The sequence below is a fragment of the Glycine soja genome, chromosome 13, assembly GCF_004193775.1.
Source record: "Glycine soja cultivar W05 chromosome 13, ASM419377v2, whole genome shotgun sequence".
In the NCBI taxonomy this organism is placed as follows: Eukaryota; Viridiplantae; Streptophyta; class Magnoliopsida; order Fabales; family Fabaceae; genus Glycine; species Glycine soja.
This window is the reverse complement of record NC_041014.1, coordinates 6,723,433-6,867,611: the sequence shown is the minus strand read 5'-3', so window position 1 is coordinate 6,867,611 and position 144,179 is coordinate 6,723,433. Positions and strand designations below refer to the sequence as shown.

The 144,179-nt window shown below is 41.0% G+C and overlaps 1 pseudogene; it reads left to right on the top strand.

Annotated features, from left to right (window-relative positions):
- Nucleotides 1–85,637: 85,637 nt before the first annotated feature.
- Nucleotides 85,638–86,804, top strand: LOC114381546 (annotated as a pseudogene).
- The last annotated feature ends 57,375 nt before the right edge of the window (nt 86,805–144,179 follow it).

The following is a 144,179-nucleotide window of genomic DNA, read 5'->3' as shown; positions in this document are numbered from 1 at the left end:
CACCTACACCTGTTGCAAGGGTTTGTGGTCTATGTTCTTCTGCAGATCACCATATAGATCTCTGTCCTTCTTTGCAGTAATCTGGAGTCAATGAGCAACCTGAAGCTTATGCTATAAACATTTATAATAGGCCCCCTCAGCAACAAAACCAACAACAGCAGAGTAATTATGACCTTTCAAGCAACAGATACAATCCAGGTTGGAGGAATCATCCAAATTTGAGATGGGCAAGTCCTCCACAACAACAACAGCCTATCCCTCCCTTCCAGAATGTTGCTGGTCCAAGCAAGCCATATGTTCCTCCTCCAATGCAGCAACAGCAGCATCAACAACAACAAAGACAACAAGCAACTGAGGCTCCTCCTCAACCTTCCTTAGAAGAGTTAGTGAGGCAAATGACCATCCAGAATATGCAATTTCAGAAAGATACAAAAGCCTCCATTTAGAGTCTGACAAATCAGATGGGGCAGATGGCTACTCAGTTGAACCAAGCACAGTCCCAAAATTCTGACAAATTGCCTTCATAAACTGTGTAGAATCTGAAAAATGTGAGTGTCATCACTTTGAGGTCTGGCAACCAAATTCAAGTGCCTCCACCAGTAGCAGCACCAGTACTTGAACCTGTCAAGCTTCATTCTACACCTGAAAAAGAGGATGGGATAGTTGCACAAAAGAGAAAGCTTCCTAACAAAAATTTTCATGCAGATGGACCTTGTTCTAGTAATTCTGACTTACCGCAGCCTCCTATCCCTCTTTCATTCCCACCTAGAGCAATTCCAAACAAAAAATGGAAGCGGAAAAGGAGATCTTGGAGACCTTCAGGAAAGTAGAAGTGAACATACCTCTGCTAGATGCCATCAAGCAGATTCCAAGATATGCCATGTTTCTAATGGAGTTGTGCACCTATAAAAGGAAGCTCAAAGGCAATGAGAGGATTAGCATGGGCAGAAATGTGTCTGCATTGATAGGTAAATCTGTTCCTCACATTCTTGAGAAATGTAAGGACCCAGGTACTTTCTGTATACCTTGCATTATTGGGAACAATAAATTTGAGAATGCCATGCTAGATCTAGGAGCATCAGTTAGTGTCATGCCTCTGTCCATTTTCAATTCTTTATCTCTTGGACCTTTGCAATCTACAGATGTGGTGATTCATTTGGCAAATAGAAGTGTTGCTTACCCCGCAGGTTTCATAGAGGATGTGTTGGTTCGGGTTGGTGAACTTATTTTCCTGTTGATTTTTATGTTCTTAATATGGAAGAGGGATTTTCCCATGGTTCAGTTCCAATTATTTTAGGCAGGCCATTTATGAAAATAGCCCGAACAAAGATAGATGTTTATGCTGGCACATTGTCTATGGAATTTGGTGATATTGCTGTTCATTTTAACATTCTTGATGCCATGAAACATCCATTAGAGGATCATTCTATTTTTTGTGCTGAGATAATTGATCAGATTGTTGATGATTATATGTTTGATTTTGATTCTGTTCTTCATGGTAGGAAACATCCATTTTTATCTGATCCGCATACTTGTCATTCCTTATGTGTTGAATCTGAATCTGAGTTTGAATTTGATCATGTATCTGATTTCATGCTGAGAGTGAACTTGAATTTGAGTCTGGTTCTGATTTTCTGGGTGTTGTACCTCTAGATGTTGATTTTTTAGAGTTAGAATGCACTAACCATGTTGCAGGAAGTACATATACTTCTGACTTGCTTTATGAGGTACAGGCTGAGGAACCTTCTTCTTCGCCTACCCTGGTTTCTCCAACTGTTTAGCCACCGCCCACACAAGAGTTGAAGCCCTTACTAGCAACCCTCAAATATGCTTACATGGAGGACAAGGAAAAATTTCCGGTGATCATCTCTGCCTCCCTTGCTGCTGAGCAAGAGGAGAAGTTGTTGCTAGATCTCAAGAAGCACAAGAAAGCCATTGGATGGACTTTAGCATACATTCCTGGTATTAGCCTATCTACCTGCATGCATAGGATACTTTTAAGGGATGGAGCTAAGCCAGTGAGGCAGCCACAGCGGCGACTCAACCCCATCATTCTAGATGTGGTGAAAAAGGAAGTGACCAAGCTCTTACAAGTTGGAATCATCTACCCTATTTCTGACAGCCAGTGGGTGAGTCTAGTCCAAGTGGTTCCTAAGAAGATAGGCCTCACAGTAATTAAGAATGAAAGGGATATAGGAGGTTGAACCAGGTAACCAGAAAAGATCATTTTCCCCTGCCATTCATTGATCAAATGCTTGAGCACTTGGTAGGTAAGTCTCATTATTGTTTTCTTGATGGTTTTTCTGGTTATTTACAAATTCATATTGCTCCTAAGGATCAAGAAAAAACCATATTCACCTGTCCCTTTGGCACTTTTGCCTATAGGAGGATGCCCATTGGCCTATGCAACGCCCCTAGTACCTTCCAGCGGTGTATGCTTAGCATTTTCAGTGATTTTTTAGAGAGTTGCATAAAGGTGTTTATGGATGATTTTACTGTTTATGGATCCTCTTTTGATGCATGTTTGGATAGTCTGGATAAAGTTCTTAATACATGCATTGAAACTAACCTTGTGCAGAATTTTGAAAAATGTCACTTCATGGTAGAACAAGGTATAGTTTTAGGGCATATACTTTCCAGTAGGGGCATAGAGGTAGACCCTGCAAAAATAGTTGTTATTTCACAGTTGCCTTACCCCTTTTGCATGTGAGAGGTTCGTTCTTTTCTTGGTCATGTAGGATTTTATAGGCACTTTATCAAGGATTTTAGCAAAGTGGCCCTTCCACTATCCAATCTACTGCAAAAGGATGTGGAGTTTGATTTTGATGACCGGTGCAAAAAGGCTTTTGATTGCCTAAAGTGTGCGGTGACTACCACCCCCATCATTCAGGCACTTGATTCGACAGCCCATTTGAGCTGATGTGCGATGCATCCAATTACGCATTGGGGGCTATCCATGCTCAAAAGATTGATAAGCTGCCTCGGGTGATCTACTACGCTTCCAGAACTTTGGATGCTGCTCAAGAAAATTAAATTACCACAGAGAAGGAGCTATTAGTGATAGTTTTTGCTCTCGAGAAATTTTGTTCATATTTAATTGGTACTCGTGTTATTGTTTATACTGACCATGCAGTTCTGAAGTACCTGTTGAAGAAGGCTGAATCAAAGCCTAGATTGATCAGGTGGATGCTTTGGCTCCAAGAGTTTGACTTGGAGATACGTGATCGGAGCGGTGCACAGAACCTTGTGGTTGACCATCTAAGTAGGATTGAGCGTGTATCTAAGGACTCATCCATTCGGGATGATTTTCCGAATGACCATTTGTACATTCTGTATAGTATTTCTGATTCTTTCCCCACTCCTTGGTTTGCTAATATTGTGAATTATTTGGTTGCTTCTGTTTTTCCTCCCTTAGCATCTAAAGCTCAAAATGATAAAATTAAGAGCAATGCTAAGCATTATATTTGGGATGACCCCTATTTGTGGAATTTGTGCAGTGACCAGGTTATTAGGAGATGCATTCCAGACCATGAGATTGACTCAGTCCTGCAATTCTTTCATTCTTCTGCACCAGGTGGCCATCTTGGCATACAAAGGACAGCTCACAAGGTGCTTGACTGCGGTTTCTATTGGCCCACCATCTTCAAGGATGCGAGGAGAATCTGTAGCACTTGTGAGCCTTGTCAGAGAGCAGGCGGCTCACTTTCATGGAGACAGCAAATGCCTCAACAACCCATGTTGTATTGTGAGGTGTTTGATGTTTGGGGTATAGATTTTATGGGGCCTTTCCCTATCTCTTTTGGTTTTGTTTATATTCTCCTTGTTGTTGATTATGTTTCAAAATGGGTGGAAGCCAAACCCTCCAGAACTAACGATCTAAGGTTGTTGTAGATTTTGTTAGATCTAATTTGTTTTGCAGGTTTGGAGTCCCTAGAGCCATCGTTAGTGATCAAGGCACCCATTTTTGTAACAAATTCATGTATGCCTTGCTCAAAAAGTATGGGGTCGTGCACAGAATTTCCACGCCTTACCACCCCCAAACTAATGGGCAGGCTGAGATTTTAAACAGGGAGATAAAAAGGATCTTGGAGAAGATTGTGCAGCCAAACAGAAAAGATTGGAGCACCAGGCTGGATGATGCTATTTGGGCGCATAGGACTGCCTACAAAGCACCCATAGGAATGTCTCCTTATCGGGTTGTCTTTGGCAAGGCATGTCATCTTCCTGTAGAGATAGAGCACAAAGCCTACTGGGCTGTAAAGACCTGCAACTTCTCTATTGACCAGGCTGAAGAGGAATGTAAGTTGCAACTAAGTGAGCTAGATGAGATCCGTTTAGAAGCCTATGAGAATTCCAAATTCTACAAGGAGATGACCAAGAAGTTCCATGACAGCTTGATAGCTAAGAAGGACTTCATGGTTGGACAAAAAGTTTTATTGTATAACTCTAGGCTCGGACTCATGAGTGATAAGTTGAGGTCAAAGTGGATTGGTCCTTTTGTGGTGACTAATGTTTTTCCTTATGGTAAAGTTGAGATCAAAAGTGAATCCACAGATAAGAGCTTCAAGGTCAATGGACATCGGCTGAAACCATTCCTCATAAATCCCTCCTTAGTGGATGTAGTGGTGGCGGTGACCTCCTTACTTCACCCTACTTCTCTTCCGCCATGACTTAGGGAGTTTTCTTTTTCTATCTCCTTCTTTACTTTTATTGCACTTGTCCAATTTTATTGATTGTTTTGATTGCTCTTGATCTTATGATTGTGCTACATTGAGGACAATGTGTTGTTTAAGTGTGGGGGGGGGGGGGATTTTCTAGGTTAATTTTGTTATTTTGGTTTTATGTTTTGTGTACAACATTTCATGTTTCTCTTTGAATTTTGGGTTATGTACAAGTAATGGGTAATTGTTTTTGAAATAGGTGTTTCTTGGCATTTTGTGAATTCAAATCCTTGTTTTTCTCTACATGTCAAGTTAGTTATGAAAGTTCGAATTGGAAGTGATAGATTTACCCTTGGTGAGAATTTGAGCCATCATCATCTATTTTATTCGGTGAGTTTTGCCCCATTGATTGCTTGCACAGTAGCCTTGGCTTCACTCTTGTTGATACTTATTGCTTCACATGCATGTTGGGAGATGATTTAGGCATCTTGTTCTTATAAGCCTCTAGCCAAATAAGCTTACCTTGAATTAATTCCTTTGATAGCCCCTTTGAGCCTATGTTCCCCTTTCTTTGTTTTGAAACTCATTACAAGCCTTAAGTGAAAAACCATGATCTCACCCTACCCTTAAGGAATTTTGGAGCTTCGAAATTGTTTTGGGAATAAGTGTGGGGGGGGGGGGGTATGTTTCATTGGATGATATGTTTTTTTTGTTGGCCATGATTGATGTATATACATATATTGCCTAATTGTTGCTTTTTAAGCTTGAATAAATGAGGTCTTGGCTCGAAGACTTGGATTGGTTTGAGGACTTGGTTGATTTTGTTTTGGGTTTACTTTTTAAGTTTAATTTTTAATTTTGGTTTTGGGGTTTACTACTCTTTCTTAGTTCCCACTTATTCCCCATTGCTCCTCTATTCCTTTGGGTTTTAGCTACTTATCCTATACTTTCCTCTACCTTATCCTTGGCCCCATTACAACCTTAAAAGACCTTTTGATCCTCATGTGCATGTGTTTGTGGTGTGGTCGTCAATTTTAGAGTCTTGCCAAGTCTATGTGGTGTTTGTTTTCATGGGTGCTCTAAGAGTAAACGGTAGCCTAGACACTTGAGAGATAGAGTGCATATCTTATGAGGCTTTATCACTTTTCATTCTTAAGCTGATTGACTATCTTGCCATGTTTGAGGTGCTTGGATGATTTTCATGACTTTCTTGATTCTTTAACTCTTTTCGTGTTAGATGTTACCCATTCCTTTCATTCCTTGAGATTCATTGAGAAATATGTAATTGTTTTTATGTTTGTTTTTCTTTAATGTCTTTGGATTTGTTCCTTGCTTTGCTTTTTGATTTTGCCCAGGAGTGCAAAAGGCTAAGTGTGGGGGGATTTGATGTGTCATTATTTTCTCCTATTTCTTAACCCTTTTTGTCACCATTTTAATTACTGATTAGCCTTAATTGTCAAATTAATTGTGCAGTTTTATCTTTTGGGCCTACTTGACTAATTTTGTGTTTTTAATTTAATTTCAGGAGAATTATAAGCAATTGGGCTTGAATCCGGAATTGGGCTTGGACTTGAAGAGAGCAGACAATTTTATTTTGTCAAATCTTATCTTATCCAGATTTTATTTGATCTTGATTTTATTTCGACCAGATTTTATTTCCTCCAATCTTATCTTATCTTGTCCAGATTTTATTTTATTTCGTTTATGGGCTTGGACTTAAAATAGATTTGTAAGCTTTGGGGCTGAGAACCTATATAATAGCACCAGGGTTTTAGTTTAGAGAGTTTTCTGAGGAGAAAAATTCTAGGGTTTAGAATTCCAATTTTTACTGTTCATCCGCACTGTTCACGTAGAATAAAATCCCTTTTCTGCAATTTCATTTATGCTTCAATCTGCAATTTCGCTTTCTGCTTCCAATTGAAATTTCGTTTTCTGCTGATTAATGGAAGGCTAAGTCTCCAACATTGTTTTCTCTTAAGGATCAAGCACAACTCTCTTTGAGGTTTTGTTATTACTATTGAATTCTGATCAGTTTTTCCTCTTCACCAATTACTCTGTATTTGTTGCTATTAATCCATGCATGCTTAGTGCTTGATTAATTGTCTCTGCGCTTAATTTGCGTTCATGCTTAATGATCAATTTTGTTCATGATTAATTGGTGTATGTGTTGCTTAATCACATAATGACAGCCTTATGTTAATTTTCGCTTAGTAATTTAATTTAGGGTTGGATTAAGTGGTTGAACTGATTAGGGATAAATCTTCGTAACCTAGGATAAGAGACTTGCTTGTGAATCAAGGGGGAAGAACATGTTTTAATTCTAGTATTTCTTTAGTTCGAATTTGCTTGCTGTTTAATTTACAAAAAACAAACAAACCCCTCCCTCATAATTCGTTACTCCTTTATTACTATCTGTTATGAACGTTTGGTTGACCATTGCACGTTGGGAGACGACCTAGGATCACTTCCTACATACTGCATTTTTAATGTTTATTTGATTCGGGTACGGCCTCGATCAATAAGACTTTTTCACAGTCTTGGTCGGAAGACGCTGACATCTTCGGGGAAGGTGCAGATGACAACGTTATTCACTACATGCTATCAGGCTTTTGAGTCTTACAGATAGCAAATGAGACTTTTCTGCAGTCTCAGCCGGAAGACTCTGACATCTCCGGGGAAGGTGCAGATGATGACGTTAGTCACTGCATGCTATCGGGCTTTGAGTCTTATGGATAGAAAATGAGACTTTTTCGCAGTCTCGGCGGAAAGAAGCTGACATCTCCGGGGAAGGTGCAGATGACGATGTTAGTCACTGCATGCTATCAGGCTTCGAGTCTTACGGATAGCAAATGAGACTTTTTCGCAGTCTCGGCCGGAAGACACTGACATCTCCGAGGAAGGTGTACATGACAACGTTAGTCACTGCATGCTATCGGGATTTGAGTCTTATAGATAGCAAATGAGACTTTTTCGCAGTCTCGGCTGGACGACGCTGACATCTCCGGGGAAGGTGTAGATGATGACGTTAGTTACTGCATGCTATCGGGCTTTGAGTCTTACGAATAGAAAATGAGACCTTTTCGCAGTCTCGGCCGGAATACGCTAACATCTCCGGGGAAGGTGCAGATGATGATGTTAGTCGCTGCATGCTATCGGGCTTTGAGTCTTACGGATTGCAAATGAGACTTTTTCGCATTCTCGGCCGGAAGACGTTGACATCTCTGGGGAAGGTGTAGATCACGATGTTAGTGACTGCATGCTATCAGGCTTTGAGTCTTACGGATAGCAAATGAGACTTTTTCGCAGTCTCAGCCGGAAGACGCTGACATCTCTGGGAAAGGTGCAGGCGACGATGTTAGTCACTGCATACTATCAGGCTTTGAGTCTTACGTATAGCAAATGATACCTTTTCGCAGTCTCGGCCGGAAGACGCTAACATCTCCGGGAAAGGTGCAGATGATGATGTTAGTCGTCGCATGCTATCGGGCTTTGAGTCTTACGGATTGCAAATGAGACTTTTTCGCAGTCTCGGCCGGAAGACGTTGGCATCTCTGGGGAAGGTGTCGATCACGATGTTAGTCACTGCATGCTATCAGGCTTTGAGTCTTACGGATAGCAAATGAGACTTTTTCGCAGTCTCAGCTGGAAGACGCTGACATCTTTGGGAAAGGTGCAGGTGACGATGTTAGTCACTGCATACTATCAGGCTTTGAGTCTTATGCATAGCAAATGAGACTTTTTCGCAGTCTCGGCCAGAAGATGCTGACATCTCCGAGAAAGGTGCAGGTGACGATGTTAGTCACTGCATGCTATCAGGCTTTGAGTCTTACGCATAGCAAATGAGACTTTTTTGCATTCTCGGCCGGAAGATGCTGGCATCTCCAAGAAAGATGCAGGTGACGATGTTAGTCTCTGCGTGTCAACGGGATCGCTTGCCTCTGGCTGACAAAAGGTGCGGATAACGATAAGGTCTCTTCGCATGTCATCGAACTCACCGTCTTTGGATGACAAAGGTGTAGATGACGACGTTAGTCTCTGTGTGTAAACAGGCTTGCTTGCCTCTGGCTGACAAAAGGTGCGGATAACCATAAGGTATCTCCACATGTCATTGAACTCACCATCTCTGGATGACTAAGGTGCAGATGACGATGTTAGTTTTTGCATGTCAACGGGCTCGCTTGCCTCTGGCTGACAAAAGGTGCGGATAACCATACGGTATCTCCGCATGTCATCGGACTCGCCGAATCTAGATGACAAAGGTGCAGATGACAAAGGGTGTGTGCGGGTTACCGTCGGGTGTCTCCGCATGTCATTGGACTCTTGGATCACGGTAACAAAAGGTGGGGTGGTCGACAAAAGCGATGTTTTTACTCCTACGTATCCTCAATTTGAGATGAGAAACTCAGACCTACGTAGTTCTTGCTTTTGTGAGACTAAAATAGTCTCGGTGTTCTTTTCCTAAAATGCGAACATGCTTTAGTAAAGAAACAAATCCTCCAACTGATCAGAGCAACATATGATTTTGGTGAAAAACAATGTGTCTATTGGGGTAGGAGAGTATGCTGATGAAATTTTTTCATAACCATAAATGAGATTTTGGATGTTAGTTTCTCGTTTCTAAACGACCATTTAGGGAAACACCGGGTCCAACTTAAAATAGAAGAAAACCACTCAGAGTGTATAAACCTCACACAAGCAAGTGTTTCAACCTAATTCTGAACCATAGATATGCCATGACTTGATTTTGCAAATCATTTCCTATCGAATCAAAGATTACATGCATGATCATGGATCAACAGGACTTTTTCGAGAATGGTGTTTTTGGTGGGAAATTTGGATCCGAGTGTTTTGGCCTTTCCCTTTTCTGTTTTTGTTTAGTGTGGGGCGAGAAAGTCACCAGCGCACAGGATTTTTGTTGGCAATCAAAGGGAGAGAACCACTTCAAGTCGTGGTTTCCTTTCTTTTCTTGTTTGTTTGTGACAATTTTGTATTGTTCAAATATTGTCTGATCCAAAGACCTTTCTGTATATTTCTTTCATTTTCTTCCGATCTTCAATCGAGAATTTTTCTTTTTCTTTTGTTTTCTTCCGATCTTTGATCGGAAACTTTCTTTTTTCTTTTCTTTTGTTTTCTTCCGATCTTTGATCGGGAACTTTCTTTTTTTTCTTTTGTTTTTGAAGCGTGTTAGCAGCTCAACAGTGAGTGACCTTTCTTTCTTAGGAGACCCCACCGTTCCTTCTTTCGAGGGAAAGGATGGAAATTCTCATCTTGGGTCAAGGTTTATGGTGAGTTCGGATTTTGGCTCAAGGCTTGTAGAACGGCTGGACATGATGTATGTCAGGGTGTTGGTTTGGCCAGCGGTTCAGGGATAAAGGGGATGTCCCACATTATTTCCATGACACACATGCAACAATGATGATTAGGAAATTTTATGCAAAACTAGTCATGCATACACCAATGTGGACACTCGAGCATCAAGTTTTTATGGTCATGTGACACTAGGGCTCAAGATTCATTTTTCCTATTTAAGTCAACCTAGTGTTTCCAAAATATGTTCCTTTATCAATTCTTGCATTCTTCCGAGTCCATTTTAGGTGTTCGGGAAAATTTTCACAGCATTCACCCTTCAGGTGTATACACATTTTTTCAACAAAACCCTTTGTTTTGATTGGTGAATCTTTTTCAAAGAAAAGCTGGAAGTTATTTCTTTTCAAAAGCGTGCTGGCTTTTCAGCCAAAAGATATATTTTTTGTTCTTGTTTTTTTTTCCCAAAAGATTAAAAACAGCTTGTAACCTAGGCACGGCTGATGCCCGAGATCACATCTTTTTGAAAAAGGTGTGCGAACGAAAGTGCGCAAGACCTACACATTTTTTTTGTGTTTCAAACTAATCGTCGTAAAGTAAGTATGACCATATGCCCAATGGACATAATAATTGGAAGCAGATAATGTCATATCACAAGAGAAATAACAAAATAATAGAAGAACTAAAAGCATTAATAAAGGATAAATCACAAGTTTGGCGATCCCGGTTGTATGTCTCCACCTCCTCCAAGGAAGTGCGAAAATTCATCATCCCTCAGCTGCCCTTGTCTCTGTCTGAGGAATGACCATCCTTTGATGGCCTCGAAATGCTATTGATGTTCCACGCTCTAGAATCGGTGTTTGTCAAAGCCTGTGTCAGCTTGTGGGGCCACATTGGAATCCTCTTCAATGGTGCCCTTCCTGGACCACTTCGCGGGGAGCTTCTTCGTAGCCAATTCTAGGTTTCCTCCTAATAGTGCTTCTTTAACGTCTTGAGTCGAACGCTGATGACTTGTCGGTCACGGGCCTAGTACTTTTGCTTACCTTTGGGTTTGGACTTGGTCGCCTGCTAGTCGGCCATGGGTCGTAGGCAACGCTCCAGCCTTTGTAGATGAGCTGAGAGGCTCTGAAGGTGGCGGCGGTATGTCTGTTGCCCACTGCCGGCCATCCCCTGGCTGTTGTGGTGTCTCGCCCTGCGCTTGCCTAGGGGTGCAGTACTTCTTGATGAAAGCTCGGTTAGTAGGAGGCCTGATGACCTTGCTAGGGGCGATAGGCACTCCGTAGAACTGAAAAAGGCCCATAATCAGAGCTGGAAACCCCAGGACCCTGTTGGACTTCTCTGGGTCCATTGGGTATCTTGCGGGCGCAATCCCTACAAACAATAGATGACATCAGAAATCAGTTGAGCGATGTGCATACTTACCTATGTCATGATGGCATGACCCTGCTAGGGGGACAGACACCCTGTAGGACTGACAGAGGCCCATAATCAGAGCTGGAAACCCTAGGACCCTGTTGGACTTCTTCGGGTCCACTGGGTGTCTTGTGGGCGTGATCCTTGCAAACAATAGATGACATCAGAAATCAATTGAGCGATGTGCATACTTACCTATGTCACGATGTCATGACCTTGTTGGGGGGGACGAGCACCCTGTAGGACTGACAGAGGCCCGTAACTAGAGCTGGAAACCCTAGGGCCCTGTGGGACTCCTCCGGGTCCACTGGGTGTCTTGTGGGCACGATCCCTACAAATAGTGGATGGCATCAGAAATCAGTTGAGCAACGTGCATACTTACCTATGTCATGACGGCACAGACCAACTGATACTTCCGCAGAGGGAGATCGGCATTGTGGTCGTTGGACAGAATGTTGCTAAGTAGCAACGTCATCCATATCTGTGTAAGAGTGGTCATGTTGGTGCGCATGATCCACACTCGTCTCTTTGCAGCGGCACGGGTGAAATCTTGCCCCGGTATGCATAGTAACTGCGTGATAGCCTCCTCCTTTGGTTGTGCTCGCACAGTTGGCCCTCTTCCAGGATAAGGGGGTGGCCCAGGAACTGATAAAAGGAAAATATTGGCCCCTTAATCGAGAGCGCAAGTCTCGGTTAAGCATTAAGGGCGGAAGACATTGAGTTCTCTAAAGGTGCAGATGTAGAGCCCTATAAAAGCGAGGACGTGCAGCCCTCCAAAGGCGAGGACGTGTAGCCCTTTGAAGGCGAGGACGTGTAGTCCTCTGAAGGCGAGGGCGTGTAGCCCTCTGAAGGAAAGGACGTGTAGTCCTCTGAAGGCGAGGGTGTGTAGCCCTCTAAAGGCGAGAACGTGTAGTCCTCTAAAGGTGAGGGCGTGTAGTCCTTCGAAGGTCAGGATGTGTAGTTCTCTGAAGGTGAGGGCGTGTAGCCTTCTGATGCAATCCTACCCCGCAAGGGCATTGAATAGAAGACTCCAAGCAGATTGGGCCAGAGATTCAAGCGAAGGCCCTAGGGTTCTCATGAGCCTTAGGGTAGATTTCAAGCCAATGGGCTAAGTATGAGCCCGCTTATCTTTGTAAATATTAGAATAGGTTTTTCCTTCATTTGGGCCTTGTATTTTGGCTATTCTAGTAGTATAGGGTTTTTGCCTTGTATTTCGAGGTATTTTGAGTAGTCTTTGTTGTAGGGAATTTTTTGTATTTTCATGTATTTTGTCATGGGGGTGAGCTAAGCTATTATAGGGGGTGTGTAGCTAAGCTCTAGCTTCTCATCTCAATAAGGTGAGCTAAGCTATTAGAGATGTGTGTGTAGCTAAGCTCTAGCTTCTTTAGGAATCTTCTTAAGGAAGCTTCTCAACGAAGTGAGCTTAGTTATGAGAGGGGTGTGTGTAGCTAAGCTCTAGCTTCTCAAGGAAGTTTTCTTAAGGAAGTTTTCTCAAGAAAGCTTCTAAAGGAAGCTACCTAGTCCATAAATAGAAACATGTGCAACACTTGTTGTAACTTTGAGGAATGACAGTCTTGTGAGACACAACTCAAAGTTCAACTTCTCTCCCTTTTTCTTTCTTCAGTTTCGTGCTCCCCCCCTCTCTCTTTCTCTCCTTCTTTCTTTTTCTCCATTGAAGCATCCTCTCCAAGCTTCTTATCCAAGGCTCATCTTGGTGGTGAAGCTCCTTCTTCCATGGCTTATTCCCTAGTGGATGGCGCCTCCTCTCACCTCTTCTCCTTTGTCTTCCGCTGCATCTCCATGGTGGAAAATCACCATTGAAGCTCAAAGATCCAGCCTCCATAGAAGCCCCACAAGCAAGCTTCCATCAAGTGGTATCAGAGCACAAGAGCTTCAAGTAGGTGCTCCTAAAACCTCCATTAATTTTTTTGCTTTACCTTCTCTTCCATTGTTGCTTCTTCATTTTTCTCCATGTATCTCCTCACATGTCTTGTGCTAAATGTTGTTAACATGATTCTTTAGAGTTTCCACTGATTAAACTTGCTATAGAAGCCAGATTTGATTTTCTATGGTTCAAATTTCTTGTTCTTGTTATTGAACCATGAATTGTGTTGAGTTTAGGTTCCTTTGAGTTTTGTCTTGTTAATTTTTGTGGCTGAAACCTAAACCATAAAATTCTTACAAAAATATTAAAGTAGAAGAAAACCTCAAAAATCTAGAGTGACTTGTTTACCTATTGTAGTTTTGTCATAGAAGTCATGTCTAGTCATGAAACTTGTCACATAAGATTTCTTATGTTGTGCTGAATTTTATTTTCTTGTTTCTTTGTCTAACTCATTTGTTCATGAGTGTATGAAATTATTTTAGCTTATTATTTGATTTGAGTCAAATCTTTCAAGTTAATTAGTCCTTAATTAGTCTTTGATTGTGAACCTTTTCTTGAACTTTTAGGTTTCCTTATGATTGTGTCTATTGTGAATTTGAGTTTTGGTGATTGAATTGCTGGCTGAAATGTTGATCCTAAGTGAATATTGAACTTCTAAAACTGTGGTAAACAATCCTAGTGAGTTCAACATACATAGGAAGGTTGAAAGTAAGCCTAATGCAATCAATATACCATGCTTAAAAAAATCGTTGGTGCTGGCAGCTTGGACATACAAAGTTATAAAAATTACTGAGAATTGGTTACTTTCAATCTTGAGCTGAAATTTTTACTGAATTTTCTAGACATCTGGAAAAAAATATAAAAAAAGAACCAAGTGATTTGGATAACAGGAAAAAGTACTAAAAATCGCACAAGTTGGCAGAAAAATCAGTATCCAGAAAAAAAAAAGTGAAAGGGAAGTGTGCTTGTTGTTTTGGCTCAAAATTTATTCTATAATTGGTGCCTATGTTATACCAATCTTAGTTCCAAAATTTCAATTAAAAATTACTGTGAAAAGAAGTGCCAAAGCTAGAGGTTTGTTGAGTCTTTTTTTTTTTGTTTTTTTACTCTACTCTAGAGCCATTCTAAGTTTCTCTTTGAGTCCTAGCTTGCTTCTATGTCCTTTTCATTGCTTTAATTGTTGAATAATCCTTGAAAAATTGTCTTGTTAAAACTCCATTGGTTTAGCTTTCATTTCATTTTTTTTGGTCTTTGGTTATTGCTTGTCTCTTTGTTTCCTTGTTTGTGGGGTGCCATATAGGCAATTGAAAAGAGGATTGGTGTCATCCCTTGAAGAATTTGAGTCAAGAAGCAAGGGGCCAACCACCTTAAGAGCTATTGGACTAAGAAGTACTCCAAATTGAGTGAATCACCAAAGAGAGAACAACCACCAAAATTGAGGACCGTTTTGTAATTTTGTAATTTGCAATTTACTTACCTTCATTGCTTTCATGTTTTGAAACAAAAAGGCCTTTCATTGGAAGTGTGTTGTGAGCCTCCAATAGGTTACCAAACTTCCATTTGTGTGTAATAATTTTAGGCAATTTTTCCTTAGGATAGTGAGTGTTTTGTTGGGAACCTTGAATGTGGTCATCCAAACACTCTTAGGATTCACCTAATTTACATTTCTTGCTTACTTTCATAGCTTATTTCCTTTACCTTCCATTGTCAAACCGCCTAGATAGCTTTCCTTTTACCAATTAGTTTTTTACCTTATCATTCACACCTCTTTTAGTGTTTATTTTGGCTAGTTTCAACCATAGTTTCTTTTACCTTTTTTTTTCAAACCTCCAACAAGAAAGAACCACAACTTAGGAACCAACATGAGTCATCATTCATCTAGTGTTAATGGCGAGGGTACTAGTCATAAAGACCCTTTATCTAGAATCTTAAATGAGTTGAGTTCCCTCAAGTTGTGGAAAGAAAAAAAAGAGAGAAAAGAAAAAAGAAAAAAAAAGTGGAAGAAATAAGTCAAGATGAAAGAAAGAAAATAAGAGAAGAAGAAAGAAGAAAAATAATGAAAGAAATGAAAAGAGAAAAACATGCCTCCTATAGTAGTCATAACTCTTGCAAGAGCCTAAGTGAAGAACTTCGTGACTATTATGAAGGAAGGCATAGGTCACATCTTAGACCTCACTCCCATAGAAGAGAAAAGGAAAAAAAGCCTCAAGAGGCTAACATTGACCTCCCATACTTCCATGGGAAGGACAATGTAGAGGCTAACTTAGTTTGGGAAATAAGGGTAGAGCAATAACTTAAAAAGAAGTCTACGTCAAAATCTTATGGCTCTCACTCTTATCCAAAGAAATACCCAGGTCAAGGCATCTTAGGAGTGACACCTTCTAAGCCCAAAGATGATAAGGGGAAGACAATAGAAAAGCAAGCCCCTAAGGCTAGTATGCAAGAGAAAACTAGCTCTATAAAGTGCTTTAAATGTCTTGGAAGAGGACACATTATTTCTCAATGCCCCACCACAAAAACCATGATTATGAGGGGCCAAGACATTTATAGTAGCCAAGATAAGGCTACTACTTCACCTTCCTCTAGTGAAAGTGAAGAAGCAAAAGGGGAAGAATCTAGTGAAGAAATCTACCCCCAAGAAGAAGGACAACCATTAGTGGTTAAAGAGAAGTGTAAGGAGGGAAGTGTCTCTTGTTTTTTTTAGCTTTCATCTTCATTTCGTTCATTTTCGGTTTTCTTTTTATCCGTTTTTAACGAGCTTTAACCGATCATTTAAGCCATTATGTCGCCTAATAAATGATAAAATGAATTTCAACCCATCATTAGTATTGTAATATCGTTTAATCACTGTTAAAACAAAATCTAACCGATCGTTCACGCTGTAACCTCGGTTAAACAAAAAAAAAAGCAAAATAATAATAAAATAATCAAAATATCTTGAAAAATAATAATAAAATAATCGAAATATCTTTGAATAAAATAAATCAAAAAAATCAATCAGACGTTTTTCTTTGGAAGTTTCCTTGGATCAATTGACTAATAAGCAAAGTGAAACTAAGGCTAAAATCAACTCACAAATCAAGCTTTGTCCGCAAAAATCACTAAAAACCGTTTTAAGGTCTTAAACGGTCCTCTTTGCTTTTATCGGTTAACATGGATCGTTCAAAAGCATGAAATCAACATGTAACTTTACTGCTTTTGCAAGAACTACGTAGGTCTGATTTCCTCATCGCAACTGAGGATAAGTAGGAGCAAAAGCCCCGTTTTTGTCGACCACCCCAAGAGATCGTTAATGATCCAACACCTTAATGTTTCTCTCCTTTCAAAAACAAGAGATCGTTAATGGTCCAATGCCTTAACATTTCTCTCCTTTCAAAAACAAGAGATTGTTAATGGTCCAACGCCTTAACGTTTCTCTCCTTTCAAAATCAAAAGATCGTTTAATTGTCCAACACCTTAAAAGACCTTTTGTTCAGTCAAAATATATCTTGCAAAAAAGATAAAAGCAACTTAACCAACGTTCAGTTCTTAAAGAACTACGTAGGTCTGATTTCCTTATCACAAATTGAGGAATACATAGGAGCAAGGGAAAGACCCTTGTCAACCACAAAAAGATAAAAAAATACAAAAAAGGCATAAAAAGACATAAAAAGCGTAAAAGAGAAAATAAAACAAATTGAAGTCATATTCGCACACTCGATTAAAGGTTGTCGTCCCTTGTGACGGACGCGTGGGGTGCTAATACCTTCCCCATGCGTAAATACAACTCCCGAACCTTTCACACTTAAAGTTCGTAGACCACACCTTTCCGGTTTTTCCGACGTTTTCCTTGAATTAACGTTGGTGGTGACTTCGCGCATTTTCCTCTCATGGAAGACGCACTCGTGAGCCCCGCATCGCCCTCCCGCCGAAGGGTAGGTTGCAACAGTACCTAACACATGCAACTAAAAAAGCAATGTGAATTTTCATGCTTTTTTTGTTTTTGTTTTGCATGAAAATAAAGGGTATGCAAAAACATGTTAGATGCATATGCATGGTGATGAAATGACTTATGCAAAATGCAATGCATGAATATGATAAGTGACAAATGCAAGAACGATATGTCCATTATGATGCCATTAAGAGATGCTTCTGTTGTGCTTGATATGAATGCATTTACGGACACGAGAGCCCAGAAAATCATCTCTTCTGACTTGCGCATTTAGGGGTGCAGTGCTCCATGTGTGCAGTTAAGAAGGTGATATGGACCTTCTGACTTCCCATGACAAAAGACGAGAAAAACATACAACGTGTGCGTGACGACATGATGCAGACGCGCAAAAGCACAACACAGGGATGTACACAGTATGGCAATATCGATAAATAATCATACAACAAAGGCGTACATGACATTTAGGTTATATGCATGGCAATGTTTAAAAGGCACGCAGCGTGTTCGCTTCATGCCCCTATTTTAGGGACCTAAACGGGAGGAACTAAAAGGCTTTTAGTGATAATTCCCATGGTGGTCATATCTCTCTTGATGGTTTCTAGAGGTATCATCCCCTTCGAAAAAACATATTGCGCCAGTAGGGACTACCAGCAACAATATGTTATCAAAGAGAAAAACTCTAGATAAGGGTTCACTGTTATCAAGCAAGTCAGAGACCCAGCATGACCACAAATTCAGCTCCACTCCTTTTGTTCCCATGGACCCAGGTATAGGGCCCCTTTTCAACTCACCGTGTGTACAAATAGTGTTGGTGTTTGTGTGCATCAAATGAATAAATATCTATCTCATGCATACATTTAAAAAAACACACTAAAAGCATCAAAGAGTTATATACAAGAACTTAAGAGAAATAAAAGGAAACCAACAAAAGAGGAAGTCATGATATTGCACGAGATTAGAAGGCCTAACTCTCTAAAAAAAATCCCCAGTGGAGTCCCCAACTGTCGCAACCTAGCCTTCGGCAGGAGGGCGGCGCGGGACTCACGAGTGCGTCTTCCAAGAAAGGAAAATGCACGGAGTCGCCACCAACATTTATTTAAGGAAAACGTCAGAAAAACCGGAAAGGTGTGGTCTATGAACTTTAATCATGAAAGGTTCGGGAGTTTTTTTACGCACGGGGAAGGTATTAACACCCCACGCGTCCATCACAAGGGACAACGACAACAACCTTTAATCAAGTGTGCAAATATGACTTCAAAATGTTTTATTTTCCCTTTTTTATGTCTTTTTGTGTTTTTATGCTTTTTTTGTTTTTAATTATGGTGTGGTCGACAAGGGTGTTTCCCTTGCTCCTACGTATCCTCAATTGCAATGAGGAAATAAGACCTACATAGTTCTTTCAGAATTAAACGTTGGTTAAGTTGTTTTGATCTTTTTCTACAAGATCAATTTTAACCGAATAAAGGTCATTTAAGGCGTTGGACCATTAAACGATCTTTTGATTTGGTCGACAAAAGCAGGGCTTTTGCTCCTACGTATCCTCAATTGTGATGAGGAACTCAGACCTACGTAGTTCTTGCAAAAGTGGTAAAGTTATGGGTTTATTTTATGCTTTTGAACGGTCCATGTTAACCGATAAAAGCAAAGAGAACCATTTAAGGCGTTGGACCTTAAAACGGTTTTAAGTGACTTTTGCGGACAAAGCTTGATTTGTGAGTTGATTTTAGCCTTAGTTTCACTTTGGTTATTAGTCAATTCATTCAAGGAAACTTCCAAAGAAAAAACGTCCGATTGATTTTTTTGATTATTTTATTCAAATATATTTTGATTATTTTATTATTATTTTTTCAAGATATTTTGGTTATTTTATTATTGTTTTGCCTTTTTTATTTAATCGAGGTTACAGCGTGAACGATCGGTTAGATTTTGTTTTAACAGTGACTAAATGAGATTAAATAAATGGTTAAAAGCTCGTTAAAGTGGAAGAAAAGAAAACTGAAAGTATTCGAAATGAAAGTGAAAGTACACAAAACAAGTAGGGACCACTAAGGGTGCATAGAATGAATTGAAATATTCAATTTTGGGAACTTACCGGTTGAAGACCGAAGAATGACGAAGAACGGTGAAGAAAGATGAAGAACGATGAAGAATTTCCACAGAATCGCTTACGGAAACGCCTCGGAAGCATTACGGAAGCACCTCGGCTTGGATTTTCTTCACGAAAATACATTTTTTCACCCAAAACAGCTGAAATGCATAGCCAAGGGGTCCAGAATATTTTTGAAACAGCCACCCTCCCCTATTTATAGGGAAAAAGGGAGGTGCTTGCCGCCCAGAGGCTTCTTGAGGAAGATTTCTAAGCCCACGCTAATTACTAAGTTCACCCCCCTTTTCGTACTTTACGGAGAAGCCTTATGGAAGTGTTTCGGATTTAATTTTCATCTTTTTTTTCTCTTCCCTTTCACCAATATTAAGTGAAATATGTCTACCCAAGGTTTTCAGAAATTTTACAGAAGCATTACGGAAGCCACGGAAGCCTCGGAAACCATTTTTCAACAAAATGTGGAGGAACTTGCCGCCAAGTTGCTTCCTCCTTAAGCAATCCAACTCCCAAAATGTCCTGGAAGGATTATATTCAAATTTCTATTTACACCCCTATCTTGATAAGTTCACCCCCCATTTTTGTGTTTTTGGTTGTTTTCTTTCCAAAATCTCATGAAACTTTATGGATTCCCCCACAATGAGTGTTAAGCCTTCCGAAGCGATCAACAATGGTCCTCGGATGAAATTAGAGTGTAACAGTTTATTTACACACACCCCACTTTGCTAAATACACTCCCGTTTTCATGTTTTTGATTGGTTTTGTCCCAAAATATCTCGGAACTTTATGGATTCCACAACGATGGGTGTTGAACATTTTGAGGTGGTCAAACAAAGGTCGCATGCCGACAAACAATGGTCCCCAGACGAAATTAGGGTATGACAAGAGAACATTCGTTTTAGCATCAGGAACTTATTAGGAAGACCAACGCGTTCTCTACTTGTTTTTACACAACATTTCTCTTGCGTGATTTTCTTTCTTTTTGCATAGATAGTTTACATACTTGCTCATAACCACAATCATCTTTTCATACCAGACACCTATTTACCGAAATAGCTTGCCAAATAACACAAGTTCCCTGAGAGTTCGATACTTGGCTCTTATCGTTGTATACTACTTGTGCGATTTGGTACACTTGTCGGCCGCGAACAGAGAGAATCATCCACATGAAGCGTGGTTCAAGGAAAATTTGTCCCAAATTTGGGGGAGTAATTATACGGTTAATTTGTTCCAAATTTGGGGAAGGCACTGGGTAAGAATTGAAATGGTCAAAGTAAAGAGCATACACACACTATTTTTGTATACACACATAATGTCTTTGTATATATTGTGTTAAAAAAAACCATGAAATTAATAAGTGTGTATGTTGCAAAATAATGAAATGAAGCTGAGTGCCTAAATAAAAGGCAAGTATGGGGAGTGAATGAATGAAAAAGTGAAGGTTTATCTATGGATGAATGCTCTCTTAGAACCTAAGCTTTTGAATCCTAGAAAAACCATGATTTTGTTCGCAGCCTAACCCCATTACAAGCCTAGAAAGTCCTTTGGATTCATTTTGTGTTCATTGCTGTATGATATGAGATGAAATGGAAAGGTTGGGACTTGTGTTAGTTTTTTATGATGGAATGAGCCTAAACACTTGAGCTTGAGTGAAACAATGACTGTGAGGTTTTGGTTGATGATCCTTCCTTGATTTCTGCCATCCTTACTAGCTTATTTCAGTTGTGGCTCTAATGTGTATGTTCCTATCTTTGAAAAGCTGCATGTTTATGAAAAGCATTTGATTGAAGCAGTCCATGATATTCAGTTCATATGGTTGAATTTATTTGTGAAGCAAGCACCATTTTGAGTGATCACTATAGCTTGTCACTTGAGGACAAGTGAACTGTTCTTTCTTTGCTTGAGGACAAGCAAAACTGTAAATTTGGGGGAGTTTGTTAGTCGTCTTATACGACTAACTTTTGTATAGAAAACATTTTCCAAAACATGTATAGTGCCCCCAATTTATGGTTATTTTGAAGTGATTTTGTAAATAAATATTGTTTTATTGTTAAAGTTGTCTCTAGAATATTTCCATTGGATTTAATGATGAAATATGTGCAATTTCAGGTGAAAAAGAGGCTAAGTCAAGAAGTGCTAAAAGTGACGGTTGAGCTTAGCTCATCAGTGGGGCTAAGCATGCATCCATCGCTAAGCGCAGCTTCAGCGTGCTTAGCACGACAGCAGAATCTGGCAGAGCATCAATATCAGGGCCGCACACTAAGCGCGAGATCAGTTCGCTAAGCATAGCAGTTGTCTTCAGCTAGGCTCAGTGCACGACTGGCGCTAAGCTCAATTCCACTTACTCGCGCTAAGCGCGAGGGTGGCGCTAAGTGCAACATCGCGGCTTTAGAGCCTATTTAAAGCCTGTTATGTGTAGAATTAGGGTAGGCAGATGATTTGCATAAAATTCCAGAGCGCACCACAGGGCCTATTTTGGGAAAAGAGCTCTGGAGGCAGCAAGAGGAGCATCTTTTGCAGAGATACCTAGGTTTTGTAATCTCATTATTGTTAGGGTTTTTCTGTAATGGCTGGCTAAACACCCTTGTTGGGGATTTCTAAAGAATAGTTGATGTAATTACTTTAATATCTAATTGATTGTGTTTCTTGTGTTTAATGCTTCTTTCAGTGCTTAAATTCTGTATGCTCTTGGTCTGATCAACCATTTGTGTGCATGGTTAGGTGCCTTAGAACTTGAATGAAGTAGGATTGAAACTTAGTCTTAAATGAAGGATCTGCGGATTAAGTTTTGGTTTCAAATATGTTGTTACAATAATGCTATTTAGTCTAAGTCTAGTCCAACAAGAGGGATTTGAGGACAAAGCTTAGGCTAAATTAGTCTAAACTTTCGTAAGCTATTTAAGCTGAGTCTAGTCCAACAAGAGGGATATGAAGATGAAGCTCTGTTTAAGTTAGTTTAAACCTAGGAGGGCTGTCTAAATTGAGCCTAGTCCAACAAGAGGTGTCTGAGGACGAAGCTTGGATTGATTTAATCTAACAAGGGATCGAGGTTTAGTAATTTAGGCTACAACATAGAACACAAAAGCATTATTGATTAGAGAAACATCTTTATATGCATTAGCTGGTTTGTTAGAAAGACTGATATGTCATTATTTTCTCCTATTTCTTAACCCTTTTTGTCACCAATTTAATTACTGATTAACTCTAATTGTCAAATTTATTATTCAGCTTTATCAATTGGGCCCATTTGACTAATTTGGTGTTTTTAATTCAATTTCAGGATAATTATAAGCAATTGGGCTGAGCCAGATTGGACTAGAAGAGAGCAAACAATTTTATTAGATTTCGTCTAATTTCATTTTATTGCGTTCAATTTTTATTTCGTTTTAGGCCAAAATAATGTAATCAGGTCCAGTGACTTTGAGTGCCCTTTAAAAACAGCACAGCCTTGGGATTCGAGAGGATTCTATTCTTCAGTAGAGAATACCCAAGCTGAGTGCATGGAGTTTTAGGGTTTTACGTTTCTTGCTTTGTATTACTGTTCACGTGAATGCATTTTCCATTTTTCTGCTTTCAATTGCAATTTCGTTTTTATTCCTTCTTTTGCCTTTAGTTTCATTTTCGTTTTCTGCTACTAGTTTCATTTTCGTTTTCTACCTCTAGCTTCATTTACATTTTCTACTTTTAGCTTTATTTATGTTTTCTGCTTTTAGTTTCATTTTTGTTTTTTGCTTTTGTTGAATTTATGGAAGGCTAAATTTCTAGTGTTGTTTCCTTCTGAGGATGAAGCATAACTCTCTTTGAGATTCTGTTTTTAATGTTGCTTTCCTATCGGTTTTCCCTTCACCAATTAACCCATATTCGTTACTATTAATCTATGGACGCTTCATGTTCGATTAATTGCCTCTGTGCTTAAGTTACGTTCATGCTTAATGAACGAGGGATTAGTTGGTGTATGTGTTGCTTAATCACATATTGATAACCCTAAGTTGATTTTCGCTTAGTAAATTAAATCAGGTTTGGATTAAGTGGTTAACTGTTAGGGGTGAAATCCTCATAACCTAGGATTAGAGAATGGCTTTTGAATCAAGAGGATACAACACATTTTTAATACTGTTAATTTTCTATTCCAGTCTGCTTGTTCTTTAATTCACAAAACAAACAACCCCCCCCCCCCCATTTGTTACTGTTATAGCAAAGCATATTATGAACATTTGGTTAGTCATTGCTCGTTGGGAGACGACCTAGGATCACTTCCTAGTTACTACAATCTAATGTTTATTTGATTCGGGTATGGCCTCGATCAAATTTGGCGCCGTTGCCAGGGAGCAATGGTCCAAAAGTTCATAATAGCTAGTGATTCGTGTTTTATGTTTAGTTGTTTTACATTTAATTCTTTTGTTTAGTGTGTTCGTGTTGTGTTAGTGTTGTATTAGTGTGTTGGGTTAGTGCGTTGTTCTGTTTTATTTGATGTTCTATTTTGCAATTTAGTAGACCCCTTGTTCAGCGCTTCCCCTGTTTCAGTTTTATGTTTTGCTATGAATAGTGCTTAGTGACAGAATTAGAGACTGATATTGTGTTACTGTTCACACTGCATTACATAGCGACTGAATTAGCGACAACTGTTTACAATTTAATTGGCGATTTTTGTTTTGATAGTTAGGGTTGTTATTTTTGGCTGAATTTTGGTGTGGTAGGTTCTTTTGTCTCATATTTTGTGTGAAAAATACCAGGAACACTTGGTGTGGCTGGATTTGAGAGATTCAAAAAAATTTGAGAACTTGTGTTTAGCAAAACTTCAAACGACCATAACTTTTGCTCCGGGTATCAAAATGACTATTATTATATATGTATTTGGGGCAGAAAAACATTTCCCATACCGTGGCAACCTAGGTTGAGGTCTCTAACTAGCCAAAATCGCCTGTTTACTAGTTTTTCTTTTTCAAGTTTTATTGTTCAAAAATTTTTTTAGGCAGTTTCCATAGTAAGACTTTGAATTTTTGTCTGAAAATTTTTTAGCTATCTTTTCATGATTTTAGGGTGTTGCTCACAAAATTTCATCTCATTTGGATAACTTTTGAGTATAGCTATAGTTTTAACCCACCTCTTTTGCCTTGTTTGAGAAACACATGAACTGCTGCATATAGTGCATGACTAGAGGCAATCCAGGTGACTTACAAACCTTTGATCTTGAAATAGATAGAACATTTCATAGATTAGTTAGGCATAGTGTGCATCTTGATTACCCTGAACATTTTGTGCCTTTTGAGCATCCCGAGCATTCTGTTACTGGTGAGTCTGAGCATTTTGTGGTTGGTAATTTTGAACATCCTGCTTTTGAGCATCCTGATTTTGAGCATTCTGATTGTGAACATTCTGAAAATATGGCTCAACCTCCACCTCGTGAGAGGACTCTAAGGGAAATGGCTGCACCTGATTTCACTTATGAAAGCTTGTGCATTCAATACCCTGATGAGGATGTCCCATATGTTCTTAAAATTGGACTGATACACTTATTGCCCAAGTTTCATGGTCTTGCAGGTGAAGACCCTCATAAACATTTGAAAGAATTCCATATTGTCTGCTCCACCATGAAACCTCCAGATGTCCAAGAAGATCACATCTTTCTGAAGGCCTTTCCTCATTCTTTGGAGGGAGTGGCAAAAGATTGGCTATACTACCTTGCTCCAAGGTCCATTACGAGCTGGGATGACCTAAAGAGAGTGTTCTTAGAGAAATTTTTCCCTGCTTCTAGGACCACTGCCATCAGGAAGGATATTTCAGGCATCAGGCAACTCAGTGGAGAAAGCCTATATGAATACTGGGAAAAATTCAAAAATTATGCGCCAGTTGCCCTCACCACCAGATTTCTTAGCAACTTCTTCTCCAATGTTTTTATGAAGGACTTAGTAACATGGAGAGAAGTATGATTGATGCTGCCAGTGGTGGAGCCCTTGGAGACATGACCCCTGCTGAAGCCAGGAATTTAATTGAGAAGATGACCTCCAACTCCCAACAATTTAGTGCCAGAAATGATGCTATTGTCATTAGAGGAGTGCATGAAGTAGCCACGAATTCATCTTCATCAGTTGAAACTAAGAAGCTTGAAGGTAAACTAGATGCCTTGGTTAACTTGGTAAACCAGCTGGCCTTGAATCAGAAATTTGTACCTATCGCAAGAGTCTGTGGTTTATCCTCCTCTTCCGACCACCATATAGACCTTTGCCCTTCTATGCAGCAATCTGGAGCAATTGAGCAGCCTGAAGCTTATGCTGCAAACATTTACAATAGACCTCCTCATCCTCAGCAGCAAAATCAACCATAGCAGAACAATTATGACCTCTCTAGCAACAAATGCAATCTCGGATGGAGGAATCACCCTAATCTCATATGGTCTAGCCCTCAACAACAGCAACAACAACCTGCTCCTTCCTTCCAAAATGTTGCTAGTCCAAGCAGGCCATACATTCCTCCTCCAATGCAACAACAACAATAGCAACAACAGCAACAACAACAGAGACAACAATCAACTGAGGCCCCTTCTCAACCTTCCTTAGAGGAGTTAGTAAGGCAAATGACAATACAAAATATGCAGTTTCAGCAAGAGACAAGAGCCTCCATTCAGAGTTTGACCAATCAGATGGGGCAGATGGCCACTCAGTTGAACCAAGCTCAATCCCTAAACTCTGACAAGCTTCCTTCTCAAGCTGTGCAGAATCCTAGAAACGTGAGTGCCATCACTTTAAGGTATGGTAAGCAGACTGAAGTGCCTATCCCAATAGCAGAACCTGCACCTGAAAGAGAGAATGAGATAGATGCACAAAAGAGACAGCCTCCTGACCATGCAGGACCTTCTTCTAGCAATTCTGATGTACGACAACCTCCTATTCCTCTTCCATTTCCACCTAGAGCAATTCCTAACAGATTCTTAACCCTTTTTCTCACCAATTTAATTATTGATTAACTCTAATTGTCAAATTTATTATTCAGTTTTATCAATTGGGCCCATTTGACTAATTTGGTGTTTTTAATTCAATTTTAGGATAATTATAAGCAATTGGGCTGAGCCAGATTGGACTTGAAGAGAGTAGACAATTTTATTAGATTTCATCTAATTTCATTTTATTGCATTTAGTTTTTATTTCGTTTTAGGCCAAAATAATGTAATCAGGCCCAGTGACTTTGAGTGCCCTTTAAAAATAGCACAGCCTTGGGATTCGAGAGGATTCTATTTTTCAGTAGAGAATACCCAAGCTGAGTGCATGGAGTTATAGGGTTTTACGTTTTTAGCTTTATATTACTGTTCACGTGAATGCATTTTCCATTTTTCTGCTTTCAATTGCAATTTCGTTTTTAGTCCTTCTTCTGCCTTTAGTTTCATTTTCGTTTTCTGCTTCTAGTTTCATTTTCGTTTTCTGTCTTTAGCTTCATTTACATTTTCTTCTTTTAGCTTCATTTACGTTTTCTGCTTTTAGTTTCATTTTTGTTTTCTGCTTTTGTTAAATTTATGGAAGGCTAAATTTCTAGTGTTGTCTCCTTCTGAGGATGAAGCATAACTCTCTTTGAGGTTCTATTTTTAATGTTGCTCTCCTATCGGTTTTCCCTTCACCAATTAACCCATATTCATTACTATTAATCTATGCACGCTTCGTGTTCGATTAATTGCCTTTGTGCTTAAGTTACGTTCATGCTTAATGAACGAGGGATTAATTGGTGTATGTGTTGCTTAATCACATATTGACAACCCTAAGTTGATTTTCGCTTAGTAAATTAAATTAGGATTGGATTAAGTGGTTATCTGTTAGGGGTGAAATCCTCATAACCTAGGATAAGAGAATGGCTTCTGAATCAAGAGGATACAACACATTTTTAATACTGTTAATTTTCTATTCCAGTATGCTTGTTCTTTAATTCACAAAACTAACAAACCCCCCCCCCCCCATTTGTTACTGTTATAGCAATGCATATGATGAACATTTGGTTAGTCATTGCTCGTTGGGAGACGACCTAGGATCACTTCCTAGTTACTGCAATCTAATGTTTATTTGATTCGGGTACGACCTCGATCAAAGACCCAACACCTTTACCTATTGTTGTCAGTCTTACTTGCATTTTTACTGTTTTTAGCCTAGACTTACTTTAATTATGTTCTAAATCTTCAATTATCAATATTTCTTTCAGCAATTACTTATTTCTGAATTTAACACTGTCTAAGATTAGTTCCCTGAGTTCGATACTTGGATTCATCTATTTTAATTTTAAATACTTGATGATCCGGTGCACTTTCCGGCAAACCGGATTTCCCTTGAACATATTTGTATAAAGAAAAAGTGGACCAAAAAGTAACTACAGGGGAAATCCAACAATATGCGTTGGGCGCGTGCTGGCATGGACAAACTCTCTTCAGGCTTATCCTTAATCGCTAAGCCACTGCTGTCTCGCTTAGCGGTTTGGTCTCGCTAAGCTCATGGTTCTGGCTTAGCGAGACAACAACTTTTGCACCTTCATAATTTTCTCCTTTTTACCTGAAATTGAGGTGAAATATACATTAAATTCATAAGGAAGGCTTCTATTGAGCACATATGAAAACTAAACTATAAATATTTACAATCCTACCAAAAATAACCATAAATTGGGAGATTTATATACATTTTGGAAAACTTTTTTATACAAAAGTTATTCGTAAAAGATGGCTAACAGTACCACATTGCATTTAAGAGTTGAGTCAAGTGCATGCATCATTCTGAGCATAATTGATTTGAATTATGGAAAAGTTGATGACAAGTTTGTTAAGTGTATGTTGAACTGATGGATTATTGAGAATGATTGTGGTTATTGTTATTGTTTTATTTTTAATCATTGTCATTTTTTTCTTGTTGAACTTTTATAATAAACTCACCCTTGCAATTATGTACCGTGTGGTTGGTGCCTGTGATAATCTCGAACCTTCATTTGTGGGAGCATATGAGCGACAGTTGGTGTCTTTGGAGGGAAGTCCTTTGTTGGATCATATACCCATCTTACTAAAGAATCACATACCCACCTTATGTGATTCCAACAATTATGCCCATTAGTAAGAATACCCGAAATCAAATATAGTCACATCAAGATGCTACTTTTCCCTTTTCATTAGGGGGAAGTGCACTTGAATGGGTCAATTTTCAACCACACCATAGTCTGACCTCATGGGAGAAAATAAAAGATGAGCTCTTCAAAAAATTCTTTTTGGAATAAAAAATCAAAGCTATCAAGGAAAGGATGATTAGCTTCCGACCAATGGCATCTGAGTCTCTTTTTGATGCATGGGAGAGGTATAAAGCTTTACTTAGGAGTTGTCGTTGCCACAGTTACTCTGATTGCACCCAAATCTCCATGTTTATAAAAGGAACAACTGATAAATATAGAAGAATGATAAACGCTTCAGCAGGAGGATACCATGTCAATGGAATCACGACCAAAGTAAAGAAAATTATAGAAGACATAACAGCTAGTGAACGAGGCCCAAAAAAGTATGGAGTTAGCACCACTTTTAACATTTCTGATTTAATTCCTTTTTCAAGTGGAGCTGATGCTGAGGAGGAGGAACCAACATATTTGAGCTCAAATTCTTTTCAAGAGAGAGGGGATGATGCAATCCTCTCTAGGAAGGGACCAGTCACCAGAGCCATGAGCAAGAGGCTCCAAGGGGATTAAGCTAGAGCTGCTAAATAAGGCCCTAGGGTTCTCATGAACCTCAGGGTAGATTTCTAAGCCCATAGGTGAAGGTTTGGTCCACTTTTCTTTGTAAATATTAGAATAGGTTTTCCTTCTTTTGGGCCTTGTATTTTGGCCATTTTAGGTTTGTAGGGTACCTTACAAATTAAGGGTACAAGTTAACGGTACCTTAGTAGTATAGAGTTTTAGCCTTGTATTTGAGGACATTTTGAGTAGTCTTTGTAGTAGGGACTTTTTTGTATTTTCATATATTTTGGCATGTGGGTGACCTTAGCTATCGGAGGGGGTGTGAGTAGCCCCCTCTAGCTTCTCAATGAAGCTTTCTCCCTTGCTTCCCTAGGAAGCTACCTGCCTTGCTTCTCAAGGAAGCTTCCTATTGTATTTTCATTTATTTTGGCATGGGGGTGAGCTTAGCTATTGGAGGGGTGTGAGTAGCCCCCCTCTAGCTTCTCAAGGAAGCTTTCTTCCTCTAGCTTCCCAAGGAAGCTACCCTCTAACTTCTCAAGGAAGTTTCCCATGTGCTAGGCTATAAATAGAAACATGTGTAACACTTGTCATAACTTTGATGAATGAGAAACTTGTGGGACACACTTTTAAAGTTCAACTTCTCTCCATATTCTCCTTCAATTTCAACGCCACTCTTTCTCTCTTTCTCCCATTCTCTTCCTCCATTGAAACTTCCTCTCTAAGTTTCTTATCCAAGGCACTCTCTTGGTGGTGAAGCTTCTCCTTCCATGGCATTCTCTAGTGGATGGTGCCTCCTTTCACCTATTCTCCTTTATCTTCCGCCACAACTCCATGGCTAAAAATCACCATTGAAGGACCTTATTGAAGCTCAAAGATTCGACCTCCATAGAAACTTCTCAAGCAAGCTTCCATCATGCATGATCATAATCAATTACACAAGTGTTTGTAGCTTGTAGAGATGTTTCCTATATCGATTTAATTATTACAAGCTAATAGTAATTGATTACATAGTTCAGATGAGACAATGATTGGTTTTTTAGAAGTCTCTGGTTTAATCGATTACCAGGTGATATAATTGATTACTTCTCTCTTAAAAAGTGTTTCAGAAGTGATCAAGAACACTATAATAAATTGCATCAAGAATCTAATCAATTACATTGTTCTTGAAAGTTTTCCAGTTTTTGGGAAGAACACTTTCATTGATTGAAATGATAATATAATCAATTACTTCTTTGAAATAATCAATTACGCTGTATATTTAATTGATTACGAGTGGTTATAACTATTTTCTCTATAGATAGCCTCCTTGTGTTCTCATTTAAGTGCATGAAAAATAAGTGAGAAATTAGTATGAGTTGAAGTGAGTGATAAAGAAGAGAAGATAAAGTGCTTAGATACAGTGTGACTCACAACATCTAATCTTTGATTACGAAGATCTCATTGTGAAAAGTGAGTTGTGAATTTCAAGCAAGGATCTTGTGTATGATTGATCAGGCTATGTCTTTCTTTGACTCTACCTTTCATGTGGTTTACACATTGTTAGTATATCCATGAATTTCTGAAGGCATGCCATAATAGGTTTTTCTAGTTTGGGCTAAGGGTAGATTTCTCTTAGGATCTTATTCACAGAGGACCCTAGGGTTGGGTACCCGTTAGTCGTCTTATACGAATAACTTTTGTATAGAAAACATTTTTCAAAACTTGTATAGTCCCCAATTTATTGTTATTTTGTAGTGATTTTTGTAAATAGATCTTGTTTTATGGTTTAAGCTGTCTCAAGAATATGTCCATTTGATTTAATGATGAAATATGCACAATTTTAGGTGAAAATGAGGCTAAGTTATGAAGTGCTAAAAGTGACAGTTGAGCTTAGCTCATTAGTGGGCTAAGCACACATCCACTGCTACGCGTGACAAACAAATCTGGTAGGGCATCAATATCAAGGTCGTGCGCTAAGCGCGAGATGAGTGCGCTAAGCATAACAATTCTCTTCAGCTTGGCTCGGCACACGACTGGCGCTAAACTAAAATGCACTTACTCGCGCTTAGTGCGAGGGTGGCGCTAAGCGCAATGTCGCGAATTCAAAGCCTATTTAAAGCCTGTCTTGTGCAGAATTAGGATACAAAACTTTTACAACAGATTTTTACAACATTCCAGAGCACACCACAATGCCTATTTTAGGAAAAGAGCTCCAGAGGCAGCAAGAGGAGCAACTTTTGCAGAGATACCTAGGTTTTGTAAGCTTATTATTGTTAGGGTTTTGTCTGTAATGGCTGGCTAAACACCCTTGTTGGGGATTTCTAATGAACAATTGATGTAATTAATTTCATATCTACTTGATTTTTTTTCTTGTGTTTAATGCTTCTTTAGTGCTTAAATTTTGTTTGCTCTTGGTTTGATCAACCATTTGTGTGCTTAGTTAGGTGATTTAACATTGGGAAATGTATTGTTGCCTTAGAACTTGAATGAAGTAGAATTGAAACTTAGTCTTACAAGAGGGATCTGCGGATTAAGTTTTGGTTTTAAGTATGTTGTTACAATAATGGTGTTTGGTCTAAGTCTAGTCCAACAAGAAGGATCTGAGGACAAAGCTTAGGCTAAATTAGGCTAAACTTTTGTAAGCTATTTAAGCTAAGTCTAGTCCAACAAGAGGGATCTGAGGATGAAGCTTAGTTTAAGTTAGTCTAAACCTAGGAGGGCTATCTAAGTTGAGCCTAGTCCAATAAGAGGGATCTGAGGACGAAGCTTCGATTGATTCAATCCAACTAGGGATCAAGGTTTAGTAATTTAGGCTATAACATATAACACAAAAGCATAATTGATTAGAGAAACATCCTTATATGCATCAGCTGGTCTGTTAGAAAGACCCAACACTTCTACCTACTGCTGTCAATTTTACTTGCATTTTTACTGTTTTTATCCTAGACCTAGTGTAATTCTATTTTAAACCATCAATTATCAATGTTTCTTTCAACAATGCCTTACTTCTGAATTTAACCCGGTCTTAGACTAGTTTCCTTGAGTTCGATACTCGGATTCATCCATTTTAATTTTTAAATACTTGAGGATCCGGTGCACTTTCCGGCAAACCGGGTTTCCCTTGAATATATTTGTACGAACAAAAAGTGGAACAAAAAGTAACCGCTGGGGAAATCCAACAGTACCTTAGTCTTTTTTTCTGGGGTAGGAATTGAGATTGCTTGTAAGAATTCTATATGCGTAGTGAAAATCGAATTCAGCTTGGATTAGATAACTGAATTAGCTTCTCTTGAGATAGAGAGTGAACTAGTATAAAAATTGGTGTACTTCTTCTCCTGATCTTATTTTTCTTTCTCATTCTAGTCTTGATCAATTTACTGAAGGTTAAAGAAAATATCTTTTTGAAGAAACAACCTTTAACAAAGGATTTTGTGTAAAGGGTGATTGACTAAATAATGGTTTATCAAAAGTTTGTGATACGATACGTGGAAAAGAAGTTTTTTTTTAACTCTAATTTTAAAAAGTCTGTTTTGATTTAGAAACAAGTTCACCCCCCCTCTTGGTTTGTGACCTCCATCATCTTTTTCAATTTGGTGGCCAAAGCATGAAAATGGAGGCACGATTTCAGCCATGAACTACCCTTACCTTTGATGAAAAAGAAAATGGAAGAGAGTTGAGGTGAAATATGTACCATAACAATAATGCTTCCTCCTTCTCATGGTGCTTTCGGTTAGGCCTCTACAACATTGGTGGAGCTTATTTTTCTTTCTGTCCAAGTGTTGCAGAGAAATGGTGAAGTGAAGATGGAAGAAAGGAAAAAACGTGAAGTGAAGTGTGTGAGTGAGTGGGTGATCCACGAGGTTTAGGGAGAGAATAAGTGGTGGTAGTTGGTTTATAGGTGATTTGTCTTTGGTTTAAGGTAATGTGGTGAGTTGTTGTTGGTTGATATGAGTGGTGATTATGGTTAATTGAAACCATGTGTCATAGTTTAGGGAAATTTCATGTATCAGGTGTAAACAAATTAGGGATTAGGATTTAGGCACACCAAGTTTAATTTACATGAAGACGACAAGATATTCGTAGCATCTACTAGCAAGGATCGATGGTAGTACGATGGAGTGGGTTGCATCCACCATAAATAGTACTCAAAGATCTAAATATGCTCCTCAAGGTTGTCTACAATCATCAGTGTATAGCAAAGATACCCTAGGAAGTTATCCACACCTCTGACCATGTCAGATATCCACCTCCCCCAAGCACACTCAACCTCGAGATGGAGCATCGGCTCCTCGTTTTCCATCTGATCCTAAAGATGAAATAAGGATAAATCTTCTCATTTCATCAAACAACACACAAAAGACTTAACAATTCATACAAAAGCTACTAACCATGGCAACGTGGTTGTCTATCGATTCTCACTCGCACCCTAATCGTTTCCATTACTAACACTATAAGTATTTCTCACTAGCCATGTAGGCTTTTTTCTGTTTTCTATCCTTCTTTCCTTTCTTTTAAGCAAGGTGTTTTCTAAGGTAGATAGGACATTCATATTTGATGTGACCTTGCTTCCCACATTTGAAGCATGTGAAGGTGTTGTTGTTACTTTCTATCTTCTTTGAAGGTTTAGAGAATTTTCTGTCTTTGGATCTTTTGATAAATTTCCAAACTTCTTCACCATCAAGCTTAAATTTTCTGAATTTTCATCATTACCAGAGCTATTTTTGCATTGATCCTTTGAAGAAATAACTTTGAGTAAATTTCCTTTTCTTTTCTTTTGTGTTTCTTCTGCATGAGGTTGTTGAATCAACTCATGTTCATATGCAAGCAATTTTTGTAGAAGCAAGCTTCATGATGATGAATCAAGTATGAATCAAATAGTTTTAATGATGACAAAAAGCACAAAAGAATGATTTCAAGATTGAGTCAACAAGTTCAAGATCAAGATTAATTTCAAAATTCAAGAAAAGACATCAAGAAGAATTAAGATTCAAGAGAAGATGAATTCAAGATTCAAGAGAAGAAATCAAGAAGCAACAAGTCAAGACTTCACAAGGAAAGTATTGAAAACGATTTTTCAAAAACCAAACATAGCATAGTTTTGTTTTACAAAAGAGTTTTCTCAAATTTTTCTAAGTTACCAGAGTATTTACTCTCTGGTAATCGATTACCAGTTTCCTGTAAACGATTACTAGTGATAAAATTTGATTTCAAAAAGTTTTTAATTGAATTTGCAACGTTCCAAATAATTTTTAAATGGCGTAATCGATTACAATATATTGGAAATCGATTACCAGTGTATCTGAACGTTGAAATACAAATTCAATTGTGAAGAGTCACATCTTTTCATAAAATGCATTGTGTAATCAATTAAATGGTTATGGTAATCGATTACCAGTGACAAGTTTTGAATAAAAGGTCAAGAGATGTAACTCTTGATATGATTTTCTCAAGGTTATAACTCTTCCAATGGTTTTCTTGACCAGATATGAATAGTCTATAAAAGCAAGACCTTAACTTGCATTAAAGAGAACTTCTTGAACAACTTTTGAGAAATCTTGAAACCTTTACAACCTTTACAATTCTTTAAGAATTCTTTCCTACTCATCTTTCTTCTTCTTCCTTTGCCAAAAAGCTTTCTAAGTTTTATGTTTTCTAAACCTTGTTCTTCTGCAAGTGAAAATTCTGAAGAAAACAAAAGTGTGCTATATCTTTTCATTCTCTTCTCTCTTTGCCAAAAAAATTCAACAAGGACTAATAATCGCCTAAATTCTTTTTGTGTATCTCTTCTCCCTTTTCCAAAAGAACAAGGGACTAACCGCCTGAATTCTTTTGTGTCTCCCTTATCCCTTTCCAAGAGAATTCAAAGGACTAACCGCCTGAGAATTCTGTTGATTCTTCCCTTTCCCTTAAACAAAAGATTTCAAAGGACTAACCGCCTGAGATATCTTTTGTTTCCCCTTACAAAGATTCAAAGGACTAACCGCCTGAGAATCCTTTGTCTTAACACATTGGAGGGTACATCCTTTGTGGTACAAGTAGAGGGTACATCTACTTGGGTTGTTGTAACTGAGAACAAGAGAGGGTACATCTCTTGTGGATCAGTTCAAGTGGAGGGTACATCTACTTGGTTGTTCAAAGAGAACAAGGGAGGGTACATCCCTTGTGGATCTTTGCTTGTAAAGGATTTTACAAGGTTGAAAGAAATCTCAAGAACTGGTGGTTGCTTGGGGACTGGATGTAGGCACGGTTGTTGCCGAACTAGTATAAAATTCTTGTGTTTGTCTTCTTCTTCCCTACACTTTTAGTTTCCACTGTGTACTTTACTTTTACGCTTTACTTTTGTTTAAGTTACATAACTTAGTAGTAAAGCCTAATAGAATCTAGTAACATTAAGAAGGATAAGTTTTAATTAGTCAAGGTACATTAATAATTAATTCAACCCCCCTTCTTAATTATTCCGAGGCCACTTGATCCAACAAGTGGTATCAGAGCAGGTATCTTGATAAAAGTTTCATAACTTTAAGATTCATGGCCTCCTCTAATTTTCTGTTTCCGGAAGGAAACTCCATCCATAGGCCACCTATCTTTAATGGTGAGGGTTACCACTATTGGAAAACCTGAATGCAAATCTTTATTGAAGCCATAGATTTAAACATTTGGGAAGCAATAGAAATAGGACCTTACATACCCACCGTAGTAGATGTAAGCACTAGCACCACAACACAAAAACCTAGAGATAAGTGGACTGAAGAGGATAGAAGAAGAATTCAATATAATCTTAAAGCCGAAAACATTATCACTTCAGCCGTAGGAATAGATGAGTATTTTAGAGTGTCAAACTGCACAAATGCAAAGGAGATGTGGGATACTCTCCAACTTACGCATGAAGGCACCACTGATGTGAAAAGATCTAGAGTCAACACCCTTTCACATGAATATGAATTGTTTAGGATGAACCCTAATGAAAACATCCAAAGTATGCATAAAAGATTCACACACATAGTCAACCATCTTGCCTCCTTAGGAAAAATCTTCCCTAATGAAGATTTAATTAATAAAGCTTTAAGATGCTTAAGTAGGGAATGACAGCCAAAGGTAACTGCCATTTCTGAAAGTAAAGATCTTTCTTCTATGTCTCTTTCTCCAAGAACACCCTCTTAAGGTCATCCCAGTTGGAGATGGATCTAGGAGCAAGGTAGAAAGATATGATCTTCCTGGACATCAGGGGGCTTCATGGTGGAACAAACAATATGGAACTCCTTAAGATGCTTATGAGGATCTTCACCTGCAAGACCATGAAACTGTTAGACAAGTGGCCTCAGATATCTTAAGAAGGGGGGGGGTTGAATTAAGATATTCCAAATTACTTCCCCAATTAAAAATCTATTTCACTTTCTATTCAAGTTATACATTCCCTTAACAATGAACTTATTAAATATTAATTCAAATAAAAACAATTTGAATATGAATATAAAGCAATAATAAACAAAGGAGTTTAAGGGAAGAGAAAGTGCAAACTCAGATTTATACTGGTTCGGCCACACCCTTGTGCCTACGTCCAGTCCCCTAGCAACCCGCTTGAGAGTTCCACTATCTTGTAAATTCCTTTTACAAGTTCTAAACACACAAGGACAATCCTTCCTTTGTTTCTAGAATTTCTTTACAACAAGAGACCCTCGGTCTCTTAATCCCTTAGATAATTAAAAGGAGAAGAAGAATGAATCTCTCTAGAAAGAGATAGATTTTACAGGTTGAGCACTCAAATAATTCCTTAATGAATTGCAATTGAATTGGCCAAGGAATTCTTAAGAGGATAAAATGATTTTGCTCTTTGAGAGGATAAACACTTTTGTTATGAAAAACTCTGAGCAAATTCGTGTTATAAGTCACATATATATAGACCATTGGTGGTCATGAAAAAGCCCTTTGAGAAGTTGTGACTCTTAAAAAGATTTTTCTGAAAATCTTGTTTGGTAATGGATTACAAGAATTGTGTAATCGATTACAGCTTTTAAAATTTGAATTAAAACGTTTATTAACTGCTGGTAATCGATTACCAAAATTGTGTAATCGATTACACAGTCTAAAATTTAAATTCAAATTTTAGTAGCTGTTGTAAAACATATTTGGCCACTGGTAATCGATTACATCCTCTGGTAATCGATTACCAGAGAGTAAATCCTTTGAAAAACACTTTTTAATTTAAATTACTTGGCCAAACATTTTGCTAATTCAATTAGGAATTCCCTTCCTAATATACTAGTGATCATCTTGATGTTGTGACTTGTAATCTTGAGGTATTGTCTTGAATTTAATCTTGAAAAGCCCATTTGCATCAATTGCATCATATCATCATGATCATCATCAAAACACCAAAGGCAATTGCATCTACAGAAACTTGGGCAGCAAATGTATTAGTCCAGTTTTGAGAACATATGGAACACCCTCATCAGGATATTGAATGCACAAGCTTTCATAAGTGAAATCAGGTGCAGCCATCTCCCTAAGATTCCTCTAACGAGGTGGAGGTTGAGCCATGTTCTCAATATGAAAATTAGTAGTCGAATGCTCAAAATCAGAATATTCAAAATCACCAGCAACAGAATACTCAAAATGCTCAAAATGCACAGAATGACCAAGATGCACACTATGCCTAACTAATCTATGAAAGGTTCTATCTATTTCAGGATCAAAGGGTTGTAAATCACCTGGATTACCCCTAGCCATGCACTATATACAGCAAATAATGTGTTTCTCAACAAGCACCTAACAAGGGGGTAAATCTACAACTATACTCAAACGATATCCAAATGAGCTGAAATTTTGTGAGGAACACCCTAAAATCATGAAACGATAGCACAAAGAATTTCAAACAAAAATTCAAAGTCTAACTATGAAAACTACCTAAACAAAGTTTAGAAAAATAGAACAATAATACTAAAAAAAATAAAGAAAAACTTAGTAAACGGATGATTTTTCAAGTTTAAAACGGAAATGGACCTCCAGTCTAATGCCACGGCATGGGAAATTTTCTTCTACGCCAAATGCATATATAATAATAGTCATTCTGATACCCGGAGCAAAAGTTATGGCCGTTTTAAGTTTTGCTAAACATAAGTCCCCAAAATTTTTGCCTCTCCCAAATTCAGCCACACCAAGTGCTTCTGGTATTTTTCACACAAAATATGGACCAAAAGAAACTACCACACAAAAAATCAGCCAAAAATAACAACTCTAACTATCAGAACAAAAATTGCCAATTAAATTGCAAAATCTATCGCTAGTTCGGTCGCTAATCACTATTCACAACATTACACAAAGCTGAAACAGTCGCTAAACAGGGAACGCGACTGAAATGAAAAAGAAAATGCTACTCAAAACAAAACAACACACACTCACATCCTAAACGACAGAGCTACACACAAAAAACTAAACACTATTATGAACCTTTATTCTAACCTTGAAATTCAAGAAAGCACTTTGATTTCTGAGGTTTTTGGGATAAAAATGGTCATTGGCCAATCCCTATTCTATGACTTGACCTAATTATCTAGTGAAGGTGTACCATTTGAAGGTACACTGAATGATGACTGGAAATTTGATTTCTCTGTGCCTCATGCCCCCGGTTGGTTTGCACCAACCAAGCGGATATGACCGGAAGGCTTCTTGCCGGATCATTGGCTTTTGAAAGCCGCATCCTTCACTATCTGATTCTGAACCTTATGTTCCAATCAAGAGATCCTTCTTGATCGGTGCTGCTGTGATTGCATCTTTTGGTTACCGCAAAGAGCGTGATGGCTCTAGGGTAAAAAAAAGGTGCTCAACCCAATGATGATGAAGGACACTTACCAATAGGAGAGGATTCCTCTCTCCTTCAGAGTATTTTGGACAGGTTTGATGGACTTCAAACCTATGTTGGTGAAAGGTTTGATGCTTTGGAACAACAAGTGGACATGCGATTCGACGAGATGGACTCAAGGATCACCAAGGTTGAAGGAGATGTCACTTTCATCCGCACATACTTTGATCTACCACCACCGCCGCCGCCATCATCTTAGATTTTATTAATTCTTAGTATTATTAGTACTTTGATTTCAAGCTGTGTATTTGGCTATGTCTTAAAAACACTTACTAGCATTTTTTCCTGCATTAGTAGTTTTTATTTGGTTATTTTGAATGACTTTCTGGATTATATGACATTCTATGAAGTATTATCTTTCTAGTTTGATGAATGGTTAAGTTATCTTGTTTGATTGTTTTCTATTCTCTTGTATGATTAGTCATTTATGTATGGTTTTATATTTCTTATGCACTTTGGCTTTTTGTTGATGCCAAAGGGGGAGATAAAATAGGGATTAAATCAAGAACTCATATAATTAAATAACTTAATTTCAAGTGAAGCTTAAACTAAAAAACAAAGGGGGAGAATATGGAGAATTAAGTGAGTGATCGACTAAAAAAGCTGTGTATGTGTTTCTTGATTTCAGGGTTGTCATCATCAAAAAAGGGGAGATTGTAGAAGCAAGCTTCATGATGATGAATCAAGTAGTTTTGATGATGACAAAAAGCCCAAAAGAATGATTTCAAGATTGAGTCAACAAGTTCAAGATCAAGATTAATTTCAAAATTCAAGAAAAGACATCAAGAAGAATCAAGATTCAAGAGAAGATGAATTCAAGATTCCAAAGAAGAAATCAAGAAGCAACAAGTCAAGAATTCACAAGGGAAGTATTGAAAAGGATTTTTCAAAAACCAAACATAGCACAGTTTTGTTTTACAAAAGAGTTTTCTCAAATTATCTATTTACTCTCTGGTAATTGATCACCAGTTTCCTGTAATCGATTACCAGTGATAAAATTTGATTTCAAAAAGTTTTTAACAGAAATTTGCAACGTTCCAAATAATTTTTAAATGGCGTAATCGATTACAATATATTGGTAATCGATTACCAGTGTATCTGAATGTTGAAATACAAATTCAATTGTGAAGAGTCACATCTTTTCATAAAATGCATTGTGTAATCGATTACATGGTTATCGTAATCGATTACTAGTGATAAGTTTTGAATAAAAGGTCAAGAGATGTAACTCTTGACATGATTTTTTCAAGGTTATAACTTTTCCAATGGTTTCTTGACCAGATATGAAATGTCTATAAAAGCAAGACCTTGACTTGCATTAAAGAGAAAATTCTACTGCAAGTGAAAGCTTTCTAAGTTTTCTGTTTTCCAAACCATGTTCTTCTGCAAGTGAAAATTCTACAGAAAACAAAAGTGTGCTATATCTTTTCATTCTCTTCTCTCTTTGCAAAAAAGAATTCAATAAGGACTAATTGCCTGAATTCTTTTTGTGTCTCTCTTCTCCCTTTTCCAAAAGAACAAGGGACTAACCGCCTGAATTCTTTTGTGTCTCCCTTCTCCCTTTCTAAGAGAATTCAAAGGAGTAACCGCCTGAGAATTCTGTTGATTCTTCCCTTTCCCTTAAACAAAAGATTTCAAAGGACTAACCGCCTGAGATATCTTTTGTTTCCCCTTACAAAGATTCAAAGGACTAACCGCCTGAGAATCCTTTGTCTTAACACATTGGAGGGTACATCCTTTGTGGTACAAGTAGAGGGTACATCTACTTGGGTTGTTGTAACTGAGAACAAGAGAGGGTACATCTCTTGTGGATCAGTTCAAGTGGAGGGTACATCTACTAGGTTGTTCAAAGAGAACAAGGGAGGGTACATCCCTTGTGGATCTTTGCTTGTAAAGTATTTTACAAGGTTGAAAGAAATCTCAAGAACTGGTGGTTGCTTGGGGACTGGATGTAGGCACGGGTTGTTGCCGAACTAGTATAAAATTCTTGTGTTTGTCTTCTTCTTCCCTACACTTTTAATTTCTGCTGTGTACTTTACTTTTACGCTTTACTTTTGTTTAAGTTACTTACCTTAGTAGTAAAGACTAATAGAATCTAGTAACATTAAGAAGGATAAGTTTTAATTAGTCAAGGTACATTAATAATTAATTCAACCCCCCATTCTTAATTATTCTGAGCCCACTTGATCCAATAATTTTTTGAAGAGAGCTTCCATCGACATTGATACTAAGTCCTTGGATTCCCTGATCACTGTGATCTTTGGTTCCCAAGTTCTTGTAAGACAATTGAGGATTTTGATGTTTAGCTCATCATCTTCAAACATTTTTCCAAGGCCAAGAAGGTGATTGACAATATGGGTGAATCTTGATTGAAGTTCTGAAATGGTTTCTCTATTCTTCATTCGAAAAGTTTCATATTCGGATATAAGGATGTGCTTTCTTGCTCTTCTTACATCCATAGTGCCTTCATGAGTGACTTCAAGCATTTTCCATATTTCTTTTGCACATTGCACCATTGCACCTTGCAGTACGAAAAAATTCATCAGAAGATAAACAAGTTAAAATGTTTTTAGCTTTTTGATCATCTTGCACTTTTCTTTTCTCATCATCTTTCTTCTCATCCCATTCTCTAGGCACCAATTCACCATTGACTTCTATAGTTGGTATAAAAGGTCCTTTAACAATAGCATTCCATGCATCGGAATCAATTGACTAAATAAAGATTCCCATTCTTTTTTCCCAAAATGAAAAAATGTTCTCCCTTAAACAATGGAGATCGGTTGAGAGATGAACCCTCTATGAAAGTGATTTGTTTAGATCCCATTTTAGAAAAACTGTGATCTTGAGCAACTTTCAAGATTTTGCTTCGATACCAACTGAAAAAAGATGATGGAACTCACAAATCAAGAGAGGGGGGTGAATTGGTTTTAAATCAAATCAAACAAAAAACATAGTGATCAAGAATACATTGAGAAAGAAAGATAAGATCAAGAGAAGATGTACAAATTTTTTTATATTGGTTCACTCTATCTCTAGAGAAGCTTGTCATACCCTAATTTCGTTCGGGGACCATTATTTGGTGGCATGCAACTTTCGTTTGACCACTTCGAGGTACTTGGCACCCATCGTTAGGCAATTCGTGAAGTTCCGTGACATGTTGGAAATCAAAAGAAAGCATCATTGCACAATTCGTGGAGTTCTGTGATATGTCGGAAATTAAAAGAAAGCATCGTTGCACAATTCATGAGGTTCTGTAACATTCCGGAAGTAAAAAATGGGATGGCTGCGTAATCCGTAAAGTTTTGTGACATTACAGAAAGAAAACAAGTATCGTTACGTAATCCGTAAGGTTTCGTAACGTTATGGAAAAAGAATCAGCAAAGAAGGGGGGTGAACTTATCAAGATAGGGGTGTAAATAGCAATTCAAGTCTAGGCCCTTCTGGAACATTTTGTAAGTTGGGTTGCTTAAGGAGGAACCAACTGGGCGGCAAGCTCCTCCACGTTTTGGAAAAATGGTTTCCGGGGCTTCCGTAATGCTTCCATAAAATTTCCGAAAATCTTGGGTAAGCATATTCCACTTAACATTGGTGAAAGGGAAGAGAAAAAAAGATGAAAATCAAATCCGAAACACATCCGTAACTTTTCCCTAAAATACGAAAAGGGGGGTGAACTTAGTAATTCGGGTGCGCTTAGAAATCTTCTTCATTAAGTCTCTGGGCGGCAAGCACCTCCCTTTTTTCCTATAAATAGGGGAGGGGGGAGCCGTTTCAAAATGTTCAAGACCCCTTGGCTATGCATTTCGGCTATTTTGGGCAAAAAAACATGTTTTCGTGAAGAAAAATCGAGTCGAAGTGCTTCCGTAACTCCTCCATAAGCGATTTTGTGGAAATTCTTCATCGTTCTTCGTCGTTCTTCGTTTGTTCTTCGTTCTTCAACGGGTAAGTTTTCGAATCCGAGACTTTCAATTCATTTCTTGTTTTGTGTACTTTCACTTTAATTTCGTTTACTTTCAGTTTTCTTTTCTTCCGTTTTTAACGTGCTTTAGTCATTTACTTAAGTCATTTTCTTGCCTAATCAAAAAAATAAAATAAATTTCCACCGATCATTTGAATTGTAACATCCGTTAATTTCTGTTAAAATGAAATCCGACCGTTCGGTCATGCCGTAACCACGTTGGAAACCAAAAAGAGGTAAAATAATAATATAATAATAAAAAATATCTTTTAGTAAAATAAATCAAAAAAATCAATCGGACGTTTTTCTTTGGGATTTCTCTTTCTTAAATCGAATCGACTAATAACCAAAGTGAAACTAAGGCTAAAATCAATTCATAAACCAAACTTTTGTCATCGCCGAAAAAAGCCATTTTCAAAGGTCCAACGCCTTCAAATGGTCTTTTCCGCTTTTATTGGTTAAGTGTAGATTTCTAAAAAGCCTAAAATCAATATGTAACTTTGTTACCTCTTTCAAATATAAAGAAATCATTAATGGTCCAATGCCTTAATGTTTTCTCACTTTTCAAGAGAATCGAAAGATTGTCTAATGGTCCAACGCCTTAAATGACCTTTCATTCAATAAAAACTAAAAAATAACTTAACCAAAACGCTTTGTTCACAAAAGAACTACGTAGGTCTGATTTTCTCATCACAATTGAGGAATACGTAGGAGCAAAGGGAAACGCCCTTGTCGACCACAAAAAGATAAAAATATAAAAAGGCATAAAAAAGACATAAGAACGTAAAAAGAGAAGATAACATAAATTGAAGTCATATTTGCACATTTGATTAAAGGCTGTCATCTCTTGTGACGGACGCGTGGGGTGCTACTACCTTCCCCGTGCGTAAATACAACTCCCGAACCTTTCACTTAAAGTTCGTAGGCTACGTCTTTTCCGATTTTTCCGACGTTTTCCTCAAATAAACGTTGGTGGCGACACCGCTCGTATTCCTTTCTTGGAAGACACACCCGTGAGCCCCGCGTCGCCCTCCCGCCGAAGGGTAGGTTGCGACAGTTGGCGACTCCACTGGGGACTATTTTTTGAGAGTTAGGCCATTTAATCTTGTGCAATGTTTTATCATAACATCCTCCTTTGTTGGTTTCCCTCTATTTTCCTTATGTTCTTGTGTATATAACTCTTTGATGCTTTTAGTGTGTTTTAAAATGTATGAATGAGGTAAATATTTTCATTTGATGCACACAAACACCCAACACTATTTGCACACACAGTGATTTGAGAAAAACAAAAGGGGCCCTATACCCGGGTTCGTGGGAACATAAGGAGTGGAGGTGAATCTGTGATCATGCTAGGTCTCTGACTTGCTTGATTACAGTGAACCCTCATCTAGAGTTTTTCTCTTTGATAACATATTATTGCTAGTAGTCCCTACTGCTGCAATATGTTCTTCGAAGAGGATGATACCTTTAAAGACCATCAAGAGAGATATGACCACCTTGGGGATTATCACTAAAAGCCTTTTTAGCTCTCTCCCATATAGGTCCCTTGAATAGGGGCACGAAGCGGAAACGCTGCGTGCCATTTTCACACTGCCATGCATAAAGTGTCACGTACCCTTTTGCTTATATTTTGTGAATATTGTCATACTGTACATTCTCGTGTTGCGCCTTTCGCATATGCATCACGCACGGATTCTGTTTTGATCCCCTCTCCTTGGCAAACCAACGGAGGGTCCGTGCCACCTTCTTAAATACGAAGACAATTTCCCAGGCTCCCGTATTCATAAATTGCATTTGTGTCATATGCATTTCTTCATGCATTCATCCATTCCACCCATGATAGATGTCGGAGTTTTAATTCGCACCGATTTTTGTTCACTTTAGTAAAACATGGGATCAAGTCAAATGCCTTCACTTAAAAGGAGGTTCTATCAAGTCAAGGTCAAGAGCCTAGGGACCACCAGTCTAAAGGAGTTAGGGCATTTAATGGGTCAGCTCCAGCGGCAAGCTTTTCGCAAAGCTTACGGTAAAATCTGGGACTTAGCCATGGTAGAAGTCTCGACAGAGGCCATTGCCTCCCTTGCCCAGTATAATGATCGGCCGTTGAGGTGCTTCACCTTTGGGGAATTCCAGCTATCACCTATGGTAGAAGAATTTGAAGAGATCCTAGGATGCCCTCTAGGGGGAAGGAAACCATACCTCTTCTCAGGGTTCTATCCCTCATTAGCTAGAATTTCCAAGATAGTACAAATCTCGGCGCAGGATTTGGACCACAGGAAGCAAGTCGAAAATGGGGTGATTGGAATACCGAGAAAATATTTGGAGGCAAAAGCAAGAATCTTGGTAGGTAAAGGCAAAAATGGGCCTCGTTCATAGACATTCTCGCGCTGTTGATCTTCGCAGGAGTCCTCTTTCCGAATGTGGATGGGTTGGTGGACCTGGCAGCGATCAACGCTTTTCTCGCCTATCATAACCACAAGGAAAGCCCGGTTGTCGCTATGCTAGCCAACCTATATGACACCTTCGACCGAAGATGTGAGAAGAGCAGTACGAGGATTGTTTGTTGTACTCCAACTCTTTATGTATGGTTGGTTTCACACCTTTTTCGCCAAGAGGTAAGGCATGCTTGCCCACTAGAAAGTCACCGCTCATGCACAGAGAAAGGAGGCGCAAATTGGGACCAACTCTTAGCAAACAGAGAAGGAGCATCTGTCAACTAGTTCCCTCGATGGAAGGAAGGAAGAACCAGAGTTCTTATTTCATGTGGAGAATTTCCAAATGTTCCCTTGATGGGGACGAGGGGTTGCATCAGCTACAATCTCGTTCTTGCTATAAGACAACTTGGCTACCCTATGAGAGGGGCGCCACTAGAGGATGAGCTCGCGCCTGTCATTTCACGAGGTTTCAATAAGACCAACGTGGAGGCACTTCAGAAGGTCTGCAAGGCGTGGGAGACTGTGCAAAAGAAGGACAAAGAATTCAGAGGCAATAACAACGGGCCCATCGACGGCTACCGTAAGTGGTTGAAAACCCACATGCAAGGTTTGGATTGGCTCTTAAGTCTGAGGACCGCTAAAAGGGAAGAAGTTCAGGCACCAGAGGAAGACGAAGAGGTGCAGGCCCTTAGGACATGACTCGAGCAAGATCAAACAGTCAAAGAAAGGTTCAAATCAGTGGCTCTTAGGATCCGAAAGGAGAATGCCGAACTGAGGGATGTAAATATAGCTACCACCAAGGCCTTGGAACAAGAGACCAAGAGGGCTCGTAGGGAAGAGCACGGCCGGAACAAGTTCCGAGGGGCTCTGTGGGGTAGTAACAGGGAGCGTAAGCTCCTGAGGGAGGAAAGAGACCAATCGCGGGTAGACAGTTTGATCTTGAAGGATGAGTTGAAGGCTTGCTCGAGGTCCAAAAGAAGTTTGTCTCAGCGTTTATGCGAGACGGAGACCAACATGTTAGCTATCATCAGCAAGTACCAAGAATAACTAAATCTAGCTACGGCCCACAAGCATAGAGTGGCGGACGAGTATGCCCAAGTGTACGCGGAAAAGGAGGCTAGAGGAAGGGTGATCGACTCATTACACCAAGAGGCAATAATGTGGATGGACCGATTTGCTCTTACCTTGAATGGGAGTCAAGAACGTCCTCGATTACTAGCCAAGGCTAAAGTGATGGCAGACACCTACTCCGCCCCCGAGGAGATCCACGGACTTCTCAGCTATTGTCAGCATATGATAGACTTAATGGCCCATATAATTAGAAACCGCTAGGAAAGTTTTTTTGTCACTCAGATCTTGACTAGTTATAAACTTTCTGAATAAAATGAGTTTATCCCACGTTTTTACTCCAAAAAATCAGTGCGAATCAAGTCACTCCCGCATGTTATCTCTAGCATGCACTGTATGTTGGTCTTGGGAAGTCGGAAGGTCCATATCACCTTCTTAACTGTACACATGGGACACTGTGCCCCCAAATGCGCAAGAAAGAAGAGATAATTTTCCGGGCTCTCTTGTCCATAAATGCATTCATATCACACATCACATAAGCATCTCTTCATAGCATCATAATATCGTTCTTGCATTTGTCCGTTATCATATTCCAACATCACATTTTGCATGAGTCATTGCATCATCATGCATATGCGTTCAACATACTTTTCGTTCTACAAACTGCATACCTTTTGTTTTCATGTTTGCTCATGCGTGGTCCTTGCATTTTCCTCTACAAAACAAAAACAAGAAGGGAAACATGAAAATTCATGATACATTCTTGGTTGCATATATTCATTACCATGAGCCAACCATGTTGGGATCATAAACCCGTTTCACTTAAAAACAAAATGGGTGAACATGGTACCTAATGCGTGGTTAACTAGGAAATGATGTTTCTTTGGGCATCTCAATCTCATAATTACATTTTCCACGCATAGCTTAAAGTATGCCCGAGTCATTCATCCCTATGAAAGGTTGTTGAAGTATTGGCAATCAGAATTGCCATTCCTTGGATTATAGGGTTGAACTAAGCTCATGCTTTTTCGAAAAAAGTTCATCAAGTCAAGTTGAAGTATGGAAGTAACAATCTTGCAAAAATTGGGGCAAAAGATGAATCGAGTTACATCACTGCTTCGTCTACTGCCAAACACATTTAGGACTGTTGATGTCCTTGTTACTTCCAGTTTCACCTTGACCAAGATGTCATGAACCATGTTGAAAAATCTAAATTGATTCAACCCCATGTCCTACGTAAAAATTCGCAATACGTCAACTGCGTATCATTCACATACATCCATGCTTTTCATTGGTTGCATTGCTCATTGCATTCTTTCATTGAAAAAGATAAAAAATAAAATAAAATAAAAACGAACTTAATCATTGTTATCAAAAAGAAAAGAACACACTTTACGGCGCCCTTGCCGAACTCGTGCTAGAGCTAGAGTAATGAGTGAAGTAGAGGAGGTGCAAGAGTAGAGGAAGGCCGACATGAAGGCCATGAAAGAGAAAATGGCCACAATGATGGAGGCCATGATGAGCATGAAGAAGATAATGGAAGCCAATGCAGTTGTAGTTGCTGCTACCAGCGCTGTTGCTAAGGTGAACCCGATGCCCCCATCTGGCCTCAACCAAATGAATCATCCAACCTCAGATATGGTGGGCAAAGATTTGGGAAGTACGGGCGGCCCCATGATGTGCAAATTCAAAACAAGCACACCTTCCCGCCATATGGCTTGCCTCCCAAGGAGGATGTCAATAAGCTTCGCTCCCATACTCATTGAAAGCCAACAACCTCAATCTGATCATGCACACGTCTCAACCCATGGGGGAAACACATGGAATGCCCCACCACAATCTAGTCGACTTCGAGCCTTGCCTCGGATATGCCACTGAAGGGTAAGCAGTTGGTAAGTATACTCCTGCAAAACATTTTGGAGGGCCCTCAGTATCACCCACAACCATACCCCTTGCATTCCACACCGGGTTAAAACCCTCATGCTATGGCAGAAATGGGAAAGTTGGATCATCTAGAGGAAAGGCTCAGGTCCATTGAAGGAGGCGAAGATTATGCCTTTGCTAGCCTAGAAGAGTTGTTCCTAGTACCCGAACATGGTCATTCCCAAGTTCAAGGTGCCAGACTTTGACAAGTACAAGGGGACTACTTACCCTAAGAACCATTAAAGATGTATTCTCGGAAGATGGGGGCATACGCAAAAGATGAGGAACTACTGATACATTTCTTCCAAGAAAGTCTTACTGGGGTAGCTGTTACTTGGTACGCTAACTTGGAACCTTCCCGAGTCCATTCTTGGAAGGACCTAATGGTTGCCTTCATTAGGCAGTGTCAATACAATTCTGATATGGCTTCGGATAGGATGCAACTATAGAACATGTGAAAAAAAGAGCATGAATCCTTCAAGGAAGATGCCCAAAGGTGGAGGGATCTGGCAGCTCAAGTAGCGCCCCCAATAACAGAGAAAGAGGAAAATTTAATCATCCTACTTGGACGAATGAGAAAACTGAGGCAAATGAAGAGGGTGAGATGAAGGAGAAACCCATGCTGCGATTGTCGTTCCTACATGGAAACTTCCCACCGGCCAAACAATGTCATTACTCAGCCAATAACAACCCTTCTCCTTACCCACCACCCAGTTATCCACAAAGGCCATCCCTAAATCAAACCACAAAACCCACCTACCACATGACCAATGCTAAACACCACCTTTAGCACAAACCGAAACACCAACCAAGAAATGAGTTTTGCAGCGAAAAAAAAACCTGTAGAATTCACCCCAATTCTGGTGTCCTATGCTGACTTGCTCCCATATCCACTCGATAATGCAATGGTAGTCATAACCCCTGCTAGGTTTCCTCAACCTCCATTTTTCTGAGGATACGACTCGAACGCAACGTGTGCTTGTCATGGAGAAGCCACGGGGCATTCCATTGAGCACTGTATGACCTCAAAGCGAAAGGTGCAAAGGTCCAATTGATGCGGGCTGGCTGAAATTTGAGGAGAATCGCTTGTGAATCCTAACATTGACAAGAGATGCCACACACGGGGCAATTTTGAAGTGACCTGCGCTCCTAAGTGTTGACTTCCAAGACCGTTCAATAAGAGATTACTCGTCCCACACGTTAGTGAGGGTGCCGTAAAACGACAAGTAAAGCAAAAATAAGTTTCAAAATATAAATAAAAAAAAGCATTTGATTGACTGTGTTTTCAAGTAAAAATATAGACGTTCATGTGACCTCATTTTATCATTCTGAAAAGTTTGTCTTTTTAGAGAGAAGTGAGTTATCAAGAATAGGGTTGGACAAATGGCCTTGGTTATCTTAAGAAGGGGGGGGGGGTTGAATTAAGATACAAAGACTATTCCCCAATTAAGCTTTCACTCTCTCTTTTTCGATTAACAATGCACCCTTAACATGAATTACTCAAAAGACAATTCAAAATAAACTTCTGTAAAGCAAAAGATAAAATAGAAATAAATAAAAGAAGTTTAAGGGAAGAGAGGAATGCAAACTTGATTTATACTGGTTCGGCCACTTCCCGTGCCTACGTTCAGTCCTCAAGCAACCCACTTGTGATTTTCCACTCTCTTTGTAAAACTCCTTTTACAAAGTCTGAACCACACAGGGACAACCCTTCCCTTGTGTTTAGGAATCCTCTACAAATAAGAGACCCACGGTCTCTTAATCCCTTTTCAGAAATAAGAAGAAGAGAAGAAGAAATCTCTCTTAAAAGAGATAGATTGTACAATGAAGATCAATCAAAATTCCTTATTGAATATGCAAGTGGTTGGCCAAGGAATCTTTTTGAGAGGATAAGACAGTTCAGTTCAGAAAAACTCTTAATCTTTTGAGAGGATAAAACTTTTTGGGCATTGAAAACTCTCTTTAAATTCGTGTTTCTAAGTCACCTTTGATGGCCATTCATAAAACATTTGAATAGATGTGACTCTTGGAAATTATTTTCTGAAAATCCCCTTTGGTAATCAATTACAAGACTTGTGTAATCGATTACAGGCTTTAAAATTTGAATTAAAATGTTCAATAAACTGATGGTAATCAATTACCATCCATGCGTAATCAATTACACATTATAAATTTTGAATTCAAATTTTTAGTGACTGTGATAAACATTTTCAGCTGCTGGTAATCGATTACCAGAGAGTAAATCTCAATTTAAAATGATTTAGATAGAATTCTTTGGCCAAACCTTTTGCTTTGGAAACTTCTTCCTAAGATTCTAGAGATCAACTTGATCATATATCTTGATTTTCTTGGATTCTTGGATTCTTGGATTCTTGTCTTGAATAAAATTTAGAAGCACTTGATCCTTTGGCATCATCAAAACATCTTGCTTCTACATAGGAGTCATTTGACTTAATCCATCAACTGAAAAAAAAAATCCTTCAACTATTTCTTGTCCTTGGAAAATTCTTTTTGCAAGAATCAACTGCTTCTTTCGTTCTTCCTCACTACGAGGTTGTGAAAACAAGACAACGATGGTTACCTCATAGCACTACACTGGGCAATGAAAGGCACCATGCATAAACCTCAAACGAACCTAGGGGCAGATTAGAAGTTCTCACCCAATAGGTTCCCTGCTACAAGGTCATGACGAAAGACAAACGATTGGTACCTCAAAGCCTTACACTAAGGCAATGAAAGGCACCAAGCATAAACCTTAAGTGAACCTAGGGGCAGATTAGAAGCTCTCACCCAATAGGTTCCCTACTATAAGGTCATGACGAAGGACAAAGATTGGTACCTCAAAGCCTTACACTGGGGCAATGGGGCAATGAGGGGCATCGTGCATGAGCCTCAACTGAACATAGGGGCAGATCAAAAGTTCTCACCCATCGATGTTTTTTTAAACAAAAAAAAAGGGGGACAAATCCTGGAATTTCAATGGATTGATTAAACATCAAACGACTTCATTGTCGTCACTCCAAAACGGTCAAGTGACTAAATCAAACAGAATATACACTCTGAGGGAGTTCCCGGAGAGATTTGCAAAAGATAGGATAAGGTCGCATGAATTATCACCTATTTCAAAAGGACAGTTAATCTGTGGTTTCCAAAAAAAAATTAAATCAAAATCAAAATCATAAAATAGGGAAAGAATGTCATGAACATTGTACAACCTTCCATTACATTGCATTGTTTCATATGAAGTCTGCATTTACCAAATTTCACGACAAAGGTTGCATGCATCTGCATCCCTAAAAATCATGTTAACTGCATAGATTTCCTACATCTAATGTCCAAATCTTTTGAATTTGGGATGACCGGCCCTCTCAATGAGTCAATCTCATGCTTTCTCATAAGGGAGGACCCTTGGGTACTAGTACTCTCACCTTCAGAGGGCTGCACGCCCTCGCCTTCAGAGGGCTGCACGTCCTCGCCTTCAAAGGACTACACGTCCTTGCCTTCAGAGGGCTACGCGCCCTCACCTTCAGAGGACTACATGTCCTCGCCTTCAGAGGACTACACGTCCTCACCTTCAGAGGACTACATGTCCTCGCCTTCAGAGGGCAGCACGCCCTCACCTTCAGAGGACTACACATCCTCACCATCAGAGGGTTGCACGCCCTCACCTTCAGAGGACTAGACGTCCTCACCTTCAGAGGACTACATGTCCTCGCCTTTAGAGGGCTATGCATCCTCACTTTCAGTGGGCTCCATAGCCACACCTTAAGAGAATTTAAAGTCCTCTTCTCTTAATGCTTAACCGAGACTTGCGCTCCCGGTTAAGGGACCGATAGTTTCCTTTTATCAGTTCTTGCGTCACTCCCTGATATTGGAGGGCGACCAACTGTGCTAGCACAACCAGAGAGGGAGGCTATCACGCAGCTACTATGCATACCGGGACAAGATTTCACCCGTGTCGGTGCAAAGAGACGAGTACGGATCATGCACACCAACATGACCACTCTTAGACAGATATGGATGACGTTGCTACTTAGGAACATTCTGCCCAGTGACTGCAATGCCGATCTCCCCCTGCGGAAGTATCAGTAGGTCATGCCATCATGACATAGGTAAGTATGCACATCGCTCAACTGATTTCTGATGTCATCTATTATTTGCAGGGGTAGCGCCCACAAGACACCCAGTGGACCCGAAGGAGCCCAACAGGGCCCTGGGGTTTCCAGCTCTGGTTACGGGCCTCTGTCAATCCTACAGGGTACCCGTCCCCCCTAGCAAGGTCATGCCATCGTGACATAGGTAAGTATGCACGTCCCCCAACTGATTTCTGATGTCATCTATTGTTTGGAGGGATCGTGCCCACAAGACGCCCAGTGGACCCGAAGAAGGCCAACAGGGTCTTGGAGTTGCCAGCTCTAATTACGGGCCTCTATCAGTGCCTGTCGCCCCCAGCAAGGTCATCAGGCCCCCTACTAATCGAGCTTTCATCAAGAAGTACTGCCCCCCAGGCAGGCGAAGGGCGAAACACCACAACAGCCTGGGGATGGTCGGCAGCGGGCAACAGACGCACCGCCACCACCTCTAGAGTTCACCTCAGCTCATCCACAATAAGGTTAGAGCGTTGCCTAAGGTAAGCAAAGTAATAAGTCCGTGACCGACAAGTCATCAAGCGTCCAGCTCAAGACGTTAAAGAAGCGCTACTAGGAGGCAACCTAGTAACTTTTGAATCTATGCTTGTTATTTAATCACTTTTTATAGTAGGACGCACCTAGTTGCTCATGATCCTAGGAATTTAAATAAAACAAGCACAAGCTCAGAAGGTAGTCATATCTCACAAAATATATGTATGTGTGTTTAGGTAGCAAGATACCTTAGATGTGCATGTATATAGCAAAAATATCTCACAAAACATATATATGTATGTTTAGGTAGCAAGATACCTTGGATATGCATGTATATAGCAAAAATATCTCACAAAACATATATATGTATGTTTAGGTAGCAAGATACCTTGGACACGCATGTATATAGCAAAATACCTCACAAAAATATACATATGTTTAGGTAGCAAAATACCTCATGGAAAAAGAAATAAAAAAGAAAAAAAAGAAAGAAAGAAGAGAGAGGTAATGAACAAATGATAAATAACTTAAAAAAGAAGAAAAAAGAGGAAAAGGAAAAGAGAGCAAGTAAGGAAAGAAAAAGAAGGAAGGAAAAGAGAAAATAATAAGAAAAATAAGTTGTCTAGCTGAAAAACATGCTTTTGAAAAGAGATGACTTCCATCTTTTCTTTGAAAAAGATTCACCGATCATAACCAGTTTTTGAAAAAAATGTGTATACATCTGAAGGGTGAATGCTGTGAAAATTTTCCTGAACACCCAAAAATAGACTCGGATGAATGCACAAATTGATAAAAGAACATATTTTGGAAACACTGGGTTGACTTAAATAGAGGAAATGAATCCTGAGCCCTAGCATCACATGACCATATAAAAGTTTGACACTTGAGTGTCCGCATAGGTGCATGCGTGACTAGTTTTGCATACAATTTCCAAATCATCATTGTTGCATTTGTGTCATGGAAATAATGTGGGACATCCCCTTTTATCCTTGAACTAAACCAAACCCTGACATATATCATATCCAGCCGTGCTACAAGCCTTAAGCCAAAATCCCAACTTACCTTAAACCTTGACCCAGGGTGAGAATATCAATCCTTGCCCTCAGAAGAAAACGCAAAAAGAAGGAAAATCCCTAATCAAAGAAAGGGAGAAAGCAAAAAGAAAGAAAATTCCCAATTAAAAGAGGGAGAGAAAGCAAAAAAAAAAGGAAGAAGAAAGAAAATCCCCGATCAAAGATCGGAATAAAAATAGGAGAAATATGCAGAAAAGTCTTTGGATCAGACAATATCTGAACAATACAAAATTGTCACCAAGTAAAAGAAAGGAAACCACGACCTAAAGTGGTCCTCTCCCTTTGATTGCCAACCTAAATCCAGTGCGTCGGTGATTTGTTCACCTCACACTAAACAAAATTAGAAAAGGAAAAAGTCAAAAACACTCAAAGCCAAAGTTCCCACCAAATAAACACCATTCCCAAGAAAAAGTCCTATTGATCCATGATCACGCATGTAATCTTTGATTTGATAGGAAATAATTTGCAAAATCAAGTCATGGCATATCTATGGTTCGGAATTAGGATGAAACACTTACCCGTGTGAGATTGATACACTTTGAGTGATTTTCTTCTATTTTTGTTGAACCCAGTGTTTCCTCTAAATGCTCATTTAGAAGCGAAATGCTAACATCCAAAATCTCATTTATGGTTATGAGAAGATTTCATCAGTATACTTCCCTTCCCCGGTAGACACATTGTTTTTCATCCGAAAAGCATATGTTGCTCTAATTAGTTGGAAGTTTTCTCTCTTTACTAAAGCATGTTTGCATTTTAGTGAAGAAAACACCGAGACTATTTTTAGTCTCACAAGTTATCCAGAACTACGTAGGTCTGAGTTCCTCATTGAGGATACGTAGGAGCAAGAGCCTCGCTTTTGTCGGCCGCCCCACAATTTCTGTCATACTGACACTGGAGTCACGTGACATGCGGAGATACCCGAGTGGTTATCCGTTTAAACTTTCTTTTGCTATCTCTAAGACTCAAAGCATGATAGCACGCAGAGACTAACGTCGTCTTCTGCACCTTTTGTCATCCAGAGGCAGCGGGCCGATGACATGCGGGAACCAGTTGGTCCCGCATTTTTACCTTTATCACTCAAGAGCAGCAAGTTGGGTGGTAAACGCGCATAGACGAATTCTGTGCCTTTGTCATCCAGGGACAACGAGTCAGTTGCATGCGAAGATATCTTATGGTCACCCGCGACTTTCGTCAACCGAGAGGAACGAAATTAGTGTCTTATCTTTACTTCCCTTTTATCTCCTATAAAAGACAAGTAAAGAGGGGCAACTGTCATACCCTAATTTCGTCCGGGGACCATTGTTTGGTGGCATGAAACTTTCATTTGACCACTTTGAGGTACTTGGCACCCATCGTTAGGCAATTCGTGAAGTTCAGTGACATCCCAGAAATCAAAAGAAAGCATCATTGCACAATTTGTGGAGTTCCGTGATATGCCGGAAATCAAAAGAAAGCATTATTGCACAATTCGTGAGGTTCCGTACATTCCGGAAATAAAAAAAGGGAGATGGTTGCGTAATCCGTAAAGTTTTGTGACATTACGGAAATAAAACAAGTATCGTTACATAATCCGTAAGGTTCCGTAACGTTACGGAAAAAGAATCTGCAAAGAAGGGGGGTGAACTTATCAAGATAGGGGTGTGAATAGCAATTCAAGCCTAGGCCCTTCTGGAACATTTTGGAAGTTGGGTTGCTTAAGGAGGAAGCAACTGGGCGGCAAGCTCCTCCACGTTTTTAAAAAATGGTTTTCGGGGCTTCCGTAATGCTTCCGTAAAATTTTCGAAAATCTTGGGTGAGCATATTTCACTTAACATTGGTGAAAGGGAAGAGAAAAAAAGATGAAAATCAAATCGGAAACACTTCCGTAACTTTTCCTTAAAATACGAAAAGGGGGGTGAACTTAGTAATTCGGATGCGCTTAGAAATCTTCTTCATTAAGTCTCTGGGCGGCAAGCACCTCCCTTTTTTCCTATAAATAGGGGAGGGGGGAGCTGTTTCAAAATGTTCAAGACCCCTTGGCTATGCATTTCGGCTATTTTGGGCAAAAAAACATGTTTTCGTGAAGCAAAATCGAGTCGAAGTGCTTCCATAACGCCTCCATAAGTGATTCTATGGAAATTCTTCATCGTTCTTCGTCGTTCTTCACCGTTCTTCATCCGTTCTTCATTTGTTCTTCGTTCTTCAACGGGTAAGTTTTCGAGTCCGAGACTTTCAATTCATTAATTGTTTTGTGTACTTTCACTATAATTTCGTTTACTTTCAGTTTTCTTTTCTTCCGTTTTTAATTGTAACATCCATTAATTTCTGTTAAAATGAAATTCGACCGTTCGGTCTTGCCGTAACCACGTTGGAAACCAAAAAGAGGTAAAATAATAATATAATAATCAAAAATATCTTTTAGTAAAATAAATCAAAAAAATCAATCGGACGTTTTTCTTTGGGATTTCTCTTTCTTAAATCGAATCGACTAATAACCAAAGTGAAACTAAGGCTAAAATCAATTCATAAACCAAACTTTTGTCATCGCCTAAAAAAGCCATTTTCAAAGGTCCAACGCCTTGAAATGGTCTTTTCCGCTTTTATTGGTTAAGTGTAGATTTCTAAAAAGCCTAAAATCAATATGTAACTTTGTTACCTCTTTCAAAAATAAAGAAATCATTAATGGTCCAATGCCTTAATGTTTTCTCACTTTTCAAGAGAATCGAAAGATTGTCTAATGGTCCAACGCCTTAAATGACCTTTCATTCAATAAAAACTAAAAAATAACTTAACCAAAATGCTTTGTTCACAAAAGAACTACGTAGGTCTGATTTTCTCATCACAATTGAGGAATACGTAGGAGCAAAGGGAAATGCCCTTGTCGACCACAAAAAGATAAAAATATAAAAAGGCATAAAAAAGACATAAGAATCTAAAAAGAGAAGATAACATAAATTGAAGTCATATTTGCACATTTGATTAAAGGCTGTCGTCTCTTGTGACGGACGCGTGGGGTGTTAATACCTTCCCCGTGTGTAAATACAACTCCCGAACCTTTCACTTAAAGTTCGTAGGCTACGTCTTTTCCGGTTTTTCCGATGTTTTCCTCAAATAACCGTTGGTGGCGACTCCGCGCGTATTCCTTTATTGGAAGACGCACACGCGAGCCCCGCGTCGCCCTCCCGCCGAAGGGTAGGTTGCGATAAAGCTGCTCCAATTATCTAATCCAAATTGAATTAGATTTTGACAATGTATATAGAATTCTTATAAGCAATCACAATCAACCTCAGTTTCTACCCCAAAAAAAGAGACTAAGGTACACAACCCTAGGGTCCTTTATGAATAAGAGCCTAAGAGAAACCTACCCTTAGCCCAAACTAGAAAACTTATTCTAGCATGTCTTTGGAAATTCATGCATATGCTAAAAACATGTAAAACACACGAAATTCTAGAGTCAAAGAGAGACACAACTTGATCAATCACATACAAGAACCTTTTCTTGAGTGAATGAGTGTCTTCTTGATCTCACAAGTAATTCACAACTCACTTTTTACCATGAGACCTTTAGAAAAAACAAAGCCTAGAAGTTGTGAGTCACACATTTATTCTAAGCACTTTTTCTTGTTTTTTTTTTTCCTTTTTTCTTAAAAGTGAGAACACGAGGTGGTTATTTATAGAGAAAACAGTTATAACTGTCTGTAATCGATTAAATATCCAATGTAATCAATTATTTCAAAGAAGTAATTGATTATATTATCATTTCAATTGATTAAAGTGTTCTTCCCAACATGTGGAAAACTTTCAAGAACAATGTAATCGATTAAAGTTTTCTTGATCACTTATGGGAACACCTTTAAAAATGAAGTAATCGATTGTGATCAACCTTGTAATCGATTAAAACATAGTGTTTTATGCACTGAAGAAGTTTCTAATTTTAGAAGCAATCTTCATACCCCTACATAAGGATGCATGATGTACATATGAAAAGATAGAAACTAACATGCAACAATCAATACAAATGTCACTCAAAGAGTTAGGCATTTTAAAAAATAAAAACAAAACTTCTTCAAGCTTCAAAGCTTAGTCTTCATGTTGCTCCCCTATCTCTAACATAAACTAACTTGGAGAAGACATAGAAATCACGGTTACCTCGAAGAAACCATGAAGGGAGGATTGGAGGCTTCATTCTTTACCGAATCCTCGAGTTGAGTTTTGAAGATTCCGCTTCGATGAAAGTGTTCCTCCCTGTGCGGTGGTCAGGCGGAAAGTGGCGATGGCTCGTGGCGGTCACTGGTGGTCGTGGGTGGTGGAGGAGTAATTTCTAAAGTTTGGGTGAGAGTTTAGAGAGAGGGGTGAAAAATCATATTTTTCACGCTGAAGAATGTATTTATAATCTGCAGATCTCACTTAGCACATTGATCTTGCTGAGCAAATTATCTCCTGTGTGGAATTGCGCTTAGCGTGCTTGTCTCACTAAGTGAGATGTCCAAAGGTGTTATTTCGCAATCCCAATAGTCAAAACATGCAGACATGGGTTACAAACCTACAATCCAAATTTGAAGGTGGCCCAACGGTTAACAAGTTTGGGATCATGGTTTTGTCGAAATAGGTTTTAGGTCAATCTTGAAATCACACATTTCCAACACAGATAAATCAAACTCCACATAACCTAACATCCACACCAAGAAATCGCCGAAGGATAATTCACACAACACTTCAACTAATCCAAATTAATCAAACAATCAAATAACACAAGAAATACATAAAGCATCTATTTTCAGTTATCGAAATTTTAGGGCATTACAAAGCCTCACTAATTCCAAAACAATAATGTTGATTGCTTGTGTTGGTTTGCCAAGGGATGGGGAATCAAGGCAAATGATTTAGTGTCTATCACCTAAGGGATTAGGGATATAATGCATTAGTGAATTGGGGGTGATCAATATAATGATGTAGAAGTGTGAGGATTTGCAACAAATAGGTGGATTTCGAGTAAAAACTTAGCATCTCAATGTTATTGTTTCAGTCTACAATTATTATCGCGTCAACAAGTAACTTCTTACCTTTCTCTTTTAATTTCTATTATTGAATTTTCAGCACATTAATCTCTCTATAAATATATATCGTTTGTTTTATGTTTTGATTGGTTTTAGTTTAAGGTAGTTCAAAATATAAAAACACAAAAATCCGAAGGGTTTTAATTTGAATATTCATCATTGCAATACTCCCTTGGAAGACGACCTGAGCATTGGTTCAATAATACAATGGGGATTCAATTACAATTGGTCGATGTAAATCCTAATGTAATTAAAACGTTAACAATAACCATATTCTGGTGGTTGATACATTGTACGTGAATCTTGTTTAAGTCTTTTTGTGTCTAGTTGATGAAGCAGGAAGACTCACCCCTTACATTTTTATTCAAGATTAGATGACGAGGGAGGAGCTGACACTCCATCTCAAGGATGAGTGCACTCAGAGGCGGTGGGTACACAATGTGAACAAAAGACTTTGTCTATGTATGCATTCATTCATCTACTTTGTTCTCATGCACAGTTGTACCCTAAGGTTGTACATGTTACTACCTACACATATTTATATATTTCATAATTTAGATTTATGTTATTTCTTTTATTCCACTACAATTATTTGAGAAGTAAGCCTCTAAGCAAAAATGTTTTGTGTTCTTTTCGAAAGTATGAACAAGTCATTTTATTTATTACCAAGTATTGACTTTAGAAAGAAACTAATTAAAAGTTCACTAATATTCTAGTTCACATTTTCTGTGTTAGATGATTGTGAAAATCAAATGGATTAATGAGATTTATAAAATATATATGAAAATTCTGATACCAGGGGACAGATGTCGTACAGGATGTCACGACATCACGCTTCAGAACATGCAGATTATATGTGTCCGTATGAACAGATTAAACAAGTAAATAACACAAGAGAATTGTTTACCCAGTTCGGTGCTACCTCACCTACATCTGGGGGCTACCAAGCCAGGGAGGAAATCCACTCTCAATAGTGTTAGTTCAAGGTCTAACAGCCCCTGTTTACAACCTTCTCACCTAACCACTACCCGTGCGATCTCTACCTAAGAGCCACTCTTAGATATGAGAACCTCCGCTCACTCCCTCTCACTCACACTCCTGTGTTTACAATTAAGTCAAAGACACATCAGAGATCAACTCTGAACAAAAGAGATCAACTCTACACACTAGAGATCAACTCTAGACACAAGAGATCAACTCTACACACATAGGTCCAACACTTGATGTTAGGGTACCATCAAGGTGGCTCACAAATGACTCAAGTCCCAAAACTCACAAAATAACTCTTCAATCCCGGACTTGGTCCAGAACTCGTGCAGCCTTCATGATTATATAGCAATTTGCGTTTCTGGGCTGCAACGGCTTGATGCTGGAGGAGATCTATCTTCTTCTGGAAAATCTGCAGTTAAAGAACTAAAAGATAACTTTTGATCTTTTAGTTTGAATCTTTAATCTTTAATCTTTAATCCCTGAACGAACTCTTCTACTTTGAAATTCGAACTTTAATGATCTTTTAATTCGTTCCAGAAGATAGATCATCTAATCTCTTGCTAACTGCACAATAATCTGTTAAAGATATAACAGATTTATATGTCCAGTATTATCGGGCCGGATGTCAGGACATCGTGTCCGACATCGTGGATCCTGCAGCTTCACTTCTGCACTTGACTTTTATCTTGCATTGTACAGCAACTCCAGTATTCTCGGGCAGGATGTCAGGACATTGTATCCGACATCGTGGATCCTACAACTTCAATTCTTCATTTGACATTTTATCTTGCCTTGTGCATTGTGCAGCCCGATCTCATTCCTTGACATAACGTTGGACATCATGTGCAGTAACTCCAGCTTTCCTTCATTGTCTAAGTGCTTATGTTTTAACAAAATCTTAGCCAATCTTTTAAAGCTCAGTAGAGCTAAACACTAACAATCTCCCCCTTTGGCAAATTTTGTCTAAAACATACTTAGACACTTCCTGAGCAGGTACGAGCAGTTATGCAAGTGGGATCAGCAACTTCCATTATCAGAGTAATCAAGCACAGCGGAAATTCTTCAAGTTGCAAATCTACAAGTCTTCTCCAGGATGTCAAGACATCTCTCGTGACATCAGCTTTCTGCTTCTGCTCCCCCTGTCTTCATGCTTTTACTGCAGCATCTTCTAGCAGCTTCTAGTAGCTTACATCAGTCATCATCAGCAGCAGTCTCCCCCTCAAAATCATATTCATACAACTCCCCCTCAAGATCATGAATCATGCATACACCGTATCCTCAAGATCATGAATCATGCATACATTGTATCCTACTATCCTACTGCCATACATCATACATTCAACATAATCATGCATAATAGCAAGCATAATACTATTACTCCCCCTTTTTAGACATAAATTTGGCAAAAGTAGGATGCATGAAATTAATGTGCAAATATTACAGACCCATAGTAAACAATTGTTCAAAGGGACATGCCCCTTTAACTAATAACAGTAAAAGCAAACATAAAGGTCTGATGATCATGGGGTGGCTTCAGAATCATCATCTGATTCTGTCTCTTCTGCTGCATCTTCCTCTTCCTCAGCAGCTTCTTCTTCTTCCTCGGCTGCTTCTTCCTCTTCTTCAGCAGCTTCTTCTTCTACTTCAGCTGCTTCACCATCTTCCTCAGCTGCTTCACCATCAATGCCACTTTCTGAGAGCCTTTTGATCAGCCGTTCCAGCTCCATCTTCTTCTCTGTGTTGGCTTTGATGGTTGCTTCCAGCACCTTGCATGTGTCCTTGAGTTCTGCAATCAAGGCATCCTTGGACACAGCACCTGAAGCAGCAGCTTTCCCTGATGTCGAGACAATGTCTGGGACATGTGTCCCCTCAAACAGTTTATAGTGCAGGGATAGAGGAGATTCTCTTTTCATCACAGAGTCAGTGTAGTTTAACATATTGGGATGCTGACTCAACATAATGCCACACAACACAGTAGGGAAGGCAATGGGTAATTTGATAGCAAAAGATTCTGAATGCTTAACAGTTTGATCAAAGATATAGTTTCCAAAATTAAATTTGGATTTGGTTCCAACAGCATACAGAAATTTACCCAAACCTGTGGCAACAGTGGACGTATGATTGGTGGGAACCCAGTTTGCAGCTTCAATCCTGTGTAGAATTGCATACTTCACACTTAGCTTCCCTGCTGAAAGCTTCCCTTTCTTCGGCCAATGCTGGACTCGTTTGGCAGTGATTTCCTTGGCAATTTGATGCTCAGAAACATCAATATCTATCACTCCATCAGTAGGTCTGCCCAGATATTTGTTGATCACAGCAGGGGAGAATCTAACACACTTTCCTCTGACAAACACTCTTTGATAATCATCACTTTTTCTGTTTGATATGTCAGAGGGAATGTTGACAATGAATTCCCTGACTAAGCCTTCATAGCAATCTCCCAACTTGCTGACAGTCTTCAGTAGTCCAGCAACCTTAATGAGATCCACGATCTCCTTGCAATCCATGGCAGCTCTTCCCAGTTCTCTTTCCAAGGCAAGTCTACGTTGATATACATATTTCCACTTTTCAACATTGCCAATGGAGTGGAAAGAGATGTTGTCCAATGGTGCATCAGGAACATTTCCAGGCACCTTTCTTCCAGATTTCTTGGCCCTCTTAGATGTCGAGACATCTAGTTCGACATCATCATCAGATTCGGATGAGGAAATTTCTTTCCTTTTCTTGGAGGGGATAGCAACCTTGCTTCTTCTGGATGTGGCAGGAGTGACTGGAGTGCTCTTCTTCTGGGCCATAGTCTTGATTCGTCCAGACCTCTTGATGGGAGTTTTTCCCTTTCGGCTTTGTAACCTTTCTGCAATGCCAGGTGCCAACCTGTTGGCAATGGGTTCTTCATCAGATTCGACTTCTTCTAAGTCAATGAGGTCACCTGGAGCAGGTTCTGGTGCCCTTGGTGCAGGGGTCTCCTCTGCGGCTTGATCATCTTCCTCTGTTGATCTCTCTTTGCTGGGGGAAGAGAGTACTTCATCATTTGGGCCGGAAGATGTTGGAACATCTTTCTCAACATCAGGCATAGAAACATTCGGGGTGGAAGATGTTGGAACATCTTCATCAGCTTCAGGCACAGAGGCTTCTTTCAAAATGCTACTCACCATACTGCGGATTTTCTTGTCCATCTCCGTGTCTACTTCCCTAGGACTTGTTGCAAGGCTAGGGTTTTCAGCAATCTTCACTCCCTGTTGTCTTCTGGGAACCAGTTTCTCAGGGACAGAAGCTTGACCAGGAATTACTTGTATGGGTTGGATGTTGAATTCTGGTTGTTCCTGGTGCGGAGATGATGGTACAGCGGGTGAACCAGAAGCGGAAGTTTCTTTTGGTGAGGTAGCCATGGAAAAGCAGAGCGTTTGGAATGATTTCGTAAATTTCAGAAGGCTATTGGGAAATGCTGGTAAAAACACGAATGCCAAGCAGATATAAATTTGAATGAGGAATGTAGAGGGTCGTGTGAAGCAACGGTCGAATTTTCCTTGGTTCAGTAGTGAACGTGCTATTAATGTTAAGTGATTCGTTTGGGCACGTTCAGATTGCTGTAGTTGCTATAATTCCTCTAGCACACAAATGCCCAGCTTGCCCCTCAGTTTTTCAAACTGATTTGCATCCAAAGCCTTTGTGAAAATATCTGCTATTTGTTCCTCAGTGTCAACATGCTTCAGTGTGATCACTTTATCATCAACAAGATCTCTGATATAGTGATGTCTAATGTCAATGTGCTTGGTTCTGCTGTGTTGAACAGGATTTTTAGAAATATTAATAGCACTCATGTTGTCACAGTACAATGTCATGACATCTTGTTCGACATTGTACTCCTTCAGCATCTGCTTCATCCAAACTAGCTGTGAACAGCTGCTTCCTGCTGCAATATACTCGGCTTCTGCTGTAGATAGGGACACACAGTTCTGCTTCTTGCTGAACCATGAAATAAGATTGTTTCCCAAATAGAAGCATCCACCAGAAGTGCTTTTTCTGTCATCTGCACTCCCAGCCCAATCAGCATCACAATACCCAACCAGCATTGAATTTGAACAATGACAGTACATAATCCCATAGTCACTAGTGCCATTTACATATTTCAGAATTCTCTTTACTTGATTCAAGTGACTTATCTTGGGATTGGCTTGATATCTTGCACAAACACCTACTGCATAGGTGATGTCGGGTCTGCTAGCTGTTAAATATAATAAGCTCCCAATCATGCTTCTGTACAAACTTTGATCAACACTGGTGCCTGCTTCATCCTTTGACAGCTTCAAGTGAGTAGGTGCAGGTGTCCTTTTATGACTGGCATTCTCCATCCCAAACTTCTTGACAATGTTCTTTGCATACTTGCTTTGAGAGAGGAACATGGAGTCTTCCATCTGCTTCACTTGGAGTCCCAGAAAATAAGTCAGCTCTCCAACAAGACTCATCTCAAATTCAGATTGCATCTGTTGGACAAAATGTCGAAGCATCTCATTCGACATCCCTCCAAACACAATGTCATCAACATATATCTGTGCAATCATCAAGTTTTCAGCATCTTGTTTGACAAAGAGAGTCTTGTCAATTCCTCCCTTCCTATACCCTTGCTGAGTAAGGAACTTTGTCAGCCTTTCATACCAAGCTCTTGGAGCTTGCTTCAATCCATAGAGAGCCTTCTTGAGCCTGTATACATGATCTGGATGAGTTGGATCTGCAAATCCCTTTGGCTGCTCCACATAGACTTCTTCATGCATAGCATTGATCCAGAACTCATCAGTCAGTGCCTCTTTCACATTCTTGGGCTCAATTCTGGAGATAAAGCATGAGTTGGAGACAATTTCAATCTCCCTTGATCTTGTAGTGACTCCTCTGTTTGGATCTCCTATAATCAGCTCCTTGGGATGCATTTTCTGGATTCTAATGGAGGGTCTCTTGCCAGGTTGGTTGATGTTTGATTCATCTGTAGCAGAATCAGAGTTTTCTGCATTTTCTCCACTTTTAGCTGCATCTGCTACATTGTCTCCCGATGTTCTGACATCTTCTTCGACATCCTTCTTTCTTGCTGGAGACAGATCATCAACAACCATATTGATGGATTCCATCACTGTTCTGGTTCTGGAATTGAATACTCTATATGCTCTGCTGTTTGTAGAGTATCCCAGGAATATTCCTGCATCACTCTTGGGATCCATCTTTCTCCTTTGCTCTCTATCTGCCAAAATGTAACATGGACTTCCAAAGATGTGGAAGTGCTTGACAGTTGCAGAGGTGTCTGATTTCTCTCTGATAAAGTTGACCCAGGTAAATCTGGAGAAATCATCCACACCAACATAGGCATACCTCTTTCCTCCAAGGCTTTCAACCTGCATAGGCCCCATCAAATCCATGTGATGTAGTTCCAGCACCCTGGAAGTGGTCTAATGTTGAAGCTTCTGGTGGGACATCTTGACTTGCTTTCCAATCTGACATTCATCACAAATTCTGCCTTCTTCTATTTTCAGATTGGGAATGCCTCTAACAGCACTTTTGTCAAGGATTTTCTTCATGCCTCTTAAGTGCAGATGTCCAAACCTTTGATGCCATATTCTGACTTCATCTTCTTTGGAGGATAGACATGTGGAGGAGTAGCTGGTTTCTTGGGGTGTCCATAGGTAACAATTGTCCTTTGATCTGCTGCCCTTCATTAGAACTTCACTCTTCTCATTTGTCACCAAGCATTCTGACTTTGTGAAGTTTACATTGAATCCTTCATCACACAGCTGACTGATGCTGATCAAGTTTGCAGTCAGTCCCTTCACCAGCAGTACTTTGTTCAGACTAGGGAGTCCATCATGAACTAGCTTTCCCATTCCAATGATCTTTCCTTTAGAGCCATCTCCAAATGTCACATAACTAGTGGAGCAGGGCTCAATGTTCAGCAGGAATTCTTTGACTCCTGTCATGTGTCGGGAACAGCCGCTATCTAGGTACCAATCTTCCTTAGCTGATGCTCTAAGTGAAGTATGAACAACAAGACTGACAGCCTTGTGTTTTGGAACCCACATCATCTTCTTTCTGCTGTTGCTGCTTTGAGTTCCATGATGTGGATGGCCATGTAGATGATAGCAAAAGGGCTTTATGTGACCATACTTGCCACAGTAGTGACACCTCCACTTCTTTCTTTTGCTCTTTTTCTGCTGCGTTCCATGATGTCGAGACCGATGTTGTGACATCGTGGCTCCAGTCCTGTTTTTGGCAGGAACAAATTCTGTCATGGTCGTTCTGCCAGCAGACTTAGGATTAAATCCAAGTCCTCTCTGGTTTCCAGCATTCTTTCCAAGCAGCAGCACCTCATCAAGCGTATCTGAGCCTTTATTCAGCATCTTTATTGATTTGGTCATGTTTTCCAATTTAGAGTTCAGAAAACCGACTTCTCCTTTAAGCTCAGAGATCTCCTCTTTATGTGCCTCCTTATCAGCCTCCAGATCTGCAATGACCTTCTTCAGTTGTGCTTCTTGCTGAAGAATCTTCTCACTTTTGATGCATAGTTCTCTATAGGATGTAGCAAGCTCATCAAAAGTGATTTCACTGTCTGTATCACTTGAATCTTCAGCAGATTCAAATCTCCCAGTGAGTGCATTCACATCTCTGTCAGAGTCACTTTCTTGTTCACTCTCTGTATCAGAATGACCTACAGAAAGTCCTTTCCTCTGCTTCTTGAGATGAGTGGGACATTCAGCTATGATGTGTCCATAGCCTTCACACCCATGACATTGAATTCCTTTGCTGTGACTGGGCTTTACATCTGATCTTTTCTGGTTTTTACTGCCTTTCCTGATGTCGAAAGGGATGTTCTGGACATGTGGCTTCTGCCTTCTGTCCATTCTGTTCTGCACTTTGTTGAACTGCTTTCCAAGGAGCACAACTGCATTAGTCAGACCTTCATCAGTATCCAGGTCATATTCACCTTCTTCTCCTTCATCATTGGACATGAAAGCCAGATTTTTACTCTTCTTTTCAGCCCTATCCGAGAGTCCTAGCTCAAAGGTTTGAAGGGAACCAATGAGTTCATCTACTCTCATGTTGCAAATGTCTTGGGCCTCCTCTATTGCAGTGACTTTCATGTCAAATCTCTTAGGCAAGGATCTGAGGATCTTTCTCACCAGCTTTTCATCTGTCATCTTCTCTCCCAAGGCAGTGCAAGCATTGGCAATTTCAAGAATGTTCATGTGGAAGTCATGAATGCATTCTTCCTCCTTCATCTTCAGATTTTCGAATTTTGTGGCCAACAGTTGCAATCTGGACATCTTCACTTTGGAGGTTCCTTCATGAGTGATTTTCAGGATCTCCCATGCATCTTTGGCCACTGTGCAAGTGTTGATCAGTCTGAAGATATTCTTGTCAATTCCATTGAATAGAGCATTCAAAGCTTTGGAGTTTCCAAGTGCCAATTCGTCTTCTTCTTTAGTCCAGTCTTCTTCTGGCTTCAATTCTTCAGTGGGCTTTCCTTCTGTGTCCAGCATCTTGGGATGTTCCCAGCCTTTGATGACAGCTTTCCAGGTTCTGCTATCCAGTGATTTGAGGAAGGCCACCATTCTTGCTTTCCAATATTCATAGTTGCTTCCATCGAGAATTGGTGGTCTGTTCACTGGTCCGCCTTCTTTCTCCATGTTCATCAGAATTTATCTCCCTAGATCTCACTCTGTGATTTCGAGTGTTGGCTCTGATACCAATTGAAAATTCTGATACCAGGGGACAGATGTCGTACAGGATGTCACGACATCACGCTTCAGAACATGCAGATTATATGTGTCCGTATGAACAGATTAAACAAGTAAATAACACAAGAGAATTGTTTACCCAGTTCGGTGCTACCTCACCTACATCTGGGGGCTACCAAGCCAGGGAGGAAATCCACTCTCAATAGTGTTAGTTCAAGGTCTAACAGCCCCTGTTTACAACCTTCTCACCTAACCACTACCCGTGCGATCTCTACCTAAGAGCCACTCTTAGATATGAGAACCTCCGCTCACTCCCTCTCACTCACACTCCTGTGTTTACAATTAAGTCAAAGACACATCAGAGATCAACTCTGAACAAAAGAGATCAACTCTACACACTAGAGATCAACTCTAGACACAAGAGATCAACTCTACACACATAGGTCCAACACTTGATGTTAGGGTACCATCAAGGTGGCTCACAAATGACTCAAGTCCCAAAACTCACAAAATAACTCTTCAATCCCGGACTTGGTCCAGAACTCGTGCAGCCTTCATGATTATATAGCAATTTGCGTTTCTGGGCTGCAACGGCTTGATGCTGGAGGAGATCTATCTTCTTCTGGAAAATCTGCAGTTAAAGAACTAAAAGATAACTTTTGATCTTTTAGTTTGAATCTTTAATCTTTAATCTTTAATCCCTGAACGAACTCTTCTACTTTGAAATTCGAACTTTAATGATCTTTTAATTCGTTCCAGAAGATAGATCATCTAATCTCTTGCTAACTGCACAATAATCTGTTAAAGATATAACAGATTTATATGTCCAGTATTATCGGGCCGGATGTCAGGACATCGTGTCCGACATCGTGGATCCTGCAGCTTCACTTCTGCACTTGACTTTTATCTTGCATTGTACAGCAACTCCAGTATTCTCGGGCAGGATGTCAGGACATTGTATTCGACATCGTGGATCCTACAACTTCAATTCTTCATTTGACATTTTATCTTGCCTTGTGCATTGTGCAGCCCGATCTCATTCCTTGACATAACGTTGGACATCATGTGCAGTAACTCCAGCTTTCCTTCATTGTCTAAGTGCTTATGTTTTAACAAAATCTTAGCCAATCTTTTAAAGCTCAGTAGAGCTAAACACTAACAATATAAATGAAATAACAAAGATATAATTACAGTCTTAGAAATTAGGATGTTACATTTAGTGGTATCAAAGCCTAATTAGTCCTACCAAGACTAGGGTTTTGGAACTTACCATAGGTTGTTATGGTTGTATGAACTGTTTTTCTTAAATATTTGACTTCAAAAATGAGTTTTTAGGTGTGAAAATATAGTGTAGCATGTAAAATTTATGAAAAACCAATTCCCGGAACACTTAGAAAATCGAAATTAAGTTTAGGAGGGAAACTTTGAAAAACTAAACAGCAGCTTAATTTTAGATAGGAGACGACTTATCTTAGTAATTTTAAGCTAAAAACTGGTTTTAGAACGTAGAAAAACCTTAGGGAGATATTAGGGAGCACTAAAAATAGTTTCAGACAATTGTTGAAATTGGAAGAATAACTAGTAACATGAAAGCTTTGTAATTTGTACCTTTGGATGAAGTGAGCTTATGATTATTTATTCTAGAGCTGAAGGTCAACTTGTTAGATTATTGTTGAGATAGATTGTAAAACCTAATGAATGTTGTATGTCTTGAATTGTGGTAGTTCTCTGCTAATAGAGCTATTGAGATGCATATAAATAATTTTTGTTATTGTTGAACGATAAAGACTCGCTAAGTGTGAACTTCGACAAATTGTGTATGTGGTGTGGGAATTTACATTCTGCTATATATGTATATTGTTATTCTATTTGTACCCAATGTAGTCTGGGTTCGACCCTCCACAAATTATTTGTTATGATTGTTAGATGGCTATAATTATAGTCGTTATGTTGTTTGATATATTTGTGTGACGAGTGGTTTCTACCGCTTGAGGGGCCAAGATTCATTCCATGAGAGTAGTACGTAGGCCTAAGCCTTATCTCTTTCTCTTGTTTTTTTTTTTTGGACGTACGAGATTGTTGATGTACATGGCATGAGGGCTATACACGCAATGCCATGACAAAAGTCAAGAGGATTGAATAGAGAGTAAGGAATCAATGATTCTATTCCATTTGCGAGAAGGTGAGATTGGGTTGAGAAAGTGGATGATGGACAAAGATACACTGGGGTATAGTAGGTGGAGAAGTTCGAAGAACTTAGGGGAACTAGTGAGTAGTGACTACCTGACATTTGGTGAACTCATTTGGTGCAGGGAACTCATAAGCCTCACTTTGCTACTCCTGATGGGCTCCGAGACTATGATTTTTGAGTTGAGAGCTTGGGAATCAATGTATGTTGTATCGTATGTGGCAATTACTCTTAATTGTCATCCACACAATTGTATAAATCCATTAAGACCTAGGAGGCTTGGCGGCAAAGGTTGGACCCTACTATGTGACAAGTGTGCTAGTTATGCACTAAGGATCTCAAGAGTGTGGTTTGCCTAGAAAAAACCACACATAGTGGTTAAGTTGTATTTCCTTGTTTGTGGCATTTTGAGGAGCATAGGACTCACCTTGCAACCATAACTTTCAGGTATCGATGATGTTGACAATGTTGGTGCCCTTGTCAGCCTAACATAGTTCACAAGGGTATAGGTGTGGCCATGTGAGGTAGCATGTACTACATGTTATACATGTTGCACCCAAGTACATGTTGTGCCAATAGAATATCTTGATGCAACACCTGCTACTATAGACTATACTATAACCTGATACATCCCATGGGGATTCACATCTCCTTCATAGTTGCACTACCATGAAGACATTTGCTTGTACTTTGGACTTGAGGAGCCTTCATGTGGCTCCATTTAGAGCTTGTAGGCCTTGGATCTTTTTCATCAATGGAGTCCTTTGCTTCTTGAAGATCAATGGCAGTATAATGGAGAAGAATGAAAGGTGATTGGAGATGCCACTTCAAGGAGAAGATGAGTCAAGAATAAGCTCACCACCATAGGAAATCATGGATAAGAGCTTGAAGCTAAAAGAAGATGAATGGAGGGAGAGGGAGAGAGGGGAACGAAATTTCAAGAGATAGAAGAGGGAGAATCAGGTCTGAACTTTGAAGTCTAATTTCTCAAATGATCAAAGTTAAAAAAATGCACACACAAGACCTCTATTTATAGCCTAAGTGTCACACAAAATTGGAGGGAAATTTGAATTTCTATTCAAATTTCACTTGAATTTGAATTTGAATTTGTGAAGCCAAAATTTCACTAATTGTGATTATTGAATTTCAGGTATGGTTCAGCCCACTAATCCAAGATTCTCGACTAAGTGTGCTTACGTGTCATGAGGCATGTAAAGCATGAAGGACATGCACAAAGTGTGACAATATGATGTGGCAACGGGGTGTAGCAAGCAAATGATCACCACCCCCTTAGGCTGGTCCAAAATTTAATTGGATTAGGCTTCTCCCAATTCAATTAAATTTCTCCCAACACACACATCAAATAGTGAACTTAATGCATTTGAAATTACAAAACTATCCCTGATACAAAAACTAGTCTAAGTACCCTAAATTGTAGAAGCATATGTGATATGAAGTTTTGATGATGCCAACGATGAATGCTATTCAAGTCTGATCCAAGTCAAGAATCAAGAAATTCAAGAAGAACGATGAACTTAGTCCATAGGATGTTAAAAGAATTTATTAGATGATGTTGCACAGGTTTGGCTAAGGAAAATATGTTACAAAGTGTTTTAGTAAAACTCTATTTTAAAAATAAGATATTTTTCTCTCTGGTAATCGATTACCATAGGATGTAATTGATTACCAGTAGCTAAATGTTTTTTAAAACAATTTACAAATTTTGAATTTTAAAATGTGTAATCGATTACACACATAAGTTAAAACTATTTTTAACAACTCTAGGAAATTTGAATTTAAATTTTAAAAGCCTGTAATTGATTACAACAGTTGTGTAATCGATTACCAGTAAGTAAATTTTAAAAATAACTCCCAAAAGTTACAACTATTCAAAAGATTTTTGAATGGCCACCAGAGGCCTAAAAATAGGTGACTTGGGGTTCAAAATTAAGATTGAGAGTTTTTCAGAACCAAAATTGTCATATCCTCTCAAAAAGAGCCTTGGCCAAACACTTGCAAAATCTATAAGGATTCTTGTGTGATCTTCATATTGTAATATTCTTCTCTTCAAGAAAGAAAGTATCTTCTTACTCAAAGCAAACATTTGTTGTTTAAGAGACTGTGAGTCTCTTAAGTTGTAAGGATTTTTTAACACAAGGGAAGGGTGTCCCTATGTGGTTCATGATGGAAGCTTGCTTGTGGAGCTTCTATGGAGACTGGATCTTTGAGCTTTGATGAGGTCCTTCAATGGTGATTTTACACCATGGAGATGCAGCGGAAGGCAAAGGAGAAGAGGTCAGGGGAGGCACCATCCACTAGGAATAAGCCAAGGAAGAAGGAGCTTCACCACCAAGAATTGCCTTGGACAAGAAGCTTGAAGAGGATGCTTCAATGGAGGAAAAGAAAGAGAGAAGGGGGGAGCACGAAATTGAAGGAATAAAAGAGGGAGAGAAGTGGAACTTTGAAGTGTATCTCATAAGACTTTCATTCATCAAAGTTACAACAAATGTTACACATGCTTCTATTTATAGACTAGGTAGCTTCCTTGAGAAGCTTTCTTGAGAAAACTTCCTTGAGAAGCTTCTTTGAGAAAACTTCCTTGAGAAGCTAGAACATAGCTACACACTTCCTTGAGAAGCTAGAACATAGCTACACACATCCATGTTGGTGAGTATCAGAGCACCCCCAGAAAAAGCTCTTTTCACCATGAAAGGTCCTTCATAATTTGGGGCCCACTTGCCTCGATTATCTTTAACAGCGTGGGACATCTTGTTCAACACGAGGTCCCCCTCGTTGAACTTGCGCGGGCGTACCTTCTTGTCGAATGCGTTCTTTATCCTTCTTTGATACAAACGCCCATGGCTCATGGCAGCCAAACGCTTACCTTCAATAAGGTTAAGTTGGTCGTAGCGCGCTTGAGCCCATTCTGACTCTTCTAGGCCTGACTCCGCCATTATCCTCTGAGAAGGAACATCTACCTCAAATGGGAGTACTGCCTCCATCCCATAAACCAAGGAATACGGCATTGCCCCAGTAGAAGTTCGCACCGAGGTTCTGTATCCGTGTAGGGCGAAAGGCAACATCTCATGCCAATCTTTGTATGACACTGTCATCTTTTGAACAATCTTCTTAATATTCTTATTCGCAGCCTCCACAACCCCATTCATCTTTGGCCGATAAGGGGTAGAGTTATGATGCTGGATCTTGAAGTCTTCGCACATCTCCTACATCATCTTATTGTTCAGATTGGTGCCATTGTCAGTAATGATCTTCCTGGGGAGTCCGTATTGACAAATCAACTCTTTCTTTATGAATCTAACTACCACATTCCTTGTGACGTTAGTATAAGAGGCTGCTTCGACCCATTTGGTGAAGTAATCTATCGCCACAAGAATGAAGCGGTGACCATTTGACACTTTGGGTTCTATGGCCCCAATGACATCTATTCCCCACATAGAAAAAGGCCAAGGGGCGGACATAACATTCAGAGGATGTGGCGGAACATTGACGTTGTCCACGTATGCCTGACATTTATGACATTTCCTGACATGAGTGCAGCAATCGCTTTCCATGGTGAGCCAATAATAGCCGGCCCTGAGGATTTTTCTGGCCATAGCATGCCCATTGGCATGTGTCCCAAAGGAACCTTCGTGGATCTCCTCAATCATGAAGTTCGCCTCTTTAGCATCTACGCATCGTAGGAGGGTCATGTCATGGTTTCGTTTGTAAAGGATAGTACCACTTACAAAGAAACCAGTTACCAATCTCCTCAACGTCCTTTTGTCATTGTCAGAAATCCCCGGTGGGTATTCTTTGTTCTCGACATACTGCTTGATGTCGAAATACCAACTGTTTCCCATCCTGCTCTTCCTCTATTGCATAACAATATGCCGGCCTGCCTTGAGATTTGAATTCGATGTACGGCAGATCCCCGTGTGGGGCAAGTTGAAACATGGATGCCAGGGTGGCTAGTGCATCAGCCATTTGATTCTCTTCCCGAGGTATGTGGTGGAAGGAAATATCATCAAAGTACTTGGCTAACCTCAAGATGTGAGTTTGATAGGGTATCAACTTCGAATCCCTAGTTTCCCATTCTCCTTTCAACTGGCGTATGACCAAAGCTGAGTCTCCATACACCTTGAGTAGTTTTACATCAAAATCAATGGCCGCCTGAACCCCGAGGGCGCATGCTTCGTACTCGGCCATATTGTTGGTACAATCAAAACCTAGCCTAGCCATGAAAGGAATACACTGATCATCCGGGGATACAAGGGCTGCCCCTACTCCGTGGCCCAAAGCATTTGATGCCCCATCGAAGCAAACAATCCATTTGTCTAGGTCCTCATGCGTCCGCTTCTCTTCAAACAGGGCCATGATATCTTCATCAGGGAACTTGGGGTGCATCGGCCGATAATCCTGGAGGGGTTGCTGGGCCAAATAATCCGCTAAGGCACTTCCCTTTACCGCCTTTTGGGTGACGTAAACGATATCGAATTCAGACAATAGTATCTGCCACCTGGCGATTCGTCCCGTGAGGGCCGGTTTTTCAAAGATGTATTTTACGGGATCCATTTTGGAAATAAGCCACGTGGTATGGATGAGCATGTACTGCCTGAGCCGATGTGATGCCCATACCAGAGCACAACATGTCCTTTCCAACATTGAGTAATTCATCTCACATGCGGTAAACTTCTTGCTCAGATAGTAGATGGCTTGCTCCTTTTTTCCAGAATCATCATGTTGACCCAACACACACCCCATAGACTCGTCCAAAACGGTCATGTACAGGAAAATAGGTCTTCCTGTTACGGGTGGCATGAGCACCGGGGGATTTGCGAGACTCTGTTTGATCTTTTCGAAGGCCTCTTGGCAGTCACCGTTCCACAAGACCACCTGGTTCTTACGTAACAGCTTAAAAATGGGTTCACAGGTAGGGGTGAGTTGCGAGATAAATCTTGCGATATAATTCAACCTGCCCAAAAATCCCCGGACCTGCTTCTCGGTGCGTGGTTCCGGCATTTCAAGGATAGCCTTCACTTTCTCGGGATCTATCTCTATCCGTTTCTGACTTACGATAAATCCTAGCAGCTTCCCCGACTTCACCCCAAAGGTGCACTTGGTTGGGTTCAGTTTTAATTGGTATTTCCGCAACCTTCCAAACAGCTTACGCAGATTGACAAGGTGTTCATCCTCAGTCCGAGACTTGGCAATCATGTCATCTACGTAGACCTCTATTTCCTTATGCATCATGTCATGGAACAATGCCACCATGGCACGTTGATAGGTTGCCCCAGCGTTTTTCAACCCGAAGGCCATCACTTTATAGCAGAATGTCCCCCATAGGGTGACGAAAGTGGTCTTCTCTACATCTTCGGGTACCATCTTTATTTGATTATACCCCGAGAAACCATCCATAAATGAGAAAAGGGCGAATTTGGCTGTATTATCTACCAATATGTCAATGTGTGGGAGAGGAAAATTGTCTTTTGGACTAGCCCGGTTCAAGTCCCGATAGTCTACACACATTCGAACCTTGCCGTCCTTTTTCGGGACTGGGACAATGTTGGCCACCCACTCCGGGTACCGCGCCACAGCTAAGAAACCTGCATCAAACTGCTTCCTTACTTCTTCTTTAATTTTTAATGACATCTCGGGATTCATTCTTCGTAACTTTTGCTTAACCGGGGAAGATCCAGGATTCAACGGCAACTTATGCTGCACAATGTCGGAATCCAGACCGGGCATGTCTTGATACGACCACGCAAAGACATCTTGATACTCTCAAGAAGGATTATCAAGCCTTGGCGGATAGGCGCGGTCATACCGGTTCCTACCTTTACCTCTTTCTTTTCCTCCGGGGTCCCCAAGTTTACCAATTTGGTTTCTTCTTGGTGAGGCTTCATTTCACGTTCTTCCTGAGCGACCAACATCTCCAACTCTGGTGACAGGATGTCCTCTTCCTCTTCCTCGTTTATCGTTTGGCTTATATCTCGATCGAAATCGATTGTCAAACCCTCGTTGTTAGGATCCTCAACGAATCGACCCTCATATCTATACCAAACAAGGCAAAAGAAACAAAAACATGCAAAATTATATGAGAAAGGGTGGTACTGCAAGAACGGATGAAACAAGATCTCTTTGTTTATTTAATAAGGTAGGTTTCACAAAACAAAAGAGAAAGGAAATCTATAGGCTCTAATTACATTGAATCAGCGGTATAGACTTCTGACTGGCTTATCACACGCCAGTTCCCCACTTGGGAATTGGGGTGGCATGGTTGCACAAAACTTGGTGGGTCTTGAGGGAACTCCTCTTCTATTGCAGCCACCTCCTCCTCGGACACCATTCCAACGCTGGTGAAACACTGGCTAATACGGTCGGGCCATACCCTATCCGCCCAAAATCTTGATGGCACGTTCCTCCTCCCCGGCCTCCCGGGTTCGTACCCTAATCCATATTTGTATGGATTTCCCTTGATATCGACCGCGTCGGCATTCCCGAGGCAGTCTTTGCCTAGACCCATTCCAGGCTCAAATCCATTCCTGAGCATAACACGCGCCACCATTATGGCCGCGTTGGAGAGAGAAGGTAGCGACGGACTTGGTTCCACCGAGGCGCAGCTCACCACCTCAAAGGATTGGAAAGCCGTTTCCAATGATTCTTCCGCCGCTTCTACGTATGGTGCGGAGGAAGGGCAGCTCACTAACATGTCCTCTTCACCCGACACTATCACTAAAAGTCCACCCACTGCGAACTTCAATTTCTGGTGAAGCGTTGAAGGGACCACTCCCAGGGCATGAATCCACGGTCTTCCCAAGAGGCAGCTACAGGCAGGATTTATATCCATTACTTGAAACACCACATTGCAAGTGTGGGGGCCTATCTGAATGGGAATGTCGATTTCCCCCATTACTTCCCGCCGAGTACCATCAAAGGCCCGCACCACCATCGAGCTCGGTTTTAAACGTGACGCACTAAAAGGAAGGTTTTCCAAAGTGGTCTTCGGCATTACATTTAAACTCGATCCGTTGTCGATAAGTACCTTTGCAACAACGTGGTCCATACATCTCACCGACACATGTAGAGCCTTGTTGTATCCTCTCCCCTCAACGGGAATCTCTTCTTCCGCAAACGCGATGTAGTTGTTGGTGGTTATATGATTAACGATGCCTTCGAAACCCTCCACCGAGATATCATGTGCTACATGGGCATCGTTAAGAACCTTCATCAACAGCGCACGATGAGGCTCGGAGTTTATGAGTAGTTCAAGCAAGGAGATCCTTGCTGGAGTTTTACTCAGTTGCTCGACCACCTTAAACTCGCTTTGTTGGATGAGGCGGAGGAACTCATGGGCCTCTTCCAAAGTCACTGTTTTTCCTTGAAGTCCCTCTTTCTTTTCGGCTCCTCCTGCCACGGGAGGATCTACTTCTTTCGAGGGGGTGGCTATATCTGTGGGCTTTTGGACCATGGGCGTCTTCCCTTTAGAGGGCAATTCCGCCGGGTGAGGGGAAGCGAACACCCGACCAGTGCGGGTTATGCCACTGGGGCCAGTGATGTTGGTTACCTTAGCTGATAGGGAGTCAACTTCGGTTGCAACTCTTTCGCTGGACGCGGGAGGGGTATACTTCCACGGAACGGCCTTATCACTTTGATATGCAAATGGCGTTGGCTTGGGCGCCGCCCGCAGGTATATGGGTGTGGAGCCGGTCCCTTTTCTAGTAAAACATATCACTAGGGCCTTAGGGGTTAGAGGAACCTTCTTCTCTTCTGACGGCATGCAAATTTGTGGTTCTTCCTTCCCTCCTATGAACACTTCAAGCTGCCCGCAATCCATGAGCCGCTGAAGCAATTCTTCCACCACGGGACAGGTTTCCATGTCATGCGACTCCCCGAGGTGAAACAAACATTCATCCCTTTCATCTCCACCTCGGGAGACCATGCACGTCGCTTGCAGTGATTGATAGATGAAGCATCTAGAAGTAGCCACGTCTCCTAACCTCTTTGTTCGTGATGGCCCGTCCTCTTCGACGGCGTTCACGCTAGCACTTCCATGACTAGCTAGCGGGTTGGTTTTAACATTTGGGCCTTCTTCCTGAAACGCTAGCCAGCCGGCACTAATCAGATGCTGCACTTTATACTTGAACGGGATGCAGGAGTCAATATTGTGTCCAAGAACTCCACTATGGTACACACACTTGGCACCCGGATCATACCACTTGGGGTAGGGTGGCTGGAGAACCTTCCCGGGTATGGCCACCACCAAGTGATTCTCCAATAATGAAGGCCATAACTCGGAATATGCCATGGGAATAGGAGGGAAGTTGTCTTTCAGGTGCTGTGCATATCTATAGGTCGCGCCGGGGGCTGTATTATTAATTGGCCGGGGTGCGGCTGGAGCTGTGCGTTGGGCCGGCGCTCTTTCTGCTGCGGGTGGTCCTTTTACTTGAGTCGGGAGGGAATTCCCGGCTCGGATTAAAAAATTTGGGGGATTGGGCTGATATGAGCTTTGGATATTTTAGGGTGCTTTCATCCATGTTGGGGCAGTAGTGACCGTGTGGGCGTCTCCTTCCTTTTTCCTCGCGCCCACTGCCGGGGCTCTTCTGTTGTTGTTGGGGGCCATATTGGCAGCATATTCAAACTTGCCTTTTCGTAGCCCAGATTCAATCCTTTCTCTGGCGAAGTCGAGATCCGCAAAGTTAGCTGGCATGTAGCCTATCAGCTTTTCATAGTAGAACGTGGGTAACGTATCTACCATAATTGTGATCATCTCCCTTTCCGTCATGGGCGGTACGACTTGGGCTGCGAGATCTCTCCATCTCTGGGCATATTCCTTAACGGACTCATGCTCTCGTTTAGTCATACCCTGAAGTTGGTTCCGATCGGGAGCCATGTCCGTATTGTACTGGTACTGCCTAATGAAGGCAGTTGCCAAGTCCTTCCATGATCGGATCTGGGAAGCTTCCAGATTGGTATACCATGCTACAGCTGCCCCGGCCAAGCTGTCTTGAAAGAAATGGACCAACAACTTTTCGTCCGCAGAATACGCCCCCATCTTCCGGCAATACATCCGGAGATGCCCCTTTGGACATGTCGTCCCTTTGTACTTATCAAAGTTTGGTACTTTGAACTTGGGAGGGATGATGATGTTGGGCACAAGACATAAATCTGCCAAATCCGAGAATGGGTAATTACCGAGGCCCTCGACTGCTCTTAACCTCTCTTCAAGCACCTCAATCTTTCCCTTATCTTCCGCAAAGGGAATAGATTCTTTCACGGGTGTGGGTGAGGCCGGGGTATGGCGGACTATGTTCGGCTGGGGTAGTTCATGCGGGGATGGATCTTTGAGGTGGAGCAGGGGGCCAAGATGGGTATCTCCTTCCCCATCGTCTTGCCCGGGATAGTCTTCATAAGGTGGGAGTTGCCCCTCAAAAGTAGGGGCTTGGCTTAACTCTTCCGGGGTGGCACGGGGGGTGAAGTCCGGAGGCAGGCCATAAGGATAAGCTTACGGACTATACCTTCGACCGAACACAGCCGTGTTTCTGTCTAGGCCAGGATTCAAGGCGGGCTGCAGCACCGGCTCCGCTTCCCTAACTGTACTGTAGGCGGTTGCGGTGGCTTTATCCTCTATGGTTTTCTGGAGTTTTAACATGACCTCCGAGATGGAAGCCATTTGATCTTTTAAGGCCGATAGATCGGCCTTCATCTGTTTCTGCATGCTCTCTTCATTATCCATTTTTCTGGATCGAGTGTTGTAGGGGTGCCTTGGTTTTTTCTTACTTATGATGAAATTCCTAAAGAAATAAACAACGGTGAGTATGCCACCAAAACATGAGTATACAAATGGATGATCGAAGCACTTGGATCCACCCCAAGATTTTTAGATAACGTAATGAGTCCAGAACTTCTTATTTTATAAAAAGAACAAAGCTTTCATCTAGCCAAGATTATACAAAGGTGTTACAAAAGAACCTAACGATTCCTAATTATATGGGCCATCAAATCTATCATGTGTTGACAGTAATTGATTAGCCCATGAATCTCCTCGGGGGCAGTACCCACTTCAGCCATGGCTTTTGCTTTGGCTAATAGACGCGGGAGGTCTTGACTTCCATTCAAGGTCAAGGAGAATCTATCCATCCACATAGTCGCTTCTTGATGCAGCACATCAATCACCCTCCCTCTTGCTTCTTTTTCGGCATACATTTGTGCAAAATCCTCCACTAGCTTTTGTTCATGGGCCATGGACTGGTTCAATTCTTCCTTGTATTGCCCTATGATGGCTAGCATGCTTTGCTCCGTGGCTTCCAGGTGTTGAGCCAAACCTCTTTTGGACCTCGCGCAAGCAACTAACTCTTCTTTTAAGATCATGCCATGCACCCGTGACCGATCTCTCTCCTCTCTTCGGAGCTTGAGCTCATTGTTGCTACCCCACAATGCTCCTCGGAATTTTTCTCGGCCATGTTCCTCCTTGCAGGCCCTTTTGGTTTCTTGTTCAAGAGCTCTTGCAGTGGCCGTGTTTTCCTCTTGTAACTCGATGCACTCCTTCCGGATGTGTGTAACAGCTGATTTGAACTTCTCCTTGGCGAGTCTCGCCTTCCCTAGCTCTAACTTTAGAGCTCAGACTTCTTCATCTTCCTCCGGAGCTTCGAATTTCTCCTCATCGACAACTTTCAATTTGGAGAGCCAACCTAAGCCCCGCGTGTGAATTCTTAGCCACCCATGATAACCTCCAATGACGCCATTTCGGATGCCCCTAAGCTCCTTGTCTTTCCTCAACGGACTCCTCCACACCTTGTGGATTCTTTGTATAACCTTGAGACCTTGCGCGCCTAGATCCCTCACAAGGAAAGGCGAGAGACTTTCTTCGGTTGGCGCTCCCCTCATGGGATACCCTAGCTGTCTTATGGCGAGTGCGTGATTATAATTAATACAACCCCTAGTCCCTATCAATGGAACATTAGGATAGTCCCCACACAAGAAAAGAACTCCTCCCTTGCCTTCCTTCCAACGAGGAAACCAATTGATCGTGCTGCCCCCTATCCCAGCCAAATGTTGGTCCCAAACGACTCTCCCTTTTTTGGCGCACGAGCGATAGCTTTGAAGCGAACACGGGTGTCTCGTGTCTTGTCGGAACAGGTGTGAAATCAACCATACACAGAGAGCGGGTAAACAACAGACAATCCGTGCACTATTTTTCTCGCACCTCCGGTCAAAGGTGTCGAACAAATCTGCCAAGATAGCCACCACTGGACTTTCCTTGCTATGGTGATATGCGAGGAAAGCATCAATGGCGGCTAAGTCTACCAAGCCGTCAACGTTCGGAAAGAGGACAACCCCAAAAATCAGCAAAGCTAAAACATCCGCAAACGGGCCCCACTTCTCTTGGCTTGCCATATCCCTTGCCTTGTCTTCCAAGTATTTCCGAGGCAGGCCCACTATGCCGTTCCGAATTTGCTTTATGCGATCCAACTCTTTTTGCTGGATCTCCAATCACAGCCGCAACCTTGCTCAAGGAAGGAAGAAAGCCGGAGAAAAGATATGGTTTTCTCCCCCCCGAGAGGGCATCCTAATATCTCTTCAAACTCCTCAATAGTTGGCGCCATTTGGAAGTCCCCAAATGTGAAACACCTCAACGGCTGGTCGTAGTATTGGGCGAGGGATACGATGGCTTCCGTAAATACCTACGCTACGGTCAAATCTAGAATCTTCCCGTAAACTTTGCGGAAGGCTTGCCTTTGGAGGGGTCCCATCAATCGTCCCAATTCCTTGAGGCTAGTGACATCCAGACCTTTAACCTTGACTTGATAAAACCTTTTGCCGTTTTGATTTGTCCCCATCATTTTACCTAAAAAGGAGTGGATTAAGACTCCGACATGAATGATGCAATGCGTATGCATGAAACGGAAAGAAAACAACACAAAGGGGTAATTCACACATACGAGACCGCAGAGATCCAATTTTAATGCTACGTTTTGGGCATGACGGCGCCTCAACGTAGCATTAAAAAGGTTACGTATTACTCCAAAGAAACCAAACATCACTAGCAAAATATAAAATAGTACTATTTACCAAAAATGCATGAGAACGAATGGCACGGAGCGTGTTTGCTCTTTGCCCCTATTTGGGAACCTAGGACAATATCTAGGGGTCCCTAATAACTACTCCCCAACAATTCATAACTCACACGGCTGTTTTCTAGAGGTATCATCACTCAAGATAATAATGTTGTGGCGGTATGGAATACCAGCGATAACACATTATAAAGAGAGAAAGCTCTAGACGAGGTTTCACTATTATCAAGCAAGTTGGAGACCTAGCATGATGATAGATTCACCTCCACTCCTTAAATTCCCATGAACCCGGGTGTAGGGCCCCTTTTTTACTCAAACCCGTGGGTGCTTAGAATGCAGTGTAAAGAATGCGAAATAGACAACAGTTTATTTACATTTTACACAATTCAACAAATGCACACACGAAGTTTCACAATTCCACAATTCCTAAAATAGGCCTAACTCACAAAAGATCCCCAGTGGAGTCGCCAACTGTCGCAACGTGCCCTTCGCGGGCGAGCGAGGGCGAGGCTCACGGGTGCGCTTTCCAAAGGAGGAAAGATGCGCGGAGTCGCCACCAACGTTTATTTGTGGAAAACGTCGGAAAAACCGAAGGAAACCGGTCAAAATGAAAATTCTAAGTTCGGGAGTTGTATTTACGCTTGAGGAAGGTATTAGCACCTCTCACGTTTGTCTCAAAGGACAACAACCTATTTTTTAGAATTGTGGAATTGTGTTATCTTAACTTTTATTTCTTTTTATTTTTTGAGGTCGACAAAAGCGGGGCTTTTGCTCCTACGTACCCTCCTTTGGAGAGGAAATCAGACCTACGTAGTTCTTTCTTATGCGTGAATCAAGTGATTCTTTTTTACTTTGAAAGGTGATCATTTTAAGGCGTTGGACTTTAAGAATGATCCATTTTACTTGGAAAGAAACTGAAATGATAAACTTCCAAAATCCTATTTTTTTTTTACGAGCTTGACAAGGCGAGTTGATTTTAGCCTTAGTTTCACTTTAGTTATTGGCCAATTCAATTAAGAATGAGAAATCCCAAAGAGAAAACGTTCGATTGATTTTTCGCTTTTATTTTACTAAAAGGTATTTTTTTATTATTATATTATTATTTTACCTCTTTTTTGATTTCTAACATGGTTATGGCACGACCGAACGGTCGGAACTCATTTTAACCAAAATTAACGGATGATGCAATTCAAACGATCGGTGGAAATTTATTTTATTTTTAGATTAAGCGAGAAATGACTTAAATAAATGGCTTAAGCACGTCAAAAGGGGGTATGAAAAGTAAATGAAAACGAGAATAAAAATACATGAAACAAAATGTGGACCACCACGGGTACATAGAATGAATTGAAAAGCTTGATTTGAGGTACTTACCCGTTGAAGACTGAAGAAAACGAAGAACGAACGATGAATCTTTGAAGAACGGTCGAGAATCTTCGCGTAATTACTCACGGAAACGTTACGGAAGCGCCTCGGCTTGGATTTTCTTCACGGAACTAATTTTCCTCAGCAAATTCGAAAGAGAGAGAAGTGCCTAAGGGGCTGAACCCTTTTCTTCTTCACTTCTTCCCGTATTTATAGCAAAATAGGGGAGAAGCTGGCCGCCCAGCTCGCCCAGGCGAGCAAGGTTGCTTCCTCCAGAAGCAACAGCCTTCTGGAGGAATCTTCTGGAGGGCCCAAGTGGGCCTGGTTGCTATTTACACCCCCATTTTTACTAAATACACCCCCTTCTATTTTTTTGGTGATTCTTTTTCCGTAACGTTACGAAACTTTACGAATTTTGTAACGATACCTATTTTCCTTCCGCAAGGTTACGAATCCTTACGGATTATGTATTTACTCTTTTTTAGCTTTCGAAGAAGTTATGGAAACTCACAGATTGCGCAAAAACACCTCTTTTCGATTTCCGCCATATTACGGAATTTCACGAATCACGCAAGCCTGCTTCCTTTCGATTTCTGAGACGTCTCGGGACTTCATTTATTGCACGTCATCAAGTAATAATCCCCGAACGAAATTAGGGTATGACACACTCAACACATTTATCATACCACTGATCTTAGGGATTTGGTGCCTAATAATACCTATTTTGGGCACCCATAAAGCACAATGATTTAGGATCTTATGAACCAAACCCTTATCTAACAACTCCTTTACTTGAGGAATAACCTAAAGAGGTGTGGCAGTGCTAACAAGTGTTCTTTTACAAAGGAGAAGATGTGGAGGTTGTCTAAGAATGGAAGTTTTTTTTTGTTTCTTTATTGCAAAATGACTTTGCTTCTTAGCTAACTTCTCGGAGGAGACACTTACCTCCTTACACTTCTCCTAAACCATTAAAGGTTGTTCTTCTTTTCTTTTTCTATTCTTTTCTTCATCCCGTTTGAGTCTTATTTGTATTGGATCCCCAGCCACTTGTGAAGGTGTCAAGGGAACAAGTTTGAACCTTTTGCTTCCATGGGTGAGGGTTATTTCATTGTGAGACCATTGTGGATTGCTTTCTTGTCAAATTTACATGGTCTACTTAACCAAATGTGCCCTGCTTCCATAGGAATTATATCACATAAAACTTCATCACAATAGTCTCCTATAGAAAATGGTATCTTTACTTGTTGATTGACTATCATTTCCCCTTGCTCATTGAGCCATTGAAGCTTGTAAGGATTTGGGTGGGAAATGATAGTGAGACTCAACTTGGATACCAAGCTTGTGCTTCAACAATTGCAACAAGACCCACTATCCATAATGAGAGAACAATTTTTTTTTAAAACCTTGCATCTCGTATGAAATATGTTCTCTCTTTAGGTTTGGGTTAGGTCAGCGGATTTACTCCCAAGGAGCCTTCTCACCATTAGAAGATCACCTTCTTCATAGGGTAAACCTCTTCAATATGCTCATCACCCATGGCTTCACCTTCATTTCCACTTGAGGAAGGAGAAGAAGTAGCCTCCTCTTGGCTACTATAGATGTCTTGACCCCTCATAATCATGGTTTTCTTTATGGGGGTATTGAGAAGCAATGTGGCCTTTCCCAATACATTTAAAGCACTTAATGTTACTAGTTCTATCTTATGAACTAGCCTTTGGAGTGATTTCCTCTATGCATTTACCCTTATCATCCTTTGGCTTAGAAGGTGGTACTCCTTGTCTCTTACTTCCATATTTAAACTACTTAGGAACCTAGCAATGCTTGTTTTTTCCTCCTCCCTAAGTGATGCAATCCTACCCCCCAAGGGCATTGGATAGAAGACTTCCAGAAGATTGGACCAGAGGTGCAAGAGAAGGCCCTAGGGTTCTCATGAGTCTTATGAGATTTCGGGCCTATGGGCTAAGTATGAGCCCACTTATCTTTGTACATATTAGATTAAGATTTCAAGTGAATAGGCATTTTGGTCCTTGACTTTGGACCCATTTTGCAAATTAGTTCCTATCTTTTTGAAATGTAAAAAATAGTCCATATCTTTGCATAAGTGTTGCAAAATAGTCCTTGTTGTTAAATTTGAAAGTAACGTCGTTAGTGAGGTGCATTGTTGGCAATTTTAGTGCCACGTAGACTATCCAAAGGTGGTTTTTATAGTGGGGGACCCAACTAGCCGTAGTAGAAATCACTCTCTCATTCTCCGACACCCAGAAGTTCCAAACGACGTTGTGTGTTGTTGTTGCGACATTCTTTCAGTCTCTTCTTCTTCTCATACATTCAAAGGTGGAGCCATTGAAGACGCTGGTGGGGAGGGAGCTAGCAATTGCAATGGGGTCCAATAATCGTGGCAACTCGAAGGAGTTTCTAGAACTCATAAAGTCCATCGGCGAGTCCCAATCCACGGCCGAGGAGGACTGCATCGTCCTCTGCGAGATCAAAACCCTAAAACGCTGCATCAACGACGTCGACACTTCGAAACGCAAGATCGAAACCCGTTCTAGTGTTTATTCACAATGAGAAGCCCATAGCAAAGTCTCATGTGATTGTTGAATACATTGATGAGACATGGAAGAACAACCCCATCTTGCCTTCTGATCCTTACCAAAGAGCCTTGGCTCATTTCTAGTCCAAATTCATTGATGATAAGGTAATTCAACTTTTCTTCTTTCCTTGTTTTGTTCTTATTTGTCCCCAAAACATCACCTTTCATGACATCTATATGTATGTTGGAATCAGTTAGAGAAACATTACAAAAAATTGAATAAATTCTATTCATTAATTGTCTAAAATCGTATTAATTGGGGTGGGGTATTATATATGTTTCATAGTTAGTTGTATAGAAATATCAACAACACAATTTTTAACATGCCTTTTTTTAATCATTTTCTATTATTAATTAAAATTTATTTAAAATAACGAGTTTAAGTGAATCACACTTTTAAATCTTTCCTAATCTTGTAATTTTTAATCAACTTTATTCAATAGTATAGTTGTTAGAAAGAGTGTAGAGATTGTTTTGCTAGCAGTTAGCACTACTTTTTATGCTATATATATAACACAGATAAGTTTGTCCTAATTATAATATAAATTAAGCACTAATAAATACTGTGATTTATGAAATAGGTTTTTGGTGCTGCATGAAAAGCTGTTTTCATAGCTGATGAGAAAGAGCATGAGAAGAATGTTGAGGAAGTAATTGAGGCTCTGCAGTTTCTTGAATGAGATGAAGGACAAGAAGTTCTTTGGAGGAGAGGAGATTGGGTTGGTAGATATTGCTGTTGTCTACACAGCATTTTGGGTCCCTGTGGTTCAAGAAATTGCAGGGTTGGAGTTATTCACAAGTGAGAAATTTCCTAAGCTCCACAATTGGAGCCAAGAATTTTTGAACCATCCAATTGTCAAAGAAAGTCTGCCCCCTAGAGATCTTGTTTTCACCTTTTTCAAGGGTCTCTATGAAAGCCTTTTTGGTTCAAAATAGATTTGATGATGCAGTGTGAGACTTAGTATTTCTAAGAATTATATGTTTATTAAAGGCTTCTATGAAAGCCTCACTACTTTAAAATAGATTCATGTATGTGAGATTCAGAATCTCTGGGGAAAATTGTGTATGGTGTGGACTACTTGTTTTGTTTGTCATTGAGCTATATTGTTGTTAATTAGGATTTTTGTTTCAAAATGATGCTTATAAGTTGTAATCTAGGATTTCTCTCCCTTTCAGAGAAATCCTAGGTTTTTCTTGACATTTGCTATTTCAAAGAATAAATTATATAGCATCTTTCTATTTCTCAAAGTTCTTTCTCTTTATGATTTAGATTTAGAAACTTGAAGCAAAGCTGGTGTTTGCAATGATTGGAATTTCTTTGCCAAATATTATGAGGGACATTGCGTATAATAATATACTAATTGCAGTGGTAAACTATTGCCATGGAAAGAATAATCAATTATTGATTCATATTAGAACCCAAAAGTTCTAAAGATCAAAAGAATCAATTATAATTAAAAATAATCAATTAAATATGTTTGAAATTGTTGCAACTGGTTTTCAAACTTGACTTTTCCTTTCCTTTTTCACTTGCCTATAAAAGGTTAACTTTCATGTGATAGTGGGAGAGAGTAATTTCAAATTTTACAAAAGAAAAAACTTCAAAAAAATGAAAACAATTATTTTATCAAAATACAAAAAATAAAAGAGACAAAATTAAATTTTACAAAAGAGAGAAAAGAATGAAAATTTGTATTTTATAAAATTTTACAAAAGAGACACCTTCAAAAAGAATATATAAAAATAAAAGAGACTAAAAAAACACAATTTATTTACATATAATTTTATCAAAGCGAGAGACTGTAGTTTTCTAATTACACAAAAAAAAATGCACCCTTATAAGTAAGTTCACTACTGCCTTCAACATTTTCGAATAATTAATTATTCAAAACCATTGTATAGTAATACAAATAATTATATGTTTAATATTTTTAGTTACTTAAGAATCTTAAATGACATTATAAAGTTTAAAATGATTATTATAATTTAATTTCGTAATTATAATTAATTTTTTTTTCATAGGTAGAATAATTTATCACAATTCTGCAGACAAGTGAAAACGATAGAACTGTACCACATAAGATAATGTTCCCACGCATATAATGTGAACCAGTGTTACTGTGTACAATTTCCATTTTGTACATCCCGATTCTTGTATTACGATGTTGCTTATGTGATCCTTTTGTAGATTAAGTTGCTGAAAATACTTGCGTTACTGGGAAGGGGCGACAAGCAAGCTAGTGGACACATGTACACTGTGCTTGGTGATATAATTAAGATGGCAAAGTGGAAGTAGCAAATCTAAGGGGAGGGACAAGCTTAAGAGGCAGAGGATGGCAAAGTGGGAAGCCATGGAAAAGGAAAACGAAGAGATGGAAAGGAAAAGGAGAGAGGAAGAGTTTATTCATGAGAGGGAATGGGAGGAGAGAATGAACTACAGGGGTTGGAATGGAAGAAGAGGGTTGACGAGGCTGGAATGGTTTTTATCCTAACTTATTATAATTTTTCAATTCAGTCCAAAGACTTGCAACATGGGTTTGCGTACATGAACAAAGACTTGTCACATAGACATATGACTAACAGTGGAAATTGGATTTTAACAGTAGGGAATTATTTGCATAACAGATGTAAAGACAAAGACTATTTTTTATATTTCAAAAAGATAGGGACTAATTTGCAAAATAGGTCCAAAGTCAGCGACCAAAATGCCTATTCACTCTTAAGGTTTCATTATTTTTGGGCCTTGTATTTAGGGCTCCATAATGTAGGTAGGGTAACCTACAAATGTAGGATTCTTCAGCCCTTGTATTTTAGGGCACCTAGACTAGTTTTTGTATTAGGGGTGGTTTTGTAATTTGACATGCATTACGTGAATATTTGATGTGTGTGTTGGAAAATAAATTTAATTGAATTGGGAGAAGCCCAATCCAATTAAATTTGAGACGGGGAGGTGAGCATTTCCTTGCTACACCCCATTGCCACATCATATAGTCACACTTTGTGCATGTCCTTCATGCTTTACATGCCTCATGACACCTAAGCACACTTAGTGGAGAATCTTGGACTTGATCTTGGATTACTGGGCTGAACCATAGCTAAAATTCACTAATCATAATTACTGAAATTTTGGCTCCACAAATTCAAGTGAAATTTGAATAGAAATTTAAATTTCCCTACAATTTTGTGTGACACTTAGGCTATAAATAGAGGCCATGTGTGTGCATTTTTTCAACTTTGAGAATTACACTTCAAAGTTCAGACCTCATTTGTGGCACAAAATTTCGTGCTCCTTCTCTCCTAAGGTGTCCCATATGAGAACCTAGGTTTGTATTGAAACAAAAAATAAGAACAAACCTACCAAATGAGTCTCAGAATCATGAAGATGTTGGATGCATGGGTAATTTTACAAAAGAGGGTTGCACCACTCTACACATTCATCATACCATCTATCACAGGGATTTGGTGTCTCATAATACCTATTTTGGGTACCAACAAAGCACAAGGATTTAAGCTCTTACGAACCAAACCCTTATCCAACAACTCCTTTACTTGAGGAATAATCTCAAGCCCAAGAGGTGTGGTAGTGCTAACAAGTGTCTTTTTACAAAGGAGAATATGTGGAGGTTGTCTAAGAGGGGGAGTTTCTTTAATATTTGTCCTTATTTCAAAATGACTTTCCTTCTTAGCTAACCTCTTGGAGGAGACACTTACCTCCTTACACTACTCCTTAACCATTAAAGGTTGTCCTTCTTCTTGGGGGTAGATTTCTTCACTAGATTCTTCCCCTTTTGCTTCTTCACTTTCACTAGAGGAAGGTGAAGTAGTAGCCTCATCTTGGCTACTATAAATGTCTTGGCCCCTCATAATCATGGTTTTCTTGGTGGGGCATTGAGAAGTAATGTGTCCTCTTCCAAGACATTTAAAGCAAATTATAGAGCTAGTCTTCTCTTGCATACTAGCCTTAAGGGGTTGCTTTTCTGTTGTCTTCCCCTTATCATATTTGGGCTTAGAAGTTGTCACCCCTAAGATGTTTTGACCTTGGTCTTTCTTTCGATAAGAGTGAGAGCCATAAGATTTTGAAGTAGACTTCCTTTAAGTTGTTGCTCTACCCTTATTTCCCAATCTAAGTAAGCCTCTACATTGTCCTTCCCATGGAAGTATAGGAGGTTAATGTTTTCCTCTTGAAGCTTTCTTTCCTTTTCTCTCCTATGTGAATGAGGTCTAAGATGTGACCTATGCCTTCCTTCATAATAGTTACGAAGTTCTTCACTTAGGCTCTTACAAGAGTTATGACTACTATAGGAGGCATGTTTTTCTTTTCTTAACTCTTTTAGTATTTTCCTTCTTTCTTCTTCCCTTATTTGTTCCCTCTCATCTTGATTTATTTTTACCCTCTCTTTTCCTTTTTCTTTTCTTTCTAGTTTTTCTTTCCATAACTTAAGGGAACTCAACTCATCTAAGATTCTAGATAGAGGGTCCTTATGACTAGTACCCTCGCCATTAACACTAGATGAATGATGACTCATGTTGGTTCCTAAGTTGTGGTTCTTTCTTGTTGGGGGTTTGAAAAAAAGGTAAAAGCTAGGGTTCCAAAAGAACTCAAGATAAGTGTGATAAGCAAGAAGAAAGTATTATGCAATAACAAGATAAGATAGGTGTGACTAGTAAAGAAAATAAGCTATGAAAGTAAGCAATAAATTAAAGTGAAAGAAATATAAACTAGGTGGTTCCTAAGAGTGTTTGGATGACCTCATTTAAGGTTCCCAACAAAACACTCACTATCCTAAGGAAAAATTGCCTAAAATTATTACACACAAATGGAAGTAGGGTGACCTATTGAAGGCTCCCAACTTACTTCCAATGAAAGGCCTTTTTTGTTACAAAATTTGAAAGCAATGAAGGTAAGTAAATTGTCAATTAAAAAATTACAAAAAGGTCCTCAATTTTGGTGGTTGTTATCTCTTTGGTGATTCACCCAATTTGGAGTGCTTCTTAGTCCAATAGCTCTTAAGGTGGTTGGCGCCTTGCTTCTTGACTCAAATTCTTAAAGGGATGACACCAATCCTCCTTTGCAATTCCCTATATGGCAACTCACAAACAAGGAAACAAAGAGACAAGTAATAACCAAAGAACAAAAAAAAAATGAAATGAAAGCTAAACCAATATAGTTTTATCAAGACAAATTTTCAAGAATTATTCAACAATTAAAGCAATGACAAGCACATAAAAGCAAGCTAGGACTCAAAGAGAAACCTAGAATGGCTCTAGAGTAGAGTGGAAAAACTAAAAAAAGACTCAAGAAACCTCTAGTTTTGGTACTTGTTTTCACACTAATTTTCAATTGAAATTTCAGAACTAAGATTGGTATAAAATAGCCACCAATTATAGAATAAATTTCGAGCCAAAAGAAGCACACATCCCTTTCACTTTTTTTCCTAGATACTGATTTTTCTGCAAACTTGTGTGATTTTTCGTATTTTTTCCATTTATCCAAATCACTTGGTTCTTTTTTTTATAATTTTGTTCCAGATGTCTAGAAAATTCAGTAAACATTTCAGCTCAAAATTTGTAGTGACCAATTCCCAGTAATTTATACAAGTTCATATGTTCAAGCTGCCAGCACCTGCGATTTCAACCTAGAAAGCAAGAGTAGTGTTTATCTTGCTTAAGGCTTGGATAGTTACAATTTATGTTTGCTTATGCTCAATTATCTTGAATAACACAATTCTAGAGAGCTTAAGACTTATTTTGATTCACAAATCCAGCCGCAACTCAACACCACAACTCAATTTCTTCATAGGCATCATGTAGGAAACTTAGAAAACAAAAAAACATTCAACAACAAGACTACTTCTAGGAACTGATTTAGAACATGTTATGAACTAAATAACATGCATGAATTCGACTCAAAATTCAAAAGATAGGATAAGAATGACAAGAATACATGAAAAAATGTATCTAGAATTCAATCAAGAAAATAAAAAATTCAACACAAACTTAGAACATAATGTGACAATTATTATGACTAAACATGACTCTAAGATAACATGGATTAAGTGATTCACACTTAGATTTTTGTGTTTTTTTTTCTAATCAAAATTTTGGAAGAAAATTGAGATCTAAATGTTCAGCACAAGAAGATTATGACTGAAAAATGATAGAACCTAAAATCAACACAAAACCATGATTCAAGAGTAGATCTACAAAATTTCAACCATAGAAATGCCAAGTGTAGATCTAAGATTTAATCGGTTTATTTTTTTTTTGAATCTACTCTAATCAGTACCAAACCATAAGACAATGGAGGATATACATGGAGAATAATATGAATAACAAGGAATTAAAGCGAATTGACCAAACAAAAAGATAGAGGAAGCAAAAGAACATCTCCTAGATGAAGATGCTCTTGATACCACATGACGTAGCTTCATGTGGAGCTTGTAGGCCTTGGATCTTCTTCATCAATGGAGTCCTTTGCTTCTTGAAGATTGTTCACATCTTGGTACTAATTATTTTTGTGGATGTGAAATCTAACTGGCAAGTGCACCGGATCGTCAAGTAAATAAGTAAAACGGAATGAACTAAGTATCGAACTCAGGGAACTTGTTTTACTTGGAAAAGTGTCATTCAAAATGTAAGTGTTTGTAAAAAGAATTTGTTGGATCAAGTGGCCTCAGAATAATTAAGAAGGGGGGGTTGAATTAATTATTAATGTACCTTGACTAATTAAAAATCTATCCTTCTTAATGTTACTATATTCAATTAGGCTTTTACTATAATGTTAAGAAAGTAAAGAGCAGAAATAAAAACTTAACAAAAATAAAAAGCGATAATTAAATAGCACAGTGGAAATTAAAGAGTGTAGGGAAGAAGAAGACAAACACAAGAGTTTTATACTGGTTCGGCAACAACCCGTGCCTACATCCAGTCCCCAAGCGACCTACGGTTCTTGAGATTTCTTTTGAACCTTGTAAAATCCTTTACAAGCAAAGATCCACAAGGGATGTACCCTCCCTTGTTCTCTTTGAACAACCAAGTGGATGTACCCTCCACTTGAACTGATCCACAAGAGATGTACCCTCTCTTGTTCTCAGTCACAACAACCCAAGTAGATGTACTCTCTACTTGTACCACAAAGGATGTACCCTCCAATGTATTAAGACAAAGTTCTCAGGCGGTTAGTCCTTTGAAACTTTGTGAAGGGGAAACAAAAGATATCTCAGGCGGTTAGTCCTTTGAAATCTTTTGTTTAAGGGAAAGGGAAGAATCAAAAGAATTCTCAGACTGTGTCGTTTTGAATTCTTTGAAATGGGAGAAGGGAGACACAAAAGAATTCAAGTGGTTAGTCCTTCGTTCTTTTGGAAAAGAGAGAAGAGAGACACAAAAAGAATTCAGATGGTTAGTCCTTGGCGAATTCTTTTTGGCAAAGGGAGAAGAGAATGAAAAAAAATTTAGCACACTCTTTTTTTTGTGAAAGAACAAGGTTTGGAAACCAGAAAACTTTAGAAAGCTTTTGGCAAAGGAAGAAGAAGAAAGATATCAAAAGGTTATCAAAAAGTTGTGTGTAAAGGTTGTAATAATTTTTGTTCAAAAAATGCAAGTCAAGGTCTTGATTTTATAGACTCTTCATGTCTGGTCAAGAAAAACCATTGGAAGAGTTATAACCTTTAGAAAAACCTGAAAACCATTGGAAGAGTTACATCTTTTGATTTTTATTCAAAACTTGTCACTGGTAATTGATTACCAAAACCATGTAATCGATTACACAAAGCATTTTATGAAAGGATGTGACTCTTCACAATTGATTTTGAATTTCAACATTCAGATACACTGGTAATCGATTACCAATATATTGTAATCGATTACACCATTTAAAAAACAATTGGAACGTTAGAAATTCAGTTAAAAGCTTTTGAAATAAAACTGTCACTGGTAATCGATTAACAGAGAGTAAAAACTCTAGTAACTTAGAAAATTTTGAGAAAAAATCTTTTGAAAAAAAAAATTATGCTATGTTTGTTTTTTTAAGAAATCTTTTCAATACTTCCCTTGTGAAGTCTTCTTGATTTCTTCTCTTGAATCTTGAATTCATCTTCTCTTGAATCTTGAAATCAAACTTCTCTTGATCTTGTTGACTCAATCTTGAAATCATTCTTACTCAATCTTGAAGTCATTATTTGGGCTTTTTGTCATCATCTTCGTCATCATCAAAACTACTTGAATCAACTTGATTCATCATCATGAAGCTTGCTTCTACAGAATTAAGTGTCCTGAATTGAAAACAAAGGTATTTTCTATTCTAATCAAAGAAATAGTAAACCTAAGCAATTGAGTGTGAAAACAAATAAGTAAAAGCGTTGGGTCCTTCTATCGAGATACTTGATGCAATTTGAGTTTTTCTCTATTTTAAATTATTTGTGTTCTATATTGAGGAAAAATATACCAAACAACAATGTCTTGTGAGTTTGGACTAATTTAAACTAAACTTCGTTCGCAGATGTCTCTTGTTGAACTTAGCTTAATTTAAACAGCATTATAGTCACAACATAATAAAAACCAAAACCTTGCACTCTATTCCTAGCAATGCAGTTATCTAGCCCTGCTCTATCAAGTTCTAAGGAAACAGTACATTTTCCAATGCTAAAGTTCCTAACAGCACACACCAATGGGTGATCAAACAACAAGCATGCATACAATAAGCGTAGATAGAAACATTGAACACATGAAAATAACTTCAAATAGATAATAATAATATTTACATCAAGTATTCAACAGAGATTCCCAACAAAGGATTTTAGCCCTCCATTACAAGGGAGCAGGTTTCACAAATAGGAGAAGGGTTTCAGAGAAAATACCATATTACAAAGCAATCGAGATTCCTCCTCCACCTCTAAAAACCTAGGACTTACTCTTTAGCCTAGAATCTACCTAAAAGTTAGGGCCTTTGCTTCCTTGCTCAACTTTTCCCCTGTTCTCTGCACACAATTCGCAGTCTATTCAGACCTCCCTCACATTCTCTGCAAGTCAGGCTTAAAAAAGGGTTTTCTGTCCGCGAAGGTGCGCTTAGTGCCATTCTCGTGCTAAGCGCGAGTAAGTGAGATTTGGCTTAGCGTGAATCTCGCGCTTAGCGCAGAAGAGACAACCATCTCGCTTAGTGAGCTGCATACGCGCTAGGCACGTGCTGGCATGGAAGAACTCTCTTCAAGCTTATCCTTAATCGCTAAGCCACTGTTGTCTCACTTAGCAATTTGGTCTCGCTAAGCGCATGGTTCAGGCTTAGCGAGACAACAACTTTTGCACCTTCATAATTTTCTCCTTTTTACCTAAAATTGAGGTGAAATTTACATTAAATTCATAAGGAAGGCTTCTACTGAGCACATATGAAAACTAAACTAGAAATATTTACAATCCTACCAAAAAAAACCATAAATTGGGAGATTTATATACATTTTGGAAAACTTGTCTATACAAAAGTTAGTCATAAAAGACAACTAACAAACTCCCCCAAATTTATAGTTTTGCTTGCCCTCAAGCAAAGAAAGAATAGTTCACTTGTCCTCAAGTGACAAAATCACAGTGGTTATTCACAAGGTTTTTATTCCAAAGAATTCAATCACATGACATGAATGAGATGAAATGCTTCAATCAATAGCTTCTCACAAGACACGCAGCTTTTGAAAGATATGAACATGATTATTAAGAAACACAGTTGAAATAAGCAAGTAAGAATGACAGATATCAAGGAAGGATCATCACCCAAAGCCTCACGGTCACTATTTCACTTAAGGACAAGTGTTTAGGTTATCCATCAATCAACAACCAACATAAGTCTCAATCTTTGAACTTCATTTCATATCATACAATCAAGAACACACAAACTGAATCCAAAGGACTTTACTAGGCTTGTAATGAGGCTGGGCTGCAACAAATCATGGTTTTTCTAGGATGCAAAAGCTTAGGTTCTATGAGAGCATTTATTCTTAGATTAACCCTTTCTATAATTATTCCCAACTTCTATTACATTCATTTAATTACTTAGCTTTTCTTTTTCTCATTTAATAGCACACACATTTTATTTAAGATACTTACAGACAAATATTTTATTATCTACTTATTACTTACTGTGTGTGCTATTATTTCCTTACCATTGGAAGCTTTCACCCAATGAACTCCCCCAAATTTGGGGCAAATTTGCTTGGAACCATAATATCCTTTTATGAATGATTCTCTCCTACAACCTAAGACAAGGTAGAAGGAGATAAACTGTATAGGCTCAAGGTTCAATCAAACAATCATACTTTCAGTTCAAAATGGGTGCAAAGGATATGTCATTCATTCACAAGGTAAGCTTTTTAGCTAAGTGGCTCATTCAATCAAAACATGGCCTTCATCCTCTTCAAACTCATGCATTCATTCCATATTCAGAGATTTATGCAAAAACCATTACTTAATGCTTGTCGTTCACTCACAATTAAAGATCACACTCTCACCGGGTTGTGGCTAATGAGTACCTTCACAATCAAACTGTCAAACTGACTAACATTTTCAGTCATGATCCTAATCCATGTTCCTTATCTTCTAATCATTGCACACTCATTCAAAACATATGATTTACGCATTCCAATTCACTCAAATCACGCAATCGATCACTTCAAACCAATCAACAAACACTGAATTTCAAAACCAAGCATCAAACCACTGGATAATATAAGTGCACTGTTCAATCAAGCTTTATACAAGCTATCAACCAAAATAAAAACTATAAACTAAAATTTAAAGACTGAAACATAAACATAAATCTAAATTATAAAATGTACTAAAGACGAGATAATATTAAAACTATTCAAAAAGCAGGGAAATAAAAATCCTGTCAGTGATCCTGGTCATGTGGTGGTGGTGGGTCCAGATCCATGGCCTCCTTGTTCAAGTCCAGTGCAGGAGTGCCTGCTGAGTACCCTCTATGATCACTGGATCATCCTAAAAAATAAATGGCTTAGGTGGAGTGGGAGTGCCTTCAGAAGAGTCATCCTCCTGGTCTGGCTGAGGCTCTTGGGTTGCGGAGGCCTCACCCCCTCCCAAAGGAAAAGGCTGGACTCCTAGCCAGGCAACCTTCCATAGAAACTCCTCCACACTCATAACTAGTCGTTGCTGGACCACATCCTGCAAGCTCTGCATAATCAGGAGTTGGCCCTGGTGCAGGCTCTACAGCATAGACATGAAAGGCTTTGAGCTCTGAACGAAGGGACCTGGAAGAATTGGGGCTGCTGGAGTTGAAGGGAGAGCAAAAGTAGGGGGAGCAGGGGCAGCTGAAGAAGATGGGGACTTAGATCCTCTAGCCCTGGATTTGTGGGTCCCTAGAAAAGTGACCGAAGGGTCATCCAGGTTCCAGTAATTCTTCTTAATATAAGCCAAATTAATGGCTGGGCTGAGTGACTCATAAGTGAGAGAATCTGAGGTGACTCCTCGGGCCTTGCACAAGGCAGTGATGAGGGCTAGAAATCCAAGCCTCGAGGAGTTGGACTGAGAAATGAGCGAGATCTGTCCAGATATAAGTGCTCCTATGTTCATATCCATCTTCATTACTAGCTCATAAACTAACCTAGCCCTGTCAAGATTAAGATTAGAGGTATGTGAAGTCGGGGCTAGGTTAGAATAAGATAAAACACTCTAGGTCTAGGCCAGAGTTGTAAGATCCTTCCTCAAGAGCTTCCACGGTAAGCCCTCAGCATTAAGAACAAATCCCTTTCCAGGGATACATAGCCGGGCTGCCAGCTCTTGAGGGCCTGGCCTCAACCTGCAGAACCTAGAGTAAGAAGGTAAGCTCTCCCCTTGCTCCAAGATCACTGGAGTCTTCAAGAAGGTGTTGAGGGAGTCTGCATCGAACTTAATCAGGTGCCCTCGAACCCTAACTTGCTTTGGTGCTTTATCCTCAAGGTAATATAGGTTTGCATAGAATTCTTTAACAACTGCAACATCTATGCTTCCTTCAGAAAAATTAGTGAGCTCCCTGTGCCAGTTCCTCCTCTCGACTTCTCTTCTGAAGTCATGAAACTCAGGAATGTATAGCTTCACATTTCTCTCTGGAAGAATGTTTCGGCTGAGGATGTTATCTGCGTAACGGCCCGATGCATCCCTTGATACAAATCTGGATGAGTCATAATTGGCCTGGGACAATGAAGCTGTGGCTTTTCTCTTACGGGGAGCCATCTAAAACACAAAAGAATCAAAACACAAGATTAGACAAGAAATTATTCAATTTGAAAAGCAAAAAATAAAACTGAAAATCAGTCTGGGTGCCTAGCGCAAGAGACTCGCTTAGCGCGCCTTAGGAAAAACTACTCATGCGCTAAGCGTGATAGCCACGCGCTTAGCGAGTGAACACAGATCCAATTTTTGCTGTAGAATTGGCTTGGCGAGTAGGCTCGCTAAGCCCAATTCCAACAAATAGAAAAAATAGAGAGATAATTGTTCTTAGCACGATAAGACACACTTAGTGCACAACAAAACACAGTAATTTCTAAGTGTCTGAGAACACATTACTCGCTTAGCGCACAAACTCGCTTAGCGAGTTCATAAGCAATTGAACTTTCAACCAAAGAAGATGAACGCGCTTAGCGGGACAGGGCCATGCTTAGTGAGATCATCTGGAAATCCAATTGTTCAATAGAAACGATGAACTCGCTTAGCGTAGCAAGGCACTTAGCGCGCTTATCGCGATTTCCAGAAAAACAGGGGCTTTCTTAACCCCTCAATTAGGCCTCTATTAGGCCATCTAAACCTAAGAAAAACAAGCACATTGTATACATAATAAAACCCTAACCTCTACTCTAACTAGCAACTAAGCTAAAAGCATTAATCAAGACAACAATCTAAACCTAAACAATAACTAAGTCAACTAACCTAAAGTTTAAAACTTTTAAGAAAATAAAGACAAGGTTGAAACACTTACTTGAATTGTTGAGATTTAGTGTGCAAAGGAAGCAAAAACTGCAGGCAATTTGGAAATGAAAGCAAGGAGCAGAAAAATGCAAGGAAGGAGGAGATGCTGAAGAGAGTGGGGTGGTAACTATCCAAGGCAGTTACGCTTCTTTACATTCTGCAAATTTCAATCCTCTCGCTTAGCGCGTAGACTCGCTAAGCAAGCCCAAAGAGACGATTGAGTTTTTAAACATGCGTGCTTAGCGAATCTGCTCGCTAAGCCCAATTCAAAAATTTGAAATTCCAGAGAAGTTTTTGGGCTTAGTGCGAAGATACGCACTTAGCGGGATCTACTGATCTGATTGGCCTGCAACACGCACTTAGCAGGCAATGGCCGCGCTTAGCGAATAAATTCCTTCTTAAATGCAGAGAGTGGGTCTCGCTAAACGAGGTGGCTTGCTTGGCGCCATTCTCATAAATGGAATTCCAAAAAGGTTTGCGCGCTAAGCGAGTCGGCTGCACTAAGCCCAATTCGAAAGAATTGAAATCTAGAGAAGTTTTTAGGCTTAGCACGGAGCAAGCACTTAGCGAGACTACTTCATCCAATGATCAGGGGTTAAGGCGCTTAGCGCAAGCACAACTCGCTTAGCGCCTATAGAGAATTTCGCTTAGCTCAAGGGCTGCGCTTAACGAATCGACTTCTGAAAATTTTCAAAGTTAAATTTTCAGTCCATAGCTCAAGAAAGCTTTTGAAACCCCTTTTTTCAATGCAATGCATGCTGAAATATATTCCCACAATCAAAGTTAAATGTTCAACTAATGCAAATGAAAACAAGAAAAGAAAAAAAAAATAAGCTGGGTTGCCTCCCAGGAAGCGCTTTTTTAACGTCACTAACTTGACGTAAAAGTCTTTGTCAGCCCGGATCATTAAAGACTTTTCCAAAATTTCTAAACCACTGAGTAATCTACTAAACAAGGATGTTGTGTTTGTGTTTAATGATGAATGTTTAGAAGCCTTTAATACCCTTAAAGCCAAGTTGGTCTCTGCTCCTGTGATCATAGCACCAGACTGGGGACAAGAGTTTGAATTAATGTGTGACGCAAGTGATTATGTAGTAGGTGTTATGCTGGGACAGCGAAAGGGCTAAATTTTTCATACCATTTACTATGCCAGCAAAGTCTTGAATGATGCTCAAATCAATTATGCTACCACTTAGAAAGAATTGCTGGCAATTGTTTATGCACTTGAGAAATTCAAATCTTATTTAGTTCGGTCAAAAATAGTAATTTACACTGATCATGCAACAATTAAATATTTGTTGCGCAAAGCTGATTCCAAACCATGACTTATCAGGTGGATATTGTTACTTCAAGAATTTGATTTAGTCATGAAGGACAGGAAGGGATCTAAAAATGTGGTAGCATACCACCTATCCAGATTAGTCAGTGAGGAGGTCACTTTAAAGGAGGCTGAAATAAAAGATGAATTTTTGTTTTTGATTGCAGAGAGACCATATTTTGTTGACATGGAAAATTTTAAGGCAGCTAGGATCATTCCCAAAGACCTCACTTGGCAGCAGCAGAAGAAATTTTTCCATGACGCATGATTTTATATATGGGATGATCCATACTTGTTCAAGGTAGGTGCAAATAATCTCCTCAGAAGATGTGTGACAAGTGAAGAAGCCAAGGGTATATTGTGGCACTGTCATAATTCACCACGTAGAGGGATTTATGGTGGAGACAAAACAGCGGCTAAGGTCTTACAGTCAGGATTTTTCTGGCCTACACTCTTCAAAGATGCCCATCACCATGTCTTGAAGTGTGATCAATGCCAAAGAATGGGAGGAATTTCCCAGAGGAATGAAATGTCTCTTCAAAACATTATGTAAGTTGATGTTTTTGATTGCTGGGGTATTGATTTCATGGGTCCTTTCCCTTCATCTGTAGGTAATGAGTATATTTTGGTGGCTATTGATTACATGTCTAAATGGGTGGAAGCTGTGGCCACTCCAATAAATGATGCTAAGGCCGTGGTAAAGTTTATAAAGAAAAATATTTTTGCTCGATTCGGGATGCCTCGGGTTTTGATTAGTGATGGTGGTTCGCATTTTTGTAATGCTCAGCTTCAAAAGGTGTTGAGTCAATATCATGTGAATCGTAAGGTAGCGTCACCCTATCACCCTCAGACTAATGGCCAAGCTGAAGTATCCAACAGAGAATTAAAGAAGATATTAGAGAAAACAGTGGCCTCAACCAAAAAAGATTGGTCAATCAAACTGGAAGATGCACTATGGGCTTACAGAACTGCATACAAGACCCCAATTGGCTTATCTCCTTTTCAACTGGTGTATGGGAAATCATGTCAGCTACTAGTTGAAATGGAACACAACGCATATTGGTCTCTGAAATTCCTAAATTTTGATGAGAAGGCGTCCAGGGAGAAAAGGAAGATCCAACTTTTGGAATTAGAAGAAATGCGACCGACAGTGTATGAATCTTAAAAGATCTACAAGGAAAGAGTCAAAGCCTATCACGATAAAAAGCTGTTGAAGAAAGATCTTAAACCAGGACAACAGGTACTACTTTTTAATTCAAGATTGAAATTATTTCTTGGTAAACTGAAGTCCAAATGGTCTGGACCTTTCATCATTAAGAGCGTTCGGCCTTACGGTGCAATAGAGCTGCATGATCCACAATCTCAAGACCCTGACAGAACATGGGTGGTGAATGGTCAAAGATTGAAATTGTACCATGGTGGAGAGTTTGAGAAGGCAAACACCATCTTGCATTTTATCACCCATTGAGGTAAAAGTGTTAAGCTAATGACGTTAAAGAAGCGCTTCCTGGGAGGCAACCCAGTTCTGACTCCTTTCACTTTGTGTTACATGAAATGCATAAGTTGGAATTTGCTTGGTGATCATTGAAAAAGGGGACTGATCATAACTTAAAAACATTTTCAAGAAATAGTCCACTCGCTAAGCACATATCATGCGCTAAGCTCATATTCGTATTTCACTAAGCGAGGTTAGCCTGCGCTAAGCATGCAAACCCCTGCATCTCAAGGTGATTGGCTCGCTAAGTTGGCCATGAGTGAGATTAGCCCAATTCAATTCGATCTGAATTGGGCTGAGCGAGAGTACATTCGCTCAGTGCATCATGTTTGGTGGCTAAGCACGGTGCACCTGCGCTAAGCCCTATTCTTTACGGCCAAATCACTGGTTTGGTTGAGCTAAGCGCGACCCATTTGCACTAAGCAAAATTCCTTGCAGCCTGGATACCGCTAAGCTAGTAACCACTCACTAAGCGCATACCTCCCTGTATGCAGGGTGTAGTATTTTCACTAAGCTGACCAAGAGTGCAGCTTACCGAGAGTTGCAGGTTTTCTTATCTGCACACATCGCTTAGCGTGCTGTTTTTCGCTAAGCGTAGTTTTATGTGAAAAAAAAATATTAAGACCGCTAAGTGAGCATTTTGAGAAACCAAACGTCTCTCGCTACCGCTTAGCGGATGGCTCGCTAAGCCAAAGATTTTTAAATGGGCCCATTTTGGCCCGCCAAGAGAGGAGGCGGAAAGCCAAACATCTCTCTCGCTTAGCGGATCATCTCACTAAGTGAGTTATTCGAAACTTGGTTAAGTGAAGTGCAACAGTAGTACACTCACACTTACACAAAAAATCTTAAGCTTTTACTGCAAACTCTTTCTTCTGAAACTTTCGCATTGCATTCTTGGCTCATTTTTCATCCTTTACCGAGTCTCCACTAAGCATCTACGATCCATGTAAGCTTGCAACTTCATTTATGCTTCTTCTTTTGTTAATACCTTAGGATAGAAGACATTAAGTTAGCAATTTGATTTTTTTAAGGTTTAGATTGTAAGTAGAATAGATAAAATTTTAAGGCTTTGTTAGGAGTTGTTAGGGGTAGATAATTTTGATTGTGGTGCATGTTTGATATAGGCCTATTAGAGGCCTAAAAGAGGAATTTGAAAGACTTCCTCATCTGTGTTTTTTCTGTAAAATGTGATGAACTCGCTGAGCACGGATGGTGTGCTAAGCGAGTTCATTAATTAAGCCTTGAATTTATACATTTTCATATGAATGCGCTTAGCCAGCATGCATTTGCTAAGCACATTCAACCAGGTTGTCAAATGTTCATCTTCATTAAAGACAAACCTGTGGCTAAGCAAGTGCTGTCTCGCTAAGCCCAGGTACCTTAGACAATTTTTTTGTTGATTGCCTTGCGTTAAGCCGCGCTTGACCCAGCTTAGTGCTATTTGTTCATTAAAGACAAACCTGTGGCTAAGCAAGTGCTGTCTCTCTAAGCCCAGGTACCTTAGACAAATTTTTTGTTGACTGCCTCGCATTAAGCCGCACTTGGCCCAGCTTAGCGCTATTCGTTGCGGCAGTGGGTGGACTAAGCGAGCCTAGTCGCTGAGCCCATATAACTTAGTCAAATTTTTGGAAGTGATGCTCGCGCTAAGCGCCACCCCCGTGGGCTAAGCGCTATTCGTTGCGACATGCATAAGGCTAAGCTAGCGCTTCTCGCTAAGCCATTGTTTGAAATAAAAGTGCTCGATGTTGTGAGTACCTATCTCGCTAAACCAATTATGCAAAGAAATTTTTTTTGTCATCATTGGCTAAGCGCAACCCTGTTGTGCTAAGCCGGTGTGTTGTTCACGCTAAGCTAGCTGCGTCTCGCTAAGCACACGTTGCCAATTTCAGTTTTTATTTTCTGTTTTGATTTCGATAGCGTCTGGTCTAATAAACTGATGGGTTCTTTTATTGTAGATGGCATCCAGGAAGAGGAAGAGCATTTCTTATAAGCCACATGTTCATTTTGATACCAGGAGATTCCAATCCTTGGAAGCCTGGAACCGATATACAGATAACATTCTGGACCGGAGGATCCTTCCAGAAAGGAATGTTAGGATTTATCATACTGAATTTGATGAGTTTAAGGCAGAGTTGGAGAGGCGTAACCTTCACAAATGCCTCCCCAACCTCTAGGAGGGAAGCATAGATGAGGCGATGGTTAAAGAATTCTATGCCAACCTGTACAGCTCAAAAGACCAAGTTCCCAAATGTGCCAGAGTAAGAAGTCGTATGATCAAGATAGATGTAGAAATCTTGAATGAATTTCTTCAGACCCCAGTGTTGTTAGAGGAGGGGGAATCATTACCCACTTACTCTAGATTTTGCAGATTGAGGTCTGATCCCAGAGAGATGGAGGTTATCCTGTGCATTCCTGGCAAGGGCTTTGTTCTGAACGTTGAGGGCCAACCATGGAAGCTCCTCAGAAAGGATCTTACTACCTTGGCCCAGACATAGAGTGTCTTCTCTTACTCCAACCTAGCTCCTACCTCCCACACCTCAGACTTGAATATTGACAGAGCTAGGTTGGTTTATGGCTTAGACACAGGGATGGTCATGAACATTGGCAGCTTGATCTCTGAATAGATGACCAGTATGGCTCAGTCCAACTTTTCTCGCCTAGGCTTCCCATCTTTAATCACAGCCTTATGCAGGTCAAGGGGAGTTGGATATGATGCTCTTACTTCCTACAGGAGCCTGAGGCCGGTCATTAACTTGGCCTATATTAAAAGGAAATGTTGGAATTTGAATGACCAAATAGTTAATTTTCCAGGGGCAAGGAAAACCAGGTCCAGAGCAGCTGGTGTTCCCTCTTCTCCAGCATCAACAGCCCCATCTGCCCAAAGCTCCCAGACTTCAGATGCTAAGTTGCAGAGTTTGTTTGAGGGACAGATTCTCAATATGTAGAGCTTACAAGAATTGGCCCACCAGAGGCCAATCATAAGTGTTGAGCAGTTCATTGAGCAGGTGGCCTAGCCCGGAGCTCGACCTTCTTTTGTTAGTGATAATAGGAGCTCTACAGCCCAGGCACCTCGCCAGCAAAAGCCAGAGCTAGAAGACGACCAATCCTCTAAAGCCACTATTCCTGGAGCTTTTGATGTTGTAGAAGGTAGATCTTAGATGAGATATGAGGAGGTTGCTTATCCTAAGCCAGCACCAGTACCAACTGATCCAATGGTGGATCCATCTTCTCCCATGCCAGAAGTGTAGAAGCAAGCTTCATGATGATGAATCAAGATTGATTCAAGTTGTTTTGGTGATAACAAAGATGATGACAAAAAGCCCAAGAGAATGAGTTCAAGATTGAGTCAAGAACAATTCAAGAATCAAGAGAAATTTGATTTCAAGATTCAAGAATAAAGTTTCAAGTTTCAAGAATCAAGAATAAAGAATAATCAAGATCAAGATTCAAGTTTCAAGATTCAAGAATCAAGAAAAGACTCAATCTAGATAAGTACTAAATTTTTTTTCAAAACATTGAGTAGCACATGAAGTTTTCATAAAATCTTTTACCAAAGAGTTTTTACTCTCTAGTAATTGAGTATAGTAAAACTGTAATCGATTACCAGTAGCAAAGATTGTTTTCAAAAAGCTTTCAACTGAATTTACAACGTTCCAATTGATTTCAAAATGGTGTAATCGATTACAATGATTTGGTAATTGATTACCAGTGTGTTTGAACGTTGAAATTCAAATTCAAATGTGAAGAGTCACGTCCTTTCACAAAAATGCTTTGTGTAATCGATTACAATGATTTGGTAATCGATTGCCAGTGATAAGTTTTTAACAAAAATCAAAAGATGTAACACTTCCAATGGTTTTCAAGTTTTTCTAAAGGTTATAACTCTTCTAATGGTTTTCTTGACCAGACATGAAGAGTCTATAAAAGCAAGTCCTTAACTTGCATTTTCAAGACAACTTACAACCTTTACAAACAACTTTTCCATATATTCTTTTACAACCTTTGAATCTCTTTGAACTTCTTCTTCTTCTTCTTCTTCTTCCTTTGCAAAAATCTTTCTAAAGTTTTCTTGTTTTCCAAACCTTGAAAACAAAAGTGTGCTATTCATCTTTTTCATTTCCTTCTCCCTTTGCCAAAAAGTATTCACCAAGGACTAACCGCCTGAATTCTTTTTGTGTCTCTCTTCTCCCTTTTGCAAAAGAACGAAGGACTAACAACCTGAATTCTTTTGTGTCTCCCTTCTCCCTTGTCAAAGAATTCAAAACGACACAGTCTGAGAATTCTTTTGATTCTTCCCTTTCCCATATACAAAATATTTCAAGGGACTAACCGCCTGAGAATTCTTTTGTATCCCCATTCACAAAGTTTCAAAGGTTTGACCGCCTGAGAACTTTGTCTTAACACATTAGAGGGTAGATCCTTTGTGGTACAGGTAGAGGGTACATCTACTTGGGTTTGACTGAGAACAAGAGAGGGTACATCTCTTGTGGATCAGTTCTAGTGGAGGGTACATCCACTAGTGTCGCAACATGCCCTTTTGCGGGCGAGTGAAGGCGAGGCTTACGGGTGCGCTTTCCAAAGGAGGAAAGATGCGCGGAGTCGCCACCAACGTTTATTTGTGGAAAACATCGGAAAAACCGAAGGAAACTGGTCAAAATGAAAATTCTAAGTTCGGGAGTTGTATTTACGCTTGAGGAAGGTATTAGCACCTCTCACGTTTGTCTCAAAGGACAACAGCCTATTTTTTAGAATTGTGGAAATTGTGTTACCTTAACTTTATTTCTTTTTATTTTTTGAGGTCGACAAAAGCGGGGCTCTTGCTCCTACGTACCCTCCATCGAAGAGGAAATCAGACCTACGTAGTTCTTTATTTTGCGTGAATCAAGTGATTCTTTTTACTTGAAGGGTGATCATTTTAAGGCGTTGGACCTTAAAAATGATCCATTTTTACTTAGTAAGAAACTGAAATGATAAACTTTCAAAAACCTATTTTTGTGGACGAGCTTGACTAGGCGAGTTTGATTTTAGCCTTGGTTTCACTTTAGTTATTAGTCAATTCAATTAAGAATGAGAAATCCCAAAGAGAAAACGCCCGATTGATTTTTCGCTTTACTTTACTAAAAGGTATTTTTTGATTATTATATTATTATTTTACCTCTTTTTTGATTTCCAACGTGGTTACGGAACGACCGAACGGTCGGAATTCATTTTAACCAAAACTAACGGATGATACAATTCAAACGATCAGTGGAAATTTATTTTATTTTTAGATTAAGCGAGAAATGACTTAAATAAATGGCTTAAGCACGTCAAAAGGGGGTATAAAAAGCAAATGAAAACTTGAATAAAAATACATGAAACAAAAATGTGGACCACCACGGGTACATAGAATGAATTGAAAAGCTCGGTTTGAGGTACTTACCCGTTGAAGACTGAAGAAAATGAAGAACGAACGATGAATGTTGAAGAACGGTCGAGAATCTTCGCTTAATTACTCACGGAAACGTTACGGAAACGTTACGGAAGCGCCTCGGCTTGGATTTTCTTTACGGAAATAATTTTCCTCAGCAATTTCGAGAGAGAGAGAAGTGTCAAGAAGGCTGAACCCCTTTCTTCTTCACTCCTCCCCCTATTTATAGCAAAATAGGGGAGGAGCTTGCCACCCAGCTCGCCCAGGCGAGCAAGGTTGCTTCCTCCAAAAGCAACAGCCTTCTGGAGGAAGGATCTAGAAGGCCCAAATGGGCCAGATTGCTATTTGTACCCCTTTTTTACTAAATGCACCCCCTTCTATTTTTTTTTGGTAATTCTTTTTCCGTAACGTTACGAAACTTCACGAATTTCGTAACGATACTTATTTTTCTTCCACAAGGTTACGAATCCTTACGGATTATGTATTTACTCTTTTTTAGCTTTCGAAGAAGTTACGGAAACTTACGGATTGCGCAAAAACACCTCTTTTCGATTTCCGCCACATTACGGAATTTCACGGATTGCGCAAGCCTGCTTCCTTTTGATTTCTGACAAGTCTCGAGACTTCATTCATTGTGCAACAAAGGACACCAAGTGTCTCGAAGCGGCCAATCAAAGGTTGTATATCATCAAATAATAATCCCCGGACGAAATTAGGGTATGACAGTTGCCCCTCTTTACTTACCTCTCATCGGAGATAAGAGGAAAGCAAAGATAGGACACTGATTTCGTCCGTCCTACCCTTTCCGTGATGACGACTCTCGTCTCTACTCCTTCTTTTTTCTTCTGGACAAAACCAAATACAAACAACAACTAGAACAACGAATATAATATACATATGCACATATACACATATTTGGCGAAGGAACCGATCCGGAAAACAACAAAAGAACGTGTTTCCCAGTCACCAGAGGCTTCGCGCTTGATAATGGAGGACACATGAACAGCGCTAGGCAATGACATTCATGGGGCTCCGAAAAAAGGTGGAGAATGGAGGATTGCCTTGAGGGTCCGCACTTAGGCAATCATGAAACACAGCTCCAATCTCGAAAGTGGAGGACACATGAACGAAAATTCATGGAGCTCCGAAAAAAGGGGGAGAATGGAGGATTGCCTTGAGGGTCCGCACTTAGGCAATCATGAAACACAGCTCCAAACTCGAAAGTGGAGGACACATGAACAGCGCTAGGCAATAACATTCATGGGGCTCCGAAAAAGGGGGAGAATGGAGGATTGACTTGAGGGTCCGCACTTAGGCAATCATGAAACACAGCTCCAAACTCGAAAGTGGAGGACACATGAATAGCGCTAGGCAATAACATTCATGGGGCTCCGAAAAAGGGGGAGAATGGAGGATTGCCTTGAGGGTCCGCACTTAGGCAATCATGAAACATAACTCCAAACTCGAAAGTGGAGGACACATGAATGAAAACGCAATTCATGGAGCTCCGGAAAAAAGGGGGAGAATGGAGGATTTCCTTGATGGTCCGCACTTAGGAAATCATGAAACACAGCTCCAAACTCGAAGGTGGAGGACACATGAACGCAATTCATGGGCTCCGAAAAAGATTGGCAGGACCGAACGGTCCACCGGGTTTTTCCACCTAAAAGGATAACATGCTTTTTGCAAAGAAAAATAAATCATTCGCGAGAGCACCACATCTTAGAGAAACAATATACTTGTGCCAAGGGTAATCTTCCTTGTAACCGAGAATGAAGGGTAGGATGTCAACTTTTAGCTTTCAAATGAACATGCAAAGGAAACATCGGGCTAAGTTGAAAGTAAATCACTCATAGTGTATAAAACTCACAAGGCAAGTGTTTTATCCTATTCCCAAACCATAACTGCACCATGACTTCATTTTGCATACGATTTCCTATCGAATCAAAGATCAAACGTACGATCATGGACCAATAGGATTTTCTCGAGGATAGTGTTTTTTGGAGAGGAACCTGGGTGTTTCGGTCTTTTCCTCTTTGTTCATGTGGGGTGGGATATTGCCAGTCAAGAATGATTCTGAGTGGCAATCTGGCTTTGAAGAATTTCTGTCCTCTTTTTTCATTGATCGAGAATTGCTTCTTTTCCCTTTTCACTTCTTTTCGATCTTTGATCGGGAATCCTTCTTTCCTTTCTTCTGTTCTTTTCTTTATTTTCATTTTTCTTTTTTCTTTCTTTCCATTTCTTCCTTTTCTTTCTTTTCACTTTTCCTTCCCTATCCCTTTCTTTGGGAAATCGGGTTTAGCATTCTATTTGCTCTCCCTTGAGGAGATTCCGCTGTCCTTTGCTTCGGGGGAAAGAATGAGGATTCCTTTTTTACAGGCCAAGGTTCAAAAAGGTCTAAGGTTGTGTTTCAATGGGGTCTTTTATCGTGGGAACCCAATCTTGATATCTGGGGCAAAACAAATTTGGGTGTCAAGGTGCCGGTCTTCTCTTTACGTCACACGGTCTATATACAAACCCTATTTACATTCAAAGATTTTTCATTTTTCCCAACACACACTATAGTTCACACAAAAGTTTCTTCATATACACTCGTTGCTCACACACACAAGAATTCCTTTCCACGCATCATTTACACACAAAGACCTTCTATACACATTTTCCGTTTACATACATGTATAGATAAAAACCTTTTTCTTTTCTTTATGAACATGACTTTTATTCACAACGCTTCTTTCTTTTTATTAGGATTTTTGGTTCATTTTATTTTTAGGACGACGTTCCTAAATGAACAACTCTACACGGTTCCGGAATTTCAACAAACACTATTGACAACAATGAAACAAGTACCGATGTAACAACTCAAACGATATGTATGTACAAAACAAAAGTCAAAACATGAAACAAACGTTAGTCCCTTAGTCAAACAAAAATATATAACAAGAAAAATAGAAACAAAAAGAAATATGGATCAAGGGATCTCCCAATCATGTGGCCCCGCTCCCTCCTAAGAAATCAAGTAAATCGGTCATCTCCTCGTCCTCGCGGGCCTCATTTGCCTCGTCGGGAGCCTCTGCTGGCGCTTCTCCTGCCCGGACCTCAGGCCAATCTCCAGGCCATGCGACCTCTGCCCTGAACTGGTCCGGAGTAGGGCACGAAAAAGAAGTAAAACCCTGGCTCTGCAGGCTGAGGCTCATCTGGTAAAGACAATCATGGGTCTGTACATGAGCCCGATGGTTGGCCGCCTGCTGGCGAACCAAATGCCACAAATACTGCTCCGTATCAAACGATCTGGCTGGACCAGCCTGATGAGGTGGCAGCGCGTCTGCGGCCTGCAGAGCATCCCCCTGGGCCTGTCTCTGTGTGCAATACTTTTCAATAAAAGCTCGGGTGATGGGCAGCCGAATCACCTTGCTAGGTGCGACGGGGACGCCGAACGACTGGCAGAGTCCTGTGATCAAGGCGGGAAATCCCAGGGCCCTGTTGGACTTATCTGGGTCCAGAGGGTGCCTGGTAGGCGCCATACCTGCAAATATATAGATGGCATCAGCGATTAACTGAGCCACGTGAATGCTCATCCGTGTCAGGATGGCATACACCAACTGACACTTCGGCAGGGGGAGGTCGGAATTATGATCGCTGGGCTGGATGTTGCTGAGCAGCAAAGTCATCCAGATCTGAGTCAGGGTGGTCATGTTGGTGCGCATGATCCGCACCCGTCTCCCGACAGCAGTCTGGGCAAAATCCTGCCCCAGTATACATAGCAACTGGGCGATGGCCTCCTCATCGAACCCATCGGACCGATTCCTCCTCTGGCCATACTCGCACTCCTAACCCTCTTCCAGCACTAAAGGATATCCCAAGAGCTGGCCTATAGCATCTGCATCAAATGGGATCCACTGACCCCTTACCCAAGACCTCATATCTCGCACGCCTTCCTCCGTAGGCAAAGCATTGGCATAAAATTCAAGGACTATGTCTGGATCGAACTTGGCCATGGGGGTAACCAGTGATGCCCACCGCCGGTGAACTATCTCTTCCTGGAAATCGGTATACTCGTCGTCCCTGAGCTGGACGCGTCGCTCCCGGAGAAATGACCATCCCTTGATGGCCTCGAAGCGCTGCTGGTGTTCAGTGCTCCTTAAGCGGTGACTATCATACTCGGGAGCGGAACTGGTTCCTTCGGCCGCTTTATCCTTCCTGGATCTCTTTGAGGCAAGTTTCCTCGGGGCCATTTCCTGCGAGAACAAACATTTAGAAGTTAGTTTTACAAGATAATGCTTATCTTAATGCAAATATGTCATGCCAATTGTCGCAACCTACCCTTCGGCGGGAGGGCGACGCGTGACTCGCGGGATGCGTGTTCCACGAAAGGAATACGCGCGGAGTCGCCACCAACGTTTATTTGAGGAAAACGTCGGGAAAACGTCGGAAAAACCGGAAAAGACGCGATCTACGAACTTTTTAAGTGAAAGGCTCGGGAGTTGTATTTACGCGCGGGGAAGGTATTAGCACCCCACACGTCCGTCACAAGGGACGACAACCTTTAATCGAATGTGCAAACATGACTTTGATTTTTACGTTCCCTTTTATGTCCTTATATCCTTTATACCTTTTTTATATTTTTTCCTTTTTGTGGTCGACAAGGGTGTTTCCCTTTGCTCCTACGTATTCCTCAATTTGCGATGAGGAAATCAGACCTACGTAGTTCTTTCGGAACAAAGTGTTTGGTTAAGTTGTTTTTGTCTTTTTTGCAAAATATGTTTTTATTGAACAAAAGGTCATTTAAGGTGTTGGACCATTAAACGGTATTTTGATTTTGAAAGGAGAGAAACGTTAAGGCGTTGGACCATTAACGATCTCTTGTTTTTTGAAAGGAGAGAAACGTTAAGGTATTGGACCATTAACGATCTCTTGGGGTGGTCGACAAAAGCGGGGCTTTTGCTCCTACGTATCCTCAATTGCGATGAGGAAATTAGACCTACGTAGTTCTTGCAAAAGCGGTAAAGTCACATGTTGATTTTATGCTTTTGAACGGTCCATGTTAACCGATAAAAGCAAAGAGGACCGTTTAAGGCGTTGGACCTTAAAACGTTTTTTAGTAATTTTTCGGACAAAACTTGATTTGTGAGTCTATTTTAGTCTTAGTTTCACTTTGGTTATTAATCAATTCATTCAAGGAAACTTCCAAAGAAAAACGTCCGATTGATTTTTTTTGATAATTTTATTCAAAGATATTTTTTATTATTATATTATTTTTTACCTCTTTTTGATTTCCAACGTGATTACGGCACGACCGAACGGTCAGAATTTATTTTAACCGAAGTTAACGGATAATACAATTCAAACGTTCGGTGGAAATTTATTTTATTTTTAAGTTAAGCGAGAAATGACTTAAGTAAAATGGCTTAAGCACGTCAACAGGGGGTATAAAAAGTAAATGAAATGAGAATAGAAATATACTAAACACAATGTGGACCACCATGGGTACATAGAATGAATCGAAAAAGCTTGGTTCGAGGTACTTACCCGTTGAAGATCGAAGAACGATGAAGAACGAATGAAGAACGTCGAAGAACGGTCGAAACCTTTGCGAAATTCCTCACGGAAAACGTTACGGAAACGTTTCGGAAGCGCCTCGGCTTAAATTTTCTTCACGGAAACAATTTTTCCAAGCAAATTCGAAAGAGAGAGAAGTGCCTAAGGGGCTGAACCCTTTTCTTCTTCACTTCCTCCCCTATTTATAGCAAAATAGGGGAGATGCTTGCCGCCCAGCTCGCCCAGGCGAGCCAGGTTGCTTCCTCCAGAAGCAACAGCCTTCTGGAGGAATCTTCTGGAGGGCCCAAGTGGGCCTGGGTGCTATTTGCACCCCCATTTTTACTAAGTACACCCCCCTCTGCTTTTTTTTTGGTGATTCTTTTTTCGTAAAGTTACGGAAACTTACGAATTTCGTAACGATACTTGTTTTCTTTTTGTAATGTTACGGAACCTTGCGGATTACATAATCATCCCCTTTTTGACTTACGGAATGTTACGGAACCTCACTTAATTAAGCAACGATGCTTCCATTTGATTTCCGGTGTGTCACGGAAACTTACGGATTGTGCATCAATATTTTTTGGTTTTCCGGCATGTCCTGGAATTTCACAAATTGCCTAATGATGGGTGCCAAGCACCTTGCAAGGACCAAAGAAAAGTCGCATGTCATCAAGCAAAGGTCCCCGGACGAAATTAGGGTATGACAGTTGCCCCTCTTTACTTGTCTTTTATTGGAGATAAAAGGAAAGTAAAGATAAGACACTAATTTCGTTCCTCTCGATTTGACGAGAGTCGCGGGTGACCATAAAATCTCCACATGCAAATGACTTGTTGTTCCCGGAATTTCACAAATTGCCTAATGATGGGTGCCAAGCACCTCACAAGGACCAAAGAGAGGTCGCATGTCATCAAGCAAAGGTCCCCGGACGAAATTAGGGTATGACACTAATTTCGTTCCTCTCGGTTGACGAGAGTCGCGGGTGACCATAAAATTTCCGCATGCAAATGACTTGTTGTTCCCGGGGGAACAAAAGGTGCAGAAGACGATGTCAGTCTCTGCATGCTATCAAGCGTTCTGTCTTACAGATAGCAAAAGAATGTTTATACGGATAACCACTCGGGTATTTCCGCCCGTCAGCGTGACTCAAAAGTCAGTATGACAGATATTGTAAGTGCGGAAGATGATGTAAATCTCCGCGTGTCATTGGGCTCGCCGCCTCTGGATGACAAAAGGGTGCAGAATGACCAAATTTTGTCTCTGCGCGCCATCGGACACGACTGTGTCTGAATGGCAAAGGGGTGCGGAATGACCAAATTTTGTCTCCGTGTGTCATCGGGCCCACCGCCTCTGGATGACAAAGGGTGCAGAATGACCAAATTTTGTCTCTGCGTGCCATCAGACACGACTGTGTCTGAATGGCAAAGGGGTGCAGAATGACCAAATTTTGTCTCTGCACGCCATCGGCACGACTGTGTTTGAATGGCAAAGGGGTGCGGAATGACCAAATTTTGTCTCCGCGTGTCATCGGGCCCGCCGCCTCTGGATGACAAAGGGTGCAGAATGACCAATTTTTGTCTCTGCGCGCCATCGGGCACGACTGTGTCTAAATGGCAAAGGGGTGCGGAATGACCAAATTTTGTCTCCGCGTGTCATCGGGCCCGCCACCTCTGGATGACAAAGGGTGCAGAATGACCAATTTTTGTCTCTGCGCGCCATCGGACACGACTGTGTCTGAATGGCAAAGGGGTGCAGAATGACCAAATTTTGTCTTCGCGTGTCATCGGGCCCGCCGCCTCTGGATGACAAAGGGTGTAGAATGACCAATTTTTGTCTCTGCGCATCAATCACACTTGGGGTCACTGAATGACGAGGCGCGGATAACCGTAAGGTGTCTCCGTAAGCTACCAGCTTTTGAGTCATGGTAACAAAAAGCGGTGTGGTCGACAAAAGCGAGGCTCTTGCTCCTACGTATCCTCCAATGAGGAACTCAGACCTACGTAGTTCTGGATAACTTGGAGACTTGAAAAAGTCTCGGTGTTTTCTCCACTAAAATGCAAACATGCTTTAGCAAAGAGACAAACATTCCAACTGATTAGAGCAGCATATGCCCCCCTTTTTGTTTTGTGAAAAACAATGCGTCTACCAGGGAAGGAGAGTATGTTGATGAAATCCCCCATAACCATAAATGAGATTTTGGATGTTTAGCATTTCATTTCTAAATGACCATTTAGAGGAAACACTGGGTTCGACAAAATAGAAGAAAATCACTCAAAGTGTATCAATCTCGCACAGGTAAGTGTTTCATCCTAATTCCGAACCATAGATATGTCATGACTTGATTTTGCAATTTATTTCCTATCAAATCAAAAATTACATGCGTGATCATGGATCAATAGGACTTCCCTTGGGAATGGGTTCTTTTGATGGGTTTTTCGGCTTTTGTGTGTTTTTGGCTTTTGATTTTTGGTTGGCTTTTTCCTTTTCTGTTTTTGTTTAGTGCGGGGCGAAAAAGTCGCTAGCGCACAAGATTTTGGTTGGCAATTAAAGGGGGAAGACCATTTTAGGTCGTGGTTTCCTTTCCTTCTTTTTGTTCATTTGGTGACAATTCTGTATTGTTCAGATATTTTCTGGTCCAAAGACCTCTCTGCACATTTCTTTTGGTTTCTTTGACCAGGAGCTTTCTTCTTTTTTACTTTCTTCCATTCTTTGGTTGGGAATTTTCTTTCTTTTCTTTTTTCTTTCTCCCACTCTTTGATTGGGAATTTCCTTTCCTCTTTTTTCTTTCTCTTTGATTGGAAATTTTCCTTCTCTTCTTTTTTGCTTCCGAGGGTAAGGATTGACATTCTCACCCTGGGTCAAGGTTTATGGTGAGTTAGGACTTTGGCTCAAGGCTTGTAGAATGGCTAGACATGATACATGTCAGGGTTTGGTTTGGTTCAAGGATAAAAAGGGATGCCCCACATTATTTCCATGACACAAATGCAAAAATGATGATTTGGAAACTTCATGCAAAACTGGTCATGCATGCACCTATGTGGACACTCAAGTGTCAAATTTTTATGGTCATGTGATGCTAGGGCTCAGGATTCATTTCCTCTATTTTAGTCAACCCAATGTTTCCAAAATATGTTCTTTTATCAATTTGTGCATTCATCCGAGTCCATTTTGGGCGTCCGGGAAAATTTTCACAGCATTCACCCTTCAGGTGTATACACATTTTTTTTAAAAAAAACTAGCTATGATCAGCGAATTTTTTCAAAGAAAAGTTGGAAGTGATCTCTTTCAAAAGCATGTTGGTTTTTTAGCTAGATAACTTATTTTTCTTTTTCCTCTCTTTTTTCATTTGTTTTTCATTTGTTCATTTCTTTTTCATGTTTGTTTTTGTTTTTTTTTTCGTTTTTTTTTTCATGAGGTATTTTGCTACCTAAACATGTGTATATTTTTGTGAGGTATTTTTGCTATATACATGCATATCCAAGGTATCTTGCTACCTAAACATACATGTATATGTTTTGTAAGGTATTTTTGCTGTATACATGCATATCTAAGGTATCTTTCTACCTAAACATACATATATATATTTTGTGAAGTATTTTTTTGTTTACATACATGCATATCTAAGGTATTTTCACTACCTAAACATACATATATATATTTTGTGAGGTAGGAATACCTTCCGAGCTTGCGCTTGTTTTATTTAAATTCCTAGGATCATGAGCATCTAGGTGTGTCCTACTATTACTTGAGAAACAAAGGTGATCAAATAACAAGCAGAGATTTAAAAGTTACTAGGTTGCCTCCTAGTAGCGCTTCTTTAACGTCTTGAGCTGGACGCCTTATGACTTGTCGGTCACTGACCTAATACTTTGCTTACCTTTGGCTTTGGACTTGGTCGCCTATGGGTCGGCCATGTGTTGTAGGCAACGCTCTAACCTTTTTATGGATGAGCTGAGGTGAACTCTAGAGGTGGTGGCAGTGTGTCTATTGCCTGCTATCGGCCATCCCAATGTTGATGTGGTGTTTCGCCCTGCGCCTGCCTGGGGGCGTAGTACTTCTTGATGAAAGCTCGATTGGTAGGGGGCCTGATGACCTTGCTGGGGGCGACAGACACTCCCTAGAACTGACAGAGACCCGTATTTAGAGCTGGCAACTCCAAGACCCTGTTGGCCTTCTTTGGGTCCACTAGGTGTCTTGCGGGCACAATCCCTGCAAACAATAGATGACATCAGAAATCAGTTGGGGGAAGTGCATACTTACCTATGCCACGACGACATGAACTTGCTGGGGGGAACAGGCGCCCTGTAGGGCCGACAGAGGCCCGTAACCAGAGCTGGAAACCCCAGGGCCCTGTTGGACTTCTTCAGGTCCACTGGGTGTCTTTGTGGGTGCGATCCCTGCAAACAATAGATGGTATCAGAAATCAGTTGAACCATATGCATACTTACCCATGTCGGGACGACACAGACCAACTGATACTTTTGCAGGGGGAGATTGGCATTGCGGTCGCTGGGCAGAATGTTGCTAAGTAGCAATGTCATCTATATCTGTGTAAGAGTGGTCATGTTGGTGCGCATGATCCGCACTCGTCTCTTTGCAGCGGCACGGGTGAAATCTTGCCCCGGTATGCATAGTAGCTGTGTGATAGCCTCCCTCTCTGGTTGTGCTCGCGCAGTTGGCCCTCCTCCAATATCAGGGGGTGGCCCAGGAACCGTTAAAAGGAAACTACTGGTCCCTTAACCGGGAGTGCAAGTCTCGGTTAAGCATTTAAGGACAGAGGACCTTAAATTATCTTAAGGTGTGGATATGGAGCCCACTGAAAGTGAGGACGCGTAGCCCTCTAAAGGCGAGGGCGTGTAGCCTTCTGAAGTTCAGGACGTGTCGCCTTTAGAAGGCGAGGGAGTGTAGTCCTATGATGGCGAGGACGTGTAGTCCTTTCAAGGTGAGGGCGTGCAGCCCTCTGTTGGCTAGGACGTGTAGTCCTCTAAAGGTGAGGACGTGTAGCCCTACGAAGGTGAGGACATGCAGTTCTCTGATGGCTAGGGCGTGTAGCCCTCTGAAGGTGAGGGCGTGCAGCCCTCTGATGGCGAGGGCGTGTAGCCCTCTGAAGGTGAGGGTAAGTAGTACCCAAGGCGAGGGCGGGTAGCCCTCTCAAGGCGAGGACGTGTAGTCCTCTGGAGGTGAGGGCATGCAGCCCTCTGATGGTGAGCACGTGTAGTCCTCTCAAGGCGAGGACGTGTAGTCCTCTCAAGGTGAGGGCATGCAGCCCTCTGTTGGCGAGGACGTGTAGTCCTCTAAAGGTGAGAGCGTGTAGCCCTACGAAGGTGAGGACATGCAGTCCTCTGATGGCGAGGGTGTGTAGCCCTCTGAAAGTGAGGACGTGTGGTCCTCTGATGGCAAGGGCATGTAGCCATCTGAAGGTGAGGACGTGTGGCCCTCTGTTGGCAAGGACGTGTAGTCCTCTTCAAGGTGAGGGCGTGTAGCCCTACGAAGGTGAGGACGTGTAGTCCTCTGATGGCGAGGGCGTGTAGCCCTCTGAAGGTGAGGACGTGTGGTCCTCTAAAGGTGAGGGCGTGTAGCCCTACGATGGTGAGGACGTGTAGTCCTCTCAAGGCTTGGACGTGTAGTCCTCTAAAGGTGATAGGTACAAATACCCAAGGGTCAACCCTTATGAGAAAGCAAGAGATCGACTCATCGAGAGGGCCGGTCATCCCAAATCCACAGGATTCGGACATTAGATGTAGGAAATCTATGCAGTTAACATGATTTTTAGGGATGCAGATGCATGCAACCTTTGTCGTGAAATTTGGTAAATACGGACTTCATATGAAACAATGCAATGTAATGGAAAGTTGTACAATGTTCATGACATTCTTTCCCTATTTTGTGATTTTGACTTTGATTTGATTTTTTTTTTTTTTGGAAAACACAAATTGACTGTCCTTTTGAAAGAGGTGATAGTCCATGCAACCTTATCCTATCTTTTGCAAATCTCTCTGAGAACTCCCTTTGAGTGTTGTTCTGTTTGATTTAGTCATTTGACCATTTTGGAGTGACGGCAATGGAGTCGTTTGATGTTTAATCAATCCATTGAAATCCTAGGGTTTGTCCCCCTTTTTTTGTTAAAAACATCGATGGGTGAGAACTTTTGATCGGCCCCTATGTTCACTTGAGGCTCATGCACGGTGCCCCTCATTGCCCCAGTGTAAGGCTTTGAGGTACCAATCGTTGTCTTTCGTCATGACCTTGTAGGAGGGAACCTATTGGGTGAGAACTTCTAATCTGCCCCTAGGTTCACTTGAGGCTCATGCACGATGCCCCTCATTGCCCCAGTGTAAGGCTTTGAGGTACCAATCGTTGTCTTGTTTGATGACCTTGTAGCTGGGAACCTACTGGGTGAGAACTTCTAATCTGCCCTTAGGTTCGCTTGAGGTTCATGCATGGTGCCTTTCATTGCCCCAGTGTAAGGCTTTGAGGTAACCATCGTTGTCTTGTTTTCATAGCCTTGTAGTGATGAAGAATGAAAGAAGCAGTTGATTCTTGCAAAAAGAATTTTTCCAAGGACGAGAAATAGTTGAAGGATTTTTTTTGATGGATTAAGTCAAATGACTCCTATGTAGAAGCAAGATGTTTTGATGTTTTGATGATGCCAAAGGATCAAGTGCTTCCAAGTTTTATTCAAGACAAGAATCCAAGAAAATCAAGATATATGATCAAGTTGATCTCTAGAATCTTAGGAAGAAGTTCCCAAATTGAAAAACAAAAGGTTTGACCAAAGAATTCAATCATTTCAAATTGAGATTTGCTCTCTGGTAATCGATTACCAGCAGCTGAAAATGTTTATAATAGTCACTTGAAATTTCAAAATTTATAAAGTGTAATCGATTACACATGGATGGTAATTGATTACCAGCAGTTTTTTTTTAACGTTTTAATTCAAATTTCAAAACCTATAATCGTTTACACTAGTCTTGTAATCGATTACCAGAGGGGATTTTCGGAAAATAATTTCCAAGAGTCACATCTATTCAAATGGTTCATGGATGGCCATCACAGGTGGCTTGGAAGCACGAATTTAAAGAGAGTTTTTCATTGCCCAAAATGGTTTTATCCTCTCAAAAGATTAAGAGAGTTTTTCTGAACTGAAATGTCTTATCTTCTCAAAAAGATTCCTTGGTCAACCACTTGCATATTCAATACGGAATTTTGATTGATCTTCATTGTACAATCTATGCCTTTTAAGAGAGATTTCTTCTTCTCTTCTTCTTATTTCTGAAAAGGGATTAAGAGACCGTGGGTCTCTTGTTGTAGAGGATTCCTGAACACAAGGGAAGGGTTGTCCCTGTGTGGTTCAGACTTTGTAAAAGGAGTTTTACGAAGAAAGTGGAAAATCTCAAGTGGGTTGCTTGAGGACTGGACGTAGGCACGGGAAGTGGCCGAACCAGTATAAATCAAGTTTGCATTCCTCTCTTCCTTTAAACTTCTTTTATTTATTGCTATTTATCTTTTGCTTTAAAGAAGTTTATTTTGAATTGTCTTTTGAGTAATTCATGTTAAGGGTGCATTGTTAATCCAAAAAGAAAGAGTGATAGTTCAATTGGGGAATAGTCTTTGTATCTTAATTCAACCCCCCCTTTCTTAAGATAACTGAGGCCATCTGTTCAACATCCTATTCTTGACAACTCGCCTCTCAAAGAAGACAAACTTTCCGGAATGATAAAATGAGGTCACATGAACGTCTATATTTTTACTTGAAAACACAGTCAATCAAATGCCCCATCTTCTTCTTTTTTTTTTTTACTTTACTTGTCGTTTTACGACACCCCCACCAATGTGCAAGATGAGTAATCTCTGATTGAACGGTCTTGGAAGTCAACACTCAGGAGCGCAGGTTTCTTGAGCAAACAGACCAATGGCTTACACTCACATGTGTTTGTGAGAGGATGAGAGAGACAAGGATGTCCATTTTATCCATATCATTTAGCATTGTAACTGTGGTTTATAATAATGGCATAAACTTGAAAATCCTGATGAGTCATAACAACAGCTTCCAGAATTGCCCCATGTATGGTGTTGCTTGTCAATGTTAGGATTCAACAAGCGATTCTCCTCAAATTTCAGCCAGCCCGTATCAATTAGACTTCACACTTTATGCTTCGGGGTCATACAATGCTCAATGGAATGCCCCGGGGCTCCTCCATGATAAGCACACGTTGCGTTCGAGTCGTATCCTCAGAAAAATGGAGGTTGAGGAACCTTGGTTGGGGTTATGGCTACCATTGAATTATCGAGTGGATATGGGATCAAGTTTAGCATATGACGACGGAATTTGAGGTGAACCCTACAGGCTTTTTGCTGCAAAATTCCTTTCTTAGTTGGTGTTTTTGGTTTGTGCTAAAGGTGGTGTTCATCATTGGAAGTGCGGTAGACAAACTTTGTGGTTGATTTAGGGATGGCCTTTGTGGATAAATGGGCGGTAGGTAAGGAGAAGGGTTGAGTAATGACATTGTTGGGTTGGTGGGAAACTTGGTCGTACAGGAATGGCAGTCACAGCATGGGTTTCTCCCTCTTTCTCACCCTCTTCATTTGCCCCAGTTTTCTCAGTCGTCCTAGTAGGATGATCAAATTTGCCTCTTTTCGGACCCACATCGATCCTTTCACTAGCGAAGACCAAATCCGCAAAGCTTTGAGGGTGCGCAACCCACCATCTTTTCATAGTAGGGTATCGATAATGTGTCTACCATCACGATTATCGTCTCCCTTTCCATCATTGGGGGTACCACCTGGGCCGCCAGATCCCTCCACCTTTTGGGCGTGTTCTTTGAAAGATCCATCCCCCTTTTTGCACATGTTCTGTAGTTGCATCCTATCCGAAACCATATCAAAATTGTACTGATACTGCCTAATGAAAGCAAACATTAGGTCCTTCCAAGAGTGGACTCGAGAAGGTTCCAGGTTGGTGTACCAGGTAACAGCTACCCCAGTAAGACTTTCTCAGGAAAAATGTATCAGCAGTTTCTCATCTTTTGCGTATGCCCCCATCTTCCGACAATACATCCTTAGATGGTTCTTGGAGCAAGTAGTCCCCTTGTACTTGTCAAAGTCCAGTACCTTGAACGTGTGAGGGGTGATGATATTGGGTACTAGGAACAACTCTTCTAGGTTAGCAAAGGCATAATCTTCACCTCCTTCAATGGCCCTGAGCCTTTCCTTTAGATGATCCACCTTTCCCTTTTCAGCCATAGCAGGAGGGGCTCTTCCCACCGCAAAATGCAAGGGTTATGGTTGTGGGCGAAACTGAGGGCCCTCCATAGTGTTTGGCATGGGTATACCACCAACTGCTTGCCCTTCAGTGGCATGTCCGAGGCAAGGCTCAAAGTCGGCTAGAATGTGGTGGGGAATTTCATGTGCCTCCCCCATGAGTTGAGAGACATTTCAATGAGTACGGGAGCGGAGTTATTGAAATCCTCATTGGGAATGTATGCCACATTGGGTGGTGTATAGTTGGGAGGCCAGCCATATGGTGGGAAGGCATGCTTGTTTTGAATTTGCGCATAATGGGGGGGCCACCCGTACTTCCCAAATCTTTGCCTACCATTTGCTCTTTCATGGCCTCCATGTCGGCCTTCATCTGCTCTTGCACCTTCTCTACTTCATCCATTATTTTAGCTCTAGCACGGGTTTGGTAAGCCGCACTAACCTCCACCATCTCCTTTATGCTCATCATGGCTTCTACCATTGTGGCCATTCGCTCTTTCATGGCCTCCACTTCGGCCTTCATCTTCTCTTGCACCTCCTCTGCTTCACCCATTACTCTAACTCTAGCACGAGTTCGGTAAGGGCACCGTAAAGCGTGTCCTTTTCTTTTTGATAACAATGATTAAGTTCATTTTATTTTATTTTATTTTATTTTTCAAGGAAAGAATGCAATGAGCAATGCAACCAATGAAAAGCATGGATGTACAGTTGAAGTATTGCGAATTTTTACACAGGATATGGGGTTGAATCAATTTAGATTTTCAACATGGTCCATGACATCTTTGTCAAGGTGAAATTGGAAGTAACAAGGACATCAACAATCCTAAATATGTTTGGCAGTAGACGAAGCAGTGATGTGACTCGATTCATCTTTTGCCCCAATTTTGCAAGACGGTTACTTCCATATTTCAACTTGACTTGATGAACCTTTTTATAAAAGCATGAGCTTGGTTCAACCCTATAATCCAAGGAATGGCAATTCTGATCGCCAATACTTCAACAACATCTCATAGGGATGAATGACTCGGGCATACTTTAAGCTATGCATGGAAAATGTAATTATGAATTTGAGATGCCCGAAGAAACACCATTTCCTAGTTAACCATGCATTAGGTACCATGTTCAATTATTTTGTTTTGTTGTTGTGTGTTTTTTTTTAGAAATGGGTTTATGATCCCAACATGGTTGGCTCATGGTGCCTAACACATGCAACTAAGAATGTAGTGTGAAGTTTCACGCTTCCCCTTTTTTGTTTTTGTTTCGTAGAGGAAAACGCAAGGATGAGCAAACATGAAAACAAATGGTATGCAATTTTGCAGATCAAAAAGTTTGTTGGACGCATATGCATGATGATGCCATGACTCATGCAAAATGTGAGGCTGTAATATGATAGCAGACAAATGCAGGAACGATATGTTCATTATGATGTTATGAAGAGATGCTTATGCGATGCATGATATGAATGCATTTTACGGACACGAGAGCCCGAAAAATTATCTCTTCTTACTTGTGCATTTGGGGGCGCAGTGCCCCATGTGTACAATTAAGAAGGTGATATGGACCTTCCGGCTTCCCGTGACAAAGGACGAGACCAACATACAATGCATGCTAGAGATAAAATGCGGGAGTGACTTGATTCGCACTGATTTTTGGAGTAAAAACGTGGGATAAACTCATTTTTTTCAAAAAGTTATAACTAGTCAAGATCTGAGCGACAATACAAACTTCCTAGCGGTTTCTAATCATATGGTCCATTAAGTCTATCATATGTTGACAATAGCTGAGAAGTCTGTGGATCTCCTTGGAGCGGAGTAGGTGTCCGCCATTGCCTTGGCCTTGGCTAACAATCGGGGAAGTTCTTGACTCCTGTTCAAAGTAAGAGCAAATCGGTCCATCCTCATTGCTGCCTCTTGGTTCAATGAATCAATTACCCTTTCCCTTGCTTCCCTTTCTGCTGATATCTTGACGTACTCATCCTCTAGCCTTTGCTCGTGAGTCGCCGCTAGATTTAGCTTCTCTTTTCACTCATCGATGATGGCCCACATATTCCCTTCAGTCTCACTTTAACCGTTGGGACAAATTTCTTTTCGACCTAAGGCAAGCCTTTAGCTCGTCCTTCCAGATCATGCCTTTGACCCGTGATGATTCCTTTCACCTCTTCGGAGTTTGAGCTCACTATTGCTGCCCTATAAAGCCCCTCAAAACTTGTTTTGGTCGTGTTCTTCCTTTCGGGCCTTCTTGGTTTCTCATTCCAAGGCTTCATCGGTGGCCATATTGACATCCCTTAGTTCATCATACTCTCTTCAGACTTTGATGGCTATGGACTTGAACTTCTCTTTGACTACCCGGGCTCTTTCAAGCTTTGCCTTTAGGGCTTGTACCTCATCACTTTCTTCCGAAGCTTTAACCCCATTGTCTTTCACAGTCTTTAGATTTGGGAGCCAATCCAATCCTTGTGTTCGGACTCTCAGCCACTTATGATAGCCGCCGATGATCCCATTACTGCTTCCCCTAAGCTCTCTGTCCTTTCTTCACACCGCATCACATGCCTTGCGAACTCCTTGGAGTACCTTTGCATTGGGGTCACTGAAACCCCGTGGTGATGAAAGGCGTGATGCCTTCGTCTGATGGCACTCCTCTCATGGGGTAGCCAAGCTGTCTTATGGCGAGGATGGGATTATAATTAATACAACCCCTTGTTCCCATCAAGGGAACATTTGGACATCCTTCGCATGAAGATAGAATCCTGATTCTTCCTTCCTTCTAGCGAGGGAACCAATTAACAGACGCCCCTCCATGCTAGCCAAGAGTTGGTCCCAATTCGCCTTTCCTTTTTCGACGCACGAGCGGTGACCTTGTAGCGGATAGACGGGCCTACCTTCTTGGAGAAAAAAGGTGTGAAACCAGCCACACATAGAGAGCCAGTGCACAACAAACAATTCTTGCGCTGCTCTTTTCACATCCCCGGTCGAACGTGTCATACATGGCCAAAATGGCGACGACCGGGCTTTCCTTGCCATGATGAAAGGCGAGGAAAGCGTCAATCGCTGCTAGGTCCACTAACCCTTCCATATTCAGAAAGAGGACAACTCCAAAGATCAAAAGCGCCAAGATGTCAATAAAAAAAGCCCATTCGCCTTGATTTGCCAAGGCCTTTGCCCTTTCCTCCAAACAATTCCTTGGTACTCCGACTACCCCATTCCTGTTTTGCTTTACACGGTCCAACTCTTGTGCTGAGATTTTCACTACCTTGGCAACTCTTGTCGTGGAGGGATAGAACCCAGAGAAAAGATATGGCTTCCTTCCTCCCAGTGGGCATCCCAGGATTTCTTCAAACTCTTTCACAGTCGGCACTAGCTGGAAGTCCTCAAATGTGAAGCACCTTAGGGGCTGGTCATAATACTGGGAAAGGGATGCAATTGGTTCCATGGAGACTTCTACCCTAGCTAGGTCCCAAATCTTACCATAGGCTTTGCGAAAGGCTTGCCATTGAAGTTGACCCATTAATTGCCCCAACTCTCGTAAACTAGTGACCTCTAAGCTCTTGATTTTGACTTGATAGAACCTCTTTTTAAGCGAAGGCTTTTGACTTGATCCCATGTTTTACTAAAGTGAAATAAAATCTAGTGCGAATCAAAACTCCGACATCTATCATGGGTGGAATGGATGAATGCATGAAGAAATGCATATGACACAGATGCAATCTAGGAATGCGGGGGTCCGAGGAATTTGTCCCCTTCTTAGATACAACGTCTAGGGGTAGCAAAGTGCCCCAACGTACGTTTTTAAGAAGGCGACACGGACCCTCCGTTTGTTTGTTTACAGAAGGGATCAAGACAAAACCCATATGCGATGCCTATGCAAAAGACACAATGCGGGAATGTACATAGTATGACAATATTCACTGAACATAAGCAAAAGGGTATATGATTGTTATGCATGGCAGTGTGAAAAATGGCACGCAGCGTGTTTGCTTCGTGCCCCTATTTAAGGGACCTATAAGGGAGAGAACTAACTAGGCTTTTAGCAATAATCCCCAAGGTAGTCATATCTCTCTTGATGGTTTCTAGAGGTATCATCCCCTTCGAAGAACATATTGCAGCAGTAGGGACTACAAGCAACAATAAGTTTCCAAAGAGAAAAGCTCTAGATGAGGGTTCACTGTAATCAAGCAAGTCGGAGACCTAGCATGATCACAGATTCACCTCCACTCCTTATGTTCCCATGAACCCGGGTATAGGGCCCTTTTTCACTCACAGTGTGTGCAAATAGTGTTGGTGTTTGTGTGCATCAAATGAATAAATATTTACCTCATGCATACATTTTAAAACGCACTAAAAGCAATAAAGAGTTTATGTACACAAGAACATAATGAAGGGAAACCAACAAAGGGGTAAGTCACGGTAAAACATTGCACAAGATTAAATGGCCTAACTCTCTAAAAACAGTCCCCAGTGGAGTCGCCAACTGTCGCAACCTACCCTTCGGCGGGAGGGCGACGCGTGACTCGCGGGATACGTGTTCCACGAAAGGAATACGCGCGGAGTCGCCACCAAAGTTTATTTGAGGAAAACGTCGGAAAAACCGGAAAAGACGCGATCTATGAACTTTTTAAGTGAAAGGCTCGGAAGTTGTATTTACGCGCGGGGAAGGTATTAGCACCCCACACGTCCGTCACAAGGGACGACAGCCTTTAATCGAATGTGCAAACATGACTTTGATTTTTACGTTCCCTTTTATGTCCTTATATCCTTTATACCTTTTTTATATTTTTTCCTTTTTGTGGTCGACAAGGGTGTTTCCCTTTGCTCCTACGTATTCCTCAATTTGCGATGAGGAAATCAGACCTACGTAGTTCTTTCGGAACAAAGTGTTTGGTTAAGTTGTTTTTGTCTTTTTTGCAAAATATGTTTTTATTGAACAAAAGGTCATTTAAGGTGTTGGACCATTAAACGGTCTTTTGATTTTGAAAGGAGAGAAACGTTAAGGCGTTGGACCATTAACGATCTCTTGTTTTTTGAAAGGAGAGAAACGTTAAGGTATTGGACCATTAACGATATCTTGGGGTGGTCGACAAAAGCGGGGCTTTTGCTCCTACGTATCCTCAATTGCGATGAGGAAATCAGACCTACGTAGTTCTTTCAAAAGCGGTAAAGTCACATGTTGATTTTATGCTTTTGAACGGTCCATGTTAACCGATAAAAGCAAAGAGGACCGTTTAAGGCGTTGGACCTTAAAACGTTTTTAGTGATTTTTCGGACAAAACTTGATTTGTGAGTCTATTTTAGTCTTAGTTTCACTTTGGTTATTAATCAATTCATTCAAGGAAACTTCCAAAGAAAAACGTCCGATTGATTTTTTTTGATAATTTTATTCAAAGATATTTTTGATTATTATATTATTTTTTACCTCTTTTTGATTTCCAACGTGATTACGGCACGACCGAACGGTCGGAATTTATTTTAACCGAAGTTAACGGATAATACAATTCAAACGTTCGGTGGAAATTTATTTTATTTTTAAGTTAAGTGAGAAATGACTTAAGTAAAATGGCTTAAGCACGTCAACAGGGGGTATAAAAAGTAAATGAAATGAGAATAGAAATATACTAAACACAATGTGGACCACCATGGGTACATAGAATGAATCGAAAAAGCTTGGTTCGAGGTACTTACCCGTTGAAGATCGAAGAACGATGAAGAACGAATGAAGAACGTCGAAGAACGGTCGAAACCTTTGCGAAATTCCTCACGAAAAACGTTACGGAAGCGCCTCGGCTTAGATTTTCTTCACGGAAACAATTTTTCCAAGCAAATTCGAAAGAGAGAGAAGTGCCTAAGGGGCTGAACCCTTTTCTTCTTCACTTCCTCCCCTATTTATAGCAAAATAGGGGAGATGCTTGCCGCCCAGCTCGCCCAGGCGAGCTCAGCTCGCCCAGGCAAGCCAGGTTGCTTCCTCCAGAAGCAACAGCCTTCTGGAGGAATCTTCTGGAGGGCCCAAGTGGGCCTGGGTGCTATTTGCACCCCCATTTTTACTAAGTACACCCCCCTCTGCTTTTTTTTGGTGATTCTTTTTTCGTAAAGTTACGGAAACTTACGAATTTCGTAACGATACTTGTTTTCTTTTCGTAATGTTACGGAACCTCACTTAATTAAGCAACGATGTTTCCATTTAATTTCCGGTGTGTCACGGAAACTTACGTATTGTGCATCAATATTTTTTGGTTTTCCGGCATGTCCTGGAATTTCACAAATTGCCTAATGATGGGTGCCAAGCACCTTGCAAGGACCAAAGAAAAGTCGCATGTCATCAAGCAAAGGTCCCCGGACGAAATTAGGGTATGACACCAATCCCTCTGATTTAGACCAAACTCATATGATCCATTCATGCACACGCGCATGTGTAGAAAATATCCTATTACTCATGTCAACATACAAGAACATCCAACATATTCTAATTGCCATACACCTATATACATTCTGAAAAAGAAAAACACACTTTCATGCTCAAAGTGTTGCGTCGAACTTTACACCTAAATTTATATCCTAAACATCTGTTATCACAAACTACTTACATACATTTGAAGTACGCCATACAAATTTTTACTGTTTCACTCATATTTATTTATATGCAGATTTGAAAGCTAATTACATCCTGCACATATTTGTATTCAAAAAAAGCATTCCACACTATCATACAATCATTCACACTTTGCTAGGAATTTCATACTCCTTATATTTACCTATGTATACACACTACTGCAAGGTGTTTTCCACGCTGCCTCTATGTAAAGTATCAAACATGGGGCAGCCCAAATTCGAGCAAAAACTCTCACAAGCAAATCCTAATTTTCATGTTTTTCTAACTCTAAAACCAAATTTTAGATTCCTAGCCATAAGCACGTTTCCTTGCATTGAAGCTACAAGTTTGGGTTCCTAAGCTTGGAATTGCATTTGGGCACCTATTTTGAATCTCCTATGCTGTACCTACATATAAGAAACAGTCCCACTCTCCCCATTTTACAAAATCATATTCATACATCATTGGGGCATTTCACCGAGCACTTGGTGGGCGCACGTTTCGACATAAATTGCAAGAGAATGGGGACAATGTGGCATGCCCCATTGCTTCAGAATACAGCATAGGCCTAAGGCCTTCTCATTCAAATCCTCAACTCAAGAAAACAAGCATAAAAACAAACCAAAACTGCCCCACAAATATAAGCACATTCTCACAATTTGGAGCACCAAAAGATGAAGAAAATATACCAATGGGAAGCTAAAAACATCAAGGATTGAATACTTACTTGTTGGAGTGAATTAAAGCGTGAAAAGGGAAGCAAAAACTCAACAATGGAAGCTTGGGGGCTGCTGTTCTCGTATTTCTCGTGAGCTTGGGGGTTTTTGAAGTGAGCGGGAAGAGTTTCGGGTGAAGAAAACGTTCCCCCTCCACCCCTTTATATTTTCTTACAGGGGTTGCTCGCCCAGGCGAGCTAACCTGTACCCCCCACCCCCTTTTTTTTTAGGGGTGCATTAACCATGTCTCCCCCCTCTTATAGGTTAGCGTTTTGCCTAACTTGAGCCTACTTAAGTTAGAATTAGGTGTCGATTACTTATTTAAAACAAACAATAGTAAAAGAAACTGTGAACGCAAAGGATACTGGGCTGCCTTGCAGTGAAGTTCTCTGCTTGTTTAGCGCCGGGAAGGGGTGGCGCTTGGTCGGTCGCGATCCTATCCTTCATTTGCTTCCATCCCTAAGTACTTGCAAGTAAGAGCCAAATGATATGCGACCAATCGTGACCGGTCATCGTCTTACCTTGGTTGATTTCTGCCATTGACTTGTCTTGACTTTTGACCGTGGCCTGAGACAATTATGCTCCTTGCTATCACAAGATATGCATGTGCATGTGCATGTATGAATGTTTCTAATGCGATGATTTTATTTTAGTGAAGGCTGGTTAGATTCAATTTTAAATAAGCGTTTGGGGCACCCCATACACCGAGCAAAGAGGGCTCAAGTTATAACAAATCTAAAACACAAGGTTTGAAACCAAAGGGAAGACAAAAACCTCGCCCATCTTTTCTTCTTTTAAAAGAATGAGACAAATGCAGAGGAAGGGAATCCCTGGAGGAAAACAAGAAGAACAAAAACTCAAAATTAAAAGAAACTGCAACGGTCCCCTCGATTGCCCCAGACTTCAAGCGTAATATCGTTTAACTACATCGGAGTTCACGGGCGAAGGAAATTCCTCGCCATCCATGTGGGTGAGTATCAGAGCACCCCCAGAAAAAGCTCTTTTCACCACGAAAGGTCCTTCATAATTCGGGGCCCACTTGCCTCGATTATCTTTAACAGCGTGGGACATCTTCTTCAGCACGAGGTCCCCCTCGTTGAACTTGCGCGGGCGTACCTTCTTGTCGAATGCGTTCTTTATCCTTTGTTGATACAAACGCCCATGGCTCATGGCGGCCAAACACTTACCTTCAATAAGGTTAAGTTGGTCGTAGCGTGCTTGAGCCCATTCTGACTCTTCTAGGCCTGACTCCGCCATTATCCTCTGAGAAGGAACCTCTACCTCAAATGGGAGCACTGCTTCCATCCCATAAACCAAGGAATACGGCGTTGCCCCAGTAGAAGTTCGTACCGAGGTTCTGTATCCGTGTAGGGTGAAAGGCAACATCTCATGCCAATCTTTGTATGACACTGTCATTTTTTGAATAATCTTCTTAATATTCTTATTCGCAGCCTCTACAGCCCCATTCATCTTTGGCCGATAAGGGGTAGAGTTGTGATGCTGGATCTTGAAGCCTTCGCACATCTCCTGCATCATCTTATTGTTCAGATTGGTGCCATTGTCAGTAATGATCTTCCTGGGGAGTCCGTATCGACAAATCAACTCCTTCTTTATGAATCTAACTACCACATTCCTTGTGACATTAGTATAAGAAGCTGCTTCGACCCATTTGGTGAAGTAATCTATCGCCACAAGAATGAAGCGGTGACCATTCGACGCTTTGGGTTCGATGGCCCCAATGACATCTATTCCCCACATAGAAAAAGCCCAAGGGGCGGACATAACATTCAGAGGATGTGGCGGAACATTGACATTGTCCGCGTATGCCTGACATTTATGACATTTCCTGACATGAGCGCAGCAATCGCTTTCCATGGTGAGCCAATAATAACCGGCCCTAAGGATTTTCTTGCCATAGCATGCCCACTGGCATGTGTCCCAAAGGAACCCTCGTGGATCTCCTCAATCATGCAGTTCGCCTCTTTGGCATCCACGCATCGTAGGAGGGTCATGTCGTGGTTTCGTTTGTACAGGATGGTACCACTTACAAAGAAACCAGTAGCCAATCTCCTCAACGTCCTTTTGTCATTGTCAGAAATCCCTGGTGGGTATTCTTTGTTCTTGACATACTGCTTGATGTCGAAATACCACGGTTTCCCATCCCGCTCTTCCTCTATTGCATAACAATATGCCGGCCTGCCTTGAGATTTGAATTCGATGTACGGCAGGTCCCCGTGTGGGGCAAGTTGAAACATGGATGCCAGGGTGGCTAATGCATCAACCACTTGATTCTCTTCCCGAGGTATGTGGTGGAAGGAAATGTTGTCAAAGTACTTGGCTAACCTCAAGATGTGAGTTTGATAGGGTATCAACTTCGGATCCCTAGTTTCCCATTCTCCTTTCAACTGGCGTATCACCAAAGCTGAGTCTCCATACACCTTGAGTAGTTTTACATCAAAATCAATGGCCGCCTGAACCCCAAGGGCGCATGCCTCGTACTCGGCCATATTGTTGGTATAATCAAAACCTAGCCTAGCCGTGAAAGGAATACACTGATCATCCGGGGATACAAGGACTGCCCCTACTCCGTGGCCCAAAGCATTGGATGCCCCATCGAAGCAAACAATCCATTTGTCTATGTCTTCGTAGGTCCGCTTCTCTTCAAACAGGGCCATGATATCTTCATCTGGGAACTCGGGGTGCATCGGTCGATAATCCTGGAGGGGTTGCTGGGCCAAATAATCCGCCAAAGCGCTTCCCTTTACCGCTTTTTGGGTGACGTAAACGATATCGAATTCAGATAATAGTACCTGCCACCTAGCGATTCGTCCCGTGAGGGCCGGTTTTTCAAAGATGTATTTCAAGGGATCCATTTTGGAAATAAGCCACGTGGTATGGCTGAGCATATACTGCCTAAGCCGATGTGATGCCCATACCAGAGCACAACACGTCCTTTCTAGCATTGAGTAATTCATCTCACATGCGGTAAACTTCTTGCTCAGATAGTAGATGGCTTGCTCCATTTTCCCAGAATCATCATGCTGACCCAACACGCACCCCATAGACTCGTCCAACACGGTCATGTACAGGAAAAAAGGTCTTCCTGTTACAGGTGGCATGAGCACCAGGGGATTTGCGAGACTCTGTTCGATCTTCTCGAAGGCCTCTTGACAGTCACTGTTCCACAGGACCACCTGGTTCTTACGTAATAGCTTAAAAATGGGCTCACAGGTAGGGGTGAGTTGTGAGATAAATCTCGCGATATAATTCAACCTACCCAAAAACCCCCGAACCTGCTTCTCCGTGCGTGGTTCCGGCATTTCAAGGATGGCCTTCACTTTCTCGGGATCTATCTCTATCCCTTTCTAACTTACGATAAATCCTAGCAACTTCCCCGACTTCACCCCAAAGGTGCATTTGGTTGGGTTTAGTTTTAATTGGTATTTCCGCAACCTTCCAAACAACTTACGCAGATTGACAAGGTGTTTGTCCTCAGTCCGAGACTTAGCAATCATGTCATCTACGTAGACCTCTATTTCCTTATGCATCATGTCATGGAACAACGCCACCATGGCACGCTGATAGGTTGCCCCAGCATTTTTCAGCCCGAAGGCCATCACTTTATAGCAGAATGTCCCCCATAGGGTGACGAAAGTGGTCTTCTCTACATCTTCGGGTGCCATCTTTATTTGATTATACCCCGAGAAACCATCGATAAATGAGAAAAGGGCGAATTTGGCTGTATTATCTACCAATATATCAATGTGTGGCAGGGGAAAATTGTCTTTAGGACTGGCTCGGTTCAAGTCCCGGTAGTCTACACACATTCGAACCTTGCCGTCCTTTTTCGGGACTGGGACAATGTTGGCCACCCACTCCGGGTACCGTGCCACAGCTAAGAATCCTGCATCAAACTGCTTCCTTACTTCTTCTTTAATTTTTAAAGACATCTCGGGTTTCATTCTTCGTAACTTTTGCTTAACCGGAGAAGACCCAGGATTCAAAGGCAACTTATGCTGCACAATGTCGGAATCTAGACCGGGCATGTCTTGATACGACCACGCAAAGACATATTGATACTCTTCAAGAAGGGTTATCAAGCCTTGGCAGATAGGCGCGGTCATACCGGTTCCTATCTTTACCTCTTTCATTTCCTCCGTGGTCCCCAAGTTTACCGATTCGGTTTCTTCTTGGTGAGGCTTCATTTCACGTTCTTCCTGAGCGACCAGCCTCTCCAACTCTGGTGATAGGACGTCCTCTTCCTCTTCCTCGTTTATCGTTTGGCTTATATCTCGATCGAAATCGATTGTCAAACCCTCGTTGTTAGGATCCTCAAAGAATCGACCCTCATATCTATACCAAACAAGACAAAAGAAACAAAAAACATGCAAAATGATATGAGAAAGGGTGGTACTGTAAGAACAGATGAAACAAGATCTCTTTGTTTATTTAATAAGGTAGGTTTCACAAAACAAAAGAGAACGGAAATCTATAGGCTCTAATTACATTGAATCAGCAGTATAGACTTCTGACTGGCTTATCACGCGCCAATTCCCCACTTGGGAATCGGGGTGGCATGGTTGCACAAAACTTGGTGGGTCTTGAGGGAACTCCTCTTCTATTGTGGCCACCTCCTCCTTGGACACCATTCCAGCGCTGGTGAAACACTGGCTAATACGGCCGGGCCATACCCTATCCGCCCGAAATCTTGACAGCACGTTCCTCCTCCCCGGCATCCCGGATTCGTACCCTAATACATACTTGTATGGATTTCCCTTGATATCGACCACGTCGGCATTCCCGAGGCAGTCCTTGCCTAGACCCATTCCGGGCTCAAATCCGTTCCTGAGCATAACACGCGCCACCATTATGGCCGCGTTGGAGAGAGAAGGTAGCGACGGACTTGGTTCCACCGAGGCGCAGCTCACCACCTCAAAGGATTGGAAAGCCGTTTCCAATGATTCTTCCGCCGCTTCTACGTACGGTGTGGAGGAGGGGCAGCTCACTAACATATCCTCTTCACCCGACACTATCACTAAAAGTCCACCCACTGCGAACTTCAATTTCTGGTGAAGCGTTGAAGGGACCACTCCCAGGGCATGAATCCAAGGTCTTCCCAAGAGGCAGCTATAGGCGGAATTTATATCCATTACTTGAAACACCACATTGCAAGTGTGGGGGCCTATCTGAATGGGAATGTCGATTTCCCCCATCACTTCCCGCCGAGTACCATCAAAGGCTCGCACCACCATCGAGCTCGGTTTTAAACGTGACGCACTAAAAGGAAGCTTTTCCAAAGTGGTCTTCGGCATTACATTTAAACTCGATCCATTGTCGATAAGTACCTTTGCGACAACGTGGTCCATACATCTCACCGACACATGTAAAGCCTTGTTGTGTCCTCTCCCCTCAACGGGAATCTCTTCTTCCGTAAACGCGATATAATTGTTGGTGGTTATATGATTAGCGATACCTTCGAAATCCTCCACTGAGATATCATGTGCTACATGGGCATCGTTAAGGACCTTTATCAACAGCGCACGATGAGGCTCGGAGTTTATGAGTAGTTCAAGCAAAGAGATCCTTGTTGGAGTTTTATTCAGTTGCTCGACTACCTTAAACTCGCTTTGTTGGATGAGGCGGAGGAACTCTTGGGCCTCTTCCAAGGTCACTGTTTTTCCTTGAAGACCTTCTTTCTTTTCGGACCCTCTTCCCACTGGAGGATCTACTTCTTTCGAGGGGGTGGCTATGTCTGTGGGCTCTTGGACCATGGGCGCTTTCCCTTTGGAGGGCAATTCCGCCGGGTGAGGGGAAGCGAACACCCAACCACTATGGGTTACGCCACTGAGGCCGATGATATTGGTTACCTTAGCTGATAGGGAGTCAACTTCGGTTGCAACTCTTTCGCTGGACGCGGGAGGGGTATACTTCCACGGAACGGCCTTATTACTTTGATATGCAAATGGTGTTGGTTTGGGCGCCGTCCGGGGGTATATGGGTGTGGAGCCGGTCCCTTTCCTAGTAAAACTTATTACTAGGGCCTTGGGGGTTAAAGGAACCTTCTTCTCTTTCGACTGCATGCAAATTTGTGGTTCTTCCCTCCTTCCTATGGACACTTCAAGCTGCCCGTAATCCATGATCCGCTGAAGCAATTCTTCCACCGCGGGACAGGTTTCCATGTCATGCGACTCCCCGAGGTGAAACAAACATTCATCCCTTTCGTCTCCACCACGGGAGACCATGCACGCCGCTTGTAGTGATTGATAGATGAAGCGTCTAGAAGTAGCCACCTCTCCTAATCTCTTTGCCCGCGATGGGCCATCCTCTTCGACGGCGTTCACGCTAGCCCCTCCATGACTAGCTAGCGGGTTGGTTTTAACATTTGGGCCTTCCTCCTAAAACGATAGCCAGCCGGCACTAATCAGGTGCTGCACCTTATACTTGAACGGGATACAGGAGTCAATATTGTGTCCAGGAACTCCACTATGGTACACACACTTGGCACCCGGGTCATACCACTTGGGGTAGGGTGGCTGGAGAACCTTCCCAGGTATGGCCACCACCAAATGATTCTCCAATAATGAAGGCCATAACTCGGAGTATGCCATGGGAATAGGAGGGAAGTTGTCTTTCGGGGGCGGGTGCTGTGCATATTTATAGGTCGCGTCGGGGGCTGTATTATTAACTGGCCGGGGTGCGGCTGGAGCTGTGCGTTGGGCCGGCGCTCTTTCCTGTATGGGTGGTCCTTTTACTTGAGTCGGGAGGGAATTCCCGGCTCGCATTAAAAAATTTGGGGGATTGGGCTGGTATGAGCTTTGGATATTTTGGGGTGCTTTCATCCATGTTGGGGCGGTGGTGACCGCGTGGGCGTGTCCTTCCTTTTTCCTCGCGCCCACTTCTGGGGCTCTTCTGTTGTTGTTGGGGGCCATATTGGCATCATATTCGAACTTGCCTTTTCATAGTCCGGATTCAATCCTTTCTCCGGCGAAGACGAGATCCGCAAAGTTAGCTGGCATGTAGCCTATCAGCTTTTCATAATAGAACGTGGGTAACGTATCTACCATAATTGTGATCATGTCCCTCTCCGTCATGGGCGGTACTACTTGGTCTACGAGATCTCTCCATCTTTGGGAATATTCCTTAATGGACTCATGCTCTCGCTTAGTCATACTCTGAAGCTGGTTCCGATCGGGAGCCATGTCCGTATTGTACTGGTACTGCCTAATGAAGGCAGTTGCCAAGTCCTTCCATGATCAGATCTGGGAAGCTTCCAGATTGGTATACCATGCTACAGCTGCCCCGGCCAAGCTGTCTTGAAAGAAATGGACCAACAATTTTTCGTCCGCAGAATACGCCCCCATCTTTCGGCAATACATCCGAAGATGCCCCTTCGGACATGTCGTCCCTTTGTACTTATCAAAGTCTGGTACTTTGAACTTGGGAGGGATGACAATGTTGGGCACGAAACATAAATCCGCTAAATCTGAGAATGGGTAATTGCTGAGGCCCTCGACTGCTCTCAACCTCTCTTCAAGCACCTCTATCTTTCCCTTATCTTCCACGAAGGGAACAGATTCTTTTACGGGTGTGGGTGAAGTTGGGATATGGCAGACTATGTTTGGCTCGGGTAGTTCATGGGGGGACGGATCTTTGAGGTGGAGCAGGGGGCTAAGATGGGTATCTCCTTCCTCATTGTCTTGCCCGGGATAATCTTCATAAGGTGGGAGTTGCCCCTCGAAAATAGGGGCTTGGCTTAAATCTTCCGGGGTGGCACGGGGGGTGAAGTCCGGAGGCAGGCCATAAGGATAAGCTTGCAGACTATACCTTCGACCGAACACGGCCGTGTTTCTATCTAGGCTCGGATTTAAGGCGGGCTGCAGCACCGGCTCCGCTTCCCTAACTGTACTAGAGGCGGTTGCCGTGGCTTTATCCTCTATGGTTTTCTGGAGTTTTAACATGACCTCTGAGATGGAAGCCATTTGATCTTTTAAGGCCGATAGATCGGCCTTCATCTGTTCCTGCACGCCCTCTTCATTATCCATTTTTCTGGATCGAGTGTTATAGGGGTGCCTTGGTGTTTTCTTAGTTATGATAAAATTCCTAAAGAAATAAACAACGGTGAGTATGTCACCAAAACATGAGCATGCAAATGGCTGATCGGAGCACTTGGATCCACCCCAAGGTTTTTTAGATAACATGATGAGTTCAGAACTTCTCATTTTATAAAAAGAACAAAGCTTTCATCTAGCCAAGATTATACAAAAGGTGTTACAAGAGAACCTAACGATTCCTAATTATATGGGCCATCAAATCTATCATGTGTTGACAGTAATTGATTAGCCCATGAATCTCCTCGGGGGCAGTACACACTTCGGCCATGGCTTTTGCTTTGGCTAATAGACGCGGGAGGTCTTGACTTCCATTCAAGGTCAAGGCGAACCTATCCATCCACATAGTCGCTTCTTGATGTAGTGCATCAATCACCCTCCCTCTTGCTTCTTTTTCGGCATACACTTGTGCAAAATCCTCCACTAGCTTTTGTTCATGGGCCATGGACTGGTTCAATTCTTCCTTGTATTGCCCTATGATAGCTAGCATGCTTTGCTTCGTGGCTTCCAAGTGTTGAGCCAAACTCCTTTTGGACCTCGCGCAAGCAACTAACGCTTCTTTTAAGATCATGCCATGCACCCGTGACCGATCTCTCTCCTCTCTTCGGAGCTTGAGCTCATTGTTGCTACCCCACAATGCTCCTCGGAATTTCTCTCGGCCATATTCCTCCTTGCGGGCCCTTTTGGTTTCTTGTTCAAGGGCTCTTGCAGTGGCCGCGTTTTCCTCTTGTAACTCGGTGTACTCCTTCTGGATGTGTGAGGCAGCTGATTTGAACTTCTCCTTTGCGAGTCTTGCCTTCCCTAGCTCTAATTTTAGAGCTCGGACTTCTTCATCTTCCTCCAGAGCTTTGAAGTTCTCTTCATCGATAACTTTCAACTTGGAAAGCCAATCTAACCCTCGCGCATGAATTCTTAGCCATCCATGATAACCTCCGATGACGCCATTTCGGATGCCTCTAAGCTCCTTGTCTTTCTTCAACGGACTCCTCCACGCCTTGTGGATTCTTTGTATAACCTTGAGACCTTGCGCACCTAAATCTTTCACAAGGAAAGGTGAGAGACTCCCTTCCGTTGGCGCTCCCCTCATGGGGTACCCTAGCTGTCTTATGGCGAGCACGGGATTATAATTAATACACCCGCTAGTCCCTATCAATGGAACATTAGGGTAGTCCCCACACGAGAAAAGAACTCCTTCCTTGCCTTCCTTCCAACGAGGAAACCAATTGATTGTGCTGCCCCCTATCTCCGCCAAATGTTGGTCCCAATCGGCTCTTCCTTTTTCGGCGCATGAGCGATAACTTTGAAGCGGACACGAGTGTCTTGTGTCTTGTTGGAATAGGTGTGAAATCAACCACACACAGAGAGCGGGTAAACAACAGACAATCCGTGCACTATTTTTCTCACACCTCCGGTCAAAGGTGTCAAACAAATTTGCCAAGATAGCCACCACTGGACTTTCCTTGCTATGGTGATATGCGAGGAAAGCATCAATGGTGGCTAAGTCTACCAAACCGTCAACGTTCGGAAAGAGGACAACCCCAAAAATCAGCAAAGCTAAAATATCCGCAAACGGGCTCCACATCTCTTGGCTCGCCATATCCCTTGCCTTGCCTTCCAAGTATTTCTGAGGCAGGCCCACTACTCCATTGCGAGTTTGTTTCATGCGATCCAACTCTTTTGTTGAATCTCCAATCACAGCTGCAATCTTGCTCAAGGAAGGAAGAAAGTCGGAGAAAAGATACGTTTTTCTCCCCCCAAGAGGGCATCCTAATATTTCCTCAAACTCTTCAATAGTTGGTACCATTTGGAAGTCCCCAAACGTGAAACACCTCAACGGCTGGTCATAGTATTGGGCGAGGGATACGACAGCTTCCGTAAATACCTCCGCTGCGGCCAAATCTAGAATCTTCTCGTACACTTTGCGGAAGGCTTGCCTTTGGAGAGGTCCCATCAATCGTCCCAATTCCTTGAGGCTAGTGACATCTAGACTTTTAACCTTGACTTGATAAAACCTTTTGCCGTTTTGATTTGTCCCCATCATTTTACCTAAAAAAGGGGTGGATCAAGACTCTGACATGAATGATGCAATGCGTATGCATGAATCGGAAAGAAAACAACACAAAGGGGTAATTCACACATACGAGACCGCAGGGATCCAACTTTAATGCTACGTTTGGGCATGATGGCAACTCGACGTAGCATTAAAAAGGTTACGTATTACTCTAAAGAAACCAAACACCACTAGCAAAAACTTTAAACTAGTGCTGTGGAATGTGAGGGTTGTGGTTGTGGGTGACACTGAGGGCCCTCCAAAGTGTTTTGCAGGGGTATACCACCAACTGCTTGCCCTTCAGTGGCATATCCGAGGCAAGGCTCGAAGTCGGCTAGATCGTGGTGGGGAATTTCATGTGTCTCCTCCATGGGTCGAGAGACATGTGCATGATCAGATTGAGGTTGTTGGCTCTTAATGAGTATGGGAGTGGAGTTATTGACATCCTCATTGGGAATGTACGCTACATTGGGTGGTGTATAGTTTGGGAGGCAAGCCATATGGCGGGAAGGCGTGCTTGTTTTGAATTTGCACATCATGGGGTCATCCGTACTTCCCAAATCTTTGCCTACCATATTTGAGGTTGGATGATTCATTTGCTTGAGGCCAGATGGGAGCATCGGGTTCACCTTAGCGACAACGCTAGTAGCGGCAACTATAACCGCATTTGGCTTCCATTATCTTCTTCATGCTCATCATGGCCTCCATCGTTGTGGCCATTTGCTCTTTCATGGCCTCCATGTCGGCCTTCATCTTCTCTTGCACCTCCTCTGCTTCACCCATTACTCTAGCTCTAGCACGAGTTCGGTAAGGGCGCCGTAAAGCGTGTCCTTTTCTTTTTGATAACAATGGTTAAGTTCATTTTATTTTATTTTATTTTATTTTTCAAGGAAAGAATGCAATGAGCAATGCAACCAATGAAAAGCATGGATGTATGCGAATGACGTACAGTTGAAGTATTGCGAATTTTTACGCAGGATATGGGGTTGAATCAATTTAGATTTTCAACATGGTCCATGACATCTTTGTCAAGGTGAAACTGGAAGTAACAAGGACATCAACAATCCTAAATATGTTTGGCAGTAGACAAAGCAGTGATGTGACTCGATTCATCTTTTGCCCCAATTTTGCAAGACGGTTACTTCCATATTTCAACTTGACTTGATGAACCTTTTTGTAAAAGCATGAGCTTGGTTCAACCCTATAATCCAAGGAATGGCAATTCTGATCGCCAATACTTCAACAACATCTCATAAGGATGAATGACTCGGGCATACTTTAAGCTATGCATGGAAAATGTAATTATGAAATTGAGATGCCCGAAGAAACATCCTTTCTTAGTTAACCATGCATTAGGTATCATGTTCAATTATTTTGTTTTGTTGTTGTGTGTGTGTTTTTTTTTTTTTTTTTTAGAAATGGGTTTATGATCCCAACATGGTTGGCTCATGGTGCCTAACACATGCAACTAAGAATGTAGTGTGAAGTTTCACGCTTCCCCTTTTTTGTTTTTGTTTTGTAGAGGAAAACGCAAGGATGAGCAAACATGAAAACAAATGGTATGCAATTTTGCAGATCAAAAAGTTTGTTGAACGCATATGCATTATGATGCCATGACTCATGCAAAATGTGAGGCTGGAATATGATAACGGACAAATGCAGGAACGATATGTTCATTATGATGTTATGAAGAGATGCTTATGCGATGCATGATATGAATGCATTTTACAGACACGAGAGCCCGGAAAATTATCTCTTCTTACGTGCGCATTTGGGGGCACAGTGCCCCATGTGTACAATTAAGAAGGTGATATGGACCTTCCGGCTCCCCGTGACAAAGGACGAGACCAACATACAATGCATGCTAGAGATAAAATGCGGGAGTGACTTGATTCGCACTGATTTTTGGAGTAAAAACGTGGGATAAACTCATCTTATTCAAAAAGTTATAACTAGTCAAGATCTGAGCGACAATACCAACTTCCTAGCGGTTTCTAATCATATGGTCCATTAAGTCTATCATATGCTGACAATAGCTGAGAAGTCCGTGGATCTCCTCGTGGGCGGAGTAGGTGTCTGCCACTGCTTTGGCCTTGGCTAGCAATCGGGGAAGTTCTTGACTCCTGTTCAAAGTAAGAGCAAATCGGTCCATCCCCATTGTTGCCTCTTGGTGCAATGAATCAATTACCCTTTCCCTTGCTTCCCTTTCTGTTGATATCTTGGCGTACTCATCCTCTAGCCTTTGCTCGTGATTCGCCGCTAGATTTAGCTTCTCTTTGCACTCATCGATGATGGCCCACATATTCCATTCAGTCTCGCTTAGCTGTTGGGACATATTTCTTTTCGACCTAAGGCAAGCCTTTAGCTCGTCCTTCAAGATCATGCCTTTGACCCGTGATGATTCCTTTTACCTCTTCGGAGCTTGAGCTCACTATTGCTGCCCTATAAAGCCCCTCAAAACTTTGCTTTGGTCGTGTTCTTCCTTTCGGGCCTTCTTGGTTTCTCGTTCCAAGGCTTCAGCTGTGGCCATATTGACGTCCCTTAGTTCATCATACTCTTTTCAGACTTTGATGGCTATGGACTTGAACTTCTCTTCGACTACCCGAGCTCTTTCAAGCTCTGCCTTTAGGGCTTGTACCTCATCACTTTCTTCCAAAGCTTTAACCTCATCGTCTCTCACAGTCTTTAGATTTGGGAGCCAATCCAATCCTTGTGTTCGGACTCTCAGCCACTTATGATAGCCGCCGATGATCCCATTACGGCTTCCCCTAAGCTCTCTGTCCTTTCTTCACGCCGCATCCCATGCCTTGCGAACTCCTTGGAGTACCCTGGCGTTGTGGTCACTGAAACCCCGTGCGATGAAAGGCGTGATGCTTTCATCTGATGGCACTCCTCTCATGGGGTAGCAAAGCTGTCTTATGGCGAGGACAGGATTATAATTAATACAACCCCTTGTTCCATCAAGGGAACATTTGGACATCCTTCGTATGAAGATAGAATCCCGATTCTTCCTTCCTTCTTGGAGAAAAAGGTGTGAAACCAGCCACACATAGAGAGCCAGTGCACAACAAACAATTCTTGTGCCACTCTTTTCACCTCCCCGGTCGAATGTGTCATACATGGCCAAAATGGCGACGACCGGGCTTTCCTTGCCATGATGAAAGACGAGGAAAGCGTCAATCACTGCTAGGTCCACTAACCCTTCCATATTCGGAAAGAGGACAACTCCAAAGATCAAAAGCGCCAAGATGTCAATAAAAGAAAGCCCATTTGCCTTGATTTTCCAAGGCCTTTGCCCTTTCCTCCAAACACTTCCTTGGTACTCCGACTACCCCATTCCTATTTTGCTTTACCCAGTCCAACTCTTGTGCTGAGATTTTCACTACCTTGGCAACTCTTGTCGTGGAAGGATAGAACCTAGAGAAAAGATATGGCTTCCTTCCTCCCAGTGGGCATCCCAGGATTTCTTCAAACTCTTTCACAGTCAGCACTAGCTGGAAGTCCTCGAATGTGAAGCACCTTAGGGGCTGGTCATAATACTGGGAAAGGGATGCAATCGGTTCCATGGAGACTTCTACCATAGCTAGGTCCCAAATCTTACCGTAGGCTTTGCAGAAGGCTTGCCATTGAAGTTGACCCATTAATTGCCCCAACTCTCGTAAACTAGTGACCTCTAAGCTCTTGATTTTGACTTGATAGAACCTCTTTTTAAGCGAAGGCTTTTGACTCGATCCCATGTTTTACTAAAGTGAAATAAAATCTAGTGCGAATCAAAACTCCGACATCTATCATGGGTGGAATGGATGAATGCATATGACACAGATGCAATTTACGAATACGGGAGCCCGAGAAATTGTTTCCTTCTTGGATACAATGTTTGGGCAGCATGGCACCCAACGTATGTTTCTAAGAAGGCGACACGGACCCTCCGTCGGTTTGCTAAAGTGAGGGGATCAAAGACGAAACCCACGCATGATGCATATGCGAAAGGCACAACACGGGGATGTACATAGTACGACAATATTCACAAACAAATATAAGCAAAAGGGTATATGATACTTATGTATGGCAGTGTGAAAAATGGCAAGCAGCGTGTTTGCTCCGTGCCCCTATTTTAAGGGACCTATAAGGGAGAGAGCTAACTAGGCTTTTAGTGATAACCCCCAAGGTAGTCATATCTCTCTTGATGGTTTCTAGAGGTATCATCCCCTTCGAAGAACATACTGCAGCAGTAGGGACTACTTGCAACAATATGTTTTCAAAGAGAAAAACTCTAGATGAGGGTTCACTGCAATCAAGCAAGTCAGAGAGTTGGTGCTTGTGTCCATCAAATGAATAGGGCCCGGGTATAGGGCCCTTTTTCAACTCACCGTGTGTGCAAATAGTGTTGGTGCTTGTGTCCATCAAATGAATAAATATTTACCTCATGCATACATTTAAAAAATGCACTAAAATCATCAAAGAGTTATATATACAAGAACGTAATAAAGGGAAACCAACAAAGGAGTAAGTCATGGCAAAACATTGCACAAGAATAAATGTCCTAACTCTCTAAAAACAGTCCCCAGTGGAGTCACCAAGTGTCGCAACCTACCCTTCGGCGGGAGGGCGACGCGTGACTCGCGGGAGGCGTGTTCCACGAAAGGAATACGCACGGAGTCACCACCGACGTTTATTTGAGGAAAACGTCGGAAAAACCAGAAAAGACGCGATCTACGAACTTTTAAGTGAAAGGCTCGGGAGTTGTATTTACGCACGGGGAAGGTATTAGCACCTCACACGTCCGTCACAAGGGACGGCAGCCTTTAATCGAATGTGCAAACATGACTTTGATTTTTACGTTCCTTTTTATGTCCTTATATCCTTTATACCCTTTTTATATTTTTTTTCTATTTTTGTGGTCGACAAGGGTGTTTCCC